The sequence below is a fragment of the Cheilinus undulatus genome, linkage group 2 (genome assembly GCF_018320785.1).
Source record: "Cheilinus undulatus linkage group 2, ASM1832078v1, whole genome shotgun sequence".
Classification (NCBI taxonomy): domain Eukaryota; kingdom Metazoa; phylum Chordata; class Actinopteri; order Labriformes; family Labridae; genus Cheilinus; species Cheilinus undulatus.
The window spans coordinates 45,693,064-45,815,180 of NC_054866.1; the positions used below are offsets into that span (position 1 = coordinate 45,693,064).

The window sequence follows — 122,117 nt, forward strand, 5'->3', positions numbered from 1 at the left end:
TTAGAAGGGACAAAAGAGGGTCATTTGGCAATTATACCTTTTAGGGGGCACCAAATCATGCAATTTGGCCAACTGTGTACACTTAGAGGGCACAAAAGAGGTCACTTTGGTCTATTTTGTACACTTAGAGGGCACCAAATCATGCAATTTGACAAACTTTGTCCACTGAGAGGGCACTAAATCATGCAATTTGGCCAGTTGTGTATACTTAGAGGGCACAAAGAGGGCCACATGCCAATTTTGCCTTTTTGGGGTCACCAAATCTGTCACTTTGGCCAATTTTGTACACTGAGAGGGCTCAAATCTGGCACATCGGCCAATTTTGTACACTTAGAGGGCACCAAATCATGCAATTTGACCAATTTTTACACTAAAGGCCCAAACATACTCTAGCGTACTGTGAGCGGAATGGACTCCGCGCGGGATATCTGCAGTCATCAGAGCTTCCATAGTCGAGCTCACTGCCGTGTAGTAGTTTCCTGTGAAATTTCCATGAAATCCTACATTTCCCACAATCCTTGCGCGTTGTTTACATTTTTCTGTCATGGCATCCTACACTGATGACAAGGAAGAGGAGCTGCTCTGCCTGCTGCCTTTACAAAGCAATAAAATCAAGAGACAGTGGTATGAACAGCCATTAAATGCTACAAGAGACGAGGAAAGGGAGTATGCCATGTTGGCGAAGGACATGTGAAGTATTGACGTGGAAAAAAAAGTGCAAAATGCAGGTCGGTGTCACATTTCACGTGGGTCGATGTGAAAAATATATGCCGAGCAGTGTTTTGTGTGACACCAGTATGCGCAGCGGAGTCCGTGTGGTCGTAAAATTTGAGCTTTGTGCGCACGGGCCTTACGGACGACCGCTTTGAGTCCGTATGGACCTCCGCGGAGTCTGTTCCGCGTATGTTCCGCCTGAGTATATTTGGGCCTTTAGAGGGCACCAAAGACCAAGTCTGTCACTTTGGTCAACTTTGTCCACTGAGGGGCACCAAATCATGCAATCTGACAAACTTTGTTCACTGGGAGGGCACCAAATCATGCAATCTGACAAACTTTGTTCACTGGGAGGGCACCCAATCTGTCACTTTGGCCAAGTCTTTTACCATGGCAAATTTCCTTCACTTAAAGGGCACCAAATCATGCAATTTGGCAAATTTTACCTCTTAGAGGGCACCAAATCTGTTAATTTGGTCAATTTTGTCCACTTAAAGGGCACCAAAGACTTCACTTTGGCAAATATTGGCCTCCTTGAGGGCACCCAATCTGGCACTCTGGGACCTGTTTTCATAGAAGAGCTTAGTTCAGGCCCAGATAATAGGCTAACCCAAAACTTAGCATGGTTTCTCCAAACCCAGTCTGTCTAATTAACTGTATTTAAGGGACCAGATCTGAGATTTATTTTAATAAGTATGTTTTCATAAATAAAGTTTTAAACTAAAAATCTGTTTTTTTAACGACGGAAATCTGAATAGATGAGATCTTAAGGAGCACCTCACAACGCATGTACTATTGTTAATGAAATACAAAGCAGTGAAGATGAGGAGTAGATGTGCAAACATCAAAATGCTGAACACTAATAAGAGCTCTTTGTGGAGGATCAGTCTGTTAAGGAATGGCTGCAGTCTGCAGTGTTGTTCACACACTTCACTGGTAAAATGAGCTGCATTAGAAGAGATAATCAGGTAACATTTTTGCTGCTTATCCACCTGTACTTTATCATGCTCTCTCTTCCTCGCTTTTCCCCCATCCTCACTATTCCAGTGTGTCCACGGTGCAGCACAGGCCAGCAGCCCCACTTTTTAACTGATTTTCTCCCTCATTATATAAAAACATACAATTAAAGGAAAAGTGATATAATGTTCAGTTAACCACCTGTAGTGCAGGTACTATTGAAAATGTGTCTTGATTAGGTGTTTCATGTTGTCTTTCGGTTGGTTGTTCACAGGCTGTGTCAGTTTGTACTCACATATAACTGTATATTTGAAGGACAATATTCAGCTGTGTGTCGTTTTTAAATACGGAAGCCTTGAGTGGTCAAACATCTCACATTTTATTTACTCGGTTTTTCAAAGACAACAAGTAAATCTGACTTTTTATAAAGCTCTCAAAATAATGTAAAAAAACATCAGACATTCACTTAGAAAGCCAACATTATTGTTCATAGCAATTGAAATCTTTACAAAAAAAAAAAAAAAGATCAAAGTATACCCACGCTCATGGGAAAATCCAGTAAAATAAAATACATGAGGCTTGTCCTCTTGGGGCTTCGGTACTTCACCATCTTCAGGACACATTAAACTGAACACTGAGATGTTCTTGTGTCTGAAAATAATTCTCAATCACTCAGATGCTAACCACATGCCGTTGTATTGCAGAAAGTATACCACCATGCTGGATTTAACTGAAGTCATTCTCCACTTATAATACTCTCAGGGTCCACATAATGAGAGGAGGAACAAAAGCAGCAGTTACTTGGACAACTTTACAGTCACCTCTCCCACCCAAAGAGCTCTGGTGACCTCGTTCAAATAAAGCTCTTCAGAATGAGCGAGGATCCATTTAAGAAGCTTGTAAAGGAGCTGAAGGGAACAGTAAGAGGAGAGAATAAGTCTCTGATGGTGGGTTTTACCTTTTTACATGGAAACATCTGTCAGAAGTTACACTGAGGTGTTTGAGATTATAACAGACTGTACAGCCAAGAGATGACTGTCAAGCTGCCAGTAAAGTTTGTTTTATGTGTATGGAGAACTTTATGTTATGCAAACATGAGCTATTGTCAAAAGGCCTCTGCAGACTGGAACACTGAAACACACAGCTCTGGGAGCTGCTCTTGTAGAAAAGTGAAAATGGAATAAAGGGAAACAACATTTACCTACAGGGTTGTACAGATGAAAGGCTTGTGTTGTACTGTTGCTGAATGTAATTCACTTGTTTATCACTAAATTTAAGCTAGCTTCTATATAACCCTTAACAGATTAAACATTGGTGACTATTACGTTCAAAATCAGCACCTTTATGAACAGAGATGCAGCAGCCAGCAGCACGGCAGGCGACATCTCAGGCCCCCTACTGGTCTGGAACCCCACACAATAACTTTTTTATTTAAAGTAAAGTAAGGTAAAGTAAAAAGTGAAGTTAAGAAAATAGTACTGTAAAATAAACTAAAAAGCAAAGTAAAGTAAAGTGAAATAAAGTAAAGTAAAGTAAGAAAAAAGAAGTAAGGTGAAGTGAAAAGCAAAGTTAAAAGCAAAGTAAACTAAAAAGTAAAGTAAAAAGTAAAGTAAAGCAAAGGTAAAGTGAGTAAAAGAAAAGTAAAAAGTGAAGTAATGTGTAAAGTGAAGCAATGTAAAGTAAAATGAAAAGTAAAGTCCAAAGTTAAGTAAAAAGCAAAATAAATTAAAAAATTAAAGTAAAAGTAATGTAAAGTCAAGGTTAAAGTGGAAAGTAAAGAAGAAAATAACGTAAAGTTACAAGTAAAGTAAAAAGTAAAGTAAAAGCAAAATTGAAAGTAACATAAAGTCAAAGGCAAAGTATAAAGTAAAGTAAAAAATAACGTTAAGTCAAATGCAAAGTAAAAAGTAAAGTAAAAAGTAATGTAAAGTCAAAGATAAAGTAAAAGGTAAATTGAAGTAATAAGTATAGTAAAAAGTAACATAAGGTCAAAGATAAAGTAAAAAGTAATGTAAAAAGTAACGTAAAGCCAAAGGTAAAGTAAAAAGTAAACTAAAGAGTAACAAAAAGTCAAAGGCAAAGTAAAAAGTAACATAAAAAGTAATATAAAGCCAAAGGTAAAGCAAAAAGTAAACTAAAGAGTAACAAAAAGTCAAAGGCAAAGTAACAACTAAAGTAAAAAGTAACATAAGTCAAAGGCAAAGTGAAAAGTAAAGTAAAAAGTAACGTAAAGCCAAAGGTAAAGTAAAAAGTAAACTAAAGGGTAACAAAAAGTCAAAGGCAAAGTAACAAGTAAAGTTAAAAGTAACATAAGTCTAAGGTAAAGTGAAAAGTAAACTAAAAAGTAACAAAAAGTCAAAGGCAAAGTAGAAAGTAAAGTTAAAAGTAACATAAGTCTAAGGTAAAGTTAAAAGTAAACTAAAGAGTAGCAAAAATTTAAAGGCAAAGTAACAAGTAAAGTAAAAAGTAACAAAAAGTCAAAGGCAAAGTAAAAAGTAAAGTTAAAAGTAACAGGAAGTCAAAGTAAAGTAAAAAGTCAAGTTAGATAAAAAGTAACATAAAGTCAAAGGTCAAGTGAAAAGTATAGTAAAAAGTACAATTAAAAGTTAAGGTAAAGTGAAGTTAAGTAAAGGATTCCTAAGATCATAGACTCTTCACCACTGTTTTTACAGAAGTATTAAGGGGTAAATTTTCCAATGACAGCAGGATACATCTGTAAGGCACTCATTCTGATTGTAGTGCTACTGCGTGTATTATCCCTACAAAAATAGAAGTTTGTCGGTGTATGTCACTGGAAGAAATTCAAGATTTTTGGATGCTCTATGTAATGTTGAATATTATAACAATGTGAAATTTGGGGTTAAAAATAATCTTGCGTTTTTTTGTTTGGGTCACATTCTTCACAACATGATGCAGATGAATGCTTGGTGGAGGTGGAGGGGCCTCAGCACCCAATAGACTCTTAAATAACCACTGGTCATGAGGGAAAATGGAGCAGCACACCTACATATGTTTGACTTTTCAATCAAAGTTAAACACTAAACAAGCCTGTTTGCCTGGTTTGTTAACACTGGTGTTCAAAAATAACTCTTAATAAAGAAAATATGAAGACCTGAAGATATTTCTGCCCATTTTGGATCAATTTGACTGGAATTTCCTGCATGTTGGCAAGATTTCTTAAAAGAAGTTTTAATGAAGATGACATTGTAGAGGTTACTATAAAACTTTAAAGATAAATAACTATTCATGTTGTTTCCTCTGTGGCAACAAAAGGATTTCATACGCAACATTACTCGGTAAAAACATGAGCTACATGTGAGCCTGTAGCTGAGACTCTAGATTGAGGCAAGCAAAACTAGTCTATAAAGAATCATTCTTATGAATTACAACATTTCAAAGAGCTTTACAGAGTCAAAACTGAACATCAGGAAAAATGCTGGCAAATTTGATACTGAAATGCAAAAAGTACTGAAATATCCAAAATAAAACTGCTAAAACAAACATAAAGCTTCTTCTTCTTCTCTGTGTATGATTTCTTCCGTCAGCGAGTGCCAGCCAGCATCCTCCATGTTCACACCCCAGCTCGCACAAATTAGCGGTGCACTCATAAATTACACGCAGGATGTATATTTTTCCAGAAGACGATGGAGTTAAACCATGTTTGACATCTCCATTACAGCAGTGAAAACAAAATAGTAATTTTTCCATCATGTCTGAAGTCGTTTGGAGGCTAATTTTCGGTTTTAGGGAAACGTCTCAACATTGAAGCTGTCGACATGCCACAGTGTTGGCTTCTGTTGAGAGAGTCTGATAATTTACTGTCGTACATCTGGTGATAAATTGGATAATAATACAAAGTGTTCCTCAAACGCTGCAGCATAAACAGTCTGAAGAAGAAAACAGAGGTCACATCGACAGTGAAATATGTCGTCTGACACTAAAGAGGAGAGATGAAGTCAGGATCTGCCCGGAGCAATTTAAACATGAGGGAGTCTGCATGTTTAAGCACATTTACACTCCTGACTCTTTACTTTCCTCTTAATCACATCTGAAAGAACACAGAAGTTTAACACACTGTTTTTTCCAACTTCAAACATGAGTTTGGTCCATTTCTGAACATGATGAATGCTGATCCACTAACGCTTATCACGCTTTATCTTTTGTTTTTTACTTCACTTTGTTGGATGATAAGGCAGATTTTAAAGCAGAAAACATCTGGATATAGAATAATTAATAACACAAATATACTACAAAACATTTATTTAGCAGTTCAAGTTCACACAGCCTGCAGAGTCAAGAGTTGAATTCCATCAATCCCCTTTTTTTCCAGTTAAAATTATGAGGTGTGCAAGTGTAAGTTTGAGCCAACTAATTAGAACCCATAACACGACATCCACCATCACTCAATCTGTTTGGAGCCTCCACTTTTGTTCAGTGACATCATTTCGCAGGAAAACTCTGGCCAAGAAAAAGTCTGGCATACAACCTCATAAACTCTCAGTGTTATTTAAACACTTTGGCTTTTAAACAAACAACCAAGATACAAAATGAGATAGAAATGTTCAACAGTCAGCGCTCAGTGGCAGGGTAATAATTTTCTCATGCTGTTTTCTTCACAATAAGGATGACAAGCTCAAACAACTACAGGAAAAAAAAAAGAAAAAATGTATTTAATGATGACATTTTTCTTTAAAACATGCAATAACACAAAAATGGTCTTAAATCAGGGGTTCCCAACTGGTCTATCCTCAGGACACCAACCTCCTTTATAAGAACTCAGAACCCAAATGTCTGAACATTTTCAATCAGGATCATCATGAAATAATTGAAAAATGTTGCAGTTCAGAACTTAGATGTAACTTAACCATCGTGTTTAAAAAGGTGCATCATTACCAAAGTCCTGGGAGGACATGCATGCTTTATTTTTAGGTCTATGTACTCTCTAGTAGTGGTCTATTAATGAAGTGAGGAGTGTAGTGAATGTGTCTCAACTGACTGTAGAATAAAGACACCTGTGTTTGGAAGGTCAAGTCACTGGTTAATCAGTATTCCTGGCAACCATTACACCATGAAGACAAAAGAACACTCCAAGCCAAGACAAGGTTATTGAAAAGTATAAGTCAATGGATGGATACACAAAAATGTCTAAGTTACAAAACATCCCCCAGAGTTCAGTTAAATCCATCATCAGGAAATGGAAGGAATATAGCACACACATGTAAGTCTGCCTAGATCAGGTCATCCTCACAACCTGAGAGACCGTGCAAGAAGGAGACTAGTGAGAGAAACTACCAAGACACCTATGACTACTCTGAAGGAGTTACAAGCTCCAGCAGCTGAGATGGGAGAGACTCTGCCCACCAAGGTTGTGATAGTTTGGGGTTTTTCATTAGTTTTATTTCTATTTCATTTTTACCTTTTGTTTTACATTTCAGTTTAGTTTTAATTAGTTTTTCTGCTGGGTCTCTTGTTCAGTTTAGTTTTTATTTAGTAAAAATGCTTCGTTTAGTGCTATTTTTGTTTTTTTCAGAAATATCAGATATTTGGATTCATCACTTTTTGTTTTTTCGATTTTGATGTTTGTATACGACTTAAGACCAACAATTACCATTGTGTAAAGTCTTCTCCAATCAAACCAGGGGATTTTACTCTCTCCAGCTGGGGCATATATGCTACTCATTATACTGCTGTCAAAGACTAAAACCATGGAGATTTTGTCTTTAATTTCATTTCATTTTAGTTAGTTTTCTAAGCACAGAATTTAGTCTTAGTTTTATTATCTTAGTTTTGATTTAGTTAACTAAAATGATTTTTACAGTTTAGTTGTTGTTATTTAGTTAGTTTTAATTAACTATAATAACCTTGCTGCCCACAACATCTGTTTCCCAGGTTCTTCACCAGTCAAAGCTTTAAGGGAGAGTGGCAAAAAGGTTGAAGAGAACTCGTTCGCCAAAAGTCACGAGGGACACTCCGTGGTTAAGTGCAATAAAGTTCTTTCATAAGATGAGACCAAAATGGTGAATTTTTGGCCATCAGATGAGACGCTATGTTTTGCAGACACCAAACATCACCACAAACGCACCATCCCCACTGTGAAGCATGGACGTGGCAGCATCATGCTGTGGGGATCCTTTTTGGCAGCCTGCCATGGAAGGCTCATAAAGGTAGAATCACATCTATCCCAACTCCACAGGACACCCTGGTTTCAGCACAGTCTACCTTTGGCAGCAGGCCGAGGTTCTCAGCAAAGAGTAGTCCATACACCAATCTTCAGTAGGCCCAGCTCAGTACTGTTTGATTAAATGGCTGATGCTAAGAAACAAAGAGGATAGAAGAGGATAGATGATAGAGGAAGGTAAGAAGAGAAAAGGAGAGTGACCACGCAGGAAGACAAACCAGAAAAAATACGAAAACGCCTTCACACGTTGGCTGCTACTAGTGGTAGTAGCTAGCTAGTAGCTCTAGCTCGTGGTGTAAAAAGTAGCAATTACCAGAACAGACATCATAATTTCAAATCTCATTCCTATGTTTTCCCCACTGTTTTAAGAGCAACCATAACAATCTCATTTCTGATTTTGAGTCTGTTTTATTTTCTATTTTGCATACTTCATTTTGTTCCTCCTCACCAAAGCTGCAGTCCATGTTTCCTTAATCATTGCTCTATGAAGCTCAATAAAAACTTTAAGTTATTGAATTAAATATTCATTAGAACCACAGTTTGTCATCCTCTGATGTGGTTATGTTACAACTTAATGAATAAAATGAGTGTTAGCCAAAAATCCCTAAAGTGCCGGATTACTCCCTGTTCCTCTTGTCCTCAGCTGCCATGAGAGACCCTGGAAAACAAAGAGGCCTATGACAGACCACCTGCTCAGAGAGGATTGTGGGTATGAGCTACTGTACACTAAACAGCTGAACCAGGAGCAGAGCGAGGGTCCCGAGGGGAGGACGTGCAGGCGGGATGTGGGCCGGTCTGGTGGAAACGGTCTGCAGAGGTCGTGGCTGTTTGTGGCATATCTGCTCCACAGATCCTGATGGACAGTGGTCAAGTCTGTGCTCAGTACATAAATACTCCACGCTACATTAGCTGCCAAAGCCTTTCCATATGTTGTTTGCTGAAGGCCTCTATGGTGTTTAAAGCCCCAATCCCCATCTGGTTGTTTCCAGGTCAGCTGGTCCTCAGCTTCACACACGTTCCAGGACATGGACCTGCTTTCTGCTTCAGCAGAGAGGACAGGGCCCGGCGCTCTGGACTGCTGTGGTTTACATAGAGCCAACCAAGCATGTTACAGGCTGCAGTCACAGCAGCACACTGTAAAAAATGACAAGAGTAAAACCCTGGTCTGTCAGTGGACAAACAGTTGACATGCTGCTCAATTTGATGTTAACGGCTTTCATTTGGTAAGCTTTAACTACTACATTATGCTGCAGTCAACACTGATGTCAGATTTTAAAGAACAAAAGTAAGACTGAGTTAAAATGATGAGGAGCTAGCATTATGAAGCTACTAGATGTCAGAGACTGCTACATAAAGAAGCGTGAACTATTGCTGTTCTGTTGCTGTACCTCATTCAAGTTTTGTGCTGACCTCCTAGTGTGGGTCCTGACCCACACTGGACCCACACTAGGAGGTCTGCAGGTCTGAGTGATTTTGATGGTGATCACCTCCAAGCCAGGTAAATCAGTTAAACTGTGGAGAAAAATGCATTTCAGTCAGGAACGCTCTCATCATGCATTTAATATTTTTATTGCAAATTGGATCTACGGTTTTACTTGGTGGAGAAGACTCTGCTCTAAAGATGCTCCCTGGGTTAGTTAAGCAGCATGCTTTAACTTTCCAGGGAGTGCATGGCTAGAAATCCCCATACAAAAAGATATATGTAGGACAATGCATACTGAATACAATTAAATTAGTTCAAAAGCAATTAATCCATAGTAGCAAGAATCTCAATATGAAATTGCAACAAGCTTTATGCTATAAAGGAGGTAGCTGAGGTGGAGGAGGTTAAGCTTGGCCAGCAGCTGCAGCATGGTGTATCAGTATTAATGCAAGCGGGATTAGTGAGAAGTAAGTCATATTTGAATACACTGCTGTGTTGAGAGCAAGAGCTCTGATTGGCTGTGGGAGCTGGGAGGGGATAATTAGGATCCGCTAGCTGGCAGCAGGGGGGTATGACCATTGTGTCTTGCATGAACTAACACTGAGCTACATTTTTCATAAGTCATAATTTGGGGTGTGGCAACTGGGACTGTCGGTAAGATTTTTAGGGTGACCATGGCTCCTCCCTGTGTACAGTGATCGGCCTTAATTCCAAAAAGATCGAGCTACTGCTTTGACTTCATGAGCGACTCCACATTTGATACTTATGATCAGCCCCACTCACCAGATAGTAACATTTCATCTTCATCTCTGTCCCCTGTGTACTAACTGTGCTTGATTTGTGCATAACCTTGACATCGCTGTAGCACTTTGTCTTGGCTACCATTCACATGGCTTGTACTCTTTCCTGAGCCTGTACATCTTTTTTATTTGGTTGTTTGCTGTTGTGATTAATGTCCCATGTCGTCTGGTATGTTGAGTTTCTGCTTCTTTCCTCTCCTGTAAATCAAATTTCTCCTCCAGGGACCATATAAATCTGGTTCTGATTCTTGTTTTTTTATATATTTCAGACTTTTAGTGAAGATATCTCCCTCCAGCTGATCTCTTTTGTCACTTGTAACTAAACCTGATTCTGGTAACTCACCACTGAACCTAAATATTTGAGTAAAAACAATTAGTGTGTGGCTGCAGGGCTGCTGAGGCTTTCTGTAAAACAATATTTTGTGGCTGTGTACTCCAGGGGCTCGGTCGGTGAGAGAGGCCCCTTCCTGCTGCTCTTGTCCCAAGGCCAGTCAGCTGTGGCTGTGCTCTGCTCTGTGATTCAGGTAGGGGCCCATCAGGGAGCCCCGTGCAGAGGCCAGGACGGCCAGGTCTGAGGCTGTGAGATGAGTGAGCCAGCAGGGAAATGGAGGTCACGGAGGAGGGCCTCTGTGCTTTACGAGCTCAGCCTTGCTTACCTCCGCTCTGCCTGCCTGGCAGATAAATGATGATAGAGCAGAAAAAATACGGTAGGCTGGCTAATATATGTTAGCCTGTCTACCAGAATAGTCCAAAAGCCTCGCTCCACCTCCTCGATGTGTGGTCTCTGAAACAACTGTCAACTGAAGGAAAAGCAGGAGGAGGAAGAGGAAGGCACCCAGCTTGAGAGGTATGGGACTATCCTGAGTAAAGGCGACCGCTAAATTTACAAATAAGAGGAAGTCAACACGGCAGGATCAGGGAGAAAACACAGAAAACCTGAGAGAAACGTAAACTCGGTGGCTGCACGGCACCGTGGAAATAAAGAGAAAGAACAGAAAATCAGAATCTCATTAGATGATAAGTGGAAACACACATCCTCACTGTAAGCCAACACAGACTATTTTTCTCATCCACAGCCTGAATCATCTGCTGTTAAGCTTTAGTAACACATTCCAGTGCAGGTGGTCCACTGAAATGAGAGGCTGCTCTGCTTTCAACAATGCCAGTGGTAATGACTGATCTAATCATAGGGCACGCTCACGAAACCCACCTGTTTTGCCAGCTTCGCTCTTACATAAAGAGAAGTGTTGCCAAGAGCTCGCAGTCTGGGCGGGTGGCACATGGTGGGGTGGCAGTAATGTGTTACACAGATCCCCATGTAGTCCCAGTTATCTGGGTCTGATTGTCTTCTCTCATCTCCTGCCAAGAAGGGAAAAAAAAAAGTCGCTCCAGCTCGGCCCCGGCCGGATCCGCTCAATGGGGCACTGCACCTGAAAGCTTTTACAGGCTCAGAGGGTCCAGATAAGACGCAAGCAGCTCCCCCCACAAAGACCACCGTCCAAAACATTTTGTTTTTCATTGGCTCACTTTTTCCAGTCGCCTGCTTCTTCCAATTTTTATTAAAAAAAAAAAAAAAAAGTTGTAAGCAGCCAGGCAGCAAATCAGGCAGACAGCCAGCAGATGTGGCAGGCCTGCAACGCCCGGAGAGGATGTGCTTCACCAGTCAAGAATTTGGTCAGTCCTACTAACGGAACAGGACTTACTGGTCCCCTAATGACAAATCACACTCCTCTTCTTTGTCACAGCTCGCTGTGGTGCAGCAGCTGCAGGATGGTGATGTCAAAGCTGGACCAGGAGCCCAGACTAACGCACATGGGCATAATCTTTAACATGTATAAAATCAATAGGTAACATTGAGGTTAATTATGTTATTGCATTTTTTTCTAGGCCCATGTAGATCAGTTAAGACACAGACTCATAAGTCAGTTAATTTCTGTCTGTATGGTAATATTAACCTGTTATAAATCTCTTTGAATGACATTTTTGTGGTAAGCTGCATTTATGTAATCTGACACACTAGATAGACTGTTTTAAATTCCATAGCATGAAAAATATTCCTCATCCATCAGGGCAACACCACATGGGAAGGACAGAACTTTTTAAAAACATGGAGGGAGACCAGACAAATGTTCAGTCTGTCGCATCAATCCATCCATTTTCTACACCACTTATCCCCTTCGGGGTTGTTGGGGCTGGAGCCTATCCCAGCTGGCATTTTGCGAGGGCAGGGGACACCCTGGACTGGTCGCCAGTCAGTTGCAGGGCACACAGATAGAGATAGACAACCAGGCACTCTCACACCTACGGCTCTCAAGTGGCAGCTGAGAGGAGGATCAGGAAAGCCACATCCATTTCCTGAGAGGGGTGGAGTAAGGGGCGAAGTCAGACACAGAAACAGCTCGTTCTGAGCAGGGCTGAAACTGAGGAGTTTTTAGACATGCAAAAATCCAATACTGGAGCAACAACCTTCACAGGCGTGTTTTGGGGACCTCTGAGACCAATATAAACGTATCTTAAAAGGGTAAACTATGTGACCTTTAATGTATGGAATCATCATTTAAAAAGTACATTTTCTATGTACTCTGGTTATCTTTGTCTAAAATTACATTTCTCTTGATGATCTGAAACACTGAAGTGCAAAGAGCATGCAAAAAAATAAAGGAATCAGGGAGCTGTGTAGATCTTCCACCATCATACAGAGGCCATCTTAATGGCTGCAGTGTATCTTGGCAGTTTTATCTCAAACATCTTCATGTAAAGTGTTTACAAGCTTGTCAGTGTTTCTTTGAACTTCATCTGCCGGTCCACTCTGCCCTCAGAAACCATGTTGTTTTATATCGCATTTTTATTACATCTGTCTGCCTTCCAGCAGCTTTCTAAATATAGTCCTCCCCCTCCTCCCCCTCCAAAAAAGCTGAACACTAAGTCCTTACTAATTAGAGCCTTCTCTTGCGTCTGCAGTCGGAGCAGCTTTACGGGCAGCTCTGCTCGCCTTCAGCCTCTTGTGCTGCAGCTCACAGGCCCAAACATCAGGCAGGCTGTGGGAAACTGAGTTTTTACTGGCAGCCACTAATGATGCTCACTGTTTTTTCTCCTCCTAAATCTAGTCAAAACAGAGACTTTTTTACTACAACACAGAAACCTTTCATGAGCACCCTACTTCAAGCAGCATTTAAGGATTTTGGGAGGCTAATAACCATACATGAATAATGCACAAACTCTGCATTTATAAGCGCCTGTGCCTCTAAGCAGGCGACACAATGCTTTCCACTGAGTCATGAGAAAAGAAGATGACATGAATCAGCTGTGATCTGATTCTGACTGCATGCCTCTCATAGGGTAAATAATAACTGGCAGGTGTTTGCATGGGAGCCTAGGCCCTGGTTTTCATTTCACATTGGGAGTGATGGAATTTCTGAAAAGGCTATCTCCGTTGGTTTATTCAATAATACATGAAGCTATGGCATCATCTGGACACCCTACACCTTTCACTCGCAGCTTTGGCCATTAGCTCGGTCGTGAGCGGAGAGACGGGCTGAAAGGAGCCACACTGGGGAGGTGGAAGCGGTGATGAATAATTTAAAGTGAATCCACTGTATTTTGGGAGTATTCTCGCTGTCAGTCCTGCAGGCTTGCTCAGTCACACTCGGTGTGTGGAGCGGCGTGGACAGGAGAGAAGACAGACTCTGGATTTCCTCCTGAAGCTCACAATGCTTCCTTATATCTGCTTCCTTCTCTGCGGGCTCACTCTTCCTATACAAGGTAAAGTCTCTCTTCTTTACTCTCAAACCAAAGATGGAGACATGTCGGGGCAAGTTGACTTTCTTGATCACAAACTGCAGCCATTATTAAATCAAAATCAGCGAGCACAGCCAGAGGCAGGGCCATAAAACGTGTTGCATCAAACAGGCCGAGAGTAGATAAATAGTGTGTTTAATTATGTGTTGTTCATCCTCCAGAGCTGATGCAGACCATTCCCAGCGAGCTGTGAGGTCTTGTAAAAGTTTTCAGAAGACACAGACTAATAAACATCTGTCAATACTGAGCGTGGAGAGGCTGTTTGTGTTGTTGTGTAGCAAACAACACCAGTTTTTCTTTGCTGGCGGTAACAGTAACTGACTCCTGATGTGTCGTATTTCAGGTCTGGAGATACCCGATCCGGAGGAGGTGGAGTACATTTGCACCAACATGACGGCGTCAGTGGGGGACTCGGTCACGTTGGACTGTGGCTCCTCCATGCCCACCATCTTTATCTGGGGATTCACCAAACCGGGGACTGAAAACAACGTAGCTCTGTTTTATAACTACGGTAAAGAGCTGAAGCTGCAGGCTCAGTCCAGCAGCCTGGGTCTCATTCAGGTTCCTGAAAACACATCGATGTTGCTCATAGAGGAGCTGCAGAGCGAGGCGGAGGGGACGTACACCTGTCAGGCTCTGTATGGGACAGACGACGGGGCCTGGGTCACTTACTACTCCACTCGGCTCAAAGTGGAGGAGCACTGATTCACTTTTTGTCTTGTTTGCATCAGTCTGGACATTTTGCTGTGTTTATATCTACTTTGACGGTCCATGACCACTGTTTGTTTGTGAGTTTGAGTTCAAACCACTTGCTTAAATTAGCTGTGTTTCATATTCATATTCCCCTCACTGATTTATTCTTTGTATATTTGTCACACTTAAATGTTTTAGATCATCAAACAAAGATAAACCAAATAAATACAAAATGCATTTCACTAGCCAAATCCAGACCTGATCACTGCCAGACCTGCTAAATCCAGAAATCCCTTAAATAGAACCAGTCTGATATAGGGAAGTAGGCTATAAGATCTCAAAAAGCAACACATCATGCCGCCATATGGAAGAAACTCAAGAACACATGACATCTATCAGTCTGGAAAGGGTTACAAAGCTATTTCAAGACTTTGGGACTCCAGCAAACCCGCAAGAGCCATTATCCACAAATGGAGAAAACTTGGAATAGTGGAGAACCTTCCCAGGAGTGGCCGGCCTACAAAAACTTACTCCAAGAGTGCATCAAGGACTAATCCAGGAGGTCATAAAAGAACCCAGAACAACATCTAAAGACCTGCAAGCCTCACTTGACTCAGTTAAAGTCGATGTTCATGTGCCAACAATAAGAAAGAGACTGGGCAAAAATGGCACTCATCAGAGAGTTCCAAAGCCAAAACCTCTGCTGACCAAATAGAGCATAAAGGCTTGTCTCACATTTTGACAAAAGATCTAGATGATCCTCAAGACTTCTGTGAAAATATTCTGGTGACTGAAGAAACAAAGGCTGGACTTTTTGCAAGGTTTGCATCCCATTACATCTGGAGTAAAACTAACACTGCATTTCATAAAAATAACATCACAGTACAGTCAAACATGGGACTATTAATTCTGCCTGCTACCAGAAAATCCTGAAGGACAATGTCCAGGCATCAGTTCATGACCTCAAGCTCAACAGTCAGGATCTGCAGCAGAAACACCAGCAAGTCCAACTCTGATTGGCTTAAAAAAAACTAGGGTTAAATCTGATTGCAGTGCTGAAGCAGGACCTCAATCAGGCCGTTCATGCTGGAAAACCCTCCACTGTGGCTGAAATAATGCAATATTGCAAAAAAGAGTGGGCCAAAATTCCTCCACAGTGATGTGAAAGACTTATTGCTAGTTATTGCAAATGCTTGTTTGCAGTTGTTGCCACCAAGAATGGCACAACCAGTTATTAGAGTATAGGGGGTGAGTACTACTTCACATTGGGCCAGGTAGGTTTGGATGGCTTTTTTCCCCTTAATGAATGAAATTATTATTTAAAAACTGTATTTTGTATTTACTCTGGTTATCTTTGTATAATAATGAAATTGGTATGATGATCTAAAACACTGTAGTGTGACGAATCATCAAATAAATAAATAAATCAGGAAGGGGGTCAATACTTTTTAACAGCACTGTTTCTGTTGTGATATGTTCTCATGAACAATTCTTGTTGTACTAGAGGGGAAGGTCGACGTCCCCACAGCACGTCAGCCTTGACACAATCCAAACTGAGAAATTACAACAGTCAAACTACATTATGCAGTGTTTTCTTCAATGCACTATGGTCCTTTTAATTCAAACAAACATTTAAAAAAAATCTTCTTAGCTTCTGAGCTAAACTCTACTTGTGTATGGAAATTCAAACCAGAAATCTGTGCTTGCAGTTTAAAAAAGGAAAATGCATCCATTCAAATGCATAATGCAACTCAAAAAAAGCTTCTGAGTTGCATTATGGGAACTGTATGAATTTCTGCTAGAATCAGAGAAAATCTCATGACAGTCCGGCAGCAGACGGCAGATCTCAGACGCCCCCCTCAGATTGTTCACTATGTTTGAACAAAAGTGCCCTAATGTGGCAATACAACATCTTTCCAGTTTTAGTTTTAGTTTTTTTTTTTTTTTTTTTTAAATTCAACCATATTCATAAAGAAAATTTGGCAGCTACATTCATGAAGTAACCACACTGCAGACATTAAAGACTAAACATTTCATGAATGAAACAGAGAAAAAGATCAGAGGAACTTTGAGGTAAATTATGCATTGACTCATTTTAGAAGTAGATACGCAAACGATGGCTCTGCTGGTTAGCTATGCTAGCTGCATAGTTAACATAGCTACATAAGCCAGTGTAGCAAAGTTAGCTTTAACAATGTGAGCTTTAGCAAATACAGCTAAAGGTAATGCTGCTACTTCTCTTGCCTAGCCCTTAATATTAGTTTTGTAGCTTCATTTGTACAGCTTTGTGAACTTGACATTAGCTACATATCTCTGTTATCTATGCAGCTAATTGAGCTACATTTGCTACGTTAGAATGTTGTCATGGAGGACCGGCCTTTTACTGTAAGTAGACTTTTAGTTGCCTTTATTAAAAGTTTTCTATCAGGTCTTGCAGGTCAGGTGTTTGACTTTCGGTATCCTGTTACCTTAACCCTTACACTAACCTAACCAAAGTTTTAACCTAATTTTATTTCAGAAGTTTTAGCGTGAATTTCCCCTCTGACAGGTGCAGAGTCCCTCAGTATCAGTCTACAAGAGGGGGTGTCTGAGAGCTGCTGTCTGCAGCCAGAGCATTGAAAATCTCACTTCTTGTTGAGCTTTTTATGATCATTTGATTTTTCAGTTCTGTCTATTGACAATCCCCAACTTAGCTATTGGTCCGATGAGATTATTGGAAGTACCACTGTAAAAAAAGCTACATGGGGTGCAGGTGGCCTAGTGGGTAAAGGCGTTCCCTATGTATGTGGGCAGCCGGGGTTCGAATCCACCCTGGGGCCCTTTACCGCATGGCTCTCCCCCACTCTTGACCTTGTTTCCGATTCTATCCACTGTCCTCCTCTATCCAATAAAGGCACAAAAATGCCCAAAAAATAAATCTTTAAAAAAAAGCTACATAATCAGAGATGTAAAGAGGCCGTTTATGGATTAACTAATACTTTTGTAATGTATGTTGTAAACGCTTGTCTCTCAGTCTGCAAAAATAATCCATTCCTCTTTATACATTGGGGTTTATGCAACAAGATCTTTGTAACAAATAGACGAAGAAAGTGTGGGAAGAAGCCTAAACTACAGGGGTAAACAGCACACGGGTTAAGTGAGAGAAGGTGGTTTTTGTCTTAGCGGGGTTTTAGCACCAGACTGGACTGTGAGACCCCCTGAAAGACTTTGATCAGTCACAGACTGAGCTTTTGTCTGCTGCCATCTTTGTAGCCATATAAACTTACGGAGCGTGACACCGTGTGGACCTGAGGTTGTGGTTTCTGTTTCAGATTCTTCACCAGGTTTGTGCCGTGTTGATTATTGAAACCATCTGGACGGCTGCTTCATTAGACATGACTAGTTTGTTTTGTTTTTCTCCTAGTTTATGTCGCTTATCACTGTTTCTGCTTAATTCTAATCAGCAGCCTGCTGTGTTGTTTGTCTTCCTTTAAGTGTGTTCATTATAAACTCTCACACTGTCACTGAGACACTGACAGACCTTAGAGCTGGGAGTTTTCATTCCTTGGGAACATTTGAGCTCCTTTGAACTGACAGAGACTCTGACAGAAGCTGAGCACATAAAACAAACGTTCCCTTAAACAATTCACGCTAATAAAATAAACATGTCATTACTCATATCTGTACACACATCCTGGAGCAGGTGTTGATTTAAAATCACTCTAGAGCTGATTTATTTCAAAAAGTGTGGCTCTCTGGATTTCTTTGACTCTGGTGTGAAACTTTAATGCTGTGAGAGTTAACTTTTGTCATCAGGTGTAACTTCAGCAGACTCATTACCAGCCCAGAGCAGAACAGTTTCATTTAAATGGTGGAGCGTGTTAACAGAGAGAATGATTGAGTTTAAATGGATGCAGCTGAGATCGTGATAAGACAGCGGGTCTGTTTTTAGCTCCTGATTGTCCAACAGGTGCAGCAGAGCTACTCTGGAGTCAATGAGGAACTAAACCATTAGAGAACATAAAGATCAGGAGAGAGAGGGAACTGTATAAATTAAAACAGGGTGCATGATTTGCAAATCTCCAAAACCCATGTGTTTTTATTTGATGGCAGCAACCTCAAAAAAGTAGGTACAGGGCCGTAGCTTTCCCTTTTCTTTTAACAAATGTCTGTAAATGTCTTGGAAGTGAGGGGACAGTTGCTGGAGTTTTGGGAGAGGAATGTTGTCCCATTCTTATCTGATTAAGGGTTCTAATAGTCCTGGGTCTTCTTTGCTGGATTATTTATTTTTTTTTATTTTTTTTTGATACAACAATTTTTCTGTATTGGTGAAAGTTTTCGGCAGGCAGGCCAGTTCAGCACCCCGACTATTTTATTGTGAAGCCATGCTGTTGTGATGGATGTGGTATGTGGTTTAGCATTGTCTTGTTGAAATACGTGAGGCCATCCATGAAAGAGACGTTGTCTGGATGGGAGCATATGTTGCTCTGAAACCTCTATCTACTTTTCAGCACTGATAGTTCCTTTCAAGGTGTGTAAGCTGCCCACGCCATAGGCACTAATGCAACCCCCTACCATCAGAGATAATAATAATAATAATAATAATAATGATAATAATAATAATAACTTTTTTATACAGCACTTTTAAGAACACACAGTTACAAAATGCATACAAAACCCAAAAGGGGCAGACGGATAAGCAAACAAACATACCCCAATAAACAACACAACCAACATACAGTATGTTCAGTTACAACACATGTACATACACACAAAAGTAAAAGAGAGGGGGGTAGAGATTTTTTAAAAAGCTAATCTATAAAAATGGGTTTTTAGCAGCTTTTTAAAAGAAACTACAGATTCAGCAGACCTGATGTTACCAGGAAGATTGTTCCAAAGTTTAGGAGCTGCCACTGCAAATGCACAATCACCTCTGGATTTAAAATTTGAACGAGATGCAGGCTTTTAAACCTCGCATTGATAACAAGATGGATGTTCCTTCTCTTTTTTAGCCTATGGGACAGTGTCCAGGGTTTCCGAAAGAAATTTCAAATTTTGATTTGCTTGACCACAGAACAGTTTTCCAGTTTCCTTCTGTCCATTTTGCATGAGCTTTGGCACAGAGAAGAGAGCCGCATTTCTGGATTGTGTTCTCATATAGCTTCCTCTTTGCATGATACAACTTTAAGTCGCATTTGTTGTGATGGCACGGACAACTGTGTTGACAGACAACAATTCCTAGAGTTGCTCCTGAGCCCATGCAGTGATTTCCATTACAGAATCATGCCTGTTTTTAATGCAGTGGTCCCAAAGATCATGACCATCCAATACTAACCTTTGGCCTTGTCTCTTGACAAGGCCAGATTTCTCCAGATTCTCTGAAGTTTTTGATGATATTATGTACCACTTAGTTTTTCCAGCCTTTTGTTGCCAAATCCCAATTTTTTTGAGATGTGTTGCTGCCATCAAGTTAAAAATAAGCTACAGTTTCTCATTAAGTGTTAAATGTCTCAGTTTTAACATCTGTCATGTTGTTTATATTCTTTTGTCAATAAAATATGGGTTCATGAGATTTGCAAATCATTACATTCTGTTCTTATTTACATTTTACACTGTGCCCCAATGTTTTTGAAATGGAGTTGGCCTAAAATGTCTGTACTAGTCAAAAAAAATGGACTTGATTTTATACTTATTTAGTTGACTTCATACATTGACTAAAATATCTGAAAACTTCTAGAGGAATTTGTAATTTTGACTATTTTAATGGGACATGAAAGACACAACTAGATTCTTTTTACAGTGTAAATGTTGGATGTGACGGTATAACGCAGGGGGAACTGCTGCTGGAAGCTGCTGTTCTGTTGCTGCATCTCATTTAAGTTCAGTACAGATTTTGATTCTGTCTTGAACTGAGGGTAATTGATTTCCTGTTTGAATACAGACCTGCTTTTATTTTGAAAGAAAATAATGATCTTTGGGTAGATCAAAGATAGTGATGAGACGGAGCACAGATGGTCGAGTGGTTTAAGGTGGTACCCATGTACGCAGGCAGCCAAGGTTCGAATCCGGCCTGTGGCCCTTCGCCGCATGCTTCTCCCCACTCCCTTCCCTGTTTCTGAGTCTATCCACTGTCCTTCCTCTATCAAATAAAGGCATGAAAAGGCCCAAAAATAAATCTTAAAAAATAAGATAATGATGAGAACTAAAAATGGTAAAAGGAAATTGTTATAGATAGAAAACAGAAAAAGTGAAATATTTATCAGATGACTTTTGACATGTCCACTGAGCAGTTTAAGTGTTTTTTTTTAAGTGAAATAGAGCATTGAGAAGCAGTGGTGGACTAATCTTACATCACTGTGGCTGCAGGGAGATGCTGAAGTTGTCAAGCCTGAAAGTAGTGGGACACAGTTGCAGACCTGAGTTTCTAAAAGTAGACCTGGAAGTTTAACCACTAAGATCACAAGCCATCAAAAGGGAGAGGGGAAACGAAATTCAGAACAAACTAGTAATGAGTAAAACTCAAAAAGCTCTTGTTCCTAATATCAAAGGTGACATATTACGCAAAATACACTTTTTCAGGCTGTTCTAGCAAAATTATTTGCCCCTGGCCTGTCCACAACCCCCCCCCCAAGAATCAGAAAGTAGTATTCACAATGAATATTATATTATTCACAACAGAAATATTCACAATGCACACAAAACAGAAGAAAACCCCAAGAGATGCTCTCCTTATCTCTGAAGGTGAGATAGTGAGACAGCACAGCGCACTAGAGCCCAAGAGTTTCTGTAACCTCCCCACACCTAAGTGATCACAGCTAATCAGCCACACACCTGACTCTGCACTGAGCTTATTCTCTCACCTGCTTCAGTGAGCAGCAGGAGTCAGCTCCCTCAGCTTGTGGTGTGTATGGAAAGTGCACTGAGAGGGACAATAAAGCATATGATTGATCACAATTTAAAGAATATTTTGCATTACTTATGGACCTTGATTGATTGCACTTAACTGGCTTCTTTCTAGCAGAAGGCTGGTGTATGAACCAGTTAGTGCTGAAGCAGGTGACCAGGGCGATCTGTGGAAATGGGACAGACGCCATTATCCCTGTTGTTGTCCCAGCTGATAGTTCTTCTATTATTAGACTGGTTATTAGTTTCCTTGTAACTGAACAAATGTTTGTTTTCCTTTCTGTAAAGTGTTATCCAAATGTTATTATTCCATCAACGATTAAACCAGATTGAATTTCAACATCTGGAACAGGATAACACAAATGCGTACATCCTCTAGGAACATATAGGTTATCATTGTCTAATGCTGTATATGAGCTCATCTCTTCAAGCACCCAGAGGAATGCTGTTGGAGTCCATCCAACCACAACATGCTTCACTTGCGGTTTGTGACATCTCAAGGATGAAACCGCCCGGGGCTGAATCAAGCGAGTAAACGACACACTGCCCGATTCATAAGAATTGCATTCATTCAGGGTGTGCTGGAGAGGGGAGAGAGAGGAAGAATGGTGGGCGGAGGGGAGAGGGACCGGCGTTAACAGGTCGGCTCTGCAGCGAGAGGGCAGAAATTCCAGGGTGGACAATGAGCTTTCTTGTTCCCATGGGCTCCTTAATGAAGGGGTGTAGCTGCGTGGGTAGAGGGTGCAGGGCCGGGCTGAGGCAAAGTGCCGACTGATAGACGTGGGAGATGGAGAAGCAGCTCATTTAGAGACAACCCTGGCCTTATCTTCTCTTCATCAGCCCAGCCTGCATCTGTCAGCATCCCCTCTCCCTCCCCGGACCATTTCTCTTTCGTTTCCAGCTTCATTTCCTACCCATTGTTTCCCTCCATTATGGCGCCATGACGGACTCCAAGATGAGCTTCTAAGAAAGGGTGAGAGGGAACTCTGAAACTGTGAAGAGCATTGTCAAACGCTTCTGATTTGAAGGAAAACATTCAAGGTTTCACAGCTAGAATTTTAAGAACACAATTGATAGTTGAAGTCAAGTCAAGTGAGCAAACGTCGCCAGCATCGCACTAAAAATACCAGCCGGAAGAGGCCACGCCTCAGCAGCGGGTGAGTAAATCCGGGCGCCAGGAATATCCCATATAGCATCAGTGGGAGGAGAGATGCCAGGCGAGCCGGGGCCTGAGGACTGGCAGTCGACTCTGGCACAAGCAGAGGCAGACAGGCACCGAGCGTGGAAAGCCTGCACCACAGTCATCCTCAGTGAAGCACAGCCAGCCCTGTCATCCGCCCGCCTGCAATCCCATCAACTCCAATCAGCCAGCACAGCACGGAGATTATTTTAAAACTGACGGAGGCTTTTAAGCCTTCTGAAAAAGTGTTTGGCTGAAACCTGAGAGGATAGCGTTTTTATGAATGAGTTATCTACAGTTTTCTCACACATCAGGAGCATCACACTCGCTCCCGCTTCTATTTCAAACATAACTCAGACGAGTTTGTCCTCGGCCCAGCTGGCAGCTCAGCCCACAGTTCCCAGAAATCCTGGATTGTAATGTCGTTAAACTGAGACAGATGGCAATTTTTTACAACTTTCCCAGTTTGTGTGTTTCTTTAAGACATAGTTCACCCAAATTACAAATATATATTTGACACTTACGCCTTTCTGGTACCAAACATGCAGACCGTGTTGGTTTCATATGTGCATGTTTTGACTTTAAAGATCTCTTCCTTCAACAACAAGCTGCTGTAAACGCTTGAAAAAGTCACACTTTTTCCCATAAAAATCCCTCTTAAGGCTCAGTTTTGCTCCATTTATATACAAAATTAGATCCGTGCATTTCAAACCATACAACCATCACTGCTCACATACTCACGCACGTCTGTTAAGGCCACTGAAGGCCGCTGTCTTTTATTATTGCTCCAAGTTTGAGTAGAGTTCTGATTGCGTTTTGTTTCTCTGGCTCAAACTGCAGCGTTGCTCAACACACTCCGCATTTATATTGCAATGTTAACTTTGTTTCTGCAAGTAATGAGAGCCTGCAAAAATACGGTGTGTGCATTTCAAACCTAGAACATAACTGAGCATTCATATATCATAATCCTCTGAGACTCATGTCCTGTAATTTTCCAGCACAGTTTAAGGATTAAAAACATGCTTTTTTTAAACTTGGCTTAAGTTCAAGCAGGAACTTCTTTTGTTCATTAATGGTCATTTATTCACGTGTCTCCCTTTCCTTGCTTTGGTAACCAGCTGGTATGGGTGTCTACTTACTTAATTTCTGAGCCAATCCCATTCTGCCGATCTCCCTCGATCCAGTCATCCTTGCGGCTCGTGTACGTCACATGTAAACTAAAAAGACTCAAGTACTGTTTTGCGGTATGGACTGCTCTCCATTATGTTGTGTGAGGCACACAGTTGCTGTCTTGTATGCTCCTTGCTGCATCAGTGCTTTGTGCAGGACAGTGCTTTACTGTAGTATTTAGGTCATTGCTCATGTTTGCGTACATGTACGATAGTTATTTGTAAAATACGATTTCAAAGCTGCAGTACGATATTGCTGTTTTTTCATCTGGCAACACTGGCAGTGAGCCTTACTGTCCCATCAAGTTCACAAAGACATCAAGATGGAGTCTATTCGTAACCTTGCAAAGCAGGTGGATACGCCCATATCTTTGTTTTTCATTGGCAAATCCATGTTGTTAAGCTCCCATCTGAACCGTTTGGGTCCGGTTAGAAAGTGACAGGACCAATCAGCGACGAGGGGCAGTACTTTCAGGCACGGCAGAGTCATGATGTAAACAAGCAGCAGCAAGACATTATGGCGGAGGAGCTTAGCGCGGATGCTGCTAAAAGGTAAGTTTTATCAGAACTTGACGACATTTCTTCATTAAAAGAAGATCAAAGAACAGCAGTGAGTTGTTTTCTTTTCAAAAACGACAAAAGTCGAGTACTTACATGTCTCATGTTTCGTGTTATTCCTCGGTAGCTGCGCACGTGGCTACGTCACGTGTTTTGTTGCTCTGATTGGCCCGTAGAGATGTGACAGACAGAACGTTCACCCAGTCACACTCTGATTTTTTTCAAAGCCCCTGCCTTTTCTCAAACGTTTCCTACTGAAGCTTTCCCATCTGGCGTGTCAGGTTAGTCTATTTGCCAAAGACATTCACAGTTTCCAGAATTTTTAAACTTGTATAATAAATTATTGTTGAACTTATATTAAATCTTTCCAGCTTGAAATGTACTCACTCTACTTCGCTGAACCCCTCCTCAGTGTGGCGTGCACTCACTCTTCTCCAAGTCCAGCCGGGCCTGGGTACTGATATGCCATCATGCCGTATTATGACAAATGCTGTTTACAAGATGCTCGGCTTCCCAATGAGGCACGAAGGAGAAATGACAGTTACTTTACTCACTTTGTGGGTATTTTGGGTCATTTTGGTACAGTTCTCTAACACTGGCATTGTTTAAATGATCACTCAGAGGAACGGCTGAATCTATTTAACAAATGTCCATGCTGCACACCCACGCTTGAGTGCGTGCACAAGCAACTGTACTTTTCCCAAACACACTTCTTACATCCAAGATAAGGGAAGTAATGAGCCTGAGTGCAGTGGTTCCCAACCTTTTTGTACTTGTCCCCTTCCTAAAAAGCTAAGCCCCCAGGACCCACGTGAAAAATTTCAACATAAATTTCATTTTTGTTGAAAGGACTCAAACTCAAAAGGCCTTCATACTTGTTCTTGCAAAATGATCTATGTTTGAACTATCCATTATTACAGGGAATTATAGGGCCACTTAAAAAAAAACCAATAATGCGGACCTGTTAATTTACAAGAATAAACTAAAAATCCTGTAGTTTAAAAAGTCAGATATATACAAGAAAAAAATAAATTTTGACTTTGAAAGCTGCAGATGTTCTCCAGGTTCCATCCAACCAGTTTTCAGTTTCATTTCTTGTGAATTTTTGACTTAAAGTAATAAATATTACATTATGATTGTAAAGTCAAGGGTTTTTTTTTGTGTCTAATGCCAAAATTTACTATTCATTCATTTCAAGTTTTTACTTGCAACTTTACAATTTTTAAAGCTTTAAAATTCAGAGTTTGGTTTCTTATTCATACAAGATTTTATTATTTCAAAAAATTCGATGTTTTTTACCTCAAAAATTAATAGATCTACATTTTTGTATCTTTGAGGGTGGCTCTAATACACTTTTGTTTGTTATGTTTCTAATCAGGATTTTATCAAAATATATGCACATCTAATTTTGACAACAGAGCAGACAGGGACCTGGCCCTTCTTGAGATCTTTGGTGCTCCCTAAGGGGTACCCAGACCCCAGTTTGGGAACCACTGCCTAGTGCAATGCAGCGCACTGAAACTGGACTTTGTGGTCCAAGTGTGCCCAGACGCAGTGCAGATCACCTTGTGTGACAATTATTTTCAAAAAGTCAGTTTCTCTGAATGGTGTTCACAGTAATCTTCACTGGTTTTTACAGCTTGATCATGAGATTCACACTCACAATTTTTACCTGGTTAAATACAATGAAATCAAACGGTGTATTTTAAAAGCCTTTGCACAGAGGCTGTATCTTTAGGATGGGCGTCTTGGATCCACAGTCCAGTGTAAAAAGCTCAGAAATTTCGCACACTGTGTCTGATGAGTTTATTTTTCTACTCAATGCATAAATTGGCAGAAGGAGATAAACTGGAGCCACGAAGCAGCGAGGATGAGTTTATGGTTCTTTCACTCCTGGAAAAAGAAAAGCAAGTACTGGGTCCATCCACTCCTGTCAGAGCCTCTCATATATTTAGATTATTTTAACAAGCTTGTGTATCACAGCGCTGTGCCAAGTGCTGCAAAGCATTTTGGAGAAATACAGCACATCTTTTCAGTGCAGTCTTCCTTGGTTTATATGGTTGTGGGTAGGTTTTGGCCTTAATCAATTAATCACATGGTTGCCATCCATGGTGTGGGCACAGCATTGTGTATAAAGTAGAGGTGTGGTGAGAGAGAGAGAGAGAAAGGAGCTGAAGCTGCTGCTTTGAACAGTAATAATAAAAACCCTCTAAACACGGATTCAATGGACTCTTAAAGAGATCAATCCAATGAAGAAATGCAAGTACTAATCACTTTATGTTCTTAAAGAATGAGGTGTCTTTTGCACCTTATTAAATTGAATAAAGTGACTGGCATGCTCAGGTATCTTGTTTAGATTGACCCATGTTTAGGAGTCCACTGAATCATCTTTTAATGTTTCTGTCTTCCCTGAGAGCACCAACCTCCGCCTGTGGAGGGGGTGAAGCTTAAGCAAGAGACTCCTTTTTTTTAACACTCTTTACAAGAGGTTCTCAACTGGTGGGTCAGGATTCCAAAGTGGGTCGAGCAGCTCTTCCCAGTGGGTCACAACTGTGTTAGGAAAAAAAACGTGACAACAGAAGCTCTTAGTATAGTAATTTAAATATTATGTTTAGGTTTTCCAATAGTGATGAAAAAGTTTTACAAATTATCTTGAGATTTCTCTTTTGCTTTGGAGAACACATCTGGTTTTTCCAAGGCAACGAAGAAATTCCTAGAGAAAAGACTACATTTCCATGCTGTCTGGGGGAAAGTAAGGATGTGCTTTTTAAACATGATTGTCCTGTCTCTTTGGTCATTTTTTCCATTTAGGGTCAAAACTGCCAAATTTTTCAGGAGTGCTTGAACATTTGGGTTGCAATTTCTCTTAAGTGAGTAGCTGTGGGTGTTGTTGACCAGTTGAAAACAACTGCTGTAAACTAGTGGTTCTCAACTGGTCAGGCATCAGGACCCACCACGACTTCCTGAAGAGAAATCACGACTCAAATTTGATTGAAAATGTTAAATCACGCATTTATTTAAGGAGGAGGATGCAGTTTTGACCCTAAATGGAAAAAAAACATACTGCAGTTTTAATTTTGTAAACTTACACGATGACTAAAAATGTTTGTCAACTACCTTTTTTCCATGAGAAAGACTAAGACTAAGACTAACAAAAATAGATCTATGAGGACTAGAACTGACAAAAATTAAGTTTATTTTTCGTCAAGATGACTTTAACTAGACTAAGAAATTTGATTTTGTTGGACAATCAAAATCCGTGATATTTCACCACTGTGGGTAAATCTGTCAATATACAAGCATCCGTCACTGTTCTGCCTCTTGCTGTAGAAAGCAGGGACCCCAGGTTTGGCAGAGTTTATAGAAAACACTACCGGGATTTGATACAAATATTAAGCAATAAATGCTTGCAGTAAAAGTAAAGACTAAAATGTGAGGACTTTTTATGGACTAAAACTAGACTAAAATGTTTCTGAGTTTCCGTCCACTAAAACTATTAAGAGTAGACATGACTAAAATGTGACTAAAACTTAAAGGCATTTAATCTAAAGACTAAGACTGAGACTAAAAATGATAAGAGCTGTCAAATCTAACACTGACATACTGAACAAAGAGACAGGACAAAACAATCATGTTTAAAAAGCACATCATAATAGAAGTACAGCCATGCATACACCTAACTTCACTCTTCCTGAGAAAGCATGGAAATCTGGAAATTTCTTGACCAATTTCCTCATTATATTGGGAGAATCAGCTTTGACATCAAAGAAAATGAGATAAATAAGAAGAATTTTCAAGACAAATCCTGAACTTTACTTGTTTCAATAAGACCACTTAAATGCATGAATGAATTTACTCTATATCCACTTAGGGCTTCTGTATAGGAACTTTTTGACAGTTTCTGCGTTGGCACACTGCGGCCCACTGGGAAGAGCTGCTCGACCTACTTTGGGGTCCCGACCCACAAGATGAGAGTCACCGCTCTAAACCGCTAGGATAGATGTAAAAAATAAAACGTTTTTAAGTCTTTGTGCAAACACGATTTATACTTAAGCTGCAACAACAGATTGATAAATCTGATAATCAATGAATAAAAGTGTTAGAACTAATTCAATGTTTATTTTACACACAAAATTACTAAACTTTAATTATTTCAACTGATCAACAATTAATGGAAATTATAAGCAGAAATGTTCATCAACAGCCATTTTCTCATAATGGGGACGAGACACTGGTAACCTAAAAATAAATCTCTATTGTGAAATCTCTGATGGACACAGTTTTGTTTTCAGTAACATCATGACTGGGTAAAAACATCAGTGGTGTCCTGGAAGATAATCTACTTGGGTTTCTTTTTTTTCCAGACAATTTATTGTAAGAGATGTTTTTACCTTGACATGTTTCGACTGTCATTTGCAGTCTTCCTCAGAAGCATCAGCTGCCGCTGTGACGTGTCCTTATATGCTGTTCTCCAAGGAGTTTTAAGACATGCAAAAATCAGATACTGAAGTGTTTTTTTCAGCAACAAACTTCACAGGCATGTTTTGGGGACCTCTGAGACCAATATAAACTTGTCTCAAAGGGGTAAAATATGTTACCTTTAAGTGTATGTGAGTGAAGAGTGAGGTTACATCTTCTATAAACACCATATCTTTATATACTGTTGTGAGTTATTCCATGCCCTGTTAAAGCTATCTGATGTAGCAAAGGCAGTCAACATTTGGTTAGTCATTTAGCTTTTTTAAATTATTTATTCATATTGAATCAACAACTCTGAGGTCTGTTTATTAATAGATGGATATGATGTAAAAATGGGTCTGATTAATTGATTTAATTTATTTTAAAAATAATTAATTGCAGTCTAAAGTGACACAACATGAGAATGTGTTTATTGTTTAATGTGCATTAATTCTGGGTGAAATAGACCACTCAAAGGTCTATTGTTAGCGTAGTTTTAAGCTCCTTCCATGTAAACTGCTGTCTTAGTGTAACTCCCCCTCTCCTCTAACAGTTCTGGGCCAGTAGGTCAGCAGAGCTCCCAAAGCAACAGTGCATTTTACCTAAAGTGATGAGCTATCAAGTATTCAGTGAAGCAGAGCGCAGCAGCCTTAATCTGAACAGTGAAGGGAGTGTTCACCCCATTCAGGGGTCACTGCAGTGGAACAGCCCATCACAGACCGCATCAAAGGCCTGCCAGAAATATCGATGGGTTTGGACCCAGGCCGGGAATTTCACTGTGGCAATCATTCACTGGGCGCTGCTCAAAGAGCTGAGTAAAGACAGTGAAAACAGTTTGTTGTTTACTCTTCCATATCTTCTCTTTATATTATTACAAAACTTTACACAGACAATTGCTAATCTCCACGTTGGGTGGAACACAGAGGGACAAAACGACAAAAAATAAAAAGTATTTCTCATCCAAAAGGCATAAATAATATAAAAGACAAACTTTTTCCTTTAAAACAGATACATTCATATGAAATAATATTTTACTACTACAAAAAATAAATAAGTCATCTAAAGAGTTTTTGATCTTTTATGAGTCTTTCCTCCAGTGGGATATAGTGTCTGTCTGTGAGCACTTTTTTTTCCTCTTCGTCTCTCCATCTGGCTTCTCTCTCCTTTCTTTTCCCACATCGCTCATCTCAGTTCAGTCTGTCGACATTTTGTGTCCTTGTCACCGTAACGTGCAGTGTCTCTGACTATCCCATCGCCGGTCATATTTCCACTCCTGTCCGGTCTCTCTGCACCCCTCCACGCTGCAGCAGAGGGCCAGAGAGAGCACGCTTGTGTGTGGGCTTGGTTCAGACCTCCTGTGGGCCCGGCTGGATAAGTTCTCCTGCCAGGCTGCTGCTGGAGATCCACCCAGGCTTTTCGTCACAGTCCAAGTCTGGCAGGCCGAGACTCTCCCAGCACACCACAGGCCCTTCCATGTCCTCGCACTCCAGCTCCTCTTCAGCTGCAGAGAGAGAGACAGAGAGTTTAGTTTGTGCTTCATATTAAAACAGACAGGGACAGATCCTGGAGAGGCCCACAGTGTAATTTGTGGTGACGCTGCATACTTTGTCTGCATACAACATGGTGATTGGTAATCATATATAAACTTACAAGAGAAGCATGAAGAAGAACAGAGTCTGATTTCACAACACCAGGGATACAAATGTTTCCACTTTGTTCTCTATAAGTTTTGATGCCTTAAAGCAAAACTTTGACATATTTTGGAAATATGTTTATTTTCTTTCTTTGCTGAGTGTTACAGAAAGATTGCTACAATATTCTCTACAGCAGGGGTGTCCAATTTTTTTTCCATTGGGGCCATATACAGAAATATATAAGGATGCTGGGGCCACTTTCATATACCTCACTATTAGAGTATTTCTGTTAGTAAAACCAGTCTAATGTAGGTCAAGATTCGCTTAGGGATTTGGTCTGTTGAAATGGCTAATTAATGACTGATGAGGGAAAATTTTAATGATTCTAGGGTGGCCAATCAGATTTCAGAGGGGCCTGGTTGGCCCTGGTTGCCACTGGCTCCGCCCCTGGAATGTCACCGGTGCGGCTATTTGCCGCCTTTATCAATTAGGGAGTTATAAATCAAAATGTTATTATTTTGTTTACTAATATGTTTTACATTTACAGTGTTGAATCAATTTAGTCACAAAAAAAAAACAAAATCAGTACAATCTTCTGGTCAAAATGTTTGTTTACAGAATCAGAATGGTAGCAGCTCCTCGTGCTGAAACAAAGAAGAACAATACAGACTAGCACAAGATTCATGCTTTAATGTGGGCCATATTTCATTTAATATAAGGAATTTAGCCTAGCTTCGCAAACAAGACAGAAAAACAGTAAAATTGATTGCGTGAACCTCTAAATCAGTGTGTCTCAACTGGTGGGTTGGTAAGCTCTTTTGAGTGGATCTCAAATGTGTGCCAGGAAAAAAAAAAAGTGACAAAAATCTAGCTACAGAAGCCCCAAATGGCATACAGTAATTTCATACATGTATTTTTTTTTTTTAGTTTTTCCTGAGATTATGAGATTTCAACCAGTTTGTCTCCCCTTTTAATGGGGAATAAAACTGGTTTACTCAAGATAACAAGAAAATTCTTGGAGAGATTACAAAGCTTTCAAGATATCTTGGGAAAACTGAGTAAAATAAGATGTATGCATGCAAATCTTTCTGCAATGATGTGCTTCTCTAACGTGTTTGTTTTGTCCTGTCATTTTGTTAGATATGTTTTCTATTTAGGGTCAAAACATCAACATTTTTTGGAGTGCTCTTTGTCTTCATAATGTAATGGTAGCCAGGAATATCATTTAACCAGTGACTACTGATTAAATAACATTCATGACATAAATTATTATTTTTTCTATTTTTTTTTTTTTTTTTGGTTGTGATTTCTCTTGAGGTGGAGGTGGTGGGTCCCGATGCCTGACCAGTTGAGAACCACTGCTCCAAATACTGCTCAGACCTGTTATTTTGTGTCTGTTTAATCCAAATCCCCTTAAAAACATTAGAAGTGTCTTATTTAAGGGTTTTAGGGGTACCATGTCCAACCTTTTATTGTTTTCTCCTGCGCGTGGACATGACTCAGGCAGTTTTACTTGACTTTTCAGTTTTTTTTTTTGCTGAGCTCCTTTTGACAGTGGAATTATCACCAAATGTTTACCCCATTTTTTTTTAATGTGCCGTCTAAACTGATTTGACCAGCAGGTGGGCATTTTGTAGATGTTTACAAGGCTGCTAAATTCCTGTCACAACTGCACCACTTTGTTATTTACTTGCTTGACTAAAGGTTAGTGTGAGTCAGCATTTCCACCTGATAAGAGCAGTAATGACCGTGACCATTTGGGTAAAAACATGCCCCGAGACTGAATGGTGGGAGATTAGAAAACAGTGGTGGCTATGTAATCAAACTAACCCTGCAAAGCAGATGGATTTGCCAGTCATGAGGCGAATCCATCTTGAAAAGCTTCAATACTCAACGTCTGTCAGGAAATGAAAATGTTTGGACTAATCAGCGTCATTTAGAAATGGCTCCAGTGCAGCTATTGGCACGGATGTAGCTGTAGTATAGCAACAGTTTCATTAGAATTGGACATTTCTGTATCAAAACAGAGCCACATTAAAAGAATATCTTAGAGAAGATGCTTCTGCACATCTCCTAGCCAGCTTCTGCGAGTAACTCTTTCTCAAAGTTCATAGAGAAACTGCACATGCCTGACTACCTTATTTTATCTCATCTCTCTGATTGGCCTGTACTGAAGACAGACAGAACATTCGTCCAATAATCTTCTGAGAATTTTTTTGAAAACTCCTGTTCTTTCTTAACCCTTCCAGGTAATGATTTAACACCATTGTTTTGCATTTTGTGCTTCAAAAGACTATTTTTGATAAGTATTTCTTCTCAAAGTATGAAGGATTGTAGAAGAAGAGCTCTGTAGTTTTGGGATGAAACTAGCGAGGAGTAAAGTGAGACCGGAGATGTGTTCCTATTGACTAAGCCAGTGATCGCTCTATCTGCCTGCTAACATAATCACCAAAATATTTACTGTGTTTTAAAAGTAAGAGTTGGATGAAGGGTGTGACGAGATCCTCCTACACACTTTTAACTTAGTTTATTTTATACTGTTTTGATGCTGATCCCTGTTCAACAAAAATCCTAATTTTTATGTTGGACTTACTGTCTACTGGGTTTGTGCTCCTACTAAACCATCAGCTGTTTTTTGTTATCATTTCTATTTCAAGATTTACTTTGCTGAAGGCCCATTGCCATTTTCAGCCACTCATTTTGATTAAATGGTTTCACCCAGAGAAGGGATGGGCTGGCGAAGTACCCGGATGGATTGCTGTAAACAATATGGCAACCACCATCAGTAGATCTGAAACGCCCACTTAAGGAATGGTTCTCAACTGGTGGAGCCTCAGGACCCACCATCAACTCTTGAATGAGAAACTGCAACCCAAATTTCAAAATATTGTTGACCAATCAGATTAATTTAATGAGAAACAGAACAGTCTGGACTTAATTAAATCAAGGAAAGGAAAAGTATGTATGTCTCGAAAGAGTTTCATTTATTTTTTTGGCTTTTTTTTTTTTTTTTTTTAGGCACACATTCGGGATCCAATATAAAGGGTTCTGTGACCCATTTTTGGGTCCTGACTCACCAGTTGAGAACCACAGCACTAAAGCAACTAATGGGTGATGTCACTGAGGCTATGCCCTTCTTTTATTAGGTTTGTTTTTCTTTTCTTGGTGACCAACTAACAAATCAAAATGCATAAACACATCTGGTAGAAGGTGATGTTTTCTGTGGAAAATTATTTTTTCATAGAAGAATTATGTTATACAAACTGTGCTGGATTTATTCTGACTGTTTTAATTTGTCGTTGCACACTGAAATACTCTTTTTACACTGATTATTATTCTAACAGTTCTTTGATAACCTTTGTGGGGATTTTTAAAAATATTTTCATCTGTTTTAAAAATGTATTCTAGTATTTTCTGCCTAAATGTTTTTACGTTCACTATCTGGCTGTGATTGATAGTCTTATTTCCTGTGAAGAATTAACAAAGCATTTGTCCATCTGTAAAAGTTACAGGATCAAATGTTTTTCCATAACTCCCTGGTGCTGTTTAACAAAAATATGACAAACCACCAGAAAAAGGGAAAACTCATGGTAATATTTAGTGTCTATTAGGCGCTGAGAGGAGTCTCACCAGTGTTGTCTGCTGGACAGTTTTCATTGTTGGCGCTCAGACAGCAGGAATGCTGCGAGGGCGAGGACTCCCTGTGCTCATCTGGTTGGTACCCCGCGTCGGCCCCCTGCTCGCCACACTGCATCTGACCGTCAGAGCGGTGGCACTGCGATGAGACCTGACCCAGAGGAACCATCTCCAGCCCGTCCTGCTGGCATGGCGCCACACGGTGCATTAAAGGCAGAGTGCCGCTGGAGAACGTGCCGTTGGCCTTGTTGTAACATCTGCTCAGAGACAGAGATGGAAAGAAAAGAGGGACAAACATGTTTATGACTTGCTTTAAGAAGTTCCCTGACACTGACTGACCCTCAGTGGTGCCTCAAATACCACTCCAGTTCTTCCTCTCTGCAGATATTTGTGGCTTCTCTCCCAAACACAGAACCCCTTTTGTTAATACTCCGAACAGTGTGAAAACAATGACAGCTCTAACACAACTGGAGCTCCCTGACACAGCTGTAAAAATCATTTTCAACAGTTGAACCAGAGATTAAAGCTCCGGTTAAACTGCCTTTAAATAACTGTGACACATTGTGGTTTCACTCTCCGGTGAAGTTCCCAAACTCAGACAGTTGCACGCTGCGTGCTTTGCCGCATTTCTCTGAACTCAGCATCCCTCTATCGGTTCATGATTGGATCGCGACCACACCCCCTCTTTTCCCAGCAGCCGGAGGTAAATAAACACAGGGCTCATTAGGTCTGCTGGCTGGGTGCACACTGGGTAAACTGTGATGCTGGGGACCCTTAAGTACATAAACAGGACGAGAGGAAGGGGGTGGGGGGGTGGGGTGGGGGGGGGGCAGTTTGAGTGAGCATGTGCATTCACTCAGCTTCATATTAGGAGCTTTGAAGCTCAACTTTTCTGTTTTTTTTAATCGTGAATATTTTTTTCTTTAACTTTCAGTCATATTTATTATCACGCAATTAAAACTAGTAGCACTCACATTTGTTTAAATGTATCACTGCTGTTTGAGTAGGATGTTCATCAAACACTGCTAAGTGTCTATGGTTTATTGACCACCTGTTTTTTAATTATACTGGGTCCTTAACTCACCAAATAAAAGCTGTGAAATTCAATAGGCTATTACCATGTGAATCTTACAATCAAGATATAATTATTTTGGATTTTGAAATCTATTTTTATCTCAGGCCTGCACTATATAAGAAAAAAAAACAAGACAATGCACAATACTATGATTTAATATCATCATGTGGTAAAATAAACTAGAGCTCAAGAATCCATGTCAGCTTTTTCAACATGTTCCTGTGATTAAATAAATAAATCAAGCATTTTTTACAACTAACTTTGCAACAGTTCCTCTAAGGGCAGTCGACTGCGAGCTTAAGTTTCATCTGACAGCAACAAAATGGTTTTAGAGACATTCTAAGTGAAAAGCTTTGCTTGTTTGCAGAAAACTGAATACAAGCGCTGCAATGCAATTGAGATCAGCTGATCTCATGCAAGCCCTCATTAGCTGACGGCCAGCTGATTTGGTTTGAGGCACATGATTAGCTCATTTTACCTTTTTAAACTGCTCTAACCCACTTCTCTTTGATGCTCCCTCTGAAAGGCACTTCTTTGCAACCCTCCTCCACCCTAGCTCTGCCGTTTTTCTGTCTGTCATTATGTTGTCATTGATGCCTGCCAGCTCCTTTTGCCTTCTTAAGTTGCTCTAGCCTGCTTCTGTTTGCTGATCCCTCTGCAAGCCACTTTTTTGCAACCCTCGTCCAAGCCCAGCTCCTCCTTTTTTTTGTCCGTCATTCTGTCGTCAGTGATGACTGCTCTGCCCTGGGCATTTGCTGCTTCTCACCCTGTCGCAGGCTTTCCGTGTAGGCACAGATAGAGCAGGGGTGTATGCTGTTCCTGTATCTATATTGTATATCTGTACATTTTCACTTTGAACAATAATGCCATTCAAAGTAATCTATTATGATTGACTAACAAAGACTACAAGGTGAACTTTGACCCAGAAAATGCTCTTCCACAGAGTTCAGTACACCATTCTTGCAGTGTTAAAGTTGGTCCCCACAGTTTGGACTTCTCTAACTGGTTTGGTAGCTTCACTCATGTTGCAGACACTTCAACTGTTGTTTATATACTGCGACTTTCTGTTTTTTAATTATTATTTTCTTAAGAAATTATCTTTTAACTTACCTTCACTGAATTCTTGTTGATCTGTCAGTGTGGAATATTGTGGACCTGAATGAGGTTGTCTGAATCTGAATCTAATGAAATTTGGCCCCAGTAGTGAATAACACAGTCTTCTTTTTGTATTACAATCTTGAAACAAACTTTGTTTAAATGAACTTTAAATACCATTAAATCCTCTGATATTTGCAAAAATAAAAGCATTTTCTTACCTGTTATTGTTGCAGAGGTTCTGACAGCTCATACAGTCAGACGACTCTGTTTGGGGGAGAGCGGTGTACAGGCCTCCACCCTGAAAATAAAACACAAAAATCTGCTTTTAGAAAACACAGCCTTAAATTTAACCTGCTGATCTGCTCATTAATGTTTGTCCGTTAAGAAGGCGTCTCTATATTTACGGTACTTCATGTTCTCTGGTCTGCAGCACTCACGTTATGGTGGTGGTGTGGGTGGGAGCGCTCGCAGTCCCGGGTGCTGTGAGGCAGGGTGCCGTCGTGGCTGTGTGGGTGGCCGGGGGAAAACAGGCTGCCTGAGCCGTTGAGCAGAGCCAAACCATTGGGGAGTTTGTGGTGGAGGTGATGGCACCCTTGGGGCAACATGGGGCCGCTGTGCCCGTAGCCCCCGTGGACGCCTCCATTGATGCGGCTGGAGCCGGGCAGTGTGGTGTACTCGAGAACATGGCCGTTCATCTCCGCTGTCTGGTACAGGTAGCCAGGAGGGTCATACTCTACAGGAGAGGGGGGCGAAAAGATGGTGAAGAGGGACCAATTTTAAGTCTGAATTACTTAAGTTATCAACTAAGTTAGTATTAAATGTTCAATTAATCACTTTCCAAAGCCAAGTAAGTCCATAGCTCATATAAATGAATAAAGTTAAATGACTTTGACTCTCAATAGTCACTTCTTACTGAGAGTATACACTACTTTAAAGGTTTGTTGTGCTGATAGTACTTCTATAAACACAGCTTTTAAATTTTTCTGTCATTTTTCATACTTTTCCACATTCAAAAATATAAAATCAAAGAGCCTTTGCTTGTTAGGCTTATTTGTTATTTTGAAACTTTTTCCATATTTTCCATGCAAATTTTAGCTTTTGCTGATGATCTATAGCAGTTATTCTAGTATTTATTACAGTAATAAACCTAATTCAAAGATATTAGCCAGATTTTTACCCTTGCAATAAAATCAAACTGTGTTAAGACGACTTTAAAGTCTGTGACTGAAAAGGTATAACCTATTCTATACATAAGGAGACAAAAACTTTCATAAAACTCCATTTGCCAGAACTAGTAAGTAAAACAGACATTATTTTCCCCTGGTATTAAATATCAGCTCTTTTCTATTATTCCCTCTGATGACATGGAACACCAGTAAATTCTGAGCACCTGTGACTCAACGCAGACTTTGTGCCTAAATCTTTAAGATGTAAAGCCCCAAATATTTACAGATCTAGCCGGTCTGATAAAGCGTCCTTCCAACAATGGCAAACACTTTTGTCAGCTCTGTGGGATCAATAAATTCACTAAAAACAGTTGGAATATGCTGCATGAGCAGTCTTTAAGGCCAACTGTCTTTAAACAGCTGAAACAGATTTAATCCTTTGTGTGTCGGTGCTGCAGCCTCATTAAAAGTTCAGACATACTCTGTCAAATATGTTTTTAAAACTCTGGGGTAGAACTTTTACTAAAACTGAATCTTGCTGCTGGACAAAAAGGCTCCTCTTATCTCTTTACTGGATGCCTTGACTTCATTTGAAAGCAGTTTTGTTTTATTCTTTTTAAAGATGAAAACTGGAAATATAAGAGAGCTTCTACAGCCATAGATATCTAAAGAATCCCTCCATAACTGCTTATCAATATCAGCTTTACATCTATTTTCAGTATAAATGTTAAAGTGAATCTGAAAGCTGCTCTTCCTCAGCTGCAGCGTTAACCAACACCAGTCCTCCTCATTTTATTTCATTAAAGTTCCAGAGCTAATAAGAATGATCACTTTACTATCATGCATAGTTGTTCCAGCTAATACCATCCATACTTTAACCATTATGACTGGCATGGTGGCCATAAATCTGTCCTGTTTATTGTTGTTGTTCGGGTTGTTTCTCTCTATCAGCTCTCTGTCTTCTCAAACACCTAACACATTCACAGCAGATGCTGTTCCAACACTTTTCTAACTGTCTGACGAGGCAAAGCGCTTTTACACCACAGGTCACACTCACACATTCGCACCCTTTCACTCCATTCATTTCTCATTCACACACTGATGGCAGAGTCTGCTATGAAAAGTTAGCCATCAATGTTAGCTAATCTCATTTAAATGCATCCATACTAGGGCTGAAGGATTTGCAAAAATAATCTAATTGCAATTTTTCTCTAATCTTGCAACTGCAATTTAATATGCAATTATTATTAGGCTCCTCATCTTGTATATTTTTCTGCAGATTCAAGCAATTAATCATTCTATATATTAACCTACATTTAGTCAGAACATGCTCATCATACATTATACCATTTTGTTGTAAAATGGATATGCAGTTTTACTTAGGAGAGAAGAATCTGCTCTAAAGATGCTCCCTGGGTTAGTCAAGCAGCATGCTTTGACTTTCCAGTGAGTGCATAGCTAGAAACCCCCATATGGACAGATAAATCTATTACAATGTGTATTGAAAACAAGGAAATTATGTCAGAAGCAATTAATCCATAATAGCATGAATCAGACTATAGGGGTGCAACAAGTTTTAGCCTATAAAGGAGGAGGCTGGGGTGGAGGAGTTGAAGCCTTGCCAGCAGCAGCGTGGCACATCAGCATTGATGCAATCAGGGATTAGTGAGAAGTATTTCATATTTAAATGGACCGCTGTGTTGACACTTGAATGTTTGCATAATGTGAATAAAATCTCTGCTGCAAAAAATGAATATAAAAAATTGTATTTTGAGAAATTTCAAGTTAAAAAAATATCGGAACTTCTGCAATTTGTAAATAGCAGCAGGCCGTGTTGCGGTTTAATCTAATTTGCGATCAATCTATACACATTTACTGCCACTGACAAAGCACTGGGAGCAAATTATGGATAAATGCCTAGCTCCGGGGATTGAACCCCTAACTGTCCAGTTGCAGGATGACCTACTGAGCCTCAGTTGCCTCACTGCTATATATGTTTTTTTAGTGCTGAAAAATAATCCAACAATAAAAACAAAAAGAAACAGGAACCTTTGCTGTGTAAACCTACCTCATCACAGTGGTTTCAAACATTAGAAACTAATAAGTAGAAAAAGTCAATCTTTGTTGGTTATATAGGAGAAAATATAGATCTCTGTTCATTAACCAGGGCTTTTTATAAGCACCATTCAGCCAAATAGTCTGGAAGTCACTTAGATACTGCTACTTTTTCCCCTTCTGTTGACTTATTAAAATAGTTTTATCACAAGATTGTGACTTCCTTTTCCTGTTCATTAGGATTTTTTCAACAATTTATCAACTGTAAATAAAGAAATTAAAGATTAAAAATGTGTCCTTTCTACTTTAACCAGGGTTCCTACACACTTTAATTAAATTTAAGACTTTTTAAGACCAGGATTGCAAAAGAAAAATTCTAACACTTTTTGCAGCAAAAGGTCAGAAATGAAAGGCATGCAAGATTTTCAGTACACAAGGCCAAATTTATCACACTGTTTATCAGATAAATGGTAAAGGAAAGCAGATTCTTTGGTTATAATCACCCAAATTTGATTATTCATGACAATTTAATGTCTCTTTTGTAATCAGTATACTATATATGATGTTTATTATAACACATTTTAGCAGGTTTGTTAACAACATTCTTAAAAGCATAAAAAGGATGATTAAAATCTAAAAAATTTTGCTGGAAAATGAAGACTGGATAAAGACAACATAGTCACACTGCCTTCTATAATTTCGGACCTCTCACCTCACATCGTAAGACTTTTATGGCCTTAAATTTTAAAAAGTTGAATCTAGGACTTTAAGACTTTTCCAGGATCTGCAGGAATCATTACTGGGAAAAATCATTCATTATATATTTTGTGTGTGGCTGCTGTGTGAGGTGTGTGATAACCCTGAAAGCCTTTATTTGATTTTAAGAGTTTAAAGAAGGATGAACCATGACATGGCACGTTTTTTAAATCAAGCATGGGAAAAATAACTGGCTGAATCTTGCAACAATGCGAACTTCATTCACAGAGTAGATGATTTTTTAACATCTAGTTAATTTCTATGCTTTCCTTTTACATAATTTCATTCCCACAACTTGCTGCTTATCCTGCTATTCCTCAGATTGAAGCAAATTAAGAGTTGGATGCTCAGACTTCCTGTGGAAGGACCCCCAGTTGCCCTCTTATTACTTATTCCTCACAACATTTAATGAACCAGGTGGGGTAAGCTCTAGGACCCCCTAGCTGGCTGATTTTTCCCACAGAAAGACGACTCCACGTCTCTGAAAGTCTTCATTTGATTTTAAGCATTTAAAGCAGTCAACAGAATAAGCATGTAAACATGCAACCATGAGAGCTTCATTCAGAGTAGCTGATTTCTTTTTAATAATTACTTAATTATCATGTTTTCCTTTTACTTCTCATAACATTTCTTTTCTTAATTATTCCTCAGATTGCAGGGAATTAAGTGCTGGATGCTCAAAACTTCCCGTGGGAAGACCCCCAGATGCCCCCTCATTACCCTTGCCTCACTCTGTTTAATGAACCAGGTGGAGCGAGCTTTTGGACCCACTTGCTGGCTACCTTTCCCACAGGCAGACGACTATTTAACCCTTCCATCCATTTTTCATGCTGCTTAACCTGTTGGAGGTCATGGGGGGCTGGAGCCTGTCCCAGCTGTCATTGGGCGAGAGGCTGGTTAGGACCTGGACTGGTCTCCATGGCTGACATATAGAGACAGACAACCAGGCACTCTCACACTCACACCTACGGCCAATTTAGACTTATCAATTAACCTAACAAGCATGTCTTTGGTGGTGGGAGGAGGCCGGAGTATCCAGGGAGACCCCACGCATATGCACAGGGAGAACAGACAAACTCGGAACAGAAAGGCTGAGTGAACCAGGAACCTTCTTGCTATGAAGCAAAAGCGCTGACCCCTGCGCCACCATGCAGCCCTTTTAGACCTAAATATGCCCTGAAAAACACTATTTAAACCTCAGCATTGTTTAAAAACAAACTCTAAAACCTAAAGCCTTTCTAAAAAACTGCATAGCATTTTAATTTGTACTAAAGTCATTATTTCTCAGCCTTTGTAGCAAACAGGGGCATGGAATAAAACACCTTTGAAAGCTTTAACCAGTGGATTTAACTGTAAAGAAACAGGTTTCTTGTATAAAGAAGGCTAACATTTTTTTAAAATAAATTCCATGAGCCTTCCAGCATGCATTTTAGCAAATTAAGCAAAGATTGCTGATATTGCATCAGGTCTTAAAGGTACAGTAGAAGCACACCAGTGTCTCATCAGGTCTAAATGACTTAATTAGTTTAAAACTCCTAAATAGAGCCATCAATCCTATTTCCAAAACTTGATGCAAGCAGCAGCCATCTTTCTTTCGTGCTAGCTTTGCCTTCATGTCTTTAACTCACTGTGCATGTTGTTCTGCTGGCGATTCCTCCACAGACACATGGCGATGAAAGCCAACAGGATGAGCACCATCACTCCGAGAACACAGCCCACGATCAGGTACAGCAGACCCCCAGGTGGGCTGGGTGGCTCCTGAGGGTGGGGGCCTGGTGGGGTGATGGGGTGCTGACTGGGTGACCCAGGGGACTGACGTGCTGCAGAGAGAGAGAGAGAGAGAGAGAGTGAGCTTTTTAGTCGCCAGCAACAATAGAGAGAAATAACACGGAGCCAAACTATAAAATGCAAACCATTGTTGTTGGTCTCATAAAACTGGGTGCATTTATGTTGTGTAATTATGGCCATCATACCCATTATTAAAGTTACTGCCTTTGCAGGAACATGCCCGCACTTCAGAGAAAAAAGGAGGTTTGCTTTAAGTGTGACTCATTTTCTCGTGCAGCTTTCTTACCTCTGGTCTCACAGATCATGACGTTGCTGTATTCGCTCTCTCCGCCGTCATTAAAGCACTGCATCTTGATATCATAGGAGGTCTCAGGTTGGAGGTGACCAATCATGTGCCAGTGTTTCACACCTGAAGAGAGGGGGGAGGAGATACAAAGGAGGTAAAAGGTGAGAATCACTTCCTGCTGCTGCTGACTCACTGTGTAAACTCCCAACCATCACGTCCATCCTCTTTCTTCTTCTCTTCTTGTCTCACACATTCATAGAGGTCATGTTCTTTCATGCTCTCTCTCTCTCTCTCATTCACCCACCCCACCCCCTCCTCCTTCTCTCTTACTCCGTCAGTCCCACGAGGGCCCAGACAGTTGCTTTACTCTAGACCAGCTCCATATATGGCAGCTTCATGTTTGTGCTGGCTCGCCTCCAATATTCACACACACCGCTGCAGCCCCGCCACACACAACCACACGACTACGTGCTCTGTAATCACAGATGAGACGACAATCTCCGACACAGGAATGCTTCATTTCTAACAAATGAGGCTGAGAGAGCTGCTGTTGTTGTTGTGCTTTGTTTGATACAAGGAATAATAAATCAGAGCACATGAGCGACCTCCACTCAGAGGTAGATTTAAGAAGTAAAAACAGAGCTACATCTACTCCACGCTGCAGTGTAAAGTTTAAACCACATTAAATATTAATTTCTGATTGATCAGAGATTTCAGACAGGCAATTTCACACCAGAGCAAAGAGGATTATCTGAGGGCAGAGTCACAGCAGGGAGCAGGGCAGGGGAGTGAACCTTAGCACACATTGAGCAGCCTGACATGACAACAAGGAGGATCAAAGTGCAGCACAGGAAAAGTTTGCATAGAATCAAATTCAAGCTTTCCCTTTTATAGAAAAGGTCTTATGCCATCGTTGTAGTCAACAGATTAAAAAAGTTCTTCTCTCTTTGTTATGAGTATGACTTCTAACCTCTGTGGTAAAAGTTTTCAACATTTTAGGTGATTGTTATTGATTTTGTGATTTGTAATACTGAGTCTGTTCACATCATGGCAAATGGAAATAAAGAGAAATCTCAAAGTCCTTTTAAGAATAAATGCATTTAATAATTCTTTATGCATTATAAAAAATATCATCTTAAAGAATATATTCATTTTCTTTGAAAAGTGTGCCAATTTGCATTAAAACCTTGTAAATAAGTCAAAAGGCACAGCTTTAATGCCCCCTTACTGTGTTGTTGGGCTATTACTGTGCACATGCACCGGCACACTGCAAGGTTTTAATAGTTTTGTTTTTTTCATTAGTTTTTATTTTTATTACATTTGAACTTCTGTGTTCAAATTCAGTTTGGTTTTAGTTGGGTTTTACTGCTGGCTTGTTAGTTTAATTTTTGTTTGGCAAAATTTAGGGATGCATGATAATTATCGGTGCCGATAAATTATCAGCTGATATTGCATGTATTTTACATACTTTTGTTATTCCAGTAATAAAACATTAACTGATAGAATCCACTGATAATAGAGGCGTTTGCTTTCCTTCTCACGAGACTACACATTCTGGGACCGTAGGTGGCACCACGGTAAGTGATTCCCCTATTAATCCCCAGAGAAGAAGACGAAGCTGCCTCAGCTGCTGAGAGGCTAATGCTAATAACACAGCAGTGCTGGTGGAGTTACTCAGTATTTACGCAGAGTATAACATGACAGCATGGACCACGGAGCACATCTAAATTTGGTGGGGCCCACCCCCATGCTATGAGTCCATAAACGCAACTTGCGCGCACACAAACATGAGTGAAAGAAACACAACCCTAAACAAACAACCAGCGGACCTACTGTTATTAGTGTTGCAGAAATCCTGCAACTAGAAGATTAATACGTATGTGATCTCATACAATAAAAGGTAAGATGAATGTTAAACTCACCACTACTTCTCAATTGCTGCCAAAGAACTGCCTCCTTCCATTGTTAAGCTGAGTGAAGTCCCTGGCAATCTCCGCAACATCCACCTCTGCCAAAATATCCTTGTGTATGTGAACACACATCAAATTATTTATTGTGCCACGATGCAGCAGGCCTACAGGATTTATTTAGCTGGTGTTTTTCCCTGGTAATTTTTTTTTCTTTCCTTATTTTTCTTATGTTTTTGATCCATTTTTGGTCAGGCCCGGGCCCTATTGGCCCTACCGGTTCCGCAGTCCATGTACGACAGTGATGGTTATCGGCCATCAGGAGTAGGAAGTTATCGGCTATCGGTTCAAAAAAATACTGATCATGTATCACTAGCAAAAACCTTTCTATACAAACTGGCCTGATTGCATTAAGCATCTAACGATGAGGGTGGTAATAGCATGGCATAAATATAATTAGCCTACAAATATATGCCCAAATAACTGGTTTGTTTTTAACCCCTAAGAACTCTGGGTGAAATGAGTCAAAAACCTACCCAGGAATACCCAAATTAAATTTGATGCTATGTTTGAAGCATTTGAAGTTGTGAAAATATCTGCCAACCTGCCAGTGGGCCTTTAGCATTTTCTGGTTTTAACCAGTGCTGTGATTTTTTTAAATGTAAATTTTTACTATTATAAGTGGCATTGCAGGCATAAATCTGCTTTATTTGTTGTTTTTTTTCTCTGTTTGTCTCTTTCCATAACTCCTTCTATAAGCCCAACACAGTCGGAGCAGATGCTCCTGAGCAGATAAACCTGTCTGGTTCTGCTCGAGGTTTCTGCCTGGTTAGGGCAGCTCGTCCATGCCATTATTACTTTGTTCAGTTTTGCCAAGTGCTTGCTCATGCTGGATTCATGTTTGGTCTCAGAGTAATAAAACAAAGGCTGCATTCATGCTGAGGCCCAAAGTGACCTGGATCTGATTTTTCATGAGTGTGACAAAAACAAGTCACATTGATATCTAATCTTTCAGATGTTTTCAGATCTGATTCAGGCTGCTTTCATATGTGAATCAATTGAAACGAATAGAGGAGACGTAGCAGGCAACATTTAAAAAGTAATAATATCAGACAAATAAGAATCAGATGTGCGCAGAAAATATAGAGAATTTAGAGTACAGTCTAGGCCTGCTGTTTTGAGAAGAGTCTTGGGATAACCATTATTATGAGTAAATGCTTCACAAAAAAACTCTTATTGATTAACATAGACCTATAGACTGACTGAATTCAGCCAGTCTTAAAGCTAAATCTTTAGATTTCTACCATACCAGTGCTCATTTATAACCTCCCCTGGAGACATTCGTCCCTGACGGTGACCATGGCGTTTGTGGAAAACTAGCCGTCCACATGTTAAAGAGCTGGGCGGAGTGAGAGGCCGACCCTCCTTCCCTTCCTGTACCAGGCTCCACTGTTAGCATTCCTCCAAGCAACCTGAGCCCCTCTCCTCTGCTCCGGCTCATGTTTCAGCTCTGGCAACCATTTATTAAAAACAGATTTCAGAAAGCCCTGCTGCCCAGGGACAGCACTCTCTATAAATCAAACAGCACACATGCCCCCTCTTCACTACAGCCCAGTATCCATTACCTACAAACTCCCAGTTTATCTGCACAGCGAGCTAACTGTCGACAAACAGCCGCTACACTCGACCTGCGGTGGAAACAGACACGCAAACATTGGTGTTTTTGTTTCCACTTACCTTCCACTATGTCTCTCTTGTAGTCGCTGTCGTTGTCGCTGTCTGTGGGCCGGTAGTAAATGTAGAAACCCTGGATCGGGGTGTTGTTGTTACTCGAGGGATTATACTGCATGGGGATGGAAAAAAAGATTACATTAGACCACTGCAATCTAGAAAGCAATTATTATACAAAGAGAGGAAATTTTCCAGCAACTAATGGCCGGGCTTGTTATCAGCAGATGTACAGGACGGAGAGCAGGGCTGTGATTGCTCTGTCTGTCTGAGGGCTGAGGAAATAATGAGAGCGTCTGAGGTTAAGTAAACGTGGGGAACTATCTGCATCCATCTGCAGGCCCAAACTGCTACAAGGAGGACAAATAGCTTTGAAGAGAGCCGAATCAAAATGCAGATGGACAGAGCCTCTTAATCTCTGTTCAAGTGGAGCTCTAATCAGCACCGCAGCTCCATTAAAGTCTGACTGAATCTCAGAGAAAAAACAGAAGCTTAAACACAGGTGAGCCAGCAGGAAAAGACACCAAACCCCCCCCACCCCCCCACCCCCCCACATTTCCTATCACTGAGTGGTTCTATCAGTATAGTGGTTTTGATTGAATGTTTTAGATATCAGGCTTTGTGTTTGTGCATGTAAACATGGTTTTTAAAGCAAACATGGCAACAACAAGAGGGCTTTATTTCTGGAGTGATGAAGAAACTATTTTTTTTTTTTTTTAAATAAAAGGATTGATGGTGCAGTCGCTGTTGCCCTACAGCAAAAGGGTTCCTGGTTCAAATCTCCATCAGACAGGTCTGTTCTCCCTAGACATGCCTGAGCTCTCACAGTACTCCAGCCTCCTCCTGCAGTCTAAAAACATGCTTGTTAGTTTAATTAATGATTCTAAAACTGCCAGCAGTGGGAGTATGAGTGCAGACGCTTGTCTCTTTATATCAGCCCTGGGATTCACTGGCGCCCAGTAGAGGTTGTATCCCGCCTATTGCTCAGACTGGTTACAGCCTCCATGACCCTGAAAGCAGCATAGATAATGGATGGCTGGATGGATGACTAGTAAGGTGAGGTTAGCACTGAATATTAATCTTGAACAGCTGATGGACTGATCAGATTCCAAATCATCTTGATTTATTTTCTATAGTTCTTCTGTCTTCTTGCATCTTGTTTTCTTTAGTTTTCACCCAGGGTAGTGAATGCCTACTACATTATATGCTTTGTTGCTTTGAGTGGCCCATCATGGATATGACGGACAGAGCATTTGTCCAATCACCCATTGAGATGTAACAGTATTATAATTTCATAGAAAGATATTCAGGACCTAAAATATCACGATTATCAGTTTTATCAAGGTACTGTTGTGATTAGCTGAAAATCTGAAAATCGATTCACCATCTCAAATCATTTCATCAAGACAAATGGCAACATGTTTTAACAGAAGTTGTATAAGATAGATGTTAAGTAAAAAATGATTCTATCTCTGATATCGATTTTATATTGCAGAAAAAGAAAACACATTTCTGGATTTATTCCATCTATTCTTTAAAAAAAATATTCACTAACATTTTCTTGGTATACATGTGAACACACCATGACATTTTATGAACATTATTTCAATTTTTATTTCATGGGGATTTCAACACTAGATAGATGTTCTGAATAGGGCTGTCAAAGGATTAAAATTTTAAATTGGGATAAATCTCCCTGGATTTCTGTAGTTAATCGCGATTAATCACACCCTTTATAAATTCCACTATTTTGCATTTTAAACTGTTTTGTGTAATTTGGATTTTTCTACTGTCTTAGACTAACAGTAACTGACCTGATGTTTTGATTCAGAGCAGATTAAAGACTCTGACCGAAAAAAGGAACTTTTACATTCTGAAATGGAAATAAGTGAGCAGTAAAAAGGTACATGTTTGATAATACCTGGTTCAGGTGATTTTTGACTCGTCTTTTTAAAGAAAAATGAGACATTAAGGAGCTGTGGTGGACATATTTAACATAGTGGCTGCAGGGAAAAGCTGCAGAGGCTTAACCATGTTTCTTGAAAGTGAAAATAAGTATGCAATTAAAAGAGCAGTGCACTGATTGTGGTCATACTTAATCCAGATTAATCTTGACAGCCAAAGGTTTTTAATGAACGGGAGCTATTCCAAAGTTTGCAAGGACTTTTCATGGATGTTTTGGTCAGCAAAGGAGCAGCTAAAGACAGTGAGTGTATGCTACTTCTACAGTATGAGTTTGTTCTGTTTCTTTTGTTTCCCCCATTCACCTCAGTTAACTAACCCATGTAGCATGCCATCTGGACATTATTTGCCATGCTATGAAAGTGCAGTTAACACTGACGGCTAACATGACAATTCAAATATGACCCAGACTCCTTCCAAATAAGCTTAACCAAAGTCCAAATGTTTGATTACGATTCTAGAATCTTTTTGATTATTATTTGTATACCACTGTTTCACTGTGACGTTACTGTACTCATGGCTGTAAGAGGAAACGTAACAATGTAAACTATATTCTGACATTATTTGCCAATGTAGGTTTATCTTGGCCTTATTGGTGTCATCTTGTATCTTTATCCTGTCTGGACTTTTATCATTGTAATCTACATGGATTTTTTGTGTTTTCCTTTGTGGACACCAGGAACTGTAGTTGCTACTTAGGTAGTGGCTAATGGGGATCCAAATAAACAATAAACAACAATAAAGGATATGATAACTGTGGGGCAATTTGATCATAGTTATCATTGATATTGGTAACCATTTCATCTCTTAGTTCTGCTCTTCCCAAACACTGTCAATGAAATGCTGCCCAGATGGATGTGACATATAACTCATGCAATGGACGTGAAACAGTCTATCTGGCAGGTCAGGATAACTGAATAGTGCTAAGCCAATAAGAAGCTACAGGGATATGAAAGACCAGCTTTCTCAGTGTGCACGTAAACATCATATCCTGAATGTGACCAAGACTGTGACAAGGCTCATAACCAGGATACTTTAGTCTATGTAAACACAGTCACTGGCTGGTTATACGCTGGCAGCAGAAAGCAACAAGGTTCATTTAATCAAGTGCTGTTCTTAGTGGCATTTGCTTTTTGATAGTTATTTTCATTTTATGCAAGCCCTTGTAATCCTGCTGCTTTTGGTTTTGACATTTAAGACTTGGATTTTAGTCAGACTCAAAAACAAGCACATGGGAACAGCAGGTTTTTGATTCCAAAACCATTTAAGCCCCAAATCTTGACCTTAAAAACCCTGCAGAAATAACAGACAGTTAAAGGCACGCCAAGAGTTATCCATCATTTCCACAGACAAGTAAATTTGCAGGTGAAAACGGGAGTTCGTGCCAGAATGCCTTGAAAAATCCCTCTTTATACAGGAAATCTGTGTGCAAACAACTTTTAGAACAGTTTAAAGCTGAAGAAAGAAGATTTAGGTTTGCCCTTTTCTTCTTATTATTAAGTTTGTATAAAATCTAACAGCTCTGCTTTCATGCCCTATGTGACGACCCAAGATATAGATGATCTTAACTGTCTATGAGGGGAAATTTTGTTTTACGGAGCAAAAACAGGATAAGATACAGCAACATGTTGAGCAACATCAACAGTAAAATCAAACTAAATACAAAATTACACTTTGGCGTTAAACACGATAAAACTAACAGTATATGAGGTAAACACAACTGCAAAGAAAAGATAACCACTAAAATTAAAGAGAGATGTATAAAGTTTGTCCTCACAGTACTCACAGTCCAGCGCAGCATGATCTGGGTGTCGCTGATGGCGTCTGTGGATGAGATGTGAGGTCCAACAACAGGGCGGTCTGCGATTCGTGGACTGGCCTGAGGAACCTGGTACAGCTTAGACGGGATGCTGTGAGGACTCTCACCATACATGTTCATGGCCACGACACGGAACTTGTAGGTGGAACCTGATGAAATAAAAATAAACACATTTTTATTTATTTAGCAGAGTAATGCTGAGAAAAAGTGACTGTTAGCCTGTCAAGTACATCAGGAAATATGGCTGGGAATGCAGCCTCAATGAAGAATAAAAAAGTTAAGTCTTCCGTGACATTATTTGCAAAAAATCCCACCAAACTGCCTTGAAACTATATTTTCAAACTCTAAAAGATAATCAAACTCCATGTACTTTGAGTTTGAAGTGAACTGTTACTGAAGGAATATGGAGTCTTGGGGTTGTGCGGCAGGCCATCAGGTCCCTGTATAGCCAAAGTAAGAGTTGTTTCTTCATTCTCAGTAGGGAGAGTTTCTGGTTCGGGGACCTCAGAATTCTGTATCTGCTTTCTGCAGATGATGTGGTTCTGTTGGCTTCTTCAGCTGGGGACCTCAAGGAGGCACTGGGGTGGTTCATAGCCAAGTGTGAAGCGGTCAGGATGAGGGTCACCACCTCCAAGTCCGAGTCCATGGTTCTCTGCTGGAAAATGGTGGATTGCTCCCTTCAAGTGGGGAGTGAATCTCTGCCTCAGGTGAAGGAGTTCAAGTATCTTCAGGTCTTGTTCATGAGTGAGGGTAGAAGTGTGCGTGAGATCGGCAGGTAGACTGGTGCAGCATCAGCAGTCCTGCAGGCGTTGTGCCAGTCTGTTGTGGTAAAGAGGGATCTGAGCTGAATAGCAAAGCTTTTGATTTACCAGTCGATCTGCCTCCCAACTCTCACCTATGGTCATGAACTCTGGGTAATGACTGAAAGAGCTAGACTGCAGATTTAAGCGGCCGAAATTAGTTTTCTTAGGAGGGTGGTTGGGCTCAGTCTTAGAGAAGGTGAGCTCAGACATTCGCTGCTCCTTTGCATCGAAGGGAGCCAGTTGAAGGGGTTCGAGCACCTGATCAGGGTGGCTCCTGGACGCTTCCCTTTGGAGGTCTTCCAGGCACATCCAGCTAGGAGGAGACCTTGGGGAAGACCCAGAATGTGCTGGAGGGATTACATATCCTGTTTGGGATCCCCTACACCAGGGGTGTCAAACTCAAGGCCAAATTTGGCCCATGGTACTGTTGTACCCGGCCCGCAAGATCATATCATATTTCAATTGTAATTGGCCCACTGGTATGAGGTCTGCAGACTAACTACAGTATATAAATGTAAACTTAACCTTTGAAAGTTGAGAAAGTAAAGAGTAAAATATTTAGATTAAAAGTCGCGAATGTGGAGCGCACAGATAGCCTAGTGGTCTAAGGCGCCTCCCATGTAGGCAGGCAGCCGGGGTTTGAATCTGGCCTGTGGCCCTTTACCGCATGTCTCCCCCCACTCTCACTCCCATTTTCGACTCTATCCACTGTCCTCCTCTAAGGAATAAAGGCACAAAAAGCCCAAAAATAAATCTTTAAAGAAAAAAAAAAGTCAGGAATGAGGAAAAGAAATCAATTTGTTTTCATTTCATATTTTCAATTTTTCTCAAAATCAAATTTATTGACTTTTTATTTTGACTTTTAATCGAATATTTTGACCTTTTAGACTGACAATTCTAAATTTTATCTAATTTTTTTACCCTTCAAACTCGTGATTTTGAATTTCTTGTAACATTTCCATTCTTAAAACTCTCAACTTTGAGATTCTATCTCATTTATTTGCCTTTTAAAATCAGTATTTTGGCTTTGAACTAATAAGTTTGACATTCATCTCAGATTTTGAGCCATTAAACTTATAATTTTGACGTTTTTAAGTCTGAAAACCATTTATCATCAGTGCTCAGTTAGTTTTCCCCATTATTTTTTACTGGTACAAATAACACTTTATGGTTAAATGTTGACCGTGTTTGGATCTCAGGTTAGACCTACATTCAGAATCTTGCCCCTGCTGTGATTGAATTGCCCTAGACAGAGTTAAAAAGTGTTGCTGGGTAAGGGATTTCTGTGTTGACTTGCTCAGCCTGCTGCCACAGTGTCCCGGCCCCAGATAAGCGGAAGAAAATGGATGGATAGAGACAAAAAAATTACAGTCACATCTACTGGCAATTTAGAGTCACCAATTAACCAAACAAACATGTGAGTGGACTGTGGGAGGAGGCCAGAGTACCCAAAGGGAACCCAAGCATGCATGCATGCAAAGGGAGAGCATGCAAACCCCACACAGAAAGGCTCTGTTTGAAACCAGGAACCTTCTTGCTGTGATGCAACAGCGCTGACCACATCACGGCATCTCTTTGCTGCCTTGCTCCTCATCAGTTTAACAGACACGACTTATAAAAGTAGACAGAGATCACAGACAGATAAACAAGGAAGTCTAACATGATCACTTATCATTTTTGATTTGTCTTTCTTCCAAATTCTCTGACTGGAGGGAGGATCAAGACACTTTTATTTTATTTTATTAATTTTCCCGGCCTGCAGAGAACAGTTGTAAATGATCTGAAATCTCACCAGGCTCCAGATTGCGGACTTCCACTGACAGTTTGAGAGGTGAAATGTTGTCTGCAGCTACAACCCACTCTGTACTGCGCCCACGTCTGTACTCCACGCGGAAAGCTGTGATTGGAGACCCACCATTGGCCCTCGGGATCCAGGTGACATATACCGAACTCTCAGTCGCCATCGAGATGGTGGGGCGGTCAGGAGCCTCGGGCACTGGCACAAAAATAAACACAGAATAAACTTAAGTCACGCAAACATGACTGTGAGACAAATTAAAGCACACAACAGAGAGCTGGCAAAGATCATCACTGCATTCAACTCATGTAAGGATGAGGAAGAGAAAAAAGAGAAAACACATCAGAGTGAAGCGGCATGCCGTGAGTAATGTGTACTTACTGCCTGGGCTCTTAGCCACAGAGTTAGAGAGGGCAGGAGAGAGTAAGAGAGAGAGAGAGAAAGAGGGTTAGTGAAAAGACCAATGTGGTTTCTGCAAACTTGGCCTGCTCGTAATGGGAGTAAAACATGCACGCACGCACACATCTGACCCTGAAGCAGAGTGCTATCTCACAGCTTACAGCATCTCTCATCCAAAGAGTCATTACAGGGTGTCAACTATCGTCTCACTGCCTGCACTCCAAGGCGCAGAGAGGCTAAGCAGACCACATCAAAACGTGAGACTCTGACATCTATTCAGCACAGTCTGGTCATGAACTCCACAATAAATATCTTCACGACAGAAAGGAACATTATCTCCACACAAACATCGTCTGCATACAGTCCAGCAGCTGCAGCAGCCAAACGCTCTGCAGACAGAGCACGCCTGTGTCTGCACCTACCTCTGTCGTGTATGACCACACCAAAGTGGGTGTTGGGGGTTTTATCCTCTGGAGCTTTGGGTGCCATCGAGATGACGGGAGGCTTTGACGGGTTCTTGTTGGAGGTGGTGCTCTTCTCTAAAGGGAGGAAAAAGAAAAGCTGGGAGTTAGAAAAACAAGGTCCAAAAGGTCTCCAGGGCTATCAGTTCCAGCAAACGCACATGGAACAGCTCCGGATGTTGGCTCTGAAATCTAAAATTTCCTCCTGGCTTTCGGAGCTGTTCAGGGTTTTATCAGGGTGGGTTTCAGGTTTCCATTCAACAACGCTGCAGTTACAATTAGTTCTGCTGTTGACTGGGTAAGTGGATGGTGTAAATGTGTACAAATCAACACTTCTGAAATAGAAAAGATGACTGAAACCTCCTGCTGACTACATTAAAATGATTCTTAAAAAAGACATGATTAAAAAACACATCAGGTTTGTAGTCCAACCCTTGAACTGATTGTGGTCTATGATGATATTTGAACCACTGACACCTCAGTTCCCACCCCAGGTCTTAGTCTTTCCAGACTGAGATACTCCCACCCCCATAAATATGCTCTCCTGGTCCCTGGGTCTCTCATACCGCCAACCTCTCAGTAAGCAGCCAAGCGTTCTTGCAGGTTCCAACATATTATTTGGCTGAATTATTTCTACAAAGTAAATATGCATGGCAAAGCTTTGTGTTACAGTTTTGAAACAGGCCTTTTATAAAATATTCATTTTATGGGGAGAATTTTATAACAGATTTATGAATAAATACAAAAGAATATCAGAAACCATACCAAGGATGAGTGAAATCTGTCTTGCACGGCTGTGCATCTAGACAAAAGAGCCTGGTTTTGGACTGGTTGGTATTTTCTAAAAGAACCACTCCTGGGATATAATCATATCTGTGGGTTTGGACAGATTTTCACATATTTCTGACCAGAAAACATTTTCCACCCTGCTGTGGTACAGCATTTTTGCATTTTGTTTATGGAACATTTGCAGTTCTTTTTATTCTTTTTGTCCGAGAAAGTACAGAAATACAAACTTTGACTATGATTATGACAGTGATCTGTACATGATGTTTCTTTGGGTTAAAGTTGGATGTGCAGGAGGTTGTCATTTAAAGATGGAGCACCCTCAGATCTAGTTAAAGGCTATAGAATACAGTTTTCTACTGTTTTCCATTCATCTTTGTATGTTGTTTTTTTTAAATAAGGGGTATTTTTAGGCTTATCTGCCTTTATTTGATAGGGCAGCTGAAGTTGGACAGGAAAAGTGGGGGGTGACATGCACCAGAGAACCTCAGAACAAGGAGTTATACCTCTGAAGAGGCCTGCTGGGCCCCTGAAAAACACAGAGAATGGGCCCTCCCTAGTTGTGATTTATTGATGATATCCATGCATGTCAGCTGGATCTGTAGCATTGGTGCTAGAATTCAGGCTAACAGTTACCTCATTTTAGAGCTGAAAAGTGTTTCAAGCTATTATCATGTTCAAATTATTTACTTATGCCACTTTTTCACCTCTTTTCATTCCTATTTTCACCCATTTTCGCTACATTTGTTTCCCAATTAAACCAATTTTTGCCCTTTTTTTCCAGTTTTGGCCCTGTTTCTTATCCATTAAGTTTCTGCCAATTTGTAAACTGCTAAGCAACATCTCTTTCTGCCAATTTTTGGCCCTTGCTTGTATTTCTTATCCCATATTTGCCACCTTTATTTATGCCTCTTGTACCATAGTTTTGCCACTTTGACCCCAGCTTTGTCACTCTTTATTCACTTTTCACCACTTTTATGCTAATTTTGCTTTTTGTTGCTAATCCTTGATGTTTTTGCCACTTTTTTGGCCATTTTTAACTGCCAAGCAACATTTTTTCTGCCAAATTTCACCCCTTATTTGCCTTTCTTATACCGAATTTGCCACCTTTATCACATTTCTGCCTCCTGTACCATAGTTTTGCAACTTCTACCCCAGGTTTGTCACTCTTTAACCACTTTTCTGCCAATTTTTGCTACTTTCTTACCTGTTCTGGCCAATTTCCACCTTTATTTTGTAGTTGATAAATTATTTTTCCTTTAAAGTTATTTCAGTTCATTCTTTATTCTCTGATATTCTGGTTTAGCTATCATGGCTTAGCTATGAAGTCTGACATCCCTTTTCTAATAGTTTATTTGAATGTGCCCATCCCCATATTAAACATTATGATAAAGAGTACTTTGTACTACAGCATTAATAAATTAACTTCCATCCTAACATGTTTCTTGTTAGTTATTTAGCTTGCTTTATCAGAAATTTTGGTTAAAACAGAACTTTATTTTGCTCTCTCTCATATGTATAATAATGTCTACATCTGGATTTGCTTTCAGTGCACATACACAAATATTCAACCCTGAAGCTGGAGTATGATCTCTTGCATTCCTTACACAAAAATGCAAAGTGATTCGAATATTTTTTCTTCTCATGAGACTATCATTAATGCATGTTTCTACTCTGATACATTTTTTCCTGAATGTCTGTGAACTTTAGAAAAGTCCAGATGCTTTCTAACTCAGAATCTGACTCTGAAACCTCACATCATGTTGATGTTTTAGGCAGCAGAAGAGTTTCCTTTTTCTATTGTAACTTCCCTGGAAAATACAGTGCGGTTTGGTCATGTAGGGGTCAGCTGTTCTCAAAGATAGCAGCAGAAAGCCCCACCACAGCCGGTCATTTAAGTTCAACCTCTCATTTGTATTAAGAGAATAATAGTTGGTCTTACCTTTGCCGGTTCGAAAGGTGAGCATGGCCGGCTGTCCCTCGCCTGCTGAGCTTCGAGCCACCATCAGCACCTCGTAGAGACTGGAGGACTCCAGCTCTGACAGCCGGAGTGTCTTTTCACTGCCAGGGACACGGACTGTGTGCCAGTTCCCCACCACTGTTCCCATTTCATCAACCTGAACACACAGACGACCACACATACACACAAACGACAACTAAATATGCCGATCAGGAAAACAAAATCATCTGTGGGTCTTTCTCTGAGAATAAATTAAAAAAAAAAACAGCCTCAGAAACAACCCCTGAGAGATTTCTGTCACAATTTCCGACTCCAGGGTCCGGCTGCCAACAGAGTCTTAACTCATATCGCTGCAGTTTTATAGTCAGAGAGAGCCTGTTACTGACGCAAATACAGGAAAATGACCGAGCTTTCCATCAGCAAAGGCCCTGGATTAACCTTCTGTATTTAATGGGCATATTATATCAGCCCATTTTCAGTTAGATTTAGGAAAAACACTTCAGGGAAACACTGTGTGGTTTAAGACAATGGCAAGAAAGGAGTGAAAAATGGCTCTCACCTTACGGTATTTTACAAAGTAAGCGCTGATTGGACTTCCCCCATCCCGCCCCGCCTTCCACTCCAGGTCATACACATCAGGTTTGTGAGTCTGTGGCGGGCTGATGATGATTGGAGCCTCTGGAGTCGGACGGTCGCTGCTCCGCTCAGCTGGCACGCTCAGGGCGTCACCCTCATCTTTGGTCAGGAAGCGCTCATGGCCCTCATCACTCTGCATGGGGTGTAGGGATGGCGAGGGGGTGGAGCTTAGCAGTGGATCTGTTGGGAAATAAATTAAAAGACTATAAAATTATGATTGTAACAGTCATGTTACAGTACAGCTGGGTTAATACTAACAATACTGGAAAATATCAGTGACTATCTTCCTTGTTTGCTCCTGACTCTATAAAAAAATAACAGATTTTTACATTTTTCCACCTAAAGTAGCCTCTTTATAAGCTTTAAAATCAAGTGCATATGTGTTGTGTTTAATTGGCCATATTAAATATTTCTATAGAAATATTTCTTTGTTAAGCTTCACTTTTAAAGATGTTTCCTTTTGAGACTTTCCAAAACTTTCCAGGAACCATAAAGAAATACTTTCCCAGTCAGTCAGTTTGAGTTGCTAAAGGTTTATTGTCAGTTTTCCATCCCTGAATACTACTCCTTTCTTCTAAATTCAACTGATCTGCTTCATGCACACCAACTTGCAAATTCAGTAAAACATGTCGGCAGCATCCAGTGCGTTCAGCGGCTTTGCTTTAACTGACAGTTGGCATTTCCAAAGCGATGAGCAGCAGAGCTGAGCAGCTGGAGACGAGGGATCACAAGATTGCAGGAGAACTACAAAAGACCAACATGAGAGCAAATCCATTTGCCTCTCTGATTTTGATTGGCTGTTCCTACATTTAACCATGAAAGAGTACACTAGTCAATCACAAGGTTTATGTTTTCTAGAACAGATTTGTGGTGTCAAATAAAATCCTTTTTTTTCCACGTCAAAAAGTTACATCTCTTATCAATGGCATCTTGGTACTTCTGTGGCGCTCTGACTGACCTTTGAACTGCAACAGGACATAATGTTGTTGACTTGTAGCTGGATAACTCAGTGCTGACTTCGGCACAGGAGATCAGGGGCACACTCAGTATCCACTGTGGGCCCTTAAGCAAGGTCTATCTCTCAAATCTATGCTGCTTTGACATTGTAGCAGTGTAGATAAAGTGACAAGATTTATATTACTGTGTTGTATTGTGAAATCGACCAAATGCTTTGTAAGTTCTTGTTCCTGTTTGGGTCAGTCTCCTCCATGTGGACTGATGCATTATGGCAGCAGCCTCCACTGAAAATGGACTCTGCAGATCTTCTAGGTCTTTTGCAGAGAAAAGGTAGATCAGAATGGAGTGAGTTTTGCTTCTGGCACATGACGGAGATGGACAGAGTGTGTGCTGCGGCTGTGCAAAAGTTGACAAAAGAGGGAGGGAATTGGTCTGGGGAGCATTTTGCATCCAGATCACTGTGCAGATGGAGTATGTGGAATTTGAGGGTAAGATTGCAAAAATTTGCTGTACTTTAATAGGGACATTTAAGGGATCAATAATACCAGTTGTACCTCCTGAAATTTTCAACTAATTTCAAATTAAAAAGGTAAATACTTTGACATACATTTTATTCTTGTTAGAAAGTGGATGCATATATTTTTCAAATTAACATAAGATTGTCATGGTAACATTTTTTGCAGTTTTACCTTGGTTTTATGTCCTGACAGTGAGGGTCCTTTCATATTGGGCTTGATTGTTTCAAACTGTGCTGCAGTGCGTTTCCTCCCCCTCCCCTTTTCACCCCCTGACTTGCTTTCATACTAGGAACATCAATTGGTAACTGGGCCCACTTGCGTCTGAACTCAGTATGAACGTAGTTCCTTTACAAACCCGCCAAGGGGAGAAAGAAGATGAAGTTACCATGACACCACTCATGTCACCTGAGTGAAGACTGTTTATGTTTTAATTGGCAAAAAAGTCCATCCTGCCACCATGCATGTTTTTAAAATCACTTTTAAAGATGCCAGCAACATCGTTCTACACATCCACGGTTGTGCTGCCCTGATATTTAAGAAAACGCAAATTCAGGGACTACAGTATATTGATTATCTCACTAGCTTTAAAATGCTACATTTCAATAAGATTATTGTTTCTTTATTGTTACTGTTTATTTCAAAGATTTCAACCATAAAATCATTACTCTAATATGAATTTCTCACAGCTAAAATCTCACTTTTAACAGTGTCAATAATCTCTTCATTTACTAGGAAAGCAAGCTGACATTTTTAGGGGTTGACGTGCCAAAATATGAGTTCAATTACATTATTCAAATATACTGATAAACTACTCTACAAAGTAGATTTCATAGAACAAATTAACATACGCAGTTTTAAAGGAAATAAGTGATTCAGACACAAAAATATCCACATCATGTCACTGACCCAATACTTTCTTATACACACACTTTTATAGTTTGATGCTCACATGTAAATTAAGACTGAAATGCAAAGCATGCCTCCGAATAAGTTACACCTGGGCCAGTACAAGGCCCTGGCATATCAGTGAGTACACTAAATCTGATTGGTTGAAGACTATTTTAATGAACATCTTCCTTATTTACTTCAACTGCAGAGGAATTTACTGGAATTTCTGAAGGCCTCTGGGAAGATATTTTTTGTGCCTGGAGACAACACAGGGTAAAAAATCTGGTTGGAAGAAAGCTGTAATTAAAACAAGCTGCATGGGAAGAAGTGCAGCTGAGAAAGAGAGTAGCTATGAATTTAAGTTGATGAGCTTTTGATAAAAATTAAAAGCTTATAACATAGAATTGACTGAAAGGGTTGCCTTCGTTTAGTGAAATCTAGACAGGAGTTTGCCTGCAATTTCTGGTATTGCCAAACAATGAGAGCCTAGGACAGGTACCTAACCCTATGCTGCAGGATCATTAGCCAAACACTGCATGCATGATTTAATAAAATGCATGCATATATTTTGATTTTAGACTTTTTTATGCTAATATTAAGGTGTGCTGACTTTTGGACGTCTGCAGAAAGCATGCTGTAATAAAAGCTGAAGTAACAGCAACAATGAAACTCAGTCAGCGGCTTACAGAGGTGGCCCAACATGTCAACAGGGGACAAGCAGTGCTGGAAAGTTTTACATTTGGAACAAGCTTTTTAATCTACATAAAATAACAAGAAAAAGCTGGTCCTCTGCTACACCACATAATCATGCTTTGTTTGTTTTTTTCATTAAATCTGAGCCACAGCCAACACGGTCCACCTGGGCAAATCCTGCAGGCTGGGAGCTTTATTACGGCTGACACCAGCTTGGCAGAGCCTGGGTGGAATTTTTCACAGACATTTGGAGGACACTGAGCTCAGCCCATATGAGCAGCAAGCACGACTCTGAGCCACACCACTCGGGTCAAAGAGCACCATGATTCAATATTAAAACCTGAAGTTAAGGAGGTAAGAGCAGTGAGGTTTGCCACAGGGACCCCTGCAGGCTCCCGAGTCCAGGTTTGCGCTGTTTTGTGTGCGGCACCGGTTCACTTAAACAAACAGGCCCAGAGCTGGTAACACTAGACCTGATCCTGGGACTGCGGCCAGCTGCCACACATTCCACACGCCAACCATTAAAATACCGGAGCGAATCAGAGCCCAGCAATACATCCAGTCCTCTAAACTCTCCCTCTGCCCTCCATAGCTCTGACTCACAGCCTCGCCACAGCCGCAGCTCCTCCTCCGACACACTGACACAAGAGGAGGCAATTAAGGCCACGGTGTCCTCGCTATCCTGATGGAGGGGAGTGATATTTCTAGAGTAAGCACCGCTACACCTGGACAGAGAGTTGCTGCCAGGTCCTTCCCAGAAAAGGTCAGTCCATTAGAGAGGAACACCTGGGAGAAAATGTGAAGGTGAATCATGAAGGGTTACCAACAGGGAGGAGAGTCTGGGCAGAGTTAGGCTTTATGGAAGACAAGTTGATGTATTTTCCTGCTCTTTAAGGACATTTGGCACCTTAAAAAGCTTAACCTAACGTAGGGGACAGATGTGAGTCCCTAAGGCTTATCAATTACCTCAACACTTTTGTCTTTAACAAATCCACTGTGGCTGTCAAACCAATACATTTCTTAATCATGATTAATCGCTGAATTTCAATAGTTTATTCCACTTGTATACTCCCACTTATAATAGGTTATATAAATCATAAATTTATTTGTATTTAACACATGCTTATCCATGTTTTACTCTGATCTTTACATTACTAAGAATTCATTCATAATTAAACTGTACATGGGATTACAACTTTCATTTCACTTCCTCTCGAATTATGAATAAATGAGCCAATATTGATTTCCAATCTACGTAGCAGCCTTTAACATCAATGTGTGAATGTGGAGTACATGGGTTTGAAAATCTGACCTGTGGTGCAAAGTAGTGAGTAAAAGTGAGTAATCCGATAACAAGAAAAACAATACACAATGTTTTTTTTTTTTTAATCACAGCGTGTCTGAGAGTTTGTAAAGGTAAAAAGTTAAATTCAAAGGCTCAGTGATGTCCTTATTTTCCATCACTATGAGAGCAGGAAAATAGATGAGCAGTATCCAGCCTCTGCTCTGCTGCAGTTTCTTAACTATAATAAGCCTAAAATGACAAAACATTATGATTGTGGGATTTTAAAAAAATGAATGTTTTATTTTCAGACCATAACGTCATTGTGATTAATGTGTTAACACTGACAGCAATAATTATCTTATTATTTAGTTTGGCTAAAAAAAGAGAAGGTTAAGAAAAGTGGAGCTCTGGAGCACAGACGTGTCATGTTGATGGGAACGACTGGAAGGTAACAGCCAATGGTCTGACAGATTAAGGGCACAACATCTCCTCTGTGGTACATCCCACTTTAAGGATGAAAACAGGAGGTTGTCATAGTGATGGGAACAAAACAGAAAACTAAAGATAATTCAGATTACTCTCTGTGATGAATTACAACAGCACACATCAATGACACTGTTTACTCTGAATGCAAAGGGCGAGCGATAAGCTCCTGAAGCTGGTGCAGGAAAAAACTCACAAACACCAACCCACCTCAGAGTGTTTACCTCTGCTGACATATCCCGCTTATCAGCTTCAAATTCTGTTTTTACATATCAGTCGAGTCTGCAGGATACATATTAAATCTCATTCTTCTTCCTGTGAGAGGGGAACAAATGTTCTGCAGTGAACTCGTCTGCGTGATTTGTACTCCCCGTGCTCTTCGTGTAGCTGTATTAATCATCAGGCAGATAGTGGGCCAAGCTGAGGAATGGGGCCGTGGCGTAGAGTGGCTGGGGAAGCGGGGAGGGGGGTGATGGAGGATGAGGGGGAGGGCTGTGATGTGTTAATAAATAAAAGGCAGTTGTGTATGATGTTGACAGCTGGGTGGTCTGCTCCTCGTCATAACCCTCCACGGCTACTCCTTACATTCCAGGGTCCGGGGGCTTATCCCCGACAGCGTGCACAAAGCTCACTCTCACGCTCAGGCTCAGTTCAAGGCTCAGGAGGAGGGCGGCCTTGGCTAAGCCTCTCCTACCAGCTCTCACACAGACATTCACACTCAAGGAGAAGGACTCCCTGCAGATACTGTATGAGCAGGCACACAGAGACCCCGCCTGGTGGGACGCCTTAACCCTTTACAACACCTGCGAGAATTTTAGAAACACTTCACAATCGAGTGGCATTTCTAAAACTGCTCTCTTTTGTACGTATAAACTTTGGAGCTCTGAAAGTCCTGTAGTTACAGCGTAAGCACTCATGTTGATAGTTATGACCTCAAACTGGCGCCCACTTTCAGTGAAGCACTAGTTTTAGCTCACCTTTAAGAGGAATGCTGCAATAGTCTGGCTCAAAACTTACCCAAGACTAGTTTGCAACACTTATGAGCATAGTTTTCCTTCTTTTCATCACAAAACAGTCAAAAATGTTCCCTCCTAACAGCTTAAATAAGGTAAATGATTGTTTCCCTCTTTTTCCCACATTTGTGTTTTGAACATTTTTGTGTTTAGGATATTGACTAGCTTAAACAGGTTGATGAAGATATCATACAGTGCTCTACAACCATGAGGGACTTGATAGGCCTCTGTAAAACTTTAATAGGCCAACTGATGAATTGATTAATAAAAACACTACTGAGACATTATCTTAAAGCAAACTATTTTTCAAACACACAAGAAGTCTTGAAAGTCTTAAATACATCTTGTATATTTTTATGTTTACAAAAGTGCTGCACAATTGCAATGTTCAATGCAATGACAAGTTGTGCAAACACATAATTGCAAAAGGCTGCAATTAAAATACTGTATGGAGACTTAAAAGAAAGTGGGTTAACTCCATATACCCTCATATACCATGCACAACATCACTGCCTGTACTGATCCTCTGGTTAGAATGACAATTTAAGAGGGACACACCTAACATGTTCTGTGCTTTTCATGATTATGGGACAGATTCCTCCCTTCCAACCAAAGTCAGCAAAGATACAATAATCAGATGGTTCTACAGATCTTCCGAAGTGATTTTGTTGTGGTGTGTTAAGAGTGATCTTTCCCTCTACAATCTACTTGGAAGACAATCATAGCTGCTCAGGCTTGATTTTGTTGATCCTGTTGTGTGGGGGGAAACTCTGAGGACAGCCTGAGCCAACATCAGCAGGATTGTTGCATGGAATGGAGCGACAGGAGGAGGAAGCCCAACAAACACAGCTGTAGCACCGATAGTAAACATAGAGCATGAAGTCAGATGGACATCAAATACAAAAGAGAGAGTTGTTGATCGGTGCCAACAACATGAGTGCTTATAAAACACGGAACGCCTAACACAATCCGACTGAAAAGAGGCACATTATTTTTGAGGTACCTGGATAAAAAGGTACTCCATGCCTTCATGTATCATAAATTCTAGGACTATTGATATCAACATGATCGGCATACATCTCAGCTACATTTGTTTGGTTGGTTTTGTTTGTTTCCCTGTATTTTAAGTTTTTTTGCATGTTTTTGGTTGTGACTGTCCCATTCTTATGCATTGTGTCCTAAAATGCTGATAAAAGAAACCTGAAAAGATGACTGATACACACCTGTCTGTGTTGTTAGCGCTCCATACGACTGTGCCGAGCTGATGCCGTTGTCCAGTAGACACTGAAACACGCCCTCATCCAGCGGTGTCACATCTGTCACGACAAGCGAGGATCCAGAGATCTGAAATCGATGTGAGGGGACGATGGGTTCAGCATTGAACAGCCAGGTGATGTTTGGGGAGGGGTTTCCTTTAGCTAGACAGGTAAACTGAGCAGAGGAGCCAGGAGAGACGAGCTGATCTGTCAGACCTTCAGTGATCGACACTGACTCTATGAAGAGAAAACAATGGTTTAACATCTATATACAGTCTTCTGAAAATATCCCCACACCCCAGCCTGGTTTCTCTTTCCTCACCAAGAACATTCACAGTGTAGTTAGCGCTGCTCACAGTGCCCTGCTCCGTCTCAGCAGCACACGTGTAACTTCCTTCATCACTCCTCGTCACCGTCACAAAGACCAGGTTGTTGTGCTGTTGTCGGAGGAGAGGTCCTGGTGTGACCTCTTGACCATTTTTGAACCATTTAGCTGCCGGAGCAGGACTACCAGACACGATGCACTCTAACGTCAGGGACTGAGACTGCTGCACCGACACATTCATGGGAGTGGAGGGGTAAACTATCCTCACTGGGGAGGGGGAGTCCGAATCTAAACAAAATCACAAAGTGTTATAAGTCAATAAAAGAAAATAAAGCTGGTACATAAAAAAATTATGTGATGTCATCAGACTTACGTTTCACTGATAGCTTAGTACCATGAGACTGCATGATGGTTTCCCCGGTAACAGGGTTGAACGCACCACATTTGTACATGCCCTGATGCTGGGCTGAAACGGAAATAATCTGGAGGTTCCCAGACGGAAGAACTAAATAGTCATCTGAAAAGAGAAGGAAACAAAGGCTTCAGAAACGAAACATGACTTTCTGAGTATTGGGTAATGTATGCGTTACACCATGGGCTGGTACGGGACACCCAGGATGAGGACACACAGAGGCGGGACATCATTTGTAGCACAGAGCATTCAGCTGGTTAATGAGCTCTGGTAATTCAGTATAAATGATGTGATGTGATTGATGAATTTTGGTTCATATTATTATGCGTTTTATGTATGGGTTTTTAGGTTGTGTTGTTGTGCTGTCGTTGCAGGACACATTTCCTGCAGGGCAAATTTTTTTCAAAAGGGGCAGAAAACAGATGAAATCCTGACTCAAAAACAAAAAATTTAAAATAATACTGATACAAGTTATGAAGTAGTACTTTCTCTTTAGTTTTAATTGCAAACACTGATGAAATTGTTTTAGTTTCCAAAATACAACAAAAAAAGTTAAAAGTCACGCCGTTTTTAAATAATATGAGCTAAATGTTTAATGTAGGTTTAAGTTATTAAGAATTGCAATGACATGAAGTGCAATGAATAACTAAAACGCTTTAACTATACCTGACAGTTCTGTTGTCTACCTGCTATTCTTACTACTCTTTGCATATGAGTGATTGTAATATTTCAGCCAAGAATCCAAAATACCCCCCCCCTTTAGCTACTAAATCAGCACCAGTCTGGTATTTGATAGCTAATGTTGCATCCATGTACAGACAGTGACTTTGTCTTCCATGTGGCTTCTTTCTCCTCCCCAGCGCTGCTTTTATACAGTAGTTGTAATGTTTTCAACAAGCATCAGTTCCTGCCCATACTATTTGCAGATGTCTGTCAAAAGGGTCAATACTAGGACTGAACGAGGTGGGAAAATAACCTCAGTAGATTTTTTTTTTCCCCCAATTTTGTGGTCGCAATTTAAAATACGATTATTTCTTAAGGTCCCCATCTTGTGTTTTCCTCAACAAGCAAAAAACAAGCAATAAATCATTATATATTATAACAAACACAATAGTTGGAAGATTAAACTAAGACAGAAAAATTTGGGGGAAAAAATGTAAATGCGATTATTTTTATTCATATTGCATATTCAAGATGAACTGTCGTAATGAAGGGAACGATCACTGTATGTCTCTTGTTCTTAATAGACAACATACAAAACCAAGGAAGTAGGATTTTTTTGAAAAATTGACACTTGAAATTTGCATGTGTAGAGCATAAAATCTATGCTTCAAAAATGTATTAAACTAGAATTTTGAAACACGTTTCAGGTCAAAGACATATTGCACCCTCTGTGATTTGAAGATTTCAACTGCGATTGAGTGTAAATTTTGATTATCCACCCCTAGTTGATACTAGCCAATACTGATGTTAAACTGATGCACCTGAGCATCCCTACATATCATATGTCAAAACTTAAAATGAATAACATGATTAATTGGGGCTGCACAATATTGTACTTATATTTAAATGTAGTTCTGATCTAAAGTTTCAATCCTTGGTCTGATGGTCCTGCCTAAAACTCTGCAAACTTATGTGAGCATGCAACTGATATTTACAACCAATGTCGGCTGATAATAACAGCTGATATGTCAGATGTAAATATTGGCAGAAACCTCTGATAACATTTTTAAGCTTTTATAATGCCAATTATATCATGTATCCCTAAAAGTAATATTTTTATACAGTACTTGAATTAAATAACAGTTTGTTTTAATGGCTAAAAAAGGTAATAGAAGAGTGCAGTTTTCATGCTAACCTGTGATCTCTGATTCTTCCTTCAGCTCAACTAAAAATGAATATGTCTCAGTTCACTCTAGTTGCGTTTCATTTAACTGCATTAAAATGGTGCTAAAGTGTGGCCATCATGCCCAGGTCTTTAATCAGTAGATAAAATGTATGTAGCATTGTTTGTTCACACTGGATAATTTTACTTCTTCTTTATAGCAATAGGTCTATAAATGTGCATACTGACAACATGATGTAACTGAGATTTATTATGCCATCCTAATGAAGAGACAGGCACAAATTTGCTTTGATAGTCTCTTGCACCTTTGAAGCATACACTGTTATACCTCCAAACCTTAGAGAAAGGCACTTGGAATATCAAAAAGGACAAACTTTACATGCGATTTAACTAACCTGTTGACACTTCTATCCGCTCCCCTCGGACTCTCAGTCTGGGCAGGGCTGGAGGCACGCTGTGTGGTAGCGGACACTCTATAAGAACACTGCTTCCTTCCTGCACTGATAACGACCGCCGTCGGCCGTCTTCATATTCTGATATTTCTGCAGGGACAGAGAAAAAGTGGACTTACTTATTCCACAGAGTATTGGGCATTTCAACATGTGCTGAGTATCACAGTGATGAATGAAGGCGAGTAGCGCTACTTGAGTCGAGCTGTTTGTGTTGGATCACTGGGTTTGTTTATTGTTGCTGTAAGTGATTCTATTCATGCCTGATACGGCTCCAGATCAGGGTCGACCCTTCAGTGCAGTGTCCAATAGCAAGCAACATCCCAGCAGGATCATAACAAACTACACAGGAAGGCCCGAGGCTCATTAAGGATACTGGTCAAGAGGCATTTGGACACGCGCCCGACTAGAAACTCCTACTGCTTCCTTCCCGTCAGCCACTCAGCAGCAGGCAGCCGAGGACGGGCATTCTTTCAAAGTGTTCGACACTCACAAAATGGCCTTCCTCTTCTCAAGGCAGCTTCCTCTCTTTATTTACCGCTTAGCTTTGAAGTGAGCTCAAGTGTGCACAGAGGGGTAATTCTCTTTATCCGTACCTGCTATAGCCACGTGTGCGTGGCGGCTGGCGATGGCGGGCCCGTGGTCTAAGCGTGCCACACACTGGTACACGCCAACATGGCTGGGCGTCAGGGAGGAGATGATGAGGGAGCCCTGGTTGAGCTCCACACCAGGCAGCGTGTCCGGGTCCAGGGGAAGACCTTGAAAACGCCAGGAAACAACCGCCGATGAAGGACTTACTGAGCAGCTTAGATGAGCGACAGAGCCTTGACTCTGGACCAAGGAGGATGGCTCAGAGTGGAAAGACGGGTACTGAGCTGAGGAGACAAGAGAGAAAAACACAGATTCAGTATATATCAGTTTATTTTGTTATAAATGTTCAGTTGACTGACATTAAACACCAAAGATTCTCATGCAGATGTGCAGATGGGGATAAAACGTGGACTGTCTCAGGTTCTTAGCTGTATTTTCAGTTTTGTTTTTCATTAAATTTAATTATCCTGATTAACTGATTAACTCTGGCTTCTAGAGGACCCATCTTTGTTTTCCTCTGCCATAAATCGCTCACTACAGGTTTCCAAATTGGTTTCCATCAGCTGTATTTTGCCGTTGTGTTCATTTTGCTCCTAACTAAAAATAGTTGGAATGACACACTAGCCAATCAAAACCAGGAAGTGGGAATGCCAGTTAAGCTCAGTTTGTAGGGCAGACGCCCAAAGAGGCTAGAGTCCTAGACACACTGGTAACAGATCAATTCCTGAAGGTCTTTCCCCACTCTCTTCTCCCCATATTTCCTGTCTCTTTAGCTGTCCCATCAAAAATAAAGGCAAAAAGACCAAAAATTAATCTAAAAAAAACAGCATCAGGAAAGACTTTTCAACAACAATGGCAGAGGAGAAACTAAATGGATGTGTCCATTCTGTTACACAATTTCCAGGTCTAAAAAATGCTACAAATGCAAGGACAAGACTCCTTTATATCTTATAACTCTTCCTGTTGATATCTCCATTAAATTGGGCTATTAAAAATAGACTCTATGGACATTACTGAGGGAAGAAGAACTCAACTTTTATGAGCTGGCAACATTGAAAAGGTGGAAAGAAGGGCTCTTAAATGAGATTGTGGGTTCTGCCAGCTCAAAAAAGCATATGATAGATTTAGAGGATTATAAATTGATATTTTTGGGGGTGATTAGGGCTGTCAAATAATTTTTAAACACATTTAATCTCAATTGTAATCCCATTAATGTATCTGCCTCGTTTGCATCACATTTTGAAATTCCACTTTTTGTATTCAAAGCTGTTTTATTTTGTAATTTTGTTCTGGGTTATGACTGCCAGTTGGATTTAACTTGCTTTAATTTTGAAAGAAAATTAATAACTTCGGGTAGATTTAGGAACATGAATTGAACTGAACCATGGGAAATAAACTTTTTATGGAATAAGAAAACAGTAAAAAGGTGAATGACCGATAAGACAAAGTCAAGATGACTTCTGACTTGTCCACTGAGCTGTCTATGAGTTTAAAGAGCAGTGGCGGACTCAACTGTAATCTTCTAATACACCAGCTACGCCGCGCTGTTCAGTGCCATGGTTTTGGTCCAACCAAAGGCGAGAGACCTTGCACATAGGAAGCATGTCTAGAGCCATGCTCAGCGCAGCCCTGAGAAGCTTGAGGGCCAGGATCACGCAGGAATAGTTTGTTCGCAGTGGATTATTTTGCCTTGTAGAGGTTGATTTGATGCTCATTTTGACATGAGTCCATGACTTTATTGCTTCCACCGTGGGTGAGTGCATTATGAAGTTAAAAGTTTTTTGTTTGCTACAAGGGCAGAGTGGTTCCATGTGAAATTCTGCATTTTATTTTCTTTGTCATTGGTGCAGTCGTAGCGCTGTGACCCACTGACCTCCTGATGACCTTTTGTTGTTCATTAAGGAGTCTGTACATTGTGCTATCTATATCTCCAACGAATCGGAGTGGTGTGGCACTTCAGGGATGTGCCACAGCTAGAAAAGTGTGGGGGCGGTGGAAGTGCTCTGATTAACTCGAGAGGGAGCAAATGCCTCTTCAGTGCATTTTGCTGGTGGACACAGTTTTTGCATGTGTAAATTGAAGGCTATTTTTTCCATCACTATGGCTGCAGGAAGGGGATACAGTGACTTAAAGTCTTTAGAAAGGGACGATGAAGAATGCAATTTAAAAAAATAATGCACCAGTGAATGACCTAAATTAATCAAGATTAATGTGCTAATGCTATCAGCTCTAAAGTCCAGAAAGTGACTAGAAATCCTAAATGATACATGGGAATTTGTACAATCATATGGTGTTACTACAGCTATACATCAATTAAAGATACTGTAATTTGTTAAAAAGGCTATTTGGGATATGGATTAGATGTGCCTAAAGATCCTGGCTTGATCTTGAACGTGCCTTGGGCTAAAAATCATTCTAAAACCACTGCTCCAGCACAAACAGCAGCCAGAGATCAATGAAAACCTGTAGTTTTTAATCATGTTTGGTTATATGAATTAAAGTCACTTTAATCACCCTCCTTTTTCAGCAGCTGATATTTCTGCTACTTGCTATGCAGTGGCATATTTGTTTTGATTTATTTTTGTAGTAAACAGGTGACTTTATGCTAATTAAAACTATGAAACCTTCCAAGAAAACTACAGATGCAGATCTGGGTTATCTTTGATCACCTCTAAGAAAGCTTTCACATCAGAAAATTTACTCAGATTTTTCTCTTCTTTCATTTTTTATATACAAATGATGCTTTGTGTTACTCTCATGTCTTTGAGTATTACAAGGGTATCTTACATGAGCAGCTGATGAGCAACGACTGGCTGAGACACAGCACAGTGGACAGGAGGACCCTTAGGCCACTGTCCATGGTGCACTTTGACCCCTGCCAGCAGCCGTGTTGCCCAACACGTACACCCTCGTCTGATCTGCAAACCTGCAACACACAAAGAAGAGAAAAACACATCAGACTAGAGCTCTGCAAGCAAACATGACAACATCAGCATGAGCAGGAGAGCGTGAGACTGAAATAAAGCTGGAGGATGATTTCAGAGGTGGGAAAATATCTATTAGTTTCCAAATGAATCCTGTATGACAATCCCTCTAATCTTCATGACACATCCTCTTTACACACTCCTTGATCTCCACCTCCCACCCTCTCCTCTGACCCCTCTCCAGGGTCTCCACGGCGGCAGGAATGTCCAGCCTCTGTGCCCCCCTGCTCCTCTCTCCCACTGGGGGAGATCTCCTGCTAATGGAGTGGCTGTGGAGAGACTGTCCCCTCACTCTTAATATCACTCTCTTGTCACACTGTGTTGCTTCCTCATAGGTTCACTGTAGCCTGAAGTGCAGGCACAGACACACTGGAGGGCACGTAATTAGGAGCATTCCTCGATCCTTTTCAACCCGACCTCTCCGACTGCGGCACCTCCTCCTCTTTTCTCTCCGAGTAATCCGGCAGGCTTTGATCCCAGGTTCCTGGTTGGTAACCAGGGTTTGAGCCTGCGGCCGGAGGGACAATGGCCGTCCAGCTGTGATATTCACACTGGCGCTTCGGTGCCTTGCAGACATTAGCAGAAGGGCTGACCAGGGCTGAGGGGTGGGTCATATTAAAAGGATGATGTCTGGGTGGGATCAGTGAAGCTGAACAGGTTTCTTACCACATTTTTTAACCTGAACATTACTTCATTGGCTCAACAGTGAAGCAGGTTAATCTGTTTAGCCTCCAGTCAAGGCAAGAAAAATGACAATATGGTCACAATTCCAGCCTACAGCCAGGAGAGGTTTTTTACTTGTATTGATATGTTTTTTATTAGATATAGGGTATCATTTAGATTAAGAGTTTAAATTAAGTTAATAGAGGCCATGGAGGTCTAATGCTCAGGTCAAATGAGTAGTAACAATCAGAGCCACAGAGTCTCATTTGGATATTTTCATTCCTTCTTCTTTGTTTGAGGAGTATTTTTGCAGTTTTTAAAAAAACATTTTTATGCACATGCTGACATTGTGCAGCTGGCTGCAGGTAAAAGTGCCTATTTACATTTTAGCCAATACTGATACAGATATGTGATAGGTATGCACCAATGCACTGATTCAGTGTCAGCCAATATCAGCCCTACTGACAAGGGATTGACTGATCCGTATCAGAGCTGATACCAACGTATCAAATGTATAGCCTTAGTTCGGACAAGCCACAGATTCAAGTGCTGCCATATAACTGAGATCAGCTGATCTCACACAGGCCCCTATCAGCTGACGGACAGCTGATTCGCGCTGAGCATGCAATTGGCTAATCAGACTCATGCTGCCACATTTAAACAGCCGTAGCCTGGCTACACATTACTGCTACCTCTTCAAGCTGCTTTTTGAAACCTTCCTCCACCCCAGCTCCTTCTTTATTCTACTTCTGACTTAATCAGTGTCATTCTGTTGTCACTGATGACTGCTCTGCCCTGGGTTTGTTGCAGCTTCTCTACCTGCCTCAGGCTTCCCTTGTAGACACAGGGAGGGCAGGAATGTGTGCTATTCCTGCCTAATACTTTCCAAATAGACTTGTGGAAGGCAGGAGGATCCTTGAATAGCCACACTGGCAAATAGAATAATGGCAAATTAATAACTGCTAATAAAGAAAAACATTTATAACAGACAATTGTGTGTTTTTTGGCAGTGGGGTCCTGACTGAATTAGTAGTTCATGAGACTGAGGAAAAATATTTGGAAATTATATGTACTCAGTTTGAAGTCTTTAGATTAAACATTCTAGTCTTGTTTGAGTCTCCCAGATGAAAACTAAACTTAATGTTTGTCTGAGGTTTTTCTAATCAAAAATCTATTTTTTGGGTCATCTTAGTCTAATTTTTCTTATAGAAAAGGGCAGGGGATTAACACTTTTAGTCATAGTTTTAGTGCACAAAATGAACACTGTATGTACCTGAAGTAAAAATGAACAACTAGTAAATTTAAGTTATGCAAAAGTTAGGTTAACTAAATATATAAATCAGTCCATTAAAAACTAGGCTTTCATTACAAATCAGTAAAGTTTAACATGTAAAATAGCAATAAAGACAAGCTTTATTTCTGAAATCTTAACACCTGTTACAATACATGTATTTATCAACCTATAGTACAAGAGCGCCTTTTTCACTCAAGTAATGGAAGCACTATATAACAGAGGGAAAATAATCTCATACAACTCCAAGTCTTGAAGTGAAAATCTTCCTTCTGTAATTATGAAATGCACAATAATGATAATACAATAAAACTGCATTTCAGAACAATTCATTATACTTCTGGGTAAAGGCTGGGTAAATAATCTTAAATTAGATTTGATCACAATATTGCCTGCTGCAATTTTTTAAATCGCAGACAGTGCAATATTTCCTTAACCTAAAATGTGTGAAAAATGCCAGTTTGATACAATTTTTTGCAGCAGAGATTTAATACTCTATTCATTATGCAAACATTCATGTCTTTTTAGAATTAGTTTACAAAAATCCTACTTTTCCTGTTCATGTAAATAATTTTCTTGATCAAAATGAGAATAACAAAAAATTATCATCCTCTTTGTAAAGCAATTGATATCAAATTTGCCATATGAGTCAAAATTGCAAGTAGATTTTTTTTCACATCTTTCATCCCTAGTTTAATTTATCTAATACTGTGCTGGCTATAATACAGAATGATTTATTTCCGGTATTTGTTGAACAACACATAAGATGAGGAACTTAAAAATAACCACATACAAAAACGCAATCGCATTATTGTGGGGATAAAAAAATTGCAATTAGATTCTTTTTGAAAACTGTTCAGCTGTATACTGGATTACTTTTTGACTGATTAATCTTATCAGTGACTGGTGAAATAAAACTGATAACTGGCCAAATATCAGCCAGGCTGATAATCAGTCGACCACTGCAATTGGTCAGTCATTGATAAATAACACGGCATGAACTGATATCAGCAGCTCGTGTTTATCTGTTGTCTCTCATTGATTTAATGCTGTTATCTGGTTTTTAACTGCTGAATTAAGAGATTTTATATTGCGAAGAAGAAGAAGTCACCTATTCAGCAAACTCTTATCTGTTTTTATTGTCAAACATGAGAGAAAATGTCTGCATAGTGATAGTCTCACAACAAAAGAAGTGATAGAAAAACATCTGTATCCAAACCTGTAATTGACTAAATAGCTATTCTAAACATCACAATCATCTTTTTGAATCACATCCTTTTTATTGTGAAGAACGCCAAGTTTTTCCTGTACTACTCTTCAAGTCAAAGTCTACTGTTTTAGAATAAGCATTCTTATTAAAGCTGTTTAATGACAGGGCTCTAATCACAGCTGTAATTAGCACTGATTATTTGTTGTTTGCATGATTCAACTACTGACATACATTTTTCACACGTGTGCTCATTCCCACTCTCTTCATCTCTCCCTCTTTAGACAGCATCCTAAGAGGAGGAGGAGGAGGAGGAGAGAAGAGGCAGGAAATAATAAACTCTCTCAGCTCCTGGCCCACACCCCCTTCTCACCCCGGGGTTAAAGGTCTGGGAAGAGCAGAGAGAGAGGGTGAACCAGCGGGTGTCTGGTGGCCCTGGACCAGCCCCCAGAGGTCACCTCTGGCTCTTTTAGTTTCAGTCTCTAATGGGTTGCCAGATTTTAAACTCTGATACAAAACTGGTAGAAGTCTAAAAGGTTCTGATACCAGTGTGAGAAAAATACAAGTCCTAGACACCCTACATGTGAGATTTCTTGCTTTAATACATGGGTAACATATGCATGCTTTTTCTTTTGTTTGCAACAGCTTTTAACTGATGGGATATTTTTCTGTTAGATTTATTTGGGGCTTTTATGTCTTTTATTTAGATAGGGCAGTGTTTAGAGTCAGGAAACAAGAGCAGAGAGAGAGAGTTTGGAGGGACAAGCAGGACAAATCTGCATCCCTCTAAGTATTATTGAAACATCAGTGCTTTTTAATACAATCAAATGCTAGAAAAACTTGGTAACCTAAAGTATGAAAAAGAATCGAGGAATGGAACATTTTGACAACCCCAACCTCACACATTTTTACTGTTTTGCTTGGATTAACACACTTCCTAACAAAACCAAAGGCAGAAGAAACACTAAGAGCAACCATGCTGCTTTCTTAAACTTGATTCTGACTGATCTGCAACATCAACAGTTTGCAATTTGCACCCCAGGATTGAACATCCGACATTATGCATGTGCACGCTTTGCATTTCAGGCTCCAGTTTAAGTGCGAGCATGCTCATTCAGGCAGATCAAACCCACATCTTGCAAGCTAGCGTTTCTCCATCCCACGAGTTGCAACAGGCCCTGCACACTGCCCCCATGTCATCAGTGGAAACTATCTTTCTCTTTCTGCCGGAATAATGATATATAATTACAATAATAACAACGGCTGGATGAAAATGCACAGCCAAGCACGGGCACATTGGCACAATTGTGATGGGAAACTGGAGCAGAGGTCTGTAACTCTCTCTCCTTTCTTTCACTGTCTCATCGTAACCAGTTACTCCCTCACAGTGGGCGTAGTGGTCGGGCACCACAGCCCGGACCGGGTGATCTTGTGTAAACACACTCGCAGCTTTCTATCTCAGCCATCAATCTGCCGCAACAAGGAAACACAGGGGCATCATTCCTGCTCCTTATCTGTTTGGCTCTCCTCTGACATCCGCCACCATGAAGCCGCCTCAGTGGAGACAGCCACTGCGAGGATATCTTGTATCCCCCATCACATCACAGAGACGTCCTGATGCTGGCTGCATGGAAAGACAAGTCCTGCTTCCTCCTGAGCAGACATGAAGACGAGGCTGGAGAAGTCTGCATCAAATAAAGTCTGATCACCTGGGAGTCGTCTCCCCTGGTTGATGCACAGCGAGCCCACTCCTTCACTCCTCGGCTCTCCTACTCAAAACTCCAGACTTTACGACTAGAAGTATGTTCCAGATTTCCTCCTCCAATCCCAAATCTGATCTTGTGTTACTCTCTGTTTTTGCACTTATGCTGTAGATGCTTGGCCAATCTCAAGGCAGGACGGCCGGCTATAAATTGAAGAGACATCCTGCATAAAAAACAGACTTTAGCGCTGAAAGCTGATATACAGACACAGGGACAGTTTATGAAAATAAATGAGCTTGGTGTCAGTGAGTTCTAGTGGAAAAGTTCCTGTTTTTAGGCGTAGGGGGATGACCTATGTATGTTTGGGAAATTTTTGACTGACACCTGGATTAAGTGTGCAAAGGCAAGGAACAGCTCTTCTCTAACACTGCGTCCATACTTTATCTTTGTTTGGTTGTTTGTGTCTTTTGGATTTTATCTGTCAAGTCCCCTTCCAGAGGAATCCAGATTTAGGGGTTAAAGGCAGCACTTCTATTTACCCATCCTGGGAGCGATACATAACTCAGATGCAGGAGTAGCTCCATACATCCCCTCGTAGGACAAGAGGGATCCCTGGTGATGACACAGGAGAAAATAAACACACTGACAGGCTGCCCTCAGGGAAGGGAAAGGGGTTTGAGTTTTAAGGGGGGGTTAGCACCTGCACTTCTTTTTGGCCTCCTCTCTGCAGGAACTACTTAAAGCCCCATCTGCCCGCATGTGGGGCTGGCCCATATCCCTGTCATATTGGGTAAACATGGACAAAAGCAACGCGGCGGAGCATCAAAGACCTGGAGGGCAGAGGAAGAACAGGTCACAACTGGTGCTGCTGACTGAGGCGGGAGTGCGGGTGGGGGGCTTTTTGCTTCACAAAACCGCACAGCTGAATGAATAAAAGGCATCAAGAAGCAGCGTCAGTATGTTTACATGCAGTCAGTGAAAGTTGAATTATTGTGTTAGTCCAACAAAAACTGAACTTTCAAAGTGTATGATGACATGTCAGTCCAGCTGGAATCATAGTATATGGAGTGTCCCAAAGCATAATGTGCTTGGAGAGCATTTACTTTTACATGAATACGCCTCATTCTGAAGTAAACTAGATAGGGATGCAATGCAATATGCCAATATTCATGGATTGATTTGGGCCGATACCAATACTGATGTATAAACTAGGTTCAGACTTAAAACTTCAGCCTTTAGGATGCTGTATTGGCCAAAAATATCATATCTGCTAATACCTCAAACTTACTTTTTAAGCTATATGGATATCCTGCTGATTATACTGTGAATCCCTAAAACTAGACTATGCTCAAATGTCTACACCAGGATTTTGACCAAGGAGTCAAACAGCATAAATAATTTAAAATTGCTATAGCAGAAGTCTGGCGTCATCAGTGTTCAGGTAAACTCGTTGCAAAGTAATCTGTTACTGCAAAAAAAGAACTATTGCTTCTCTCTTTTGCGGCAACAAATAAGAAAAAAAGCTAAGACTAAGGCTGTCAGCTTTAATTAAAATCAATTAAGGTCCACAACTAGTGCATAAATTTTACTTAATCACATTAATGGTTTGCTTTATTGTCCCTTTCAGCACACTTTGTCTCATTTCACTTTAAATAATTTTTATAGTAAATTTACAATCCATGGCAAGTTTTCTTTTCCATGGTTCAGTTCAAGCATTAATTTGGGGTCGACCAATATTGGTTCTCCAGGGCTGAAATCCATACCAATTCTTAGTGGTGCATGTGGCCGATGACTAATATTTGCATTGTCATGACAAACTAAATGTACCTAACATGGCAAAACTAAAACTGCATGTTAAAAATTTGAGGAAAATAAATAATTAAGCAACTGCTCCGTCAACATGAGAAACAGCAGCACCGTAGAAGCAGGAAATAGGACATGATGCCACGCACGACTTTTGTCAGTGCCACCCAGGCCTCAGTGCTGATTGGCTGGTCACCGTGTGACATTCCACTCAGATAGTGTTGTGGGCAGATCATTAGGTCAGACTGTAGTGAAAACAAACCCAGAGAGGAAGCCACACCTCGCAGTGGAGTCAAAGTAGCTCTTTGGAATTAATTGGTTTTAGTCGCTTATCGGTGAATAAAATGCCAATATTCATAATCGGCTAATTGCCAAATATCAGCATCAATAACCGGCTAGGCTGATAATCATAAGTCATAATCTTCAATCTACCCAAAGTTCCTTATTTTGCGTCAAAATAAAAGCATGTCCGTATCCGAATAGGAAGTCGGTTCACAGTTAGCTTAAATGAAACAGTTTTAAATGCGAAGAAGTGGAATTTCAAAACGCAACAAAAAGTGAAGATAAATCATGATAACAACAGAAATTCTGAGATGGATCACGATTAAAAAAGTAAATCTATTGACAGGCCTAGAAAAAAAAAAAAAAACATTCCCGAGCATGTGCACTGTTTCTGTTTCTCTCCTCTGTCAGTGCATGTCCATCACTAGTTTATTTAGTAAGCAAGACAGAGAGGATGTAATTACGATGTTGAATTATGCCCTTAATGTTGAGTTTTTTTTTTACAAAAGGGACAAGGAAATATAATGCATTTTGAATGATCAATAGTCCAGTGCTAACATTTTTATCCTTTGCCTCCTTGCCAAAATCTAAAGGTGGGTTTTATCACAATTTTTATTATCAAAGATGTTTTCTGGATAGTTTTGGTCTTGTCTTATTTTTAGTGATAGTCCTTAAGATCACAAAGGATTTTGTGTTAAAGATGAAACTGGCATCCCCCAGGGCTCCATGTTGGGTTCTTTATTATTTAGTAAGAAAACAAAATTGACACTGGTGTGTAATGAAGTAATGCAAAAAGTTTGTTTAAAACTAACAAAACCAAGCACTGGTTGTCATCTGGATTAAAATATCACTGTAAGCTCGAGGAACAGCATGCATCACATTAAAACATAAAGTAAAGTGTTAGGCATGTGCAGAGCTTTACATGCCTAACCCATACACCTGGTTAGCTGTTTACAGACTAGTTAACAATGCCAACTAGTATCTTGCTAAAAGGAGCCACCTAGCAAAGTGTAGTGCATAAATCAATTTCCACCCCTAAGACTAAGACAGAGCTATAACTGTGGTTCAACTTAGCTGTGCTCATACTGACTGACTGGATATCATGAGCTCTGATTCAATACCAGAGTGATACAAATCCAATAAATCAGAGAGGTTTATCTTCAAAAAGAAAGAGAGAAAGTGTAACAACTGGCTGGAACTGATGGAGCTGACAGTGAGAGATAAAGACGTTAAGAGTAGGAGAGCAGTGGGGTGTGAGAGAAAGAGCGAGTCTTTTCTGGTATGATGGTCTAATCTGACCTGTGCACTGAAGCTGATTCACATGCTATACCCCAAACCTGTCTGCACTCGCCCCACATCTCACGGACAGAGGATCTGCAGCACACATTCCTCAGCTTCAGAGAGAGAGAGAGAGAGAGAGAGAGCGACGGACTCACAGAGAGACACAGAGAAAAGACACAGACAGGAGATGGGAGATAAACTCAAAACAAGAAGATGAGAGGCGAGCAGAGGAGAGAAAACTGAAAGAAGAGCTCTCTGGGAGAGGAGTAAAAGGAGACGAGGGTAAAAAGAGGTGAAACATTCACTGGGAGGTGAAAAGTTGCCAAGCTCAGACTTATTTCTCCTCCCTCTTTATTTGGCTGGAAGATAAAGACGTACAGATAATGGCTGAGCGCGCATCCAGCACTGCCAAAACTGACTGATGATTCAGCCTAACTGCATTCAGCTCGACCCAGAAAACTCGGGAAGAGCCTCCCAAGAGAAGAGACTCCAGGGGACCATTATGGGCTTCTTCTGTTGGTCTGGGTGAGCCCACTGAGGCAGCCCGGGGCCACAGAGGAAACTAATGAGTGGAAACACTGGGCCTCTGGTATGGTCTAACTCTGTCTGATTAAAGACTGAGAAGTTATTAAAAGTGGGACAGACTTAGAGAGAGAGGGGAGAGTGCTGAAGAAAGCGAGCGAAAGAGAAAAGAAAGACAGACATGATTAGGAATCAAATCAGGGAATTAGGAGGGGAAGAAGAGGGGTCCTCTTTGTTTTACAATGAGAAAATGCGGACAGAATCCCATCCAAGGGGGCTTAGTCAATCAATAATAACAAGACTAAACTTCTCTGTTCATGCACATCACTTTAAGAAATCACTTAAAGTACGTTTGGGCGCTAAGTAGGGCCTGGCAATATCGATGTATCACCAAACAAGATAAAGGGTAAGATTTCAATTGATATATTGACCAGAAAACAAGATGCCAGGCCTACTGCTTAGGATAGATAACGATATTCTGTTTGAAATGTTTAGTCTCACAGAGGCACTTTAAGATGCGATGAGGAGCATTTATATTACAGGCAAAATCAAATACTGGTAACTGTTTCATTCCACAGCAGAAACAGGAGTACAGGACACCCAATAATGGGCAATTTATTACTCTTAATGACCAAAATTTCCAGGGCAAACCAGGCTGCTTAAACTGCACAAATATACTGACAACATTTAGAAAAGTGGGTGGAAATGGTGAGTAAGTGTTTCTTGTCAGTTCCACCCATTTTTTCCCGATGTTGCCAGCACATTTGTGCAATTTACTATAGGCGTGTATAATACTGGATTTTTGCAGATATTTCCAAAATCATTCAAGCAGATGCAGATATCTACACCAATATAAACATTCCTCTTCTTGTTATAGTCTATTTCTGCCTTTCCCAACCATCAGTCTGCTGGAACCCAATTTAAGATCTGAAAATCTTCTGGGGCCTACAGAAAAACCTGTACAACCATAACAACAGACTTATATATCTACCTGATATTTATCTTATTTTTGTTTTGTTAACAGGGAATTTCAGTGCAAATGCTTTCAGAGACATTATCAGTACTAAGAAAGTGTTTGTGGGGTCACAACGAGTTAATGAGTCACTGCAATTTATTTTGTTGTAATTGGGCTTCTTAAAAAAACATTTAAGTTTTCTTAAATGTACTTTGTTGCCCATTAAACTCAAGAAGCCAGTGATATTGTAGAATGTTTAACAGTGTCACTAGTTAATCCAACACCAGTTAAACCATGCCACCAACAAAATAAATAATAAACACAAGTTAAAACTTCTGGCTGTGTTTTGTTACTTCTGAAACTTAATATAATAACATCTAATAAAGTATTTTATGATCATTTAAAATGTGATTTATTTTGGTTTATTTCTGTGATTTTTGGTCCGTGTAAATGATAGGGCTGTGTATTGGCAAGAATCTGGCGATACGATACATATCACAATACAGAGGTGCCGACATGATATAATGCAACACTATGAACAAGGTGATACATTGTGTGTTTTTAATAGTATATATATACTGGCTCACATGATCACATTTTCTAAAGAGAGGAGAAGATAGAAGAGTAAAACAGCTAAATGTCTGCTGCCAACTAGTGGTTGCAGGTTAAAATTACATCACAAAACTAACGCACCATAAAAGCAAATTATCAATTCATTAAATGTCAAAACAGCATTTTAAAATAACTACACGTATTGTGCCACGAAATATCACCCTATTTTAGTCAATCAAAAATTTCTATCATCACTTGTAAATGAACTCATTCGCCCGCCTACAGTCCCTCCCACACTTTGGGAAGCACTGGTCTTTTTATTATGGATGCAGATATAAAACATGACAATGTTTGGTTCCACTATAATCATGACTGAATTCTTTTTCAAAAAGACATTCAGTAATGGAAAATGAATAATTTCTTTGTAGTACATGTAGATTGTATTGAAAATATATTTTCTTTAGACTGTAAAACCAAGCTTCACTTGCCTTAATGAGAACTACAAACAGTACTGTGGAGAGTGTGCTTTGTTTGCCTTTTTTTAAGGAATTAAAGTTACAAAATGAGAGAAAAATAACAAAAATGTGGATAATAATGAAGAAAACTACAGCAGGTGCAGTCATAGTCTTTTGATTCTACTCAAAACTATACAATATTATATGTACATTGTGCCAATATGCATGGCTGATAAATTTAAAAGCTGTAAATGTCAGGAAATGTTCATTTATGCCAATATGGTTCATTGACTTTTAAGCTATTATCTGCCAGTACAAATATCATAGCAGTAATATATTGGGATTTTAATTATTCAATTTTCAGGCATTGAGACGCGTTTGATACCATATCTAAGTCCAAGACAACCAACATTGGGTGTTTTTAATTGGCAAAAACTGCAGGTATATTCCTTCTCACTGTCTAAATTGTACAATATGTTGGCAGCATTTGGGAAAGTTAGTGGAGCTAGTAAGGAGCAAGGCTTTCTTTCCACTTCAACCCAATTTTCTTAATATTATCAACTCATTTGTGCCGCTCTGTTCTGTTTCTCCTGCTGACAGAGATAGAGATAAATTGTTTAGTTCCTTATTTGTAATAATGTAATAATAATTATCAGCATCAGACCTGAAAAAAAATTATATACCTTTTAGCATCATGTCAAAGGTCATGGTTCTGATACTGTGACAGCCATTTGTTACTGCTTTACAGAAAAAAAGAGTATTGAGGAATTACTTTTGGTTCATATCGTCCAGCCCTAATGAGAGGTAAGGACAGAATCACATTCTAGAGGTTGATTGGATCGATAATTAAATGACTGAACGAAAGCGCTGCAGAAAGTTAATGCCCGACTCCTGGATAAATCATTTAAAGTAAGAGTGACTGCTGTGATGAACGAGGTACATTTCCAAGGACAGTCTGCTTCTCCCACACTGCCGTCTCTCTGAGTGTGTGTCAGCAGGAGGACAGAGCGTGAGCAATCCGGGAGGTGCAGGGTGACGGTGGGGCCAAGCAGGTCCCAGAACCCAGCGACGCCACAGCCCTGACGACACGGCCGTGCTGTGGGATCAGACGTGAGGAGGAATGAAAGGAGAGGTCCCTGGGGATCAGACAGTCACATCCCACAAAGCCCTGTTTACCAAGGACACACATCCCCCCCTCCTCTTACTCCCTCCTCCCCAATATCTCCCTTCACCAGAGCCCGACCCTCCCAAAGTGCCAGGGCCGGGACCTGGGAGACAGCGCTAATTCTGCCCCCGGGCTGGTTGGCCGAGGACACAAACAGAGAGCTGTGAGGGGGGAGGTAAAAGACTGAGACAGAGTGGGGACTGAATGGTACAGTATGTAAGAGCCATCTTAATTGGAGATTGTTCTGCAATGTCTTGTTTTCCTGGGAATCTGTGGAGGGGAGGGACAGGAGGCTAGGGAGGTACGGCTGTTTCCCAAGGTCCTGAACAGCGGGATTAACCACAGGGGCGAAACTCAATAGCGGCCTCGGACACTGGAAACAGATCCCCGGGTATCGGCACCATACAAGGCCACCTCCAGACCTTTTGCAAAGCGCATGTAACTAACAACCCTTCCCCATTGTCGGAGCTCTCTGGGCCCTTCCGGCTGATTTCACAGGCCTTTCAGCCCACAGGGGAACGTCTGCTCAGACGTTAAAGGTAATTCTGATGGAAAGGAGGAATGCACAAGAGGGCTGTCTTGCCCTCAGGGTGTGTTATAACACTGATCTCCAGCATGTGCCAAGAGTCTGATTCATCATGCCAGCCAAGAGGGGAGATAGGATTGTGCAGCCGTGGCACTGAGGCAGAGGAGGCCTCAGATTCACACAGGGCTGCTCAGTTATAGTGAAATAGTTATTATGATTATTGTTATTCAGTAGATATCGGATCACACAAAGTTAGTCACTGACTTTATAATATGAGCTTTTATGCAGGAATTTCACATCGTTAAATAATCACCATATAGCCTAATAAAAACAAGTTTAAGATGGGTTTAAGGCCATGACAGAAATTAGTCTATCTTATTGTTGTTATTGCATTCTGCTTCTCTTTTCTTTCTTCATCTCTCTATTCTCTCCTCTTGATTCTCCCAAGATTCTCTTCCATTATCTCCCTTCATGAACCTGCCTCTTCACTCCTTCAGTATTCCAGTCTTTCTCTTGCACATCTCACTCTTCTCTCTTTCTACACGTCCCTTTCTCTTCTGCTTTTCCCTCTTCTCTCTTTTGCATCTCCCTTTTCCTTTTTCGCAATCTCCCTCTTTCATTTGTTGCATCTCTCTCTTCTCTCTTCCTGCATTTCCATCTTCTCTTCTCTTGCATCTCCTTTGATTTCTCCCTGCATCTCCTTATTAATCTTTCTGTATTTCCCTCTTTCTGCATCATCCTCTTCAGTCTTTCTGTATCTTCCTCTTCTTTCCTCCAGCATCTCCATTTTTCTCTCCCTGCATCTCCATCTTCTCTCTCCTGCCTCTTCCTAGTTTTCTCTCTGCAGCTGCCTCTTAATCTTTCTACATCTCCCTCTTTCTCTTTCTGCATCTCCATCTTCTCTGTTTCTGCATCTCCCTTCTTCTCAATCTGCATCTCCTTCCTCTATCTTTCTGCAATTGGCTCTCTTCTCTTTCTCTATGCCCCTCTTCACTCTTTTGCATCTACCTTTCTCTTTCAAAATCCCCCTCTTTCACTTCCTGCATCTCCCTCTCCTCTCTTTCCGCATTTCCCTCTTTACCCTACTGCATCTCCATCATTCCCTTTCAGCACCTCCCTCTACTCTCTTTTGCATATACCTCTTTCTCTTTCAGTCTCCCTCTTTCATTTTCTGCATCTCCCTCTCATTCTTTAGCCTCTTCCTCTTTCTGCCTCTCCCTTGTTTTCTCCTTCTGCATCTCCCTCTTCTCTCTGTCTTTCTGCATCCGCCCCTCTCTACCCAACAAAGTTTTTACAGATGGCTTTTTTGCTGACTGTCATTCTGCCTGAGGTTTCTGACTGTTAAAAGTAAGTTTTTCCTTGCTAAATGTTGATAATTAATGGATGTTAGGCCTTTCACTTCTCAAACTTATCAGAGTATGTACCATGGCTCCCTCTGCTCCTCACTTAAATTGAAGTGAGAGCCACTTTGCTGGGAGGATCAGAGCACATGCTGTGTTGTAACCATCAAACTCACATGATGGTTTTATCTTGTAGGAAGCCAAATGTGTAACGGAAACTGAAACTCTGTCAGTCGGCCAGCACTAGATTCATACTCCCAAATATCAGCGCTGATTAGAGGGATGATGGGGAAACAGGTCGATGCAGCAGAGGAGAAAAGTTATGTTTGCCACATGTCTTGATAAACATTCTCTTTCTCTGAGGGAGTCAGTGATCAGTGGTTTTAAATGCTGCTGTGTGGGCTGTGAACTTTGGGCACGCAGAGATCTGATTCAGCTGCCCCCCCCCACTGCAGCCCCTCATCCCTCCCCAGCTCTCCTGGATTCCATCACCGCCTGCGTCTCTACAGCAACAAGAGGCAAAGACGCAGACAACAGTTTCTGTTCAGTATCTCTCTGATAGGTTGCTGGCTGACAACCAAAAGTACTCTCAAATTTAAACATACATTAAATAAAGTAATGTTTAACAAAAACAGAAGGACAGGGTGTCCCAATAGAAGCTGACAAGAACAGTCAAAACCATCCAAAAAGGTTCAACTTTGAGACTTTTTGGCCATTGTCTTTGTTTGTCATTTGAGAGGCGTGAGAAAGAAAGTACACAGAGTATTTTCATTTCTCATGATGATAAATGGGCGCATAATGGAGCGATGGCGGTGTATTACCAGGGGGGTGGATTTACAAGACGGAGAGCTTTGCTTCCACAGCCAGGCAGCAGAACAAAAACAAACACATGTAAAACGCTTAAAATATAATTAGTCTTCTTCACCGATTCCACAAATCTCTCGCAGAAACCCAAACAAACAAACCGGCCTCCTTGTGCGAACAAGTTTGAGGACCCAAAGATAAATACACAGTCCCAAACAGAGTGCGTAAAAGCTTTATTTAGTTTGTCTAAATGTTTATGCGTCTCGCCTTGTAACACTCCACGCTTGTTGTGCGGCGATCGAGTGATCGCAAAACAAACTCGGTGGTGATACATCAACAAGCTCAACATGTGAGTTTCCACTTCTGGCTCGTGGTCAAGTCTTCCAGCATATTCCGGGTCCAGGCTGCTCGCTCGCTGCGCTGGTTGAGGTGAGAAAAGCTTTTGGCACATGACGTAGTAGGCTGATGGCGCCAAAAAAAACACAACCTCTTGACGAGAGCATAACGTACAGAAAGCATGCTGGCTGCATTCTTAGTGTAGGTTTGTTTGTGTTTGCTACTGTGCAAAAAGCCCCACAAAGACGTGACAGTGATTTATGCAGCTTGATTAAAGTCAGGGATGTGTTTGCATCCATTACAAAGTGGAAATGCATGCCACTGCAACAAAGGAGCAACCATATGTTTCATTCCTCCGCCTCACATTCCTCTGAATATCTTTTAGAAATGACGGGCTCCATTCCTCCCTACAGAAGGCCCAAAATGGCAGCCGCAACCACAGGCCCAGCAGCAGTACCCGCACAGCCTCACACTCTGATCTGGGAGGAAAACAGCCCTTCAAACAAGTAGCCTGTTTGTCAGCCAGAGGGGAGTGCCAGCCACTAGTTTTGCCTTAATATAGTCTTGCTGATCCCTGTGCTGGCTTTTCAACAGCATACACATTCTGGTTCGCAGAAAACCCATGTCAGATGTGACTTATTGGTTCAACATTTGAAATAGAAAGCTGCGGTCGCTCACAGTTTCAAACTGAAACTCTCTGGGCCTTTGCTGAGGCGACACACTCAGTCAGGCATATTTAGTAGGGTCGGCTTCAGGAAGGGAAAAAGAAATGAATCTCGCAAACAGGAAGATGCTGAGGATGCAAAAAGGAAAAAAAACTCTCTGCGAATGTTCTGCTGTGAGAGCTGTCAGCAAGGGTTCGGTACAGAAGGTCACTCCCTGAAATCTTCCCCAGGGCTGAGGAATCATTAGAAAACTACAGCAGACAGGCTGTGGAACAATGGCTCTCATCGTGGATTTGCTAGAAAATTATGAGAAAAATTGTTGTTTTTGGCCAGGGGAGAGTATTGTGTAAAATGCCACGTCGAAGCCTCTTGGGGAACTTTATGTTCTCTCTCATGCATGTGGTGTTCTGGGTAATGTAAAAGGCACATATTGCTGCGGGAGCCAAAAACACTCCCTTCAATGATTATGAGCTCATAATAAAATGCATCTACAGGAAGTAGAGAACTTTGAAACGTCAGGCAAAAGAGGGCCTGCACGTTCCTTTAAATGCTTCACTACCTACAAAGTATTCTGCAGTCTGTCATAGTCTTTTAGGTTTTTCTATAAAGTCTTTTCTAAACTTACACATACTGCAGCTCCTATAGGATCCCAAAAATCTTCTAGGGCCCACTTTCCAAACCTTCTATTTTTTATGTCATAAATGGAGAATTTCAACACAAATGCTTAACTTTCAGAGTTATTCGCCTAACTAAAGCATTCAAGGAGTCAAGTGAGACACAATTAACAAGCAACCATTATTTATTTTGTTTTGATAAGGCATCTGCAAAGTCGCCTATATTTTCTGTGATCCTTTTAAATGTACTTTGTGGCTCCACCAACACGTGCTGGGCAGTTAATCATGCTTCAATTCCAATCATGATTTTAGCTTCCCATGATCATCAAAACAAGATAATCTTGATGAAACAATCACTGTATCATATGGGGTTTTGTCCATAAGATTTGTCGTGTGGTTAAAGTTGCACCGTTCCCTGTTAGTTTGGCCATAAAATTATACTTTGTGTAGATTTATTGCTATTAAATATAATTATTTTGATACATTTAGCTTTTTTCACTTATTTTAACTTCATGCTTGCTTTCAAAGTGTTAAGAGTGTCTAACTTTGATAAATTGAGCATCTGCAAGCCACTTTTTAAAACCCTCCTCCACCCAAGCTCCTCCTTTTTTCTGCTTCTGACCAAGGATGTCCCTAAGCGTCCATTTCCCTATTCGGCTAAAAGCTCATTTACATTTCGTTTAACTGACTAGTCTTAAGAGGAGAAAGCCCCTAGAAAACAGTCAAATTCCTCAGATGGTCATTGTGTCAGCAGGTGTGATGTTAGCCTGATATACTCTCGACAGTGTGGCTAACATTAAAAGCTAGTGTCACCCACCCACGTTCCTCTTTGCAGATTAATATCATGCTTTGATATTTGGCCTCTTTTCACATCGGGCGAGTAGTTCTACGCGAGTTCAACCCTTGGCAGCCTACATACCACTTTATTTCCATTTAGTACTTTGGAGAACTGTCGTACCGTGGTCTTCCTACTACACAGTAATCGCTAAGCTCATATTTACATCCGGTAAAGTGCCAGACAGGGATTTCAAGCCTGTGTTTATAAAAAATGATAAAAATGATAAGTAACTAGATTAACCGACTAGAAAATCCCACACTGGCTAATTTGATAAATGATTTTAACTGTTTTACCGATTAACTACTTGTGACTTTATCAATGTCATTCTGTTATCATCTCTGCTCTGGGTGTTTGCAGCGTCTCTCCCTGCCTCAGGCTTTCCTTTTAGGCACAGGAGGGGCAGGAACATGTGCTGTCCATGCTTGATGATTTCCAAATGTAGATTTTTTGCTATTAAATATATTTATTTTGATATATTTGTCTTTTTTCACACTTTTTATTTTCATATTTTCTTTCAAGCAGTAAGAGTGTCTACGTTTGCTAAATTGAGCATATAGCTTTAGTTCAGGCGGGCCATTGAGTCTCTAGTCCTGCCATATAATTGAGATCAGCCAATTTAGCAAAATCCTTCACCAGCTGACAGCCAAGCTGATTAATTTGTAAGCATGCAATAGGCTAATTGCATTCATGCTGCTTCTTTAAAGCTTCTCTAGCCTGCTTCTCTTTGCTGCTACCTCTGCAAGAAACATTTTGAAACCCTCCTCCACCCCAGCTCCTCCTTTATTCTGCTTCTGACTTTATCAATGTCATTCTGTTGTCATCTTTGCTCTGGGTTTTTGTTGCCTCTCTCCAAGCCTCAGGCTTTCCCCATAGGCTTATGGAAGAGCAGGGGCATCCCAGAATAGCCACACTGCCAAATTTAAAATAGAGGCAAGAAGTGCAAACTAATGACAGCTAGAAAAGACAAAAAAAAATCTAATTGCAAATCATGTTCTCTCTTGAGTAAAGTGCATGTGTTCCAGATGTTGTAAAATCAACAAGTGACTGTGTTTTAAAATTGTGATCTCAATACCATTCAATGTTCTCATGATTATGATTTTTGCCATAATCGAGCAGCCCTACTGCCAACTGTTTCCTAGTAATGTTGAGCTCAGTTCAGATCAAAGATTCGCAACAACACTAGTTTGAATTCTCTGCCACTTGTGACGGGTTGCTCTGCAGCATTCTGAAAGCCTGTCAGTCCACACCTCTTCAACTGAAGGAGACGATGCTTTGTGTCCACAGTAACAACTCACACTGCTGTGCATAATCACATAAGCTGATCTTATGCAAGCCCTAACTAGCTGGTGGCCAGCTGATTTGCTCTAAGCATGCTATTGGCTAATCACACTTATAATGCCATATTTAAACTGTTCTAGTCTTGCCATGCTTTGCTTGCCCTCTCTGCAGTCTTTTGCAACCCTCCTCCACCCCAGCTTCTCCTGTATTAACACTCTGACTTAATCAATGTCATTCTGTTGTCACTGAAGCCTGTATTGTACTGTAATAGCAATCACACCTTATTGATAAATAATGCAGCACTATTTATAACCTCTCACAGCCCTTCTGCAGGACCTCCGGGGCCCACCTGGGGGCCGAGGCACCCACTCTGACCAGCCCTGTTCCATTTAATTTGACCTGAGGCTGCAGGACGTCACTCTTTCCAGCAGTAAAAAAAAAAAAAAAAAAAAAATCACAGTCCTTATCAAAGTGTCCCTGCGTCACAAAAATGGCCCTAACAATCTGCTGTGTGACTATTCTTACTAAGTGTACCCTCGCTGACAGCGTGTTTCTCCTTAAAGCGTCGTGTGTGGTATCGGTTTACATTCCCTTATCATATTGAGAACACAGACATATATATTTAGTCGAAGGCTGTATTTCCATTACATTAGCAGAAAACAAACTGGCTCCAGAGAAGAAGCAGACCTCCTCGCCCTGCATATCTCCCGCCTGTACAGTTTGGTCTCGCTGCATTTCGGTGGCTGGCTGAACATCTGTTTCTGCTGCTCCAAAAACTGTTTGTTTGTCTTAACAATTACGCCCTGATGTTTCTCATTTCATTTCTTAAATCTCTCGAAAGTCATTATCCAGTTTCAGGTCCTTCAAGGTTCTGAATTTTTAGAAACTCAATCCGACCATCTGTTGAAAGCTGCCGAACACATCAGGCTCCACTCGGCCCACCTTTGACATTTGCGAGGAGGTGTAGCGGACGAAGCATGCAGCCTATCTGTAACCTGCTGGAGTAACATGCTTGCATAGTAAAGCGAGTCAGCGCCGGGCTGTTTGGATCATCTGTCAGAGGAGGGGGGACATGGAAGAAACGGGGAGGGAGAGAGGGGGTCCCAGTGGGAAGCACATGGGTTGTGTAGTTAAAATAATGACAGTGTGAGCTCAGAGCAGATAAGAAGTGCTGCTAACGACAGCTACACATAAACACAAGTGACACCTTCAGCTACTGCCTTCATGGCTACTTCAACATGGCTTCAATTTATCCCACTCCGCTCACAGCTTTCCCTTTAAATAAATTCAGGGAGGGAAACCGAGGGTGGAAAGTGAACGCTTTTTTGTGTTAGCGCTGCAGCTGCAGGGTGTACTCACCAACCCAGCAGTCACAAGAACTCAAACTCTGTCTCTGACTTGCCCATCTTTCCCATCGACCCCCTGCTCATGGCTGCTGGGTGTTGTCAATCAGCACCCCCGGGCTCCTTGAACATGGGGGCTCTTTGGCATGCCGCCCAAACCTCCCTTCTGTCCGTCTAATGAGGCCTGAGCTCCGGCTCCGTCCTTGACAAATGGAAGCTGAAGCTCGCGGAGTTAAGGGCAGAATAAAAACGCTGCAGTATGACTCAATCCCTGAGCAATGAGAGAAAGAGGAGTGCTGTGTGTCAGGAGTTCAAAACACACCAGGTTTTAGCTTGGGAATGGATGCTCAGGGGGGTCAAACGTCACCCAAACAACAGTCACTAAATTCTACTTTATTAAACTAAGAAGCTGAAATGGATTAGCCAGCAGAGATTTAGAAAATGAGCAAGACTTAATTTTGACTGTCAAAATATTATGATTACTATGACAAACAAGGTGACAGCCCAAATTTAGGTTATTTTGCATTTTCTGAGCCAAAGGTGGATCCTTATGAGAAATAAAATAAAAGATTATGGAATTAAAATAAAGAAACAACCTCATGACATTTTGATTTAAGTTTTCACTTTACTTTTGGGAGCAATGTTGAGGTTTGCTGCCAAACTGTACGCCCTACAAATCATCATAATGTGGAAGGTGCCCAAATCAAACATGGAGACACTCCCTTCTATATATTTGTTTGTAAAGCCAACATTCAGATAATAATCAGAGCCAGCATTTATTCAGATTTATGGCAATATTTGCAACCAACACATTTGATATGTTTAGCAGCCTATTTTGGCTCTAAATATTGCCATATTTGCATTTACATTTATTAAATTCAAGCCAGTACAAACAGATCTAAGTTAGCTGAAGTAGCCTATTTGTCTTTATTCATCATTCCTGAAACTTTAAAGTTTGTTTAAAAGGGCTATTTTTTTTTGTCTTAACTACATTTCTACATTGATTTCAGTCAGTGTTAATTTTGGCAGCCATTTTTAATTTTAATCTTTACATGAAATATTGTTTAGTTTTAGTCACATTTTAGTCATTTCTACCCTTTTTAGTATAAGTCTAGTTTAAGTCGATGAAAAGGCAAAAACATTTTAGTCTAGTTTTAGTCCATAAAAAAGTCCTCACATTTTTGTCTTTACTTTTAGTCCAGGCATTTATTCTCTTGCCTAAATCTGGTACCAAATCATGGGAGTGAGTTCTACACACCCTGCCACACCTGAAGTTCCTGCTTTCTACTGCTGAGATGCAGAAGAGTTATAGATGCATCGTTTTTTGTCAGATTTACCCACAGTGGAGAAATATCACAGATTTTGAATGTCTGACAAAGACTATATTACATTTTAGCCTAGTTTTAGTCATCCTGATGAAAACTAAACTCACTTTTTGTCAGTTTTAGTCATCAAAAATCTATTTTTGTTAGCCTTAGTCTAGTTTTTGTCATGGAGGCTGTCGACAAACATTTTTAGTCATAGTTTAAGTCGACACAATTAACACAGGTTTCAGGTAAGGATGCATATCATTATCAGAATCAGAAGAAATGAAAATTTTCGCAGAAGTTTGCAACTAATATTTTAATTGGATTAATTTTTCCTCATTGTGACTTGACATTACAGTTTTTAAAAAAAATATACATTTCTATCCTATCTTGTGCAATACCGGTATGTGGAATATATGTGGGCTGTTGGTCCTCATTGGTACGTGCTTCTTTATTGGTACGAACTAATCCATGTACTTTTGGATTTTATGAATTAAGGTGGACTGTTGTGCTTATTGTTCTAAATTATCACTAGTATTATTAGTAGTAGTAGTATTAGTATTGGTAGTAGAAGTAGTATTTTGATGGCAGCTGAATGCGTGCAGGACTTGGAGTCTATGACAAATTTCCCCAGGGGGACAATAAAGTGTATATTATCATAATCTTATCAAAATCTTAAAAACCTAATCAGACATATGGCAATATTTACAGCCAAAATAGGCTGTTGAATATATATAATGTATTGGTTGCAAATATTGCCAGAAATTTAAATAACTGCTTATACTGATTATTAACTTCTTATGATATATTTGCCACTCCTGATATCACGCCTATAATATCGTACATCTCTATTAGTAACAGACAAAAGTAGCATACTATGGATGCACGGAATGACCAGCATGATATCAAGACTTGCAGGTATTAGCTTCAAAAGTGAATCATCTGTATCAGCAGATATGAACATTTCTGCAAATATTTACACCTGATATTATGGCTATAAAATCTGCCTTTATCAGTTGTAAATATTGGCTGTATGGACAAATAAGTTGGTGGAGTTTTGGACTGGACCAACAGACCACCATCAGCTGAATGTATGTATTCATCAACATTCCTCACACTTTAAAGTCTGCTTTAACCTGCATCCCTAACTGATTATCCAACAGATATCTAAATTAGCCTTTCAGTCCTTCAACCATGCTTTAAGGTTTAAAGAATGAAGATACGCAAAGAAAAAGACTTCAAATGACATCTTTTGGTCCAGTCTGAAACTCCACTAACTTGTGCATATGGCCAATATTTACAGTCAACAGATGCTGATATTCACAGCCAAAATATCTCCAGAAATGTCCATATCTGTCATTTCTTATTATTGCCTTTTTATACAAATATCTGCCAATAATGATATGACACTGACAACATTGTGCATCCCTATTAGTAACAGACAAACATCGCATAGTGTGTCATTAGTCTCTGTGTAATGATGCAATGGTCATACCTTCAGTCAGACCTCATCATAACCATGGAAACCCCAGTGTTCCCTCATCTGCTGCTATTCAGCATTCACTCACCATTGTTGCAGCGACCCTGGTTCTGAGATTGTAATTCTGCATCAGAAAAATCAGGAGAGCCATTATGAAAGCAGGGCTGCTATCATTACACATGCTTACATTCAAATTGCCCACTTAACATAGTTCTCCTACAGCAACATGTGTTTATCATTAGCCTGCTCACTAATGGCTCAAACATTATTCCTGCTCTCTTAATGGCATACTTGTGCTTTGTTCGGGTCCGTCTGATAAGAGCCCGGCCACTAATGGTTTATTAATTTCCCTACAAGACCCAGAAAGAGGCTGTGAGAAGAAACTAAATGACTCTGAGGCTCTGTCGTTGTCTGATCTAATCGCATAGTTACCCACGCTACAATAACAACTCAGTCACTAAAAATACTCCTAACAGTTCTGTAGCCTGGGTTTTATCATCTATTTAATGCTCTAAGGAGTAACATTTTTATTTTCTGTGAAATATAATGAAATGACGCCATTTTTAAGGATTTAAAGCACCAAAAGGAAGACACTGCACAGTGCACTAAATGTCAAAGCTGGGGGGAAGGTCCTCAAAGAAATGTACATTAACACAAATCATGGCAGGTTAAAACAAAGTCATTAAAAATGAAGAATATCAAACTATCCCACAAAAAAGCCTCCTAAAAAGCATCAGCTTGACTACCTGAAGGAGGATTTCTGCTCCTAAGTGAACGCGTCAGTGTCCGAGCACCAACACAAAGAGCAAATCTCTCTCTCCCAGTGTCAAAAGCTCAGGCGATATTAAAGAGCACTGAAAGGATCTGAAAGGCATCGGAAGTGTCTTCTTGTCCCCCACCGACACAACAATGCACCAGCCACTGTTTGAACTTGAAAGTGTTTTATCTGCGAGCAGCCATGTGTGTCCCACTGACTGGATGTCATGCATTGGAGAGGGATTCGGGACTTTGTTCTCCATAACTTTTAAGTGTTCAGTTTTGTGAGGGTTACCCGTATGTAACAAAAGTCGCCGTGAGGCTCTGATGATAGGGGTGAAGAGGAGACAGAGGAAATTACACAAGGAACTCGACTCTACAGCGGCGTTATTAATAGCACTTTTAACCCAGGAGTCTTTAAGGTTGTGCCCCTGAAAAACTCAGACAGACTCTTCTATTTACACTTATAGCATGGGCATTTTCAACCTGCATGTTAAGAGAGTATGGTGTACTTAACAGAGAAATAAAAATATTGGGGAGGGGTGGTGGTTTATGGTCACTCACCAGGGAGGCAAACGAGGGGTTGGCAGTGGGTTATGAGCATGTATGTGCAGATTTGTTCATGCACATGAACATAAATATTGTCTGACTGACACAAATTCTTACAGCTAAGTTAGATGTGCATGCTTAAGGGAGTCATCATATTTTATTATCCATGATCATGGTTTAGGATAGATTTGATTGCTAGCCCTTATTGTTTAAACTTTTACATTTATCTGTGTTTGTGTAGTGAAGATCTGCTATCATGACAACCTCTGACGTGTATTTATTCTGATCTGTATGATAGCTGATGCTTTTATTATGCTCAATACTCTTAATTATTTCCTGTACAAGTACTTTCAAAATAAAAATGTACAAGTACTGTCAATATGGCTCAATGAAAATGAGAGAAATAAAATATTTCACACCTTGGGACCCAATTAAATCAACTAAATTAATAATAAAATAGTCATTTAGCCCCCCCCCCAAAAAAGCTTTTTTTTGTTTGAAACACACCTAGGACTTGAAAACTTCTACATTTCGAACCATCATCCTCAAAGTTCCTGATGTGCAGCGGTGTAGATCACAACACGGAAAGACCTGAGTGAGATAAGCACTTTCAAACTCAAGTGTGTTATTTAGGACTTTTCTAGACAAATATAGAGCATTTGTCCTTTCTATTTTCATGTTCCATATGCACAGGAGTGACACACAAAAATGTGAGCTCTTTCAAAGAACAAAAGCAGCCTAAAGATCTTGATCAGACTCTGTTTCCACATCCATATCCTTCTTTTTCCACACAGATGTTACAGACAGTCCCTGGCCTCTTGTGTTGTCATATTTATGCACCTAAAATCAAATTTCCGATCAGTTAAAATCACATTTCTTCTCAGCACAGATGCCTTCAGTTAAACCAGCAACAAGTTGCTTTTGTATGCTTTGTGCACTTGCCAAATCTAAGAGCTAACATGAATTACCAAACTAACTTTATGACACCCTGAGGAGATTTATCTACAACAATAAAAGCTTTCTGTCGTTGGAAAGAGAGAGGAAGAAAAAGCACATTTTCAAATATTAGTTTAAGCCTCCATGTTTCTGTACAGTGGTAACTGTGGCAGAAAGTTGGCCCCATAATAAAAACAAAGTAATGGTTCAGACCATTTTCACCTTTTATGACTGTGACAGCGGTGTGTCAAAGGAGGGGACATATTTGCCATTTCTAAAAATGTTCTTTCATCTTTTAGAGCAGAAAAGCAGGCCATCTGCTTTTAACTGGCATGTTCAGAGGAGAGCCGCTGCCTTCCAGAAGTGTTTACCAAATAAATATTTACACCTTTTCTTGTGTCTCCTTCACCTAAAACACAACAGAGCTAAGCTGTGGCAGGACGCGGAGAGATAGCACAGAAATGCCAAATGATACGAGACTATTTGGGTAATTTTGAGCAGAATACAAGTGGTTTTAGACATTAAATTATTCTAGTGTAACCAGATGATTGTCCTTTACTCTCTGCAAATATAATCGAAGATACAAAATAAGCTAGAAGTCAACAAAGTCAACACTAAAGCAAAATAAGTCATAATTTCACGCATTACTCTATTAATGACTCATATTGTCATTGTTAGGGTAACGCTGGTGTAAAGGAGAAGGCGCCATATTTAAAAATTTGTGTAATTTACCTCAGATATTCAGGCACCTCCACAGGCTTTAATGTAGACAGTTAATTCATGAATATCCTCTCTTTCTCTGAACTTATGAACACGGGCGCCCCCGTCTAGCAGCCTGCTCCTCCGTGCCGCTGCTCTCCTCTTTCCCCACACTACAAAGTTAAAAATGTTTGAGAAACTCAACAAACTGACAACGTGGAGCTCTCTGCTACTCTGAACACCACTTTTTCCTCCACTTATTCCCGGAGAAGCCCAGCTTCAAACCGAGGCTTCAACCCGAAGCCTCCCCAAACCCGCTCCCCGTCAGCCAGCCTGCCAGCCGGGACTCCCCTCTGCCTCCCCTCCGTCCCTCCTTACCTCTCTTACAGGAGGGCAAAAGCTGCGAGCCGTCGGGAGAATCAGCAGCCAAACACATTCTTCTGGAGGCAAATCCGTACGGGGCCCTCCATTAGAGCCGGGCTCAAAGTGCGACACGACGGGAGGAACATGAACTCAGCGGGGGAAAGAGAGTTTTCAGACCCGAGCAGCGGCGCAGACTTCGGGGCCAAGGTGCGACAACTCCCCCTGGTCCTGCTCTGAACTCGGAGTGGAGGTGGTGAAGAGTTTTGTCCTCGGAAGTTTTCGGTCCTCGTGTTCGTCTCAAAGCGTAACGTCCCGGCTCGGTGAGCTCACTGTGTAACCTGTTATTGTAACTTGTGTCTGTCCGTTTCTGAACGCTGCCTCCTCCACACACGCATCTTTGAAGCCAGTGTCGAGTTGCTCAGCAAATCATGGCAGCGGCGGAGCTGGTCGTCAAACCAGGAATGTCCCAGCCCCACAGCTCAATACGGCTCCTGGAGAGGGGAGGGAGTGAGGCAGAGAGAGGGGGGTGTTACCCATATAGACTGTGCATTAACAACTTTTACAATCGAACGAGAGAAGAAGAAAAAAAACTTCCTCCTTCCTCTTCTGCGCAGACTCACCTGAGAGGCGAAGCAGGATGGTAAGGTAAAAGTAGATGCACCTGAACATTTCAGGCTAATTTAATTAGCCTACACAGTTGGTTTATCAAGGAATAACCCAACAAGATTTTTGGTTGTTATATTCATATTGTAATATCTGACAACATGTATGCACCCAATCATCTAGAATTGGGTTGCCCCTTTTTTCAGGAGTAAGTAGGCTGATTTGTTTAGATAATTTTGCAGTTAGAAATAAATTACACAGATATATTCAGTGCAACGAGATACATAAAAGCTACAAGTTATGTTGATATATCGCGAAATTAGTGAAACATGCAATTATACAGTTTCTATAAAAAGTGTTCAACCCCTCTGATGTTTTACCCTTTTATTGATGTTATAAATCAATCATGGTCAATATGAAATGGCTTTATGGCCAAAATAATACAAAAAAATACAACATATTTAGTTTCAAAGTGAAGACAGATTTCTACAAAGTAATGTCAATTAAATAAAAATAATGTGAAATAAGTGACTGCCATCACAACACTGAGTCTATGTAGATAGGTCTCAATCAGGATCTGGCATGAACAGCCCTTTTCAAGTCCAGCCACATATTCTCTATTGGACTGAGGTCTTTGCTTTAACCGGGCCACTCCGGGACATTCATTTTGTTGTTTTTAAACCATTTCTGTGTAGCTTTAGCTGTATGCTTCGAGTCTTTGTCCTGTTGGAAAATAGATCTTCTCCCAAGCCTGAGATTTTCCCATATTTTGCCACATTCATTTCGCTGCCGAGAAGCATCCCCACAGCATGATGCTGCCACCACCTTGCCCACATTGGAGATGGTGTGCTTGTGGTGATGTGCAGTGTTTGATGGCAAAAAAAAAAAAAAAAAAACATTGTGATCTCATCAGACCAAAGAACACCCCCCCCCCCCCCCCCCGCCCATGGAGTCTCCCACATGGTGACCTCTATACCAGATTTAATCTAAGTTTTCTTCAACAGTAGCTTTCTCTTTGCCACTCTCCTAAAAAGCTTTGACTGGTGAAGAACCAGGGTAACAGTTCAGCCCTTGAAGCTTGTAACTCCTTCAGAGTAATCATAGGTGTCTTGGTGGCCTCTCTCACTAGCCTCCTTCTTCACGGTCACACAATATTTTGAGGACGGCCTGATCCAGACAGTTTACACGTGCATCATATTCCTTGAATTTCTTGATGATGTATTAAACTGAACTCTGAGGGTTGTTCAGAAATGTTTTATTTTTCATCCCCTGTCTTATATTTTACAATAACCTTTTCTCTAAATTGCTTGGAGTGTTCTTTTGTATTCATGGTGTAATAGTGGCCATGAATATTGATTAACCAGTGAGTGGGCCTTACAAACTGTTTTAACTTTGACATTAAAAATGTTTTTCTTTCTTTTTTTTTTTTTTTTTTACTTTTTTTGGCCAAAAAATCAAAATTACATTGTGTATTATTTTTTATACTTCTGGTTATGTCTAGTCAGCATTCTTGCACTCTTTTTACATCTAACCATACTATCGATTCACACAAGTATATTCAGGAAAAACATACCTAACAAGAGCTTAAACATATTTAAATCTTGATTTAATTATTATTTATTATTATTTTAATTAAATACAATATTGAGAGCAAAGCTAACCACAGCCAAATTCCTTGTTGCGTAAGTGGGTATACATCATATACTAATATATACCCTGCACCAAACCACACGCTGTAGTTGAAGGATTTATTTAGCGACAAAGTGACGTCCTAAGCCAACATGCTCTTTTTTAGACCTACAGGTGTATCTGTGAGTTATCAAGCTAAATAGAGGACAAAAACGTGACCCAGCACAGCTTAGGTCCATCATTTTCTAATTAGGTACCAAGAAACAGAGATATACAAAAACACAACATATATTTCTTCTTTGAAATGTAGTTTAAATTTTGTATTTCTGTTTCTTGGTACGTAACATGAGCTTCCTGTTGCAGACCTTTATTGCAGCTTTATGCCTTCAAGCACCCAAGGGATATGTGTGACTTATTTATATGAAGCCAGTGCAGACATGCAAAAAACTGCTGTCCTTCAAGTGTCCACTTTAGCCTGGAAGTCACATGCACCATGTATGTTAGAATACAAACTAATTATTGTCTGGTTTGACTAAAAGTTTTAGTGTGGCAGCATTTGTAAAATGGCAGCTGCCTCAGATTGGCTTCAAAAGACAGCTTCACTAACCCAAGGTGTGATGTTATTCAGATTTTGTGCATTATTTTCTAAAGTCTAGAGTCCTGAAGCCAGTTCCTGCTTCTTTCACTAATATAAGCTGTTCCTTGTAGTTGAAATATCTCTTACTGGGTCTATTGAATGAGATAAAGTGTTGTGGGAGGGAGATGTTTGAACAGCTAATAGCTATGGGTCATTTCTGGCATCAGACCTGTTGGTTGGACAGTCTGCATGTTGGTTGGCTGCAGCTATTTCCTCATCATCAGCGAGAGGAGGGGCAGAGGCAGCGAACAGTCATCTGCTGTGCGTATGGCTGTGAGTAAACAGCCTAATCATCTTTGAGGCAGTAATTATGTGCTCCAGCATTGGTCGTGTGGAGTAAGAGGTGGAGGCAGCGCCGGCGTCGGCGGGCCCACCCTGTTTCAGACAGCAGGTGCAGCTCAGCATCTGACAGCTGACTGCTATGGAAGGTGTGATCCAATCCTCCCAGGGTTGGGTCAACCCAGAGACGGCCTTCGGGCGGTCAGGGCCAAAACTAACAAACCAGCAAAGCTCTGACACAGGAGGAGAGGGAAAACAACATGGAGGAGGAGGAGAGGACAGGACTGATGAAGGACGGATGCCTTGACTGTTTTCTCTCACAGGGGTTGGACAGACATGCTGTCTTTCTTCTTGCTGATTGTTTTTATGAAGCTTTTCTCTCATCATGAAGAGCTGATTTTCTTTCTTGTTCTCTCTTCATACTGTCAAGTCACTCACTGGCACTCTTTCTTAAATTTAACATCATAATTATTGTTCCTAAGGGTTTAAGTTTGAACTTAATCACTTATAATAGCTCCATAAAAGTATCATTTTACACTCCAAATTAACATTTTTAAACCAACAGTGGCTATAAAAGCAACCTCCGCTCTGGATGTTTCAACCCTTACTGATTTTATAAATCAGTCATGGTCGATCAATTCTGACTATTTTGACATAAAAACAGTTAAAGTCAAAGCTGTCACAGTTACAAAAAGATTTCTTCAAAGTAATGTCAACTGAATAAAAATATGTAATGTAAAATAAGTGACAGCATTGATCTTCAACCTCGTTAAGTCAGTGTTTGGTAGATGCACCCCTGGCTGCAATCAAAGCACAGAGTCTATGTGGATAGGTCTCAGTCAGTCTTGCACATCTGGACACTGCTATTTGACTTCATTCTTCTTTGCAAAACTGCTCAAACTCTGTCAGGTTGGGTGGGATTTGGGTGTGAAAAGCTCTTTTTAAGTCCAGTCACAAATTCTCATTGGATTGGGGTCTGAGCTTTGACTCCGCCTCTCCAGAACATTTACCTTGTTGTCTTTAAACCATTTCTGTTTAGCTTACGCTGTATGCTTCAGGTCATTGTCTTGCTATAAAGTAAATCCTCTCCCAAGCCATAGTTCTCTTGCAGACTGAATAAGATTTTACTCATGGATTTATGTATATTTTGCAGCATTCCTTTTACCCTCCACCTTAACAAGGCCGGCTGCTGAGAAGCATCCCCACAGCATGATGCTGTGCATGATGCATGATGCACCACCGTACTTCACAGTGGGGATGGTGCGTTTGTGGTCATGTGCAGCGTTTGATGTCCACCAAACATAGAGTCTCATCCGAGTACCATTTCTGTCTCATCAGACCAAAGAACTTTCCTCCACTTGACTATGGCATCTCCCACATGACTTTTGGCAAACTCTAGTCAAGATTGAATGAGTTTTCTTCAACGGTGGCTTTCTCTTTGCCACTCTCCCATAAAGCTTTGACTGGTGAAGAACCCAGGCAACAGTTTCACTGAAGCTTGTAATGCCTTCAGAGTAGTCATAGGTGTCTTGGTGGTCTCTCTCACTAGTCTCCTTGCACGGTCACTCAGTTTGTGAGAATGATCTGATCCAGTCAGATTTACATGTGCCATTATCCTTCCATTTCTTGATGATGGATTTAACTGAACTCTGGGGGATGTTCAGTGCTTTGGAATTGTTTTGTATCCATCCCCTGTCTTATACACTTGAATAACCTTTTCTCTGAGTTGCGTGGACTGTTCTTTTGTCTTCATGGTGTAATGGTCACCATGAATACTGATTAACCAGTGACTGGACCTTGCAGACCCAGGTGTCTTTATACTACAATCATTTGAGGCACATTCACTGAACTCAGGTGATCCCCATTTCACTAATTGTGAGACTACTTGCCCCAACTGGCTGGACCTCTGTTGAAACAGGTCTGTCACTGTAAAGGGGGGTGAACTATTTTTATAGGCACTGAAACTGGTCAATCATTTTGCAGAAAGATTCTTGAAATGGACTTTAAGTTTCTTATTTCTGACTCTAATTGTGGTGAAAGAAGCATAAATCTAAGGTTTACTGGCCTGTGTAACTGCAGTCGTGTAAGTGGAGGTTATTAACATGATTTTTTTTTTTTTTCAAATAAGATAACCCAAAAGTTATCTTAGTTGACATGTTATTGAAGCTTCATTTAGTGTAAATGAATGACGTGTTGGTTGTTGAAAGTACAAAGGCTTTTTAGGTTTTGATAAAGTTTGTCTCATAACACAGCCCATTGTCATCTTTCATACAAGTGATTCATTTTCTTCATCTTAGTGATGGCCGTTTGTGTGTCAGGGTCAGGAGCTGGTTGGAGATGGAGACAGAGGCTGCGGGTTCAGAGGGGGGTGAGCGGGGTGATTGGACACAGTCGCATGTGAAAGGCCAGAGAGCGGCGAGTCCACAGGGAGCAGGGTCCACACACAAAGGGCCAGGGGGCGGGGGGCCGGGTGGGGGCTGGAGGAGCGGCCGAGAAGGAGAGGCCACGCTGGGAACCAAAGCTGACAGCACAGACACTTCTCATCCACTGAGGGCTGGGCTGCCTCTGGCCCCCTGGGGTACGTACTCACTTATCTGTGTGGAGCTGCCAGCGCCGCACTGTTGAGCCGCAGCGGCCTCAGCGAGCCGCTCGCTGAGAGCAGAGGCAGCAAAAACACAAAGAAGCACTGACCTCTGGCCCACATTGGAATGATATGAAGCTTGTTTCCTTTGTCATATCTGCCCTGATCAAACATCAATACATTACTACACACTTAGCCAATAGAGGATTACTTATTGATGACCATGCAGAGGCTGAAAACAGAGGAGGCAGCCAGCCAACCATATAATCTAGAAAACAGAAACATAGCATGATTTCAATCTAACATATTTATATGATATCATTTTAGAAGTCCAGTTTTAGACTCAGGCCCTATACACCCTTTGCCCCCACTGCTTAGACCAGGGGTGTCCAAACTTTTTCCATTGAGGGCCACAAATTGAAATACATAAGAATGGTGGGGCCATTTTTATATACCGCAGGATATGAGGATATTAAAGTTATAAACCATCCTAATGTAGATTAAGATATTAGTAGTGACTGAGTGTGCTTGTATGGCTAGTTAGTGGTTGACAAGGCAAACAGCCAATCAATTTAAGATTTCAGGGGGACTTTGAGGGGGCAACCCCTGGCTATGCACCTGAAACACCACTGGTGCTGCTTTTTAGTGAGGTCATTAATTAGGGTATTACAAATCAAGATAACATTATTTTGGTTGCCGATATGTTTACCATTTACAGTGTTGTCTAAGTTTAGTCACAAATGAATAAAAACTAGATAAATTCTTCTTGTCAAAATGTTTGTTTACAGAATTAGCATGGTTGCACTGCTGTGTGCTGAAACTGAGAAGAACAATCCAGTCAAATAAAACCTTCATGTTTTAATGTCAGTCATATTTCATTTTATATTTAAGATTTGCTGCGGGCCAATCAAGAGTGCTCCGTGGGACACATTTGGCCCCTGGGCCATAGTTTGGGCACCCCTGGCTTAGACCAAGGTTGGGGAACTTTAATTATTGAGAACACCACATTCGTTTAATTCTGACAGAGGGTCAGTTTTAAGTTTCTATAGGTTATTTTAGTGTATTTTACCTTCATATCTAGCTTTTTCAAACAAATAAATTTAATGATAAATATGAAAGATTTTTATGGCAATAATTACAGCCAATTCTGTTTCAAATTTTGTGAAAAGAAACTGACATATACAAGATAATTACGTTATTTCTATTTTTCATATTTAACTTTCCAATTTTATCACATTTTCTTTATGTTTGCAGTATCTTGAGATATAACATTGACTTGCAGACCACAAAGAGTGAGCAGGAGGGCCAAATGGGGCCCCCCAGCCACTAGTTGCCCACCACTGACTTAACCCTACTCCTTCATTTTGTGCATTTGTGAAGTACTTGGGGTACATGGCGCTTCAAACTGCAATTTTCCTGAAACACACTCTAAACCAAATGTTATAAGAAATCTCCCAGAATGCCTTGTGAATCATCAGCCTGGTGGCTAGAAGTGTACAAACGCTGTCAGCACTAAGGTCCAAAATCAGTGTCTTTCGTTTTTTAAATTGTGACTGATTATGTGTGGGGTTTTTTTTCCCTTTCTGCACAGTTTGGTTAAGCCACTGCAGCGTTTCTCTGCAGCCAGAATGATGCGAAATAAGCCCATCAGTTTACAGCAATAGTCTTTTAATTTCATGTTATTTTAATGCATTATGGTCCTTTTGATTTTGAATAAGCATTTTAAAATGTCACTTTAGTAGAAATGTCTGGTATGTCTGTTAATGAAAATGCTTATGATGACTTCTGATTATGTATCAGGAACTCAAAGGGTCACTCCATACTCCATCTTCTGAAAAGGGAAAATGTCACTACTATCCCCTGTAACTGTGTTGGGGGAGCTCGAAATTGCGGGATAACAGTTAAAGTAAGGAACTGAACCATCGACAAACTTACACAAGGACTCATGTAAATGGGCTGAGTCTGACTGCACATAAAAGCAAGAAGGTGGCAGATCTGCTAACAAAGGCTTTGTACTCCAGATCTCCAGCCTGGAATTGTTTGAAGTTGGTACCTCCAGCTTGCCGTCCTTTGCTCTGAGGATAATAAGCCTCTGACCACTGTCAATAGAGTGTTTATGACCTGCAAAGCAGCCCTGGGTTGTGTTGACTCTGTCAGCAGGGGCCTGAGGGCCGCCTGAGTCCCAGCGCTATTAAAAAGCACTTCCAGATAACAGGAGTACCATCCCTCTGTTAGAGGCTTTGTGGATTCACAGAATACCACAGCTTAATTGTTAAACCTCAGACTGGAACACAACTTCAGAGGGTCCACTTGAAAGCTGATGTAATAGGTAAAAGTTTGAGGTTTCAGCGCCTTGATTAAGCTCTTTATTTTTTTAGTGTGCTCATGCATGCAGTGGGACTTTTTATTTTCTAAGGACCTTGAAAAAAGGACGTTTATTTGCTCTTTTTTATACGTTTTTATTAGACAAGGAAAACTTTGTCCGGGCGAGGAAATATATACGAGAGTGAGAAAAATCACAATATTTTACTACATAGACTTAATGGATTTCCCCTTGGAGGGCTGTATATCTTCTGGTTGGACAGGTGTGTGCAATGAGAGTGGGTGTGGGTGTCTGTAGGTCTGAGTACGCTCTGGTTGTGTGTGTTCTTGGATGTGTAAAAGAAAGAGAGAATGAGAAATCTGAAGGCACCCCTCTCCATCTGGTTTCTGCATCACAGTGGTGGGATCACATTATCCATCGTGGGCTCTCTGGGAATTTCATCAGTCTGTAACATCTCACTTATTCACACGTCTCCACGGACTTTACCATGTACAACGATCCTGAGTGTCCCTCCTGACTGTGCGGTGACCCTGTGCATCCTCGGACCATCTTCTCCTGTCTCATATCCTGCCTCTGTGAGAACGACACGGGGTATAAAACTGTATAAACTCTGGGTTTAACACTGTCACTGTTGTGCCAAAGTTTTCCACAGCTGAGAAATATATATACAGTCACATCAGCCCCAGCTTTCCTGCAGGGATATATCTAAGAAAACCAAATGGGGCAAAGTCAAAGTCAAGGGATTTGAACACTAAGTTTTGTAGCAGCCCTACTGTACTTTAAAGGTGACACATTATACTCTTTTTCCACATTTTAACTCAGTCCCCTGTGGTCTAAAGGAAACATCATTATCATGATTTGGTCAGAATATAATATGCATCAAGAACCAGAGGAGGTTTTTGACCCTGTATAAACCAGCTCCATAGACTTTCAGAATGTGGAGTGACCGCTTTAAATGCAAATGGGAACTGTCTCGCCAGCGCAAACCCAACTGCATGTTAGGATGCAGGTCAACTGCCAACAATGCTAACCTTTTAGCTCATCCTGAACATCTGAAGATAACCTGATATTTTAAAGGTGCAGTGTGTAGAAATTGGAATTTTAGTGACATCTAGCATTCAGATTTTAGGATGAGCCCATCTGTTACCAAGCGACGAGAGCCTGTGAAGTCCAAAAAGGATTATGAGCCAGACATCATTTACAGCAGTGACGAGGTGAGGGTTTATTCATTCATTTTTGTAACCATTATTTTTACAGATTATAGGTCTGTCTTCTTCTCCGTCTGCCTTCAAGGTAGATTTCAGGACCGGCGGGCAGGTTCGTATTTAAAAATCGCGTTTCACTTTTTCTGTCCCCAAAACGTTGCCATAGACAACATGGGGGTTCGTTTTGTCAGCCTCCGTGAGTGCGACCCGCGGTAATGTAAATTTAAAAAGCTTTTTTCTAATTTTGTAAAAAGAAAACGAAAGTTTTAAGGGGATGATTGTACACTTATTTTAACATACTTCAGGAACAAGTTTTACCCAAGTGAGATGGGATGTTTCCATGAAAATAAAGTCTCGACACTTTGAGTTTCTGAGGCTGGAGTGTGGTGTAAATACATGTTGGACACTATGCTCAGTTAAGGTCTACTTTATTGTAGATGTATGCAAGTAGATCAGATTCTGAAGAGAGAGATTTTGTTTTCAGACATCAACAGACCACAAACAAAAGCTTAGGTTGGCTTACTTCACAGTAGGGATGGGCAATACCAATTTTTAAAATTTGATACTGATACATTTTAATATAACTTTACCAATACTGATACTTTTGAATAAAGAATAAAATGTTGGACTGTCAATCTTTTATAAGGTACACATTTCATGCAAATAAAATGATGTATGTAGGTATTAACTTTGATTAAATTTATTTTACTTTATCACTTCAATTTCTTAATTCAGATAGAGTAAATTAGAGAATTTAAGAAATATAAGTCATCAAAGATTTTAATAGAAATATTTATCTTTCTATGTTTCTGGAATTTGGTCTTCATACATTTTGTAGCATTTACATGTAGCCTCAGAGTCCTTTTTGTCACATTTTCTTACAATTTTGAAATTGACTTGGAGGCCATATTGAATGAGAAGGATGGCTGTTTTTTCATATACATGCCAGTGGAGCTGCTGAGATTTGGTACTTGTGCATGGTTGGTCTCCAAAGTCACATGATATGGTAGGGTAGACATGTCTGATCTGTCTTCAAAGTCACGTGACCTGGCAGTGAAGGCAACACAGTCTGGAGGGGAGGCAGGGAAGCACTCGGGGAAAAGTTGTGGCAGGACATATTTTAAAGTACTAATTTTGTATCGATAATTAGAGTAATCAATACCAAAAGAGTACTTTCTAAGTATTGCTATATCTATACTTTAGTATCGATACTCCTGCCACTACTTCACATTTTTTTGCATCGCTAGATACTCCAGATACCCTATCCCAAAATTGCATGGCAAATAATAGTGTAAGTTGACATAAAAGTGGGCCTGTCAACATTAATTCAGATCCACACCTAGTGCTTTTTAATATTGTGATTAATCACATGCTTTATTGTCCCTTTCAGCACACTTTAGTTGAGCCACTGCAATGTCTCCCTGCAGCCACAGCAGATGTAAAACGAGTCCACCACTAGAGGGACCCTAAAATTGATTCACGTCAGAATTGCATGCACTAATTTCTACAATCCAAAACAATGTTTTAACTATGACAAACACCTCATTTAGATAAAAAATGTCATCAGTTAACATGGTCACTAGTTAAACGATAACACTCACACTCCTACAGCATTGTCAACAGTGAAGGTTTTAGATTTATGATCGTTTTTGCGAGTTTCTGCTTAAGTCAGCACATTTTATTTATATTAAGTTACTTTGCAATATAAGCATAAATTCTTTATTATTGCAATTAGCTGTTAAAACACTACAAATATTTTGAGAAGCATTATCTTATTCAGCTTTTTAATGTCAGTTAATAACTTACAGCCCGTTAGTGTGCAGCAGGCTGGAGCAGATGCTGATATTACCACCTCTTTATAAGAAATAGGGGATGTTTGAATCAAAAATAGATCCTAAATTAAATCATGACTTCCAAAATTGGATTTGTTTAGATCATGATGTATTAAAATATTCAGATATCTGTCCACTCTCATTTCACTTTAAAAACAATCACAGTCAGCTCAGTGGACAGGTCAGAAGTCATCTACACCTTGTGATACAAAATATTTACCTTTTTATTGTAGTTTATTTCTGTTTCTTTCCATGACAAATTCCTTTTTCTGTGGTTAAGTTAAAGTTAAAATCTAGAATCTAGCTATAAAAGCAGCCTTGCATCTAAACAGGAAGTCAGGTACTCTTAGTTTAAGGCAGAAAGTCCAAAATGATACAAAAATAAAATGTGATCAATTATGATTAACTACAGAAATATCTAGATTAATTAATATTTTGACAGCCCTATAAAAATGTTAAAAGTTGGACTTGCAGCTCTATTTTAAAGATCTTTTATTATTAAGACCATGCGACTCAATTTTGATCAACATCAGGATTTGTCTAGTTGAGTAAGGGGGGAAGAGTTTCCACAACTTCAAAAGTTCTAACTAATGAAAAAGAACAACTCTTGTATGAAAGCAATGTGTTTTTCATATTGCTTTTTATATGCATATTGCAAAGAGGGGGTTTGTCACAAGCCAACCATGGCAAAGCGCTGCCTCTTTCCTTCTCATCTGTCTGCATGGTGGATTTGTGGAGGCCAACTATTAAAGGCATAACTGGCCACTTGTCTCCCTGTGGAGGTATTCTGGGCACGTCTATCTGGGACTCAGGAGACCTTGGGGCAGACCGAGAATTCATTGGAGCGGTTCTACATCCCACCTGGGAACACCTCAGAATCATCCAGGAGGTGGAAAGTGTTGCTGGGGAGAAGGATGTCTGAGCTGACTTGGTTAGCTGCTGTCATAAGACAGGTAGGAAATCTGCAACCATTCATGTTTTCAATTTGGTAAAAGTCAATCAAAGTAGTCTTGTGCATGCTATGAAAATCAACCAACAGTCAATTTTCTGAACAGACCTCATAGTTTTGAGCCATGAATACCTATTCCTGCTACTCTGCACTCCTGCTCTACATCACTTCCACCTAGTTCCGTTTTAAAATGGATCCCTAAATCGTCCAGACGTCTTGTTCCGGTCTCATCCCCAACAAGCGGATCAGCCCTGACGTGAAGCTGTCATGATAAAGCATACGGGAAGAGGTTGTAGTGAGTATCAGGGGAGCAGTGGAGCAGGAAGAGGCTGAAGTGAAATATCATTCCTGTTTAACACTGATGTTTCCTCTGGTCCCACAGGCTCATGGTGACCTTGTGATTTATGATGGAGCTCTGGAGGAGCAGATCAGAATACAGCTGCCCCATGGCTGCACACAAACATGTGTATACCAGACTCATGCAGGGCTTAACCCCAGTCACTAAGAGTCATGGGCTGCATTCATATCAGTGGACTGAATGTTTCCCAGCTGCTGGGCCTTAGAAAGAAAAAAAAATAATAAAACAAAGCTATCAGCATTTTTTTCTTTTGTGTTTGTGAGTGTGAATCCGGGGATTATGTGCGTGAAAATGTGTTGCTTGTTGCAGCTAACTGGCTCATGCAGCTTGTTCTGAATGGCATGAAGTGATGTAGAAAATGAGCTAGATGAAGAGGATTAGGACCCGGGACTGCTAGTGCTTATCATCTCCCGTAGCACTGAAGTGTATCCATGGAAACAGGAAGTGAGAGGCAAGCTTCCAAGATGGCCACCAGCTTGTGAATGGGTGCATTCCTCAGCGGCAGGGTGTCTGAGGGAGGGAGGGAGGAGGGGCGAGCGAGTGTGTTTACTCCAAAAAGGGACTATATAAATAGTAACTGCTGCTGTTTTAAGGACTTCCTGTCACTAGGTATTCCATAAAACAGTAGTTAAATAAACAATCAGTTTCCCATTGGGGCGGCCTCGTCTATACTGAAGTCAGGCTGCCGTGGGTTCAATCCAGGACCCCGGCGTGTGGATTTTAAAGCCCCAGACTGGAGTCATGGAGCTGTTACAGGTCACCACACTCTCTTTCACTCGCAGCCCGTCTGGTCATATAACCTCCACACACACTAACAGAGTCTGAATCCACATTCAGCATGTTTTTTCTCTGCCAGCTAACTTCAGTACAGACTTTTCAATGAGCTCTCGTCTTTGTGTTGTTGTTCAAGCTGTGCAGTGGTGTTTCTTTTGTTGACGTTACGGTGCACAGACCCTGCTTAGTATATGATCTCAGCGACTCTTAGGATCGAAAGTATTGGATAATATTAAGGTTCTAGGAGATGAAATGTGGAGACCTCAATGCAGTTCTGATGTTTTGGCTTAGAGTGCCAGCCCATTTAATTTTAATGAATACAATCTCTGTTAGTTTAAATGATTAGCTTCCAGCTTTAATCTATTTTTAATAGCCTAATTCATCACTAAATATCTTTATACAGCAATATATTTATTGTTGTTTAAAAATATCTGAAACCACATCGATGTAAATAAAAGGATTTGGACCCAGCAGCAAGCTCTGGTGTTGAAAAATGAAGCCATTGCAGTCAGGTCATAACCTTGCGAGACAGAGGGATACGCCCGTTTCCTTGTTTCTCCCTGGCGAATCCATCTTGCAAAAGCTTCCGTCTGAACCATTTTGGCCCGTTTAGAAAATGAAAGGACCATTCAGCGTCAAGGGGCAGAACTTTCTGCCATGTTGGAGTCATGACGCAAGTGAGCAAGTGGCCGGTGCAGTTATGGTGGGAGAGCTTAGCATGGATGCTGCTAAAGCGCCCGTTTTATCAGAACTTGACAACATTTCTTCGTTAAAAGAAGAACAAAGAACAGCAGTGAGTTGTTTTCAAAAACGACAAAAGTCGTGTACTGACATGTCTACAGTCACCATGGTTCGTGTTATGCTGTTCTATATGGAGTTTATTCCTCAGTAGTGGCGCACGTGCCCCCTGGTGACGGCTAAAATGTCACGTGTTTTGTTGCTGTGATTAGCCCGTAAACATGTGACAGACAGAACGTTCATCCAATCACCCTCCGAGTTTTTCTTCAAAGGCTCTGCCCTTTCCCAAACGCTGGTTATCAAAGGTTAGTCAGGTCAGGTATTGGAGCGTATGCCAGTTTGGCATTTGAATGCATTTACTTTGACCCTGTACTGCGCTAGCCTCCTGTTGGCCATCTACCAGGCCCGTGCCAGGCCCATGCCGTATCTCTCCAAGTATCTTCCCAGCTGACCCCTTGAGACTTTATTCATGAACAAAGTTTGGCAGTTATATTCATGCAATAACCACATTTAAACATTAACAGGCTAAGTAACATTTCATAAATAAATCAGAAAAAAGTCAGAGGTGTAATACGAGATCAAATTATGAATAGAGAATTTGTCACAAAGGAGTCCAGCAGCACCTCTGGCCATCAGTCAGCCTCCAGGCCTCACAAGAGTGTAGTAAGACCAGGAGGACCTAAGACCGAAAGACTCTGATTTTGTATTCATGTTCAGATACCATGAGCGCCACACTGCCTTGCTTAGTGAACCAGTTGCCCTATGTGCAAGTCCAAGTCTGTGGTTGATCTCACAGTCAGCAGATTGATGGATTATTCTGCAAAGGTAGGTGAATTGTTCTGCTGCTTCCACGCTCTTACCAATTACAGACACAGATTCAATGACAGCATCCAAGCCATCAGCGCAGAAAGTGTTAAAAAAAAACTCTAGTGAAGGAAGTGTTACAAAAACCCTCCAGTGTCCACTTGAGACATTTATATGCCTCCATGATAGCCAAGGCTTGAGGAATTGTTATTTTTGGGTCTTTTTTGGGGCTATTTTTGTAAAAGCAATCTCTAAAGAAGGCTCTGAGTGCTCTCCTAAAAAACCTTGAACAATTTCTTCGGTTGCATTTTGAAATGGTTTGTACTGAAACTGTTGTATCATGCTGAATTTCTGTCTTGAACTAAAGGTTATTCCTGTCTGGCTGCAGAGCTGCTTTTATAGGCAGATTTAGGATTATGACACAAACTGAACCATGGAAAAAGGAACTTGTAACAGACTTCAAGGAAGAACGAGGATAGTTAAAAGGTAAATGTTTTTTAAGATTTATTTTTTAGACTTTTTCATGCCTTTGTTTGATAGAGGAAGGACAGTGGATAGACTCGGAAACAGGGAAGAGAGTGGGAAGTGACAAGTGGGCAAAGAGCCACAGGCTAGATTCGAACCCTTGCTGCACGCGTACATGGGTAGCACCTTAAACCACTTGACCATCTGCACTCCTGTAAATCTTTGATAACATGAGATGCAGATGACTTTTGACTTGTCCACTAAGCTGTCTGGGAGTTTTTTACAGTAACACAAAGGGCAAATAGAGCATGCAATTAATTAAGATAAGAATAATGCACTAATTAAAGTTAATCATGATTAATGGGATTAATTTAGGAGACAAGCTTCATAAGGTGTAAGTGGTTCAAACTTTAGAGTCTATTTAAGTTGTTTACAGCTTCCAGAGAAGGTATTTCCTCTTTAAATCTGTGGATGTGTTCAGGTTTTTGGAATGCATCAAATATTCGAGGTCAGGGTCGAGGACGGTGGTGTCTGGTAATCCTCTCTCCCACACACACACTCATAGACCTATAGATATAGATGTCAAAACGCAAGTGCACAAACATACAGCAGCTGGCATTGACAAGAAGGACACCGTCCGTCAGTCTGTTTTAGACAAGGTCATGAAGCTGTCAGCAGACATTCCTGAACGCAGCTTTTGCAGAGCACATTTGTCAACCTCGAGGAGCACGCATGCCCCAAATTTCTGGATGTTTAAACTTATCTCTTTGTGGCCTTTGGAGGTTATTGGCATTCCCACAGGTGCTAAAATAATCTACAAACAGAGCGCTTTGGTATCAGCTGAGGGCATAAGTGCTGCAGTACAATCCAGTGAAGGATGTTTCGTCATGCTTGTTTGTTTTCTGGGATTTTAGCGAGTTGGAGAGATTAGAGTTTAGAATTTAAACAGAGGACAGGATGTCAGGGTGTGATATGTGTCTGCTGCCCTCATCTTTTTTGACTTTACAGCTCCCACATCCTAGAAGAAGTATCACTTTTGTTTGTGCAATGCATTGATCAAACAGATGGGAAGATAGTTTAAATCTCTCTTATGGATGTGGAGCCTAAAGCCCCCACCATGCACACAATCTCTGCACCATATCTGCAGATTATCACCATGGAGCATCAGGAAAATGTACCAGGAGTAAATAAAAGACAGCATGTGAGCATGCTCCTGTTGCACTTTTCATGCCTACCTACATAATCCTATATCCAGGTGTTTGTTTTTTATCTAACAGCACTGATAAATGTTTTGTCTTTCCAACCACATGCTACCATGATGGGTATCTTATAAGTGACAAGACACCAGGGATTTGTGAGGTTCAATCAAACCCCAGAGGAGTGACTTTCTTCCGGAACAGGATGGGCTTCTGGGAAATCGCGGGCAGATGTGAGCTGGAGACACTGATGTCTTCATAACGATCTGTTTCTTTCTTTCCTCTCTCTCCTGTAAGTCATCCTATCTCACCCGGCTCTGCCCGGCTCCCCCTCATGCCGAGGAGACAAGTTAGATCCGTGAACAATCCGCTCCATCCCGCAGGCCGCGCTCCCCTCTCTGCTCCATAAATCGCAGCTCTCAGGGGACAGCTGGAAAGACAAGTGGGAGCCCGATAGAGCTGTCTGAAAAGGCCCCTGTTTCAAATTAGGCTTGCTGGACAAAAGTCCCCACAACCCCAGAGATGATTTCATACTTCCTTGTTCTCCATTTTGTCCGGGTGGTGAGGACGGACGCCGGGAAGTGTGACTCTGTGGGTTACAGCTGATGGAGCGGGTGTCACTGTGCCTGTGGTCTCCTGATCAGGGTACTGAAAGGCGGTTTACAGCCCTGTTAAAGGCAAATATAAAGCTCTCTCTAAAGAGGCATATATTTCATGGCCTGTGTGCTCTCACAGTTAATGTCCCAGCACAGCGTGAGCTCGCTGGACTTCCTCCCTCGTTCTGCTGGCATGCCCTGATGGACCGAGGTCAGTGCAGAGGTGTGTACTCAGAATGAAATGGAGTGTGGTCGAATGGAAAAATAAGATGTAATGAGTCCACACGTGAAAAAGTTTGGGCTCTCAACCTAAATGAAGCGTGGAATATGGTTTCAATTGTAGCAGACTGCAAAGGCATTCAAAGTCACCGCTTATGATTTGACCTCTCTACAAATGGTAAACAATGTTAGAATGGGGTTCAACAAATCCAAAATCCTCTGTCTCAAACTGTTGAAATTGTTGAAAATCCAAATTTGCTGCCAGTTATTTCTCTTACTGTGTTTCAGTACACACAACCACGATCATGGGGAAGACTGCTGACTTGAATTTTGTCCAAGAAGACAGTCATTGACTCCCTCCAAAAGGAAGGTAAGCCACAGAAGGTCACTGCTGAAAGGGCAGGCTGTAATCAGGGTGCAGTATCAAAGCATTCATGGAAAGTTGACTGGAAGGGAGAAGTGTGAAAAAAATGTGCACAACAGGGATGAGCTCAGCTTTCAGAAGATTGTCAAACAAAGCAGATTCAAGAATTTAAGGGGGCTTCACAAGGAGTGGACTGAGGCTGGAGTCAGTGGCTCAAGTGCTAAAAGTGTTGTGTTCTTAGAGTCAAGCACTGCTGAACCAAAGACATCATGAGTTTCTCACCTGGGCTAAGGAGAAGAAGAACTGGGCCCTTTATAAGTGGTTCAAGTCCTGTTTTCAGATGAATTTTGTAAAGGTGCAAAAAACAAGAAGTAGACCCAAGGCTAGATCAAACAAAACTTTATTTATCCAGCGAATGTTCAAGAACCAAAACACTCTACAACTTACTGAAAATCAAAGTCCAAAAGTCAAGAGCATGGTCCAGCGTAAAATCCAAACACCAGGGAACAAAGAGGAGTCTCAGAAAAACACAAGGAGACATCAGCCACAGAGATGACATAACCACACTGACCAAGACACAAATAAACCCAGAGGGTCAATCCGAAGTGTCATAATAATGACTTCCTACGGCCCTGTCCACTGGAGATGAATTTAGGAGTATACGCAAAAGTTTTTGTCTTATCGGTGTTTCATCCACACGGAAATGGCATTTTGGGAGGCCGGGTCCCAGAGTGAACAAACCTGTTAACGCTTACCATTTTGTCTCTGTGTGCACAGCCAACTGCATCTTTCTTGAAATGATTATGTCACACATAGCATAGCCACATACGCCACATGCGCAAATCAAACCAAAACAACAATAGACATTTCCTGAAACGACCTCGTATTTACGGAAAACTTTATCATAACAAAACAGAAATTTAGCATTTTTGTCTCCATGTGGACAAGGCCTAAGACCTTTCTTAGTCACTTATCTTTAAATGAAACGAAGCCGGCGAGTTAGTTTATAGCCTAAAATCTCTTTGGGACAAGGAACTGAGACTGCAAACATCTAGAACAGCTGAAAAGTTGAATATCTTTTCATTTGAAATTTCTTCATAGTCCTTATGAGAAGCTAAGGGATGCTTATGTTCTTATACTTTGCAATGGTATTTATGAAGTCATTTTGTTTCATTCTCTACCTATCAGTTCTATCTTCACTGCTTTCTTATTTCTGATAAATATTTGTCTCAGGCTCAATCTTTCTTTCAGTTGGTTTAATGAGAAGCACTTTAAACCACAAATAAAACTTTCAGTAGATATTTTCTCTGTCTCACTTTCATGATTATGACAAGTAACACAATGATCACATCAGAAATCCTGCTCTGAAATGGTACTGATTTATTACGTTTTTCTCACTATCTTTAATATTTCAAAATAGCAAAACAAGTGCAGTTTAAATGATTAACCAATTGATAGTAAGTTTGAAAAAGACATTTATTGTTTGAAGTAACATTACAGTCATACTGAACACTTGTTTTGAGTGGCAGGCACGCCAATTTTAATTGGAGTTGATTCAAAGAATTGTGGGTCGTCTTCTCTTCTCTCCTTTAGTAAAGGATGGTCCATCGTTTCCTAGGCTAAAGGAGATAATAAAGGAAGTAATGAGGCTCCTTGCCATAATTATGGCCAACAGTTAAATAATTCCTGGTTGTTTCACTCAGTTAGAAACCTTCCAAAGCAAAAAGAACAGATCCAGAAACTAAATAGACTTGGGTGATTACATACAGGGGACAGGTGTGACAAACCAGACAGGTGAAACAGGTGAGGGCAATCAAAGCAGAGGGAAACTAAAGCAGGAATCACACACGTGTGAATGCAACTACAAAATAAATCAGGAAACATGGGAAATGTCACAAATACACAACAATACCGGTAACGAGGGCAGATAAGATAGAAACATACGGAAAACACAAGGAGGGGAACATGGCAATGGCAACTCAACAGGAGATGAAGAAAATACTGAAAACACAAAATCAAACATCAGGATCATAACAATGAAAGCCAGTTTTGGTTTTTCAACAAACATCTATCCAGTTACATCTCATTTCTTAAGGGAAAATTTTCACCCCTACCCCTTACCATTCTGTTTCAAGAGGCAGGGGGAAGGGGCAGACGAAGGAGAAGGGCTAAGGGGTAAAAACGAGATGGGCTGTACGTCTTAAGAAGATGTAAGTGAATTAATTATATTGATCATAATTTTTTCATATTTGGTCGCAACATCCAAATTTCCCTTTAAAGTTTCTTCCAGCTTCATACGAACTGATGACACCAAGATCCTCTGTTGAAAACAAACAAACATTTGTGTTTGGCTCTCTTTTCTCTCTTTCTCTGTTCTGCATGATGTGAACTTTAATAACTGTCCCATCTCTACTCACTGATTATGCTGTGGCTGCACACATATATTTACTCTAATGAGAGACTCTTTCGCTACTGTACAGTCTGGTTGTAATCAGAGGGCTGTCAAGCCAGGGGAAGTTAGGAGATAATGAGATAAATGCTGGTCTTGTGAAGCCACAATCATTTCCCTGCCGAGAACATTGATTATGCTGCTTGTTTGTTTAGAGAAATTATTTTGGAAAATGTTTATGCATTACGGACATTAAGATCAGGGGAGTTTTCCTTTTGAGGTGAAGGATTCATCAGTGACATCTATCCCATCTACACATCAGCATGCAGCAGAGATCTTTGTAGCTGATGTTTATGAGGAGTTTGAGAGTCAAAAGGTCAAACATGCTTGTTGATGCACCCACAGTTTTGTTTTGAATAATCTCCAGGGCTACACTTTAATGGAGCTAATCTCTTCTGTTTTAATCCATCTCATGGATATTAAGACCAGGCTCTGCGGCCCAGGTCCTGTCACCTCTGACCCCTTCTGAAATCCGCCTCTCCCATCAGCTCATTAAGACCGGGGACTTCACACCTCTCGCCATGTTGGGCCCAGCTGTGTCTCCCCGCTGCCCGGGCCGGCCTGGGGTGTCAGGAAAGGCTGCCGGCTTCACAGGCGCGCAACAGGCCTGGGCCTCTGATCTCTGCTGAAAACGCCATAAATCACAGAGTGGAGGTGATGGGCCTAAGTGCTCATTAAAGAAGGCAATAATAAACGTGCAGAGAATGAAAGGCTCTCTCTACCTGTCAGCCTGCCTGCTTAATGAGAGAAGCCTGTTGCACTTGACTAATGACTGATGATTAGGAAAAGGGGAGATGGAGTGTTAACAAACGTTTAACTACAGAGCAGCAGTCATAAATGTCTCACAGCGACCACAGGCCCCACACTGCTTCCTTTCACTGCATCAAATACCCTCTCTGATGAATTCAGATTGATTTTTAAATCATTTAAGTCATAGACATCCATATAACCTCCAACTCAGTGCATTTACATGCAGTTAGATAAGTCATATTACTGTGTTAGACAAACTGACGTGTTGGATGTGGACATTTTTGGCCCTCTTTCCTCTTAAGCCAAGTTTGAACCCAGATTTGTGATACAACGAGACAGTTTTAGATGATCGCAGGGGCTGTGTCATGTCCCCTCTATCAGCTGTGCATGTAAGTAGGACTCATGGTGCTGTATGAGCTAGTACATGAGACATTCAAAGCTGTAGTGGATAAAAAATTATTTTTTTCACCAGCTGTCTCAATTATGACAAAACCTAGAGCTAGAAAAATATTTTTGTGTTCATATGCACTGTGGAATTGCATTGCCAGGACAGTGATGGCAAAGGGGAGTTTGAGTTCATGCAGGAATCATACAGCCTATAAAGCTACAGTGAAAGCAGTGAATGAGCAGCACTGTCCTTATTGTAGAGACAGATGTACTGGAAGGTAACTTACAAATTAGATCATGATTGTAAGAGGTGTTGCTATTGATTCCCCATTTGCAGTAATGTAAACTGGTATGATATGAATACAATATGATACAATATGATATGATGAGATGAACTAGGATACAACAGGATACAATACAAGACACAAAACGATGCACAACAGTGCAATACATTACAATAACATTTAATACAATACAATACACTCTGATATATGAAAGGTGCAACACAATAAAATGCGATACAATACAACAAGATGCAAAAAAAAGCAAAATAATACAAAATGATATAATCCTATCATATTGTATAATACGATAGGATTAGATGTAATATGACACAATAAGATATATAGCAATACAATCCATTAAGATAGGATAAGATGCATTACAATAGGATAATCTCTTTTTGCACTTTTTAAACAATGCACTTTACTGATTTTAAACATATTGATTTATGACTTATACATTATCATTTGATTTTAATACATACTTTTGGCACAGATGTTCTCAAATTTTAGCTGCAACAGGATTTCTGCAGAACAAAATTTTATTGTATGAACTGTGCAATGGCAATAAAGCTTCTTTTAATGTAAAATATTATTCAATATAATGCAATAAAATGCAATAAGATACAACAAGATGCAATATGACATATCACTTTATGATAAGATGGAATACCAAACCATAAATTGCAAAACGATATGATGAGATGCAATACAATACGATAAGATATGATACAATTTGATCTGATGCAGTACAACACATTATGATCCATAGGGTGTAATGTGATCTGGCTGGATACAGTCCAATAGTATACAATATGATAAGATACGATTCAATGAGATGCAATGCAATAGGACACAATTTGATACGATAAGATGCAGTAGAATCCAATACAATACAAGATACAATAAGATGAAATACAATGTGATATGATACAAAATGAAACAATACCATTCAATACAATACCATTACATTCAATACTAGACAATAACAATGATACAAAAATACCTAATATGATTTGATACACTGCAATTCCATTTAATTTAATACAATTTGATATAATGAAATAATACAACACAACACAATGCATACAATCTAACATAAAATGATTTGATAAGACGCAATATGATATGATATAAAATGATATAAGTTGCAATACGATGCAATACAATTGGACTGGATTGTATATGATGCAATACAATACAATAGCATACAGTATGATATACACTACCGCTCAAAAGTTTGGGATCACTGGCAAATTTCTTTGTTTTCCAAAGAAAAACATTTACATGCAGTTACCAAACAGTTATCAGCAACTGTCAGTGCTCTGCATCAATCTCCTAGTGTGGCGGTTAATCCAACTTAATCATGATTCACAACTAAAAACCATTTTACTAATAAGGGAGCAAAAAGACTGGACACTGGAAGACTGGAAAAAGGTGTTGGGCACGGATGAGTCCAAGTTTGAGGTTTTTGATCAAACAGAAGAACATTTGTGAGATACAGAACAAATGAAAAGAAGCAAGAGCAGTCCTTAAAACCATCAGTCAAGCAAGGTGGAGGCAGACAATGCAACCCAATATGATACGATAATATTCAATATGAAACTAAATAACACAATATAATATTTTAGTATGAACAGCCCCTGTTAAAAACAGCACAAGGCTGCAGCAGTGCACCAGTCAGTATTATTCTCAGGGCTCTGGCACATACAGTAAGTGTAATCAAGTTGAGCTTCTACCAGCTGAAGTTATAACCACAGTTAAAGCCTTTCACCCTTCTTAAGATCCAGAGTAGGGGACACAGTAGGGCTGTTTATGGGTTTAAACCAGCAGTCTGTTTCAACTTCTTGCAGCTGGATCAAAATGTGGCCGCTCACTTTCTAACTGACAAAACAAAGAGGGACAACATTCTGTTCTCCATTGTCTGCACTGACTTCCTGTTCTCTGCAGGGTTGATTTGAAAACGTTATTGCTGCTTTTAATGAAGTTTATGTGTACGGACTGTTATATTTGAGTGAGCTGCTCCATGTTTAGGCTCCTGCAAGAGCAACCAGCTGCTTCTGAATGTGCCCAAAACAAGCTCAAAACCTGGAGTTTTACAGCAATAGAGTTCACTCTTATTCATGTTTTTTTATGATATTATGACTTATTCTTGTTTCAAGTTTTACCTTTTCATGCTGCTAAGCACTTTTGTAAAACCCTGGTTGTTTTAAACAGGTTACATAATGAGGATAAAGTTGACTCGACTGCTTAAGCATGATAGTCTGACTGAAATCAGACTCAGTCAAATTCATTGAAGTCAGACTCACACATAATGCTGTTGGAAGCTGAGTTACTCTTGCTTTTGTACACCTTAATATGACCAGAGGCAGACGTGCCTTTATCAATACACCAGTTCTGCTGCTGTGCATGTACAGTATCATAATATCATAATCCAGGTCTAACATACTGGCTGGAGTTTGTGGAGTGCTGATGCTTTTATTCGTCACAGTGAACCACAGCAGCTCTGCTGTTTAAGAGGATTTTGGCTTTTGTAGACTTTGCAAATTGAAACCAATGTCTCTGTTCAACAGCCTCATGAATAAATTTTCTAGCTGTCATATTCATACCAAAGAAGGAACTCTGTAAAACGTCTTGGTAAACTGAGTCATAGCTGGAGAAGCTCACTTAAAGCCACAACGAAAAACTGGGGTCAAAACCAGTTCACTCTCTGTTCCTTTACAGCAGACTGACGTCCACATAGGTTAGAGTTTGACTCCATCATATTTAGAAAAGCATCTCTAAAACATCCTGTGAAGAAGTTCTGATATGATAGTTTTTTATTTGACAGGTTCATTTGGACTTTGTCCCTCCTAAAAGGCTGAGAAAACCGAGACACACTGGTGAAGTTCACTGCTGGCTGCCGTGTGTTGTGGGTAAAGATCTTTACACACTGAGTCTGTTGTGTTTCATTTGTATTCACTGGGAAAGTTTGTGGAATTGTTTCCAACTGAAATCTTATCACCCAAAGCCCATGATCAGGTGAGAGTTGGAACAAAGATCGACCAGTAAACAGAATTTTGCCTTCCAGCTTCCTCTTGACTACAACAGTCTGGTACATCTACAATACTGCTGATGCTGCATCAATCCACCGGTCGGTCTCACTGCCATTCTACCCTCACTGGTGAACAAGACCCCAGTATGTTTTGCTCATGCTGTTAAATTATTTTTCTATGTATGTAATCACTCCAGCTCTACATTGCTTTCCAAATTACAACTCCCTATGGCTGTTAGTGCTTTATCAGTTATAAATTAAAGAAATGTTTATCAGGAACACGATTAATCACTACAGAATTAATTTCATACCACTGAAGGGGACTGGAGGGGCACGCTGAACTAAATGATTAATGTCAAACCCCAGAGCTGTGATATGATGAGAACAAATGTCAGGATGCCGAAAAGTAAAGTTCAAGAAATTTAAAAAACTTTAATAGAAGAAGACTGAATATTTCTGAAAGGAGACAAAAAAGTTTAAAAATGGCAAAAATAGGTTACAAGTGGCCAAAAAGAGGAGAAAACAAGCAAAAAAAGTGGCACAAGTGGGTGACGGGTGACAATAATGGGCCGAAATGGGTGAGAAGTGACAACAATTGGTTATAAGAAGCAAGGAAACGGCAAAAGTGAGCAACAAGTGGCAGAAATTGGTTAATAGTTGCAAAATAGAGGGAGAAGCAAAAGATTGTGTTTAAAGTGTCTAAAAAAGTGGGAAAATAGATGACAATGGACATAAAGTGTGTTAAAAATGGCAAAAAAAAAAAAAAGGGGAGCGCAGATGGCCAAGTGGTCTAAGGCACTACCCATGTACGCGGGCGGCCCGAGTTCAAATCTGGCCCGTGGCCCTTCACCACATGCCTCTCCCCGCTCTCTTCCCTGTTTCCAAGTCTATCCACTGTCCTTCCTCCATCAAAAAAGGTATGAAAGGCCCAAAAATAAATCTTTGAAAAAAAGTGGCAAATCTTGAAAAAAGTGGTTAAAAGTAGCAAAGAAGTAGAGGAAAATTGGTAAAAAGTAGCAAAATTAGTTCAAAGCTGCAAAGTAGAGCAAAAAGCAAAGAACATGGCTTAAAGTAGCTAATAGTGGGATAAAATGTTGAAAAGAAATGGCACATCATGGCAAAAGAAGTGGCATACATAGATAAAAAGACAAAAAAGTTGGCAAAAATAGGAGACAAAAAGTGGGTTCAAAGCGGTAAAAAAAATAAAGGTTAAAAGACGCAAAAAAATGGGTCAAAGTCGCAATATAGGGCAAAAAGGAATGAATTGGGTTTAGAGGGGCTTATAAAAGGTTAAAGTAGATTTACAGGGCATAGCGGTTTACAACTGCAAGATGAAATCTCAAAACATGGCAAAAAGTGGGAAACATGGACAAAAGGCTAAAAGAAGTGGAAAAAAATGGGCGACAACTTGTGAAACATCAGCAAAAATCTTGGAAAAGTGGCAGAAGGTGGCAAAAACGGGAGAACAGTGGCAAAAAATGTTTAAAAGAAGCAAAAAGTTTAAGAAAGTTGGTGATGTGGCAAAAAAGTGGAACAAAATTGGTAAAAAACTGGCAAATAAGCCAAAAAAAGTGGAGAATAGGGGAAAAAGCAACAAATTTGGTTTAGAGTGGCTTTAAAAAGTGGCAAACGTGCACATAAAGCTACAAAAAGTGGTTAGAAGTCATAAAAGATGTAGCAAAAATTTG

The 122,117-nt window shown here is 40.5% G+C and overlaps 1 protein-coding gene across 2 annotated transcripts; it reads right to left on the reverse strand.

The window, feature by feature from the left end:
- Window positions 1-29,644: 29,644 nt before the first annotated feature.
- cdon (cell adhesion associated, oncogene regulated) lies at window positions 29,645-96,525 on the reverse strand. 2 transcript variants are annotated; one of them, XM_041809265.1, is made up of 19 exons: window positions 95,992-96,525; window positions 70,067-70,205; window positions 67,285-67,563; window positions 66,635-66,781; window positions 64,355-64,498; window positions 63,979-64,269; window positions 63,624-63,893; window positions 56,487-56,743; window positions 55,910-56,084; window positions 53,143-53,259; window positions 52,316-52,519; window positions 49,679-49,869; window positions 45,949-46,054; window positions 42,305-42,427; window positions 41,859-42,050; window positions 36,691-36,986; window positions 36,472-36,551; window positions 34,075-34,337; window positions 29,645-30,311 (listed from the first exon to the last, which is right to left on the reverse strand). In XM_041809265.1, the coding sequence occupies exons 2-19, from the start codon at window positions 70,137-70,139 to the stop codon at window positions 30,157-30,159; spliced, it is 3,363 nt and encodes a 1,120-aa protein (XP_041665199.1). In that variant the 5' UTR covers window positions 70,140-70,205; window positions 95,992-96,525; the 3' UTR covers window positions 29,645-30,156. The 2 variants fall into 2 exon arrangements, with proteins under 2 accessions (XP_041665199.1, XP_041665206.1); XM_041809272.1 differs by having other exon boundaries at window positions 49,688-49,869; window positions 95,992-96,524.
- Between the last annotated feature and the right edge of the window lie 25,592 nt (window positions 96,526-122,117).

Excerpts from the sequence above, each read along its gene's own strand:
- cdon (XM_041809265.1), bottom strand. The coding sequence starts at position 70,139 with ATGGACAGTGGCCTAAGGGTCCTCCTGTCCACTGTGCTGTGTCTCAGC. Across the intron at positions 49,870-52,315 it reads AGTCCGCAATCTGGAGCCTG|GTTCCACCTACAAGTTCCGT; the intron begins GTGAGATTTCAG and ends TTATTTCATCAG. Across the intron at positions 42,051-42,304 it reads CATGATCTGTGAGACCAGAG|CACGTCAGTCCCCTGGGTCA; the intron begins GTAAGAAAGCTG and ends CTCTCTCTGCAG.